Source organism: Bombina bombina, chromosome 4, assembly GCF_027579735.1.
Source record: "Bombina bombina isolate aBomBom1 chromosome 4, aBomBom1.pri, whole genome shotgun sequence".
Classification (NCBI taxonomy): Eukaryota; Metazoa; Chordata; class Amphibia; order Anura; family Bombinatoridae; genus Bombina; species Bombina bombina.
In genome coordinates this window covers 115945302-116082701 of record NC_069502.1, presented here as the reverse complement: position 1 = coordinate 116082701, position 137400 = coordinate 115945302, and the positions used below count along the sequence as shown (strand labels likewise).

The 137400-nt window shown below is 38.0% G+C and overlaps 1 protein-coding gene and 1 non-coding gene across 4 annotated transcripts; both read left to right on the top strand.

Moving 5' to 3' along the window:
* Positions 1 to 25770: 25770 nt before the first annotated feature.
* PLA2G7 (phospholipase A2 group VII) lies at positions 25771 to 88004 on the top strand. 3 transcript variants are annotated; one of them, XM_053709605.1, is made up of 12 exons: positions 46492 to 46580; positions 52795 to 52987; positions 55488 to 55649; positions 63429 to 63579; positions 63786 to 63879; positions 64887 to 64955; positions 67163 to 67310; positions 71079 to 71192; positions 73378 to 73469; positions 79941 to 80111; positions 81378 to 81526; positions 86767 to 88004. In XM_053709605.1, the coding sequence occupies exons 2-12, from the start codon at positions 52931 to 52933 to the stop codon at positions 86871 to 86873; spliced, it is 1314 nt and encodes a 437-aa protein (XP_053565580.1). In that variant the 5' UTR covers positions 46492 to 46580; positions 52795 to 52930; the 3' UTR covers positions 86874 to 88004. The 3 variants fall into 3 exon arrangements, with proteins under 3 accessions (XP_053565581.1, XP_053565582.1, XP_053565580.1); XM_053709606.1 differs by lacking the exons at positions 46492 to 46580; positions 52795 to 52987 and adding an exon at positions 25771 to 25916; XM_053709607.1 differs by lacking the exon at positions 52795 to 52987 and having other exon boundaries at positions 46459 to 46580.
* On the top strand, positions 82991 to 83098 carry LOC128658582 (U6 spliceosomal RNA). Its single transcript, XR_008402256.1, has one exon. It is a non-coding gene; the product is annotated as a U6 spliceosomal RNA (small nuclear RNA).
* Positions 88005 to 137400: the final 49396 nt, after the last annotated feature.

Sequence of the window (137400 nt, the reverse complement as noted above, 5' to 3'; positions counted from 1 at the left end):
ACCTAAAAAGTTACACTTTGGTAAATGCAGTGTTTCCCATCGTCCTCTGAATTTGCTTTATTGCGCTCCCAGCCAATTAGAATCCTATACTAGAGTAAGTCACGTTAGTGGGCTTTCAGAAGAAAAGTGATGTCCTTGATGTTTTCCAGAAAAGGAACGCTGGAGTTTTTTTGAGTATAGGCTTTCAACCTATAATGGCTTCTATTGTAACATTTTAAATGCTATTGTAGGAACTTCATGTCATTTAACTTTAAAATTTAAAGAACTATAACTTATTAGTATCCCTTGTAGCAGATTCATATATACATGCAAAGCTCCATTATATACATATACAATAACATAAAAATGTAAGTGATTTAACCCTTTAACGCCGTTATGCCGTTCTATTCCGTCACAATTACACTGGGCTTTAGTGCCGTTCTGACGGAATAGAACGTCATAACCGTTGGCTGTCCTAAAGCCAACTGCGCTTCCATGATGTGATCGCGGTCTGGAGGGCGTGCCCTAGCGTCACAGGGACGCCCCCCTGACCCGATCGCGTGCATGATGTTTACATTGGAACGTTGTTCCGATGTAGACAAATTAACCTGGTCATCAAAGGGTTAAATGAGCACTTTGAAACCTCAGTGAATCTAGAACTCTGTTCTCAGGCCTCCTGAACAGGCCAGATTTTTAGCATATGCTGAACTGGAGCACAGGTGAAATAATCAGTTGATTTGTAAATATGGTTATTAACCTGCTCTCACACAAGGTAATCCTGAAAATCTGGCCTGTTGGGGAGGCTTGAGGACAGGTTTGAATATTTTAACATACTTAAAAAGTCCACTATTGCAGAAATCACAAGGCTGCTTTTTTCTGTTTCTTTGACTCCTGCTAACATAATCAGATTAAAAAAAAGAAAATTATACAAATTCACCATTGTATTTAAAGGGATAGGAAAGTCAAAATTAAACTTGCATGATTCAGATAGAGCATGCAATTATAAGACACTTTTAAATTCACTTCTATTTTGAAATATGCTTTGTTTTCTTGGTATCCCTTGTTGAAAAATGAATACGCACATATCCAACACTAGTGGGAGTTGCTGCTAATTGGTGCCTGTACATATTTGTCTCTTGTGATTGGCTAGCTATGTTTTTTAAGCTAGCTGCTAGTAGTGCAATGCTGTTCCTTCAGCAAAGAATAACAATAAAATGAAGCAAATTTAACAATAGAAGTCAATTGGAAAGTTGTTTAATATTATATGTTTTATCCAAATCATAAAATAAAAATTTTGGGTTTCCTGTCCCTTTAATGTTTTGTAATTTTTTTTTATTTTTTAATTTTATATGTTTTTGGTGTGACCTGCTATTTAAAAACAAAAGTTTGTATTAATTATATCCACTTATATACAATCTCTAATATATTAGTATTTGGTTCTATTATTTGGTTCTTTATATGCCATACTGTGAAATAAAAGGTAAAGTCACTAAAAACTAACTGAAATAATGCACTTTGCTATGTTTTAACTGATGTTTTTCCCCCTCCCCTTAAAGGGACATTAAACTTAAAAAATAAAATCTATCATGCATATTAAAGCAATATTTAAACATATTAATGCATTCCTTTACTCCAAAAATGTTAAATGAACATAAAGGAGCAACAGTAACATAGTCTAACTACTACTTAGGGTATTCTATTACTGCACTATTGTTTGAAGATAGTAAACCAATATTAAAGGGAGCTATATTTCCATACTATCGGGGCTAAATAAAATATATAGCTTCGGTGCAGACCCTTAAATTAATTATCAAAAATACTAAAGACAGATTTAAAGGAACATTAAACCCCAAATTTTCTTTCATGATTCAGACAGAGAATACAATTTTAAACAACATTCCAATTTAATTCTATTATCTAATTTGCTTCATTCTTTAGATATCCTTTGTTAAAGAAATAGCAATGCACATGGGTGAGCCAATCACATGAGGCATCTATGTGCAGGCACCAATCAGCAGCTACTGGGTCTATCTAGATATGCTTTTTAGAAAAAAAAATATCAAGAGAATGAAGCAAATTAGATAATAGAAGTCAATTAGAAAGTTGTTTAAATGGTATTCTCAATCTGAATCATGAAAGAAAATGTTTGAGTTTAATGTCCCTTTAAAGGAAGAAATAATCCTTTATTTAATAATCCTTTATTCAGCACACAGAAGAAAATAGATGGATAAACGTAATAGTTTTTATTGTATATGTCCATACATATCCAAATGTGCTGCTCTGGAAAGCACCAGGCTGCATTACACCATCAAAATACATTAAAAGCTAACCATATAAAAATACGTGGAGACATCTCCTATAAAAAGGAATAGGCCCAAATATGTTATTATAGTATTTATATTAACAGCAAAATACTGAAGAAAACAAAATATATTTCTAGGGAAAACCTGCAACACCATTACTAGAGGGCTACCCCAACAGTATTAGAAGGGACCCGTTGCTATAGTACTAACTTGTGGATCTATGCAGTAATCCTTAAAGATATACAAAAATATATATCATATCAGCATTTCACTATTGAAGATCGTCTAACAGCAATACACACATAAATTAATACAACTGAAAATCATCAGGTTAATGATACAGATGAATTGTGGTAAAATTCAACTTTGAAGGCCTACGTTATGTAGGTGAGTAAAGATAAAATGCCACTGAATTGTTAAACCATTCACAGTAATTCCGTTCAGTCTTTTTGCTAAACAGGAATGTGCCTTTAAGCCAAATTGCTTGATAGTAGAAATCAAGGGTATGTCAGAAAAAAGTGCTGTAACTTATGTTCTCAGTATGCAAAAATGTATCTTATGGTCACAACATCATGGTTCAGTATCCATGTATATCGAATTGTAGTTAGACACAAACTTACACATCAGTGGCGTCCCACCAGATTGTAGTAAGATAAACTTGTTTCCATTCTCGGGCAACGTCTCCACAGACACTAAAGAAAGCCCACGTGCGTTTCATCCCCTTCCTTGTGAGGGACTTCTTTAGGCTATTGCTTGAAGATAACTAGGTGTATAAACCCTGCAAATTAGTTGAAAATAAATTTTTAAAAAAATAGTTGAACAAGGCCAATGACTGACAGCTACATACACATGCTGCCTGATTGGCGTATTCACCTCTGACCAGTAGAGCATTACAAGTCTGGGGCTGAAAAATATCGGCCTGTACGTCATCCGTCTTTTTCACATTAAGGCGTTAAATGGTGCAGTTCTCACCACCAGTAGCGCAATCGCAATATTGCCGGCTACCTCTTGGAGGAAGGTTTGTAGTAATAATGCGTCTCAACACTTTCAGCAATATCCACACTTTTACCGGCCTAAAAAACTCTTAAAGGGACAGTCAACACCAGAATTTTGCTTTTTTAAAAAGAAAGATAATCCCTTTATTACCCATTCCCCAGTTTTGCATAACCAACAATGTTATAGAAATACACGTTTTACCTCTGTGATTACCTTGTATCTAAGCCTCTGCAAACTGCCCCCTTATTTTAGTGCTTTTGACAGACTTGCATTTTAGCCAATCAGTGCTCACTCCAGGGTAACTTCACGTGCATGAGCTAAATGTCATCTATATGAAACACATGAACTTATGCCCTCTAGTGGTCAAAATGCATTCAGATTAGAGACAGTCTTCAATGTCTAAGAAATTAGCATATGAAATGGGTTTCCCTTCAGTTTGTATCCGTTTAGAAAACTGAGGCTGTACTCCAAAGAATATAATCAATATGCTGACTCTCACATGATCAGACTCAATTCTCTAAAAATGGGGGAAGAACCTGGGAGTTCTGGCAGGTGATGGGCTGCCTCAAATAGGAAGAAATGAAACAGATAGCAGGTAACAATATTTTTTTTAAAACAAATACAAATCAAACTGTGCTGTTTTCAGTATACCTTAAAGGGACACTGAACCCAAATTTTTTCTTTCGTGATTCAGATAGAGCATGAAATTTTAAGCAACTTTCTAATTTACTTCTATTATCAAATTTTCTTTATTCTCTTGGTATCTTTATTTGAAATATAAGAATGTAAGTTTAGATGCCGGCCCATTTTTGGTTAACAACCTAGGTTGTCTTTGCTGATTGATGGATAAATTCATCCACCAATCAAAAACTGCTGTCCAGAGTCCTGAACCAAGAAAAAGGCTTAGATTCCTTCTTTTTCAAATAAAGATAGCAAGAGAATGAAGAAACATTGATAATAGGAGTAAATTAGAAAGTTGCTTAAAATTGCATGACCTATCTGAATCATGAAAGAAAAAATTTGGGTTCAGTGTCCCTTTAACTTGTGTTTACTTCTAGTTACCCTTGCAAGTATTTTTCTATCAGTGTAATAAGAGCCCTGCATTATTTTAAGAAAAGCCCACACGCTTACATTTTGAAAGATAAAGACCTGGTGAGGTAAAATACTTAACAAATATAAGACCAGTGGCATAACTTCAGGAACACTTTTGTTTATCCTCCTTACCATTAAAAAATAAATGCTTTAAATGCTATATTTTTATGCATGATTTTAACTACATAGTTTGAAATGATATTGTACATTAAAAAAATATGAGTTAATCCAGTGTTCTTTACCAAATAATTGTATTATTCCTTTCTTCCCTCTATAGGCCTAATGTTCAGAAACTCACCGGAATGGAGAAAAATCACTCAAAATCTTAGGGAGACATTTTTGGGCATTAAATGGTAACATAACATGTGTTTATGTATATGTGTTTATGTACATGTGTAACATATGTTTCTCTCCTTTACATCTAGTACCCTGCATAGCTAAACAGTTGGAGATATGTTGTCCCTATATGTTTTTATAATAACACTGTTAATAAAAAGCTGGAAAAACATAATTTATGTAAGAACTTACCTGATAAATTCCTTTCTTTCATATTAGCAAGAGTCCATGAGCTAGTGACGTATGGGATATACATTCCTACCAGGAGGGGCAAAGTTTCCCAAACCTTAAAATGCCTATAAATACACCCCTCACCACACCCACAATTCAGTTTAACGAATAGCCAAGAAGTGGGGTGATAAAAGAGCGAAAGCATCAAAAAAATAAGGAATTGGAATAATTGTGCTTTATACAAAAAAATAATAACCACCACAAAAAGGGTGGGTCTCATGGACTCTTGCTAATATGAAAGAAAGGAATTTATCAGGTAAGTTCTTACATAAATTATGTTTTCTTTAGCAAGAGTCCATGAGCTAGTGACGTATGGGATAGCAGATACCCAAGATGTGGAACTTCCACGCAAGAGTCACTAGAGAGGGAGGGATAAAATAAAGACAGCCAATTCCGCTGAAAAAAATAACAACAACCCAAATCAAAAGTTTTAATCTTTATAATGAAAAAAACTGAAATTATAAGCAGACGAATCAAACTGAAACAGCTGCCTGAAGTACTTTTCTACCAAAAACTGCTTCAGAAGAAGAAAACATCAAAATGGTAGAATTTAGTAAAAGTATGCAAAGAAGACCAAGTCGCTGCTTTGCAAATCTGATCAACAGAAGCTTCATTCCTAAAAGCCCAGGAAGTAGAAACTGACCTAGTAGAATGAGCCATAATTCTTTGAGGCGGGGGCTTACCCGACTCCACATAAGCATGATGAATCAAAGACTTTAACCAAGACGCCAAAGAAATGGCAGAAGCCTTCTGACCTTTCCTGGAACCAGAAAAGATAACAAATAGACTAGAAGTCTTTCTAAAATCTTTAGTAGCTTCAACATAATATTTCAAAGCTCTAACTACATCCAAAGAATGTAACGATCTTTCCTTAGAATTCTTAGGATTAGGACATAATGAAGGGACAACAATTTCTCTACTAATGTTGTTAGAATTCACAACCTTAGGTAAAAATTGAAATGAAGTCCGCAACACCGCCTTATCCTGATGAAAAATCAGAAAAGGAGATTCACAAGAAAGAGCAGATAATTCAGAAACTCTTCTAGCAGAAGAGATAGCCAAAAGGAATAGTACTTTCCAAGAAAGTATTTTAATGTCCAGAGAATGCATAGGCTCAAATGGAGGAGCCTGTAAAGCTGACAAAACCAAATTAAGACTCCAAGGAGGAGAGATTGGCTTAATCACAGGTTTGATCCGGACCAAAGCCTGTACAAAACAATGAATATCAGGAAGATTAGCAATCTTTCTGTGAAAAAGAACAGAAAGAGCAGAAATTTGTCCGTTCAAAGAACTTGCAGACAAACCTTTATCCAAACCATCCTGAAGAAATTGTAAAATTCTAGGAATTCTGAAAGAATGCCAGGAGAATTTATGAGAAGAACACCAAGAGATGTAAGTCTTCCAAACTCGATAATAAATCCTTCTAGAGACAGATTTTCAAGCTTGTAACATAGTATTAATAACTGAGTCAGAGAAACCTCTATAACTAAGAATTAAGCGTTCAATTTCCATACCTTCAAATTTAATGATTTGAGATCCTGATGGAAAAAAGGGCCTTGAGATAGAAGGTCTGGCCTTAACGGAAGTGTCCAAGGTTGGCAACTGGACATCCGAATGAGATCCGCAAACCAAAATCTGTGAGGCCATGCTGGAGCCACCAGCAGTACACATGAGCGCTCCATTAGAATTTTGGAGATTACTTTCGGAAGAAGAACTAGAGGCGGAAAGATATAAGCAGGATGATAATTCCAAGAAATTGACAACGCATCCACTGCTTCCGCCTGAGGATCCCGGGATCTGGACAGATACCTGGGAAGTTTCTTGTTCAGATGAGAGGCCATCAGATCTATTTCTGGAAGACCCCAGATTTGCACAATCTGAAGAAAAACCTCTGGATGAAGAGACCATTCGCCCGGATGTAGCATCTGGCGACTGAGATAATCCGCTTCCCAATTGTCTACACCTGGGATGTGAACCGCAGAAATTAGACAGGAGCTGGATTCCGCCCATACAAGTATCCGAGATACTTCTTTCATAGCTTGAGGACTGTGAGTCCCACCTTGATGATTGACATATGCCACGGTTGTGACATTGTCCGTTTGAAAACAGATAAACGATTCTCTCTTCAGAAGAGGCCAGAACTGAAGAGCTCTGAAAATCGCAAGGAGTTCCAAAATGTTGATTGGTAATCTCGCCTCCTGAGATTCCCAAACCCCCTGCGCCGTCAGAGATCCCCATACAGCTCCCCAACCTAAAAGACTCGCATCTGTTGAGATCACAGTCCAGGTTGGATGAACAAAAGAGGCCCCTTGAATTAAACGATGGTGATCCATCCACCAAGTTAGAGATGATCTAACATTGGGTTTTAGGATATTATTTGTGATACCCTTGTATAATCCCTGCACCACTGGTTCAGCATACAAAGCTGGAGTGGTCTCGTGTGAAAACGAGCAAAAGGGATCGCGTCCGAAGCAGCAGTCATGAGACCTAAAATCTCCATGCATAATGCTACCGAAGGGAACAATTGAGACTGAAGGTTTCGACAGGCTGAAACCAATTTCAGACGTCTCTTTTCTGTCAGAGACAAAGTTATGGACACTGAATCTATTTGGAAACTTAAAAAGGTTACTCTTGTCTGAGGAATCAAGGAACTTTTTGGTAAATTGATCCTCCAACCATGTCTTTGAAGAAACAACAAATGTTGATTCGTGTGAGATTCTGCAGAATGTAAAGACAGAGCAAGTACAAAGATATCGTCCAAATAAGGAAATACCGCAATACCCTGTTCTCTGATTACAGAGAGAAGGGCACCTAGAACCTTCGAAAAGATCCTTGGCGCAGTTGCTAGACCAAATGGAAGAGCAATAAACTGGTAATGCTTGTCTAGAAAAGAGAATCTCAGAAACTGATAGTGATCTGGATGAATTGAAATATGCAGGTATGCATCCTGTAAGTCTATTGTAGACATATAATGCCCTTGCTGAACAAAAGGCAGAATAGTTCTTATAGTCACCATTTTGAATGTTGGTATCCTTACATAATGATTCAATATTTTTTATATCCAGAACTGGTCTGAAAGAATTCTCTTTCTTTGGCACAATGAATAGATTTGAATAAAACACCAGACCCTGTTCCAGAACTGGAACTGGCATAATTACCCCAGTTAACTCTAGGTCTGAAACACATTTCAGAAACGCCTGAGCCTTTACTGGATTTACTGGAATGCGTGAGAGAAAAAAAATCTCACAGGTGGTCTTACCTTGAAACCTATTCTGTACCCTTGTGAAACAATGTTCTGAATCCAAAGATTGTGAATCGAATTGATCCAAACATCTGCGCTGGAATGAGGGCCACACCTTCATGCGGATTTAGGAGCAGGTTTGGACTTTCTGGAAGGCTTGGATTTATTCCAGACTGGATTAGGTTTCCAACCGGAAACTGTTCCTTTAGGAGAAGGGTCGGGCTTCTGCTCCTTATTTTGACGAAAGGAACGAAAACGATTAGCAGCCCTATAATTACCTTTAGAATTTTTGCCCTGGGGCAAAAAGGCTCCCTTTCCTCCAGTAACAGTTGAAATTATAGAATCCAACTGAGAACCAAACAACTTATTACCTTGAAAAGAGAGAGAAAGCAATGTTGACTTAGAATTCATATCTACATTCCAAGATTTAAGCCACAAAGCTCTTCTAGCTAAAATATCTAAAGACATATACCGGACATCAACTCTAATGATATCAAAAATGGCATCACAGACAAAGTTATTAGCATGTTGAAGAAGTTTAACAATGCTATATGCATTATGATCTGTCACTTGTTGCGCTAAAGCCTCCAACCAAAAAGTTGAAGCTGCTGCAACATCACCAAAGATATAGCAGGTCTAAGTAAATTACCTGAACATAAATAAGCCTTTCTTAAAAAAGATTCAATTTTCCTATCTAAAGGATCTTTAAACGAAGTGCTATCTGCCGTAGGAATAGCAGTACGTTTAGCAAGAGTAGAGATAGCCCCATCGACTTTAGGGATTTTATCCCAAAACTCCAATCTATCAGATGGCACAGGGTACAATTTCTTAAACCTTGGAGAAGGAGTAAATGAAGTACCCAAACTATCCCATTCCCTAGCAATCACATCTGAGATAGCATCAGGAACTGGAAAAACTTCCGGAATTAACACATGAGGCTTATAAACCGAATTTAAACGTTTAGCAGTTTTAGTATCAGGAGGACTGGATTCCTCCATATCTAATGCAATCAAAACTTTTTTTAGTAATGAACGAATAAACTCCATTTTAAATAAATATGAGGATTTATCAGAATCAATATCTGTAGTAGAATCTTCTGAACCAGAAAAAACCTCATCAGAATCAGATAAGTCAGAATGATGACGGTCACCTAAAAATTCATCTGAAATGTGAGAAGTTTTAAAAGACCTTTTACGATTACTGGAAGGAGGAATAACAGACAGAGCCTTCCTAATAGAATTAGAAACAAATTCTTTAACATTAACAGGAACATCCTGAACATTAGATGTTGAAGGAACAACAACAGGTAAAGGATTATTACTAATGGAGACACAATCTGCATTGGAAAGTTTGTCATGGCAACTAACACAAACTACAGCTGGAGGAACAATAACCACAAGTTTACAACATATGCACTTAACTTTGGTAGAACCAGCATCAGGCAGCGTCTGTTCATTAGTGGATTTTGATCCAGGGTCGGGATGAGACATCTTGCAATATGTAATAGAAAAAACAACATATAAAGCAAAATTATCAAATTCCTTAAATGACAGTTTCAGGAATGGGAAAGAATGCAAAATAATAAGCTTCTAGCAACCAGAAGCAATGAAGAGAAATGTCTAAATAATGTGAGTTAAAAAGACGCCCACATTTTTTTGGCGCAAAAAAATGTCTGAATACGCATGCGTAACAGAAAACAACTTCCGGTGTAATTACCGCGCCGGAAGTGACAACAATTTTAGCGCCAAAAAAAGAACGCGCCAAAAAAATGACTAAATAAAAAGACGCAGGAAAAATGGCCAAAAGAAAATTTTTCAAGGTAAGAAAAAATAATTGAATGCATTATCCCAATAATGAAACTGACAGTCTGAAAATAAGGAATACAGATTATCCTGAATCAAGGCAAATATAAGTTTATAGACATATTTAGAACTTTACATATAAAGTGCCCAACCATAGCTTAGAGTGTCACAAAAAATAAGACTTACTTACCCCAGGACACTCATCTACATATAGCACATAGCCAAACCAGTACTGAAACGAGAATCAGTAGAGGTAATGGTATATAAGAGTATATCGTCGATCTGAAAAGGGAGGTAGGAGAAGAAATCTCTACGACCGATAACAGAGAGCCTATGAAATAGATCCCCTAGAGGTAGACCATTGTTCTCAAATAGGCAATACTCTATTCACATCCTTCTGACATTCGCTGCACTCTGAGAGGAAAACCGGGCTTCAACCTGTTGCGAAGCGCATATCACCGTAGAATCTAAGCACAAACTTACTTCACCACCTCCACGGGAGGCAAAGTTTGTAAAACTGAATTGTGGGTGTGGTGAGGGGTGTATTTATAGGCATTTTAAGGTTTGGGAAACTTTGCCCCTCCTGGTAGGAATGTATATCCCATACGTCACTAACTCATGGACTCTTGCTAATTACATGAAAGAAAAGAATATTATATATTTATATACTATATTTTTTATAATAGCCAGAGGAAACAGCCCTGTGTAATAAAAAAACAATGTGTTTTTCAGCCTAAAGATTGTGTTTTTATATATACACTTGTTGCTTTTGGACCCTGTTTTCACATTCTCAGTGGATTGGAGTGTAACCTGTTTTTTTTACCGGAAATCAGACTGCTGGGCAGCTGAGAAGCTCCAGCTTGTTTAGATTGCCCCTGGAGGTGCTTTGGATGATGTAAGCGAGACTTAAAATACTACACCTAATTCAGTCAAACTGGGCTATGGTGGCTCCCTTTTCTATCCCCATATAGGAACATATCAGTGGCCATTTAGGATCCTCTTGACCTAAGTAGCTGTTTGCCTGTGTTCAGGTAGCTGGACAACTGAAGTGCCAGCCTGCTCTACTAGCACCATCGGGTGCTATTCACATGCGAGTAGCCACTTGCTATATTTACATTATTTCTTGTTTTGATGGTACTAGGCCATTTGGCGACCTCTGTTTTTTTTCTCTAGTTCCAGAATGTTCGCACCATCAGAATCCTGATCATCCTATGACAGAGAGCTGCCTTATCACTAGGAGTGTTTTGTGGACTTTTTATTATTTGTATATATCATATTGTTTTGTTTTAGTTTGTTTCCACTTTTCTGTTATATTCAATGTTTAGTTTTGGTTGAGCGCCCCCTTGAGGAGATTTGTGTCAGCACACTTTTTTCCTTTTCTTGTTTAAAAAAAAAACTTGAGATAGCTACAGCCATAAAGATTACCTTAGTACAAAACACACTGACCAGACAATACCTGTCATTTTAGAGTGAGAAAATACAGTAAACCCTTTGGCGATAGATGCAATGGGGATATCTTCTGTGTTCATCTTTGCTAGTAAGCTGAAATGGTTAAATCTGGTGTCAAATGATGATAACACCATGTAGTTGCAGCAGTTCAAGATTTATTTTGTGTAGAAGTAAGTTAGAGAGTTCCAGAGGACAGGAGCAGCGTGTAAGAAGTCTTGGAGGCGATAGAGGGACGTAGAGATAATACGAAAGAAGAGAAGTAGGTCAGAAGTTGATTGAAAACAACGGGTCTGGGAGTATTTGGAGATGAGAGCGGAAATGTATTTGGGAGTGAGGCTGTTGAATGCTTTACAGGTTAGGGTTAATGCTTTGAATTGAATTCTAAAGTGTATGGGGAGCACTTGAAGTAGATCGGCAAATTATGTGGATAAGTCTAGCTGAAGCATTCATGATAGATGGGGGGAGGAGGCGGTTGGGGAATGTCGTTTAGAAGTAGGTAGGCAATGAGTGACAAAATGAGGGAATTGTTGTTTTTGTAGTTTCTTGAGTAGTGAAAGATCGGATTCTGGAATTTTGAGCCCTTGTATATATGGAGTAAATGTGAGTTCAGAGTCAAGTGGACCTGGGGTGAGGTGTTGAGAATAGAGTCTTCAACTGTAAGAGAAATGTCAGGTGTTTGATGTATTGGAGAGAGGGGAAATAAGAAGCAGCTGAGTTTTAGTTAGATTGAGTTGGTGGTAGTATGAGGACATCCAAGAGAAAATTGCAGAAAGACGGTTGTAAAATATTTCACCTATAGTGTCCCTTTAAAGGGATATGAATCAGTGTTCCTTTATTAAAACAAATATGTTAAAGTAAACATAAAAATAAACATAATGTGTTATTTTCTTGCAAAATTATCACTTAGAAATTTTCTCTGAACTGATAAGTTGAGAACTTAAGTTGCATTCTGCTTCTTTTGAGCATATTTTTCTTGCATTTACTAAGCACTAAGCCTGCTCATGTTACTATAGAAGATTTATGACATCAAGCTAGATATGCCTTTCTGTAGAAACCCCACTAGGATATGCCTTCCTGTAGAAATAAAATAAAAAGGTAAAATCCTTTTAAATGATGAATTATACATATTGCAATGATTTATATTAAAGGGACAGTCTTGTCAAAATGTAACTTTCCGATTCAGATAGGGCATGCAATTTTAAACAACTTTCCAATTGACTTTTATCATTAAATTTGCTTTGTTCCCTTAGTGGTATTTTTGAAAAGATAAACCTAGGTAGGCTTAAAAGGATTTCTAAACCGTTGAAAACCGCCTCTTAGCTCAGATTATTTTGAACGTTTTTTCACAGTTAGACAGTACTAGTTCATGTGTGTCATATAGATAACATTGTGCTCACTCCCGTGGAGTTATTTAGGAGTATGCACTGGTTGACTAAACTACATGTATGTCAAAAGCACTGAGTTAAGCGGACAGTCTGCAGAGGCTTCAATACAAGGTAATCACAGAGGTAAAACATATATTAATATAAACATGCTGGTTATGCAAAACTGGGGAATCGGTAATAAAGGGATTATCTATCCTTTTAAACAATACAAATGCTGGTGTAGACTGACCCTTTTAGTATAAACCACTGCATAGTGCTCCTTTTTATTACAACAATGGAACAGACTGGTTTTATACATTTAAGTTGGGAATGATGATGATGCCGACAGTGACACCTCAGCTAGGGAATTGCCATTAAAACATATTTATGTTATTAAACTATTTACTCGGCAGTGTGAGTTTTTGGACAGTAGGAGTTATTATTCTCTATATAGCATCTTTCTATATATAGGCAAAAATAGTGCCTATATAACGTTATAGCTCTGCTTAGGAGTATATTTTATTATTTTGAAGAATGACTTTAATAAATATGATTGAAGGTTGTCATATGAATTTTATAAACTCCTTAGTGGTGTCACAAAGAAAACAAGTTAAAGACCATGGGAAACAAATAAGTCAGAATAATTCTCAACATTTCCTAGATAGTATCCGAGACTGAATCAGGAGGTGGAGTATCGTTTGTCTGGGCATTGTTGTGATATTTCATGGGCAGACTAAGGCATGTCAAAGCAGTCTAGAACATAGCAGGGCATTCCTGTTTCACTTGTCAAAACCAGCAGATTTCTTACCTTGTCTAGTTCTATCGTAGATGGCCTGAAGGCTTCTGGAGCCTGTGCATATTGTGCAATTAGTGACACCTTATTTTTTTTTTTTTTGAATCATAGTTTTTTTATTGAGGCAAAACTAGAAATACAACATAAAGACATATTATACATTTCATATTTGTTTTTGGTAAATTTTGCATACAATGCATTGCTTATTTGATTAACAGTAAGATATAAGCATATAAATGAGCAATGAAATCTCAGAATAAACATCATACATGTCACTCTCCTGACATGTACTGTACAAACTGGAAATACAACACAATGTATGCGATTGTAAAGTAAAATAAACATAATCTAGCTTTAACTCTTTTTATTCTTTTGTTTCCTATGTAAAAACAAAGTAAATTTATATAATGTAAATATCCTGAACAACTCATACATCCTATAGTGTGGTAAAGTAAGTATAAAAGAAATGTATATGTTATTTAAGATTTTGCAAAATATAGGAAAGCATTAAAAGTTGTTCCTACTAGATGCACAGAATTAGAGATCAGGTTAGTGAATGGTAGACTTTGATTATCAGTGGGCTATCAACACATCTCTCTATCTCCTGTAACTGAGTGTTTTAAGAAACTAATCTCAATTTCTCTTTTATGGAAAAATGTAGAAACAGCTTATTACAGGACAAATATATCTATAATACCTCTATCATAAACTAGCGTCTAATAGAATGATATTTTACCTTGAGCTGTATATCAGAATAACAAACCACCTTAACTGAGAGGTACAATTTGATAAACAGAGTAAATATAACAGTATAACATCAGTAGCGGATAAATACCGCTTGTTTGTCCACCTAAAATAAGGGTGGACAGGTGCTAGATGAAGTTCTATGTAAGACACCAGAAAGACAGGTGGGCCAATCTCTAGGACCTTAGTTGTAAATGTATAGGAAGGAGCAAGCGATATAAAAATATAATGTGAACAAATGACAAAAAGAGCTGTTCAGTATATATAAATGGCAATCTCAATATGAAAATGTATGATGGGAGTCAATCTTATTCAGAAACTAGGGTGACGTTTTATTTTAAAGGGACTGTCGTAGAAAGAAATGAGAGATGATGTAAACAACACTTTTAGGTCTTTAATATATTGGGACTATTTGAATGGTTTTGAGTTATATTGGGAGACGTGCAATCTCTCCAAAATCAATTCAAAACTGCAAGGCTGAGTTTGACAGGAGGGAGATTCACTTAAAGAAAACTTGTCTCACTATGGTAAGGAGCTAGCGGTAGAATACTTGATGAAACAGTGAACCACTACCACGTGGGGAGTGCTGGATAGGGCATTTTTATATGTCATATGACATGCCGTGATTTTACTACCTTAGAATGGAAATATGTAAACTTTAGGAATCTAGTAAAAAGATCCCTATTATAAAGGACTCAACAGGTATCTCTATAACAACTCAAATACTAATAGTAGGGTAGTAAATCAGAGAATAGTACGATATCCAGGTGAATGTATGTGAAATAAACATGTTGAGTCTCCCTATCCAAGGGTCATAAGTGAGGTCATAAATATAAAGGAAGCTATATCTCTCCACATATAAACCTCAACTAGCGTGGTGTTTAATCATATTGGCTATAGTAGTGCATAATACCCAAGGAATCTGACCTTACCAATGTGGGAGCTGGAGCTTAGATGCGGTTTACAATAAAATAGTAATTGAAAGTATAGCTTTTATAATGAATATGTCATATACGCTCCTCACTACACACAGCTTTATGTACATCTACTCATATATAAAACAAGAGCTGGTTAGAAACGCCAGCAATTAGTGTCTCAGGGTAGCCTGACGGAGACTGAACATATATATGAATGTGAAGACTGGAAATGATCAAAAACAAAGACAAAAAACAACAACAACAAAAAACAACAGAAACAACAGGATAGTAATTAACAGTTCAAATTGCACTCATCAAACTCTTCTAATATGTAATAATAAACAAATGAAACTTGCATGGCAAATACTACTACTTAGTATAGACAGTGAGTCCTTTTCATCCCACTCCAACTCGGAAATTGTAGTGCTCCAGTCTGTGACGATAGATATAGTAGGGAAATATGGCAGATAAGTGATCAAAGATACATAGGAGCGAGGGTCTCTTGACCGTGTGAGCCTCTTCACATAACACAAAGTCCGTTTTCAGGTGACAACCAGCCCCCGAACCCCGACCAAGGAGACCGGCAGCATCTCCCCAGCCGGCAACCAGAGGAAAGCAATCACCCCTCTTTTCTTCTAGATACAATGCGTGCGGTGGCCGACAGTGGATCCGCTGAGTATTCATGACCAGCCAGGGTGTCTTGGGACTGACTGAGTCAGTACTTGAGAGTAGATTTCCCCTTATATTCCCAGCATGGGAAGGTAAGACTTTGGTGGGGCCATATACGATTTCACCTGCGCTGCTGTCTTCTGGACTATAGTCCGAAATCTCGCCAGTCCCCTCACTCTGTGTAAACAAACATTGTTGAGTAGGGGATAGGTCCATTGTCGGCTCCATGCATTCTGAACCTTTACTTGGGAGACTGCATCCAGTGCAGACTTGTGTGCGTTCTCCTCTGGCCATAGAGGTGAGATCGTCAAATCTTCTGTCGATCTTGTTTGTGAGCTCTATTAGTAATGTTTGAATGTCTATGTGCTCCATTTCCAATCAGCAATAAGATGGTCCTGTTAAACCTAGAAATCTGGTGGGGGGTTAGTGGAACCGATAATTGAAGGCCGGCGCCGTTCCTCATGAAGATCTGATCGTGCGTTCCAAACAGCTCCGTAACTGAGTAATATGCATATCAAAACGTTCCTTTAGATATAAGGGATCAAATAGTAGAGCTGGAAATCCTTTGTTACGTAAAACTCAGAAGATATTTGAAGAAATTTTTGTAGTGAATTCAGAGCTGCCATAGAATGCGACTCATGGCGCCGGCTATACACGCCCCAACCTTATTTATTTTGAGTAGCTTTAAATAAAGGAACTTTAAATAAAATAGTTTCTATACATGACTGTGCCTTCCGTGTTTCATTTTGCAAAGTGATAAAGTAAATAGTTGTACTATGACTCAGGCAAATGACATATTTATATGTTATTTGCATATGATCCAAGCAATCTTTACTCCCCTAGAGCTAAACACAGTTTACTTACTAAATTATTATGTCATATACAAGACCAAGAAGCTTCACTCCTTATGTTTGCTTTGACTCACTATTAAAAATTACAATTTATATTTACAAAGTACAAATCTGACTTTCAGTATTGTTGGCACTGTAGAAAGGAAAAAACTTAAAGAGATAAAAAAGTCAAAATGAAAATGTGCGCAAGTGCGGTCCAATGTGAAACATAAGCATTTTTGCAAAATTCTTCCATTGGCAAAAATGCTTCTAGTAAAAATGATTACTGTTTTTCTGCGGCATACGCACATATCCTGTGAGGGCCGTGCACCAGTATTCGCACAACACATTCTCAGAGAGTCAGTGGTGACTTTTATGACACAAATTAAGTCTTTGCAGAAGCAATACACACCATCTTCAGCTCTCTGAGCTTTAATACTGGTGTCCAGCCCATCACAGGATATGTGCATATGTCGCAGTAATAACTTTTATACTTTCATCAGCAAAAATGATTGCATGAAATAACTATTTTTTTCTCTAATGTTTAGTTTTTTGTATCCTTTGATGAAAAGTATACCTAGGTAGGCTCAGAAGCTGTTGATTGGTGGCTGCAAATATATGCAGTCTATATCTTTATAAATATCTTTTAGCTAAATACCAGTAGTGCTTTGCTGTTCCATCATAACAGAATAAAAAAAGAATGAAGCAAATTAGATAATAGAAGTAAATTGGAAAGTTGTTTAATTTTCCTGAAATATGAAGGAACATTTGTTTCATGTCTCTTTAAAGGGACAGTCAACACCAGAATTTTTGTTGTTTTAAAAGCTAGATAATCCCTTTATTACCCATTCCCCAGTTTTGCATAACCAACACAGTTATATTAATGCACTTTTTACCTCTGTTATTAACTTGTATCTAAGCATCTTCTGATTGCCCCCTGATCACATGACATTTTATTTATTATCTATTGACTTTCATTTTAGCCAATTAGTGCAGTGCCTGCCACCATCCACGGGCGTGCTCACAATGTTATCTATAGGATTTACCTGAACTAGCTCTCCCCTGCTGTGAAAAGCAAATACAAAGCATGTGATTAGAGGCGGCCTTCAAGGGCTTAGAAACTATATGAGCCTTCCTATGTCTAGCTTTCAACTAAGAATACCAAAAGAACAAAGCAAAATTGGTGATAAAAGTACATTGGAAAGTTGTTTAAAATTACATGCCCTATTTGAAACATGAAAGTTTTTTTTTACTTGACTGTCCCTTTAAGCATTACCATAAAGTACTTATTATAAGGTAATTAAAGGGACACTGAACCCAATTTTTTCCTTTCATGATTCAGATAGAGCAGGCAATTTCTTTCATGTAATTAGCAAGAGTCCATGAGCTAGTGACGTATGGGATATACATTCCTACCAGGAGGGGCAAAGTTTCCCAAACCTCAAAATGCCTATAAATACACCCCTCACCACACCCACAAATCAGTTTTACAAACTTTGCCTCCTATGGAGGTGGTGAAGTAAGTTTGTGCTAGATTCTACGTTGATATGCGCTCCGCAGCAGGTTGGAGCCCGGTTTTCCTCTCAGCGTGCAGTGAATGTCAGAGGGATGTGAGGAGAGTATTGCCTATTTGAATGCAGTGATCTCCTTCTACGGGGTCTATTTCATAGGTTCTCTGTTATCGGTCGTAGAGATTCATCTCTTACCTCCCTTTTCAGATCGACGATATACTCTTATATATACCATTTCCTCTACTGATTCTCGTTTCAGTACTGGTTTGGCTTTCTACTACATGTAGATGAGTGTCCTGGGGTAAGTAAGTCTTATTTTCTGTGACACTCTAAGCTATGGTTGGGCACTTTTATATAAAGTTCTAAATATATGTATTCAAACATTTATTTGCCTTGACTCAGGATGTTCAACGTTCCTTATTTCAGACAGTCAGTTTCATATTTGGGATAATGCATATGAATAAATCATTTTTTCTTACCTTAAAAATTTGACTTTTCCCTGTGGGCTGTTAGGCTCGCGGGGGCTGAAAATGCTTCATTTTATTGCGTCATTCTTGGCGCGGACTTTTTTGGCGCAATTTTTTTTTTCTGTTTCCGGCGTCATACGTTTCGCCGGAAGTTGCGTCATTTTTGACGTTTTTTTGCACCAAAGGTGTCGGCGTTCCGGATGTGGCGTCATTTTGGCGCCAAAAGCATTTAGGCGCCAAATAATGTGGGCGTCTTTTTTGGCGCTAAAAAAATATGGGTGTCATTATTGTCTCCACATTATTTAAGTCTCATTATTTTGTGCTTCTGGTTGCTAGAAGCTTGTTCACTGGCATTTTTTTCCCATTCCTGAAACTGTCATTTAAGGAATTTGATCAATTTTGCTTTATATGTTGTTTTTTCTATTACATATTGCAAGATGTCCCACGTTGAAGTCAGAAGATACTTCTGGAAAATCGCTGCCTGGTGCTACCAAAGCTAAGTGTATCTGCTGTAAACTTTTGGTATCTGTTCCTCCAGCTGTTGTTTGTACTGTTTGTCATGACAAACTTGCTAATGCAGATAATATTTCCTTTAGTACTGTTACATTACCTGTTGCTGTTCCGTCAACATCTAATACTCAGAGTGTTCCCGATAACATAAGAGATTTTGTTTCTAAATCCATTAAGAAGGCTATGTCTGTTATTCCTCCTTCTAGTAAACGTAAAAAGTCTTTTAAAACTTCTCATTTTTCAGATGAATTTTTAAATGAACATCATCATTCTGATACTGATATTGGTTCTTCTGATTCAGAGGATTCTGTCTCAGAGGTTGATGCTGATAAATCTTCATATTTATTTAAAATGGAATTTATTCGTTCTTTACTTAAAGAAGTCCTAATTGCATTAGAAATTGAGGATTCTAGTCCTCTTGATACTAAATCTTTATAATCGTTTAGATAAGGTTTTTAAATCTCCTGTAGTTATTCCAGAATTGTTTCCTATCCCTGGTGCTATTTCTAAAGTAATTTCCAGGGAATGGAATAATTTGGGTAATTCTTTTACTCCTTCTAAACGTTTTAAGCAATTATATCCTGTGCCATCTGACAAATTAGAATTTTGGGACAAAATCCCTAAGGTTGATGGGGCTGTCTCTACTCTTGCTAAGCGTACTACTATTCCTACGGCAGATGGTACTTCCTTTAAGGATCCTTTAGATAGGAAAATTGAATCCTTTCTAAGAAAAGCTTACTTGTGTTCAGGTAATCTTCTTAGACCTGCTATATCTTTAGCGGATGTTGCTGCAGCTTCAACTTTTTGGTTAGAAGCTTTAGCGCAACAAGTAACAGATCATAATTCTCATAGCATTATTATTCTTCTACAACATGCTAATAATTTTATTTGTGATGCCATCTTTGATATCATTAGAGTTGATGTCAGGTATATGTCTCTAGCTATTTTAGCTAGAAGAGCTTTATGGCTTAAAACTTGGAATGCTGATATGTCTTCTAAGTCTACTCTGCTTTCCCTTTCTTTCCAGGGTAATACATTATTTGGTTCTCAGTTGGATTCTATTATCTCAACTGTTACTGGAGGGAAAGGAACTTTTTTACCACAGGATAAAAAATCTAAAGGTTAATTTAGGTCTAATAATCGTTTTCGTTCCTTTCGTCACAACAAGGAACAAAAGCCTGATCCTTCATCCTCAGGAGCGGTATCAGTTTGGAAACCATCTCCAGTCTGGAATAAATCCAAGCCTTTTAGAAAACCAAAGCCAGCTCCCAAGTCCACATGAAGGTGCGGCCCTCATTCCAGCTCAGCTGGTAGGGGGCAGATTAAGTTTTTTCAAAGAAATTTGGTTCAATTCCGTTCACAATCTCTGGATTCAGAACATTGTTTCAGAAGGGTACAGAATTGGCTTCAAGATAAGGCCTCCTGCAAAGAGATTTTTTTCTTTCCCGTGTCCCAGTAAACCTAGCGAAGGCTCAAGCATTTCTGAAATGTGTTTCAGATCTAGAGTTGGCTGGAGTAATTATGCCAGTTCCAGAACAGGGGCTGGGGTTTTATTCAAATCTCTTCATTGTACCAAAGAAGAAGAATTCCTTCAGACCAGTTCTGGATCTAAAAATAATGAATCGTTATGTAAGGATACCAACATTCAAAATGGTAACTGTAAGGACTATCCTGCCTTTTGTTCAGCAAGGGCATTATATGTCCACAATAGATTTACAGGATGCATATCTGCATATTCTGATTCATCCAGATCACTATCAGTTTCTGAGATTCTCTTTCCTAGACAAGCATTACCAGTTTGTGGCTCTACCGTTTGGCCTAGCTACAGCTCCAAGATTTTTTACAAAGGTTCTCGGTGCCCTTCTGTCTGTAATCAGAGAACAGGGTATTGTGGTATTTCCTTATTTGGACGATATCTTGGTACTTGCTCAGTCTTCACATTTAGCAGAATCTCATACGAATCGACTTGTGTTGTTTCTTCAAGATCATGGTTGGAGGATCAATTTACCAAAAAGTTAATTGATTCCTCAGACAAGGGTAACCTTTTTAGGTTTCCAGATAGATTCAGTGTCCATGACTCTGTCTTTGACAGACAAGAGACGTCTAAAGTTGATATCAGCTTGTCGAAACCTTCAGTCACAATCATTCCCTTCGGTAGCTTTATGCATGGAAATTCTAGGTCTTATGACTGCAGCATCGGACGCGATCCCCTTTGCTCGTTTTCACATGCGACCTCTTCAGCTCTGTATGCTGAACCAGTGGTGCAGGGATTACACAAAGATATCTCAATTAATATCTTTAACACCGATTGTACGACACTCTCTGATGTGGTGGACAGATCACCATCGTTTAGTTCAGGGGGCTTCTTTTGTTCTTCCGACCTGGACTGTAATTTCAACAGATGCAAGTCTGACAGGTTGGGGAGCTGTGTGGGGGTCTCTGACAGCACAAGGGGTTTGGGAATCTCAGGAGGTGAGATTACCGATCAATATTTTGGAACTCCGTGCAATTTTCAGAGCTCTTCAGTCATGGCCTCTTCTAAAGAGAGAATCGTTCATTTGTTTTCAGACAGACAATGTCACAACTGTGGCATACATCAATCATCAAGGAGGGACTCACAGTCCTCTGGCTATGAAAGAAGTATCTCGAATACTGGTATGGGCGGAATCCAGCTCCTGTCTAGTTTCTGCGGTTCATATCCCAGGTATAGACAATTGGGAAGCGGATTATCTCAGCCGCCAAACGTTACATCCGGGCGAATGGTCTCTTCACCCAGAGGTATTTCTTCAGATTGTTCAAATGTGGGGACTTCCAGAAATAGATCTGATGGCCTCTCATATAAACAATAAACTTCCCAGGTATCTGTCCAGATCCAGGGATCCTCAGGCGGAAGCAGTAGATGCATTGTCACTTCCTTGGAAGTATCATCCTGCCTATATCTTTCCGCCTCTAGTTCTTCTTCCAAGAGTAATCTCCAAGATTCTGAAGGAATGCTCGTTTGTTCTGCTGGTGGCTCCAGCATGGCCTCACAGGTTTTGGTATGCGGATCTTGTCCGGATGGCCTCTTGCCAACCGTGGACTCTTCCGTTAAGACCAGACCTTTTGTCGCAAGGTCCATTTTTCCATCAGGATCTCAAATCCTTAAATTTAAAGGTATGGAGATTGAACGCTTGATTCTTAATCAAAGAGGTTTCTCTGACTCTGTGATTAATACTATGTTACAGGCTCGTAAATCTGTATCTAGGGAGATATATTATAGAGTCTGGAAGACTTATATTTCTTGGTGTCTTTCTCATCATTTTTCCTGGCATTCTTTTAGAATTCCGAGAATTTTACAGTTTCTTCAGGATGGTTTGGATAAAGGTTTGTCTGCAAGTTCCTTGAAAGGACAAATCTCTGCTCTTTCTGTTCTTTTTCACAGAAAGATTGCTAATCTTACTGATATTCATTGTTTTGTACAAGCTTTGGTTCGTATAAAACCTGTCATTAAGTCAATTTCTCCTCCTTGGAGTTTGAATTTGGTTCTGAGGGCTCTTCAAGCTCCTCCGTTTGAACCTATGCATTCGTTGGACATTAAATTACTTTCTTGGAAAGTTTTGTTCCTTTTGGCCATCTCTTCTGCCAGACGAGTTTCTGAATTATCTGCTCTTTCTTGTGAGTCTCCTTTTCTGATTTTTCATCAGGATAAGGCGGTGTTGCAAACTTCTTTTAAATTTTTACCTAAGGTTGTGAATTCTAACAACATTAGTAGAGAAATTGTGGTTCCTTCATTGTGTCCTAATCCTAAGAATTCTAAGGAGAGATCATTGCATTCTTTGGATGTAGTTAGAGCTTTGAAATATTATGTTGAAGCTACTAAGAATTTCCGAAAGACTTCTAGTCTATTTGTTATCTTTTCCGGTTCTAGGAAAGGTCAGAAGGCCTCTGCCATTTCTTTGGCATCTTGGTTGAAATCTTTAATTCATCATGCTTATGTCGAGTCGGGTAAAACTCCGCCTCAAAGGATTACAGCTCATTCTACTAGGTCAGTTTCTACTTCCTGGGCGTTTAGGAATGAAGCTTCGGTTGATCAGATTTGCAAAGCAGCAACTTGGTCTTCTTTGCATACTTTTACTAAATTCTACCATTTTGATGTGTTTTCTTCTTCTGAAGCTGTTTTTGGTAGAAAAGTACTGAAAGGCAGCTGTTTCAGTTTGAATCTTCTGCTTATATTTTCAGTTTTTTTCATTATAAAATTTAAACTTTATTTTGGGTGTGGATTATTTTTCAGCGGAATTGGCTGTCTTTATTTTATCCCTCCCTCTCTAGTGACTCTTGCGTGGAAAGATCCACATCTTGGGTAGTCATTATCCCATACGTCACTAGCTCATGGACTCTTGCTAATTACATGAAAGAAAACATAATTTATGCAAGAACTTACCTGATAAATTCATTTCTTTCATATTAGCAAGAGTCCATGAGGCCCACCCTTTTTTTGTGGTGGTTATGATTTTTTTGTATAAAGCACAATTATTCCAATTCCTTATTTTTTATGCTTTCGCACTTTTTTCTTATCACCCCACTTCTTGGCTATTCGTTAAACTGATTTGTGGGTGTGGTGAGGGGTGTATTTATAGGCATTTTGAGGTTTGGGAAACTTTGCCCCTCCTGGTAGGAATGTATATCCCATACGTCACTAGCTCATGGACTCTTGCTAATATGAAAGAAATGAATTTATCAGGTAAGTTCTTACATAAATTATGATTTTAATCAACTTTCTAATTTACTCCTTCAATTTTTCTTTGTTCTCTTGGTATCTTTATTTAAAAAAAGCAGGAAAGTAAGCTTACAAGCTGGCCCATCTTTGGTTCAGCACCTGGGTACAGTTTGCTGATAATAGGAGTAAATTAGAAAGTTGCTTAAAAATGACATGCTCTATCCGAATTATGAAAGAAATAAAAATGTTCAGTATCCCTTTAACTAATTATCTTTAAATGTATGAAGAATAGGAAGATTGTTTGCCATGAAGATGCGAATGACAACACTTCTTTCTCGTGCTCCATTGAAGTCTATGGGAGAATATGTGAACGTGGTTGCAATATTCTAAGTTTGGCTTTTTGCGTGCGTCCAGTTAGCGTGTGAGCGAAAACTTTTTACTCTCCACTTATAATAGATGCGGTAGTCGAGCATAGTTAGCACGCGAGCGATAGAGCTCCACTCATAATCTAGACCACCATGAGGTATTTGCTTTTGTTATGACCATCAGCTGGTTGATGAAGAAGCAAAAGACCACTCATTGAAATTGAAAAAGAAAAATTGCCTCTTTCAAATAATGGGTCTCTTTCTTCTCAATAATTATATTGTTTGCCTATGTCTCTATCACATGGTTGCGGTTGCCATAGTAGCCACCTAATAGTGGATAAGGCTCCTTATCCCTTCAATAAATAGATTTTTTTCTTTTAAAAAGTGAAGTCACACACCTGATTTTGGTGCAGAGGTTGGGGTAAGTGTTTCTTTTATAGTCCAGTTTAGGTTATCTTACCAATTGATGAGACAATGTCTAGGTCACTTACCAATGACCAAGAGGAGCAATAAATACCCAATTTGAAAGACCATACTCCCCTATAATATGAGGTATAATGAGCTGTCTGCATAAAACAGATGCATGCTTGGATCCCCTATAAACCAATACAAATGTATGGTAATCACCTACCAAACAAAGATGCTCTGCAAACGTCCCCCACCCATTAAAGGATGGGGGGGAAATCAGATGTAAGCACCCAGGTCTTTCTTTCACAAACGTGGACCAACATATATTTATCTTCTGTCTTCTTATATCTTTAAAGGGACAGTCTAGTCCAAAACAAACTTTCATTATTCAGATAGTTCATGTAATTTTAAACATTTTTCCAATTTACTTCTATCACCAATTTTGCATTATTATCTTGGTATTCTTAGTTGAAAGCTAAATCTAGCAGGTTCATATGCTAATTTCTAATCCCTTGAAGGCCGCCTCTTAGCTCAGGGCATTGACAGTTTTTCACCACTAGAGGGTGTTAGTTCATGTGTTTCATATAGATAACACTGTGTTCATGCACGTGGAGTTCCTAGGAGCCAGCACTGATTGGCTAAAATGCAAGTCTGTCAAAAGAACTGAAATAAGGGGCAGTTTGCAAAGGCTTAGATACAAGATAATCACAGAGGTAAAAAGTGTATTAATATAACTGTGTTGGATATGCAAAACTAGGGAATGGGTAATAAAGGGATTATCTATCTTTTAAAACATATATTCTGGTGTAGTCTGTCCCTTTAATTCTTGCAATAATCCACAGCTCTTTTATGTGGTTACTTTAATAATTATACTTCAGCATATTACTCACTAATAATTATTTAGAAATAAAACCCAGTCATATCACCTAGAGTATCGGTAATTTTTTGCTGTCCGTTTCCATTTACACAGAATAAGAGGTGTTTATCATTAGGTTACAAAATACTTGCAAAGGAAGCCAGAGTTCAGCTCCTCCCAGAAAGCAGTGAGCAAAAGTCAGGAAAAAAAAAAATTCCCCTCCCTTCCCACTTATATGCAAACAGCATACAGGAGCTGATAGCTTTGTTTAGGATCGCTGATATAAGGACAATACATACAGTCGTGCTATAGGTCAGCAAGCTTGCCAGACAGAACCAGCACAAACACAACACCTTGGTAAGTACAAGACTGATTTTCTGTGTCAGGGTTTTTAAAGGTTTATATTCATGTTTTTTTTTTTTTTTTTTTTTTTATATATAGAATCCTCAAGCTGCCAGTATTGTAATACTGTTTTAGTTCTGACCTTTTAATAGTAATGTGGTATAATTTATTGAGAACAAGTGTTGTTAATTATACAGTATCACAAGATAATCGTACATGTTCTTAAAGCAAAGCTTCCTGGTTATATTTTTCTCATCTGTTCTATTACATGGTTACATTTAGTGTATGTTTTTTAATGTATTATTTCATAGTATGTGTGTGTATGTTTTCAGTGTTAAGTAAATAAAATATTTATGTAAATAGCCAAGAAAGTATGAGATAGATATGGATTATGATACAACAATTAACAAAGTTAAATTATAATATGTACTTAAAAGTGATGTGCTTTTCATTAAACCAAGAGAGTCATGTGACCCATCATTTGACCAAAGGGATAAGTTTCCTTAAAGGGACAGTTCACCCAAAAACTTTCTCCCCTTTAAATTATTCCCAATGATCCTTTTTACCTGCTAGAGTGTATTAAATTGGTTGCAAGTAGCTCCTTTACTCCTGTTTCAGCATTTGAAATAGCTGATTTAGCATTTGGTTTCCCAACCTATACTGAAAGTTTTGATACTGGCGTATATGCTATTGACAAGCCTAAGTATACACAGTCAGCAGAAGAGATTACACTCTCAGTGGGGGGCATGATAGTTAAGTAACAAAATGACAATTTTCCATTGTTCTCTCTATGTATTGAGCTTTGGTGTTCCAGACATATATAAGATAAGGAAGCAAGTCTGTGTACATAAAAGTGATAACATAATGAGATCTGATATTACCTGAAGCTCAACCCATTGTAATAGGCTGTGGTTTCAAAGCACAAAACCAGCTACTTCAGATACACAAATAAACCCGAAAATGCAATTTCTCAAATATTTTATACTCTGCAGTTGGTATAACAAGTCATTTAAAATACATTTATGGAAAAACAATTTTACAGTGTACTGTCCCTTTAAAGGTCTGAAGTGCATGTTGTTGTTTTTTTGTATAGTAGATGCGGAACAGCACAGCTTACTTGCACACACCATTTTATGTTTTTAAACTTGGTGTCCATGGAATTAACAGGACATGAAAGTGAAAATTAAACTTTCGTGGTTCAGACAGTGCATACAATTAAAGACTTAATTTTATTTTTATTATCAAATTTACTTTATTCTCTTGAAATCCTTTATTGAAGAGCATACCTAGGTAGGCTCAGGAGACGCAATGCACAACAGGGAGCTAGTAACTGATCATACATATGCCTTTGGTCATTTTGCTGACCAGATGTGTTTAGCTAGGTTACAGCAGCGCATTGCAGGAGTTAAACACATATACTGTGTATGCAAACAGTAGTGCAATGATACAATACATTCTATGTTCCCCTTGTATGTAACTTTAAAGGGGTATAAAAACCCCCAGAATATTTTGTGATTCAGACAGAGTGAACCATTTTAAAAAGTTTCCAATTTACTTCTATTATCAAACTTGGCTCATTTCAATTATATTCTTTGTTGAAGAGATACCTAGGTAGGCGTCTGGAGCACAACATGGTAGGAACTAGTGTTGCCATCTGGTGCTCTTGCAAAAGGAGTTGCAAAGCTGCTGCCATATAGAGCTCCAGAAAGGGGCCGGCTCCTGATTCATAATAGAAGTAAATTAGTAAATTGTTTAACATTGCATCATATCCCTTTAAGTATTCACCAATCATCATAAAAAAATGATGTAGAAAAATGAAGAAAAGAGAGAGAGGCGCCTGTGTGTACCAATGATAGAACCAAGTAAACACACTCAGTAAACCCTAGTCAGGGTACTCACTTTTGTGAGGAGCACTCAGTGCTATTAGGTGCAGGCTGGATGTTTGACAGCAACCCAGCTCACAGATCATGCCTTCTTGTTCCTGCATCCTGGTAGATCAGTGAGCTGGGTTGCTGTCAAACATCCAGCCTGCACCTAATAGCACTGAGTGCTCCTCACAAAAGTGAGTACCCTGACCAGGGTTTATTGAGTGTGTTTACTTGGTTCTATCATTGGTACACACAGGCGCCTCTCTTTTCTTCATTTTTCCAGATTCAGCGACATCTATATGTGAGGAGAGTGCAGCATTTTCTCATCTGTCATTTGATATCATTTAAGCAACTGCTTCATCCACTGAATTTGGATTAAACCTATCAAGCCACAAATGGACACTTCTATATAGAGGCATCTGTTTGCTGTTTGTTTGCCGAGTTTAGTGGTATATACAGGACAAAACATTAATGTATATATATATATTTCAGGCCGCACATTATATAGTGATATATAAACATACATATATATGCCCCAATTCCTCTTGGTTTATTGGTTATATAGATACATGAATTTTCCAATATCATCTATCCATATAGCGCCCCCTATCTAGATGTAGTCTTCATCAAACTCCTCTATTATCTAAAAAAAATGATGTAAATCATAAAAAAGTGTTTATTTTTGGCTTGGAAAGAGACACAGTTACAACATCTTATTATAATACAGTATATAACATAGTACAATGGTTTACAAATTGTTAATTTAATTTTAATCATGTGATATCAAGAGGGTCATGTGACTGCTCGATTTAAAGTAGAGGTTCTCCTCTGTACAAAGAAGTGTTGCTTGTGTATATGGATTTATTTTTGCCCACAAGAGAGGCATTGTAATTACTATTAACTGGATATCAAATAGGTTAGGTAATTGCCATTTTCACATCAACCACATGATATTCAAAGGGTCTGATTGAAAATACATTGTCACCTTTTTACCCTTCTAGTTGAAAGGAAGCAGAGTTTTGGGCTTGTTACTGCAAGTCCCCAGGATTTAGACTCTAAAAGCTAGGAGGGGCATTTAACAACTCAAATTCCAGGGCTATACAAATAAATGGCAATCATAATAAAAATAATAACTCTTGATCACTTCCATAGACGCCCATGAAGCTATATGTAAAACAGTAACAATAAAGAGTAATATATAATCTGATAGTAAGTGTGTATTTCTAAGCTGTTTACAGTTAATAGACAGTTGGTAGAATATCAATAAGATGCTCATCATATTGGTATGTGTGAGATTTAAAGCCAGAGTTCACATTAGGCAACCAGCTTTTCTTTGCGAGTCACCTTCATGGTTTGTCAAGTGACCAGTCTTTGGAACCCATTTCCCTCTTAATGCATCATGTGTTGGCTGCAACAAAATAACCAATAAGAAACTATATGGAGGAATTTATCTCACTCTACGTCCATGTCTAGAAACCCCCACATCCTATCATTTATTTTTATTTAATTTTTTTTACTTTTTTGAGGGTGTTGAAACTTTCAATTACACATCCCTTTCTCTTATCTAACTTTGACTACTTCTTTGTTCCTTTTGTTTTCATTCATAGTACAAGTAAAAAAAGACCAGTGGTGTGTCTTTATGCACTTATAAGGGCCAAATGATCAATGTAGTGGATCATGTCCGCCGCACATTGATAGATGCAGACAGCGTATCATTGCACAAGCATTTCATTAGAAATGCTTGTGCAATGACGCCCCCTGTACATTCGCGGCCAATCGTCCGCTAGCAGGGGGTGTCAATCAACCGGATCGTATGCGATCTGGCGGATTGCTGTCCGCCGTCTTAAGACCGCTGCTTCTTAACCTAAAGGCTCGCGCGGAAACAGATGCATACGGGGCATGATAAATCGGCCCCATAGTGTGTATATAGAGCATTTTAGGTAATTGCCAGATATTGGCAAGTTGGTGAGACTGCTAATCCTGATTGGCTCGCCATTGATTTCCTGCTCAGGAACTGCAATGCTTGAGGGTCCTGAGCAGGACATTACATATGTCCTTGACCCTTATTATCTAGGAACAATAGTGCTAAAATTTAGATCTTTTACCCAACAGAGCACATAGTATGTGCATCAAAGCAGGGGTGGACAGAACACCTACGCCCCCCCCCCCCCATTAAAAAAAAATAAAAAAAGATAAGGGCTCTCCCTCAGTCATGCTTCCCTGAACCAAGTCCCACCTCTAGATTTGCAGTACCCTTCAGAGATGGCCACCGCCATTAAAATGCCAATGTGAATGTGTGCAATAGAAGTGCATCTGTATTGATATCTGACTGCAGCCATGTTTGTATGGACATTGTAAGACTGATGTGAAATAGAAACTTGTATTTCTTTTTTAGCACATCAATGGGTCAAACAGGCGGCAGACCCCCTCATGACCACAGGTGCTTGGTCGGTGACTGATTGCCCAATAACTCAGTCAGCCAATACCTCAGAAGGTCCATTTAAAGAATCCAAGTGCCTCTTCTTAGCAGTCTGTAATGCTAGAGAGATGTTAAAGGGACAGTCTACAATAGAATTTTTATTGTTTTAAAAAGATAAATTCCTTTATTACCCATTCTCCAGTTTTGCATAACCAACACAGTTATATTAATACACTTTTTACCTGTGATTACCCTGTATCTAAGCATCTTCTGACAACCTTCTGATCACATGACTTTTTATTTATTATCTATTGACATGCATTTAGTATTGTGTTGTGCTAACTCTTATATAACTCCTTGGACGTGCACACAATGTTAATGTTGGCCTACATGAACTAGCAGTCTCGTGTTGTGAAAAGCAAATAAAAAAGCATGTGATAAGAGGCTATATAGTGGCTTAGAAACAGGCAGAAATTTAGAGGTTTAAATGTTATAAAGAATTTTAATATATCAATGTTGGTTGTGCAAAGCTGGGGATTGGGTAGTAAAGGCGTTATCTATCTTTTTAAACAATAACAATTTTAGTGTAAACTGTCCCTTTAAGGCAATATAAAATTCACCTCCAGTCTACCTAAGAGACAAATATATTTGTGTTTTAAGTAACACTAAAAAAAACTTTCTGTAATATAATTAGATAGTAATTAGCAACTGCATATTCTAAATACTTATTATTGGTTTAGGATCACAAGTGCAGCGTATTACTTTGAATGTTGAACATTGTAAATTAAAGTTTAGTAAAATTAAAAGGCACACGACTATTGTACTGTGGGGCCGGTGGGCGTATGGTCACAGGGTACTTTTGTTGAGAAACAGAGCAAGTCACTGTAGTCAATAGCTCAGGGACAAAAGCACCCAGCAACTAAACCCTGAGCTAGAAAACACTGCAATACTACCGCACAAGAGGCACAAAATAAAGTAGAAAGGCTGACTACCCAGTTTATTTTTCAGTTGATTTAAAGAGACACTAAACCCAAATGTTTTCTTTCGTGATTCAGATAGAGCATGCAATTTTAAGCAACTTTCTAATTTACTCCTATTATCACATTTTCTTTATTCTCTTGGTATCTTTACTTGAAATGCAAGAATGTAAGTTTAGATGCCGGCCCATTTTTGGTGAATAACCTGGGTTATTCTTGCTGATTGGTGGATAAATTCATCCACCAATAAAAAGGTGCTGTCCAGAGTACTGAACCAAAAAACCTTAGATGCCTTCTTTTTCAAATAAAGAAAGCAAATGAACGAAGAAAAATTGATAATAGGAGTAAATTAGAAAGCTGCTTAAAATGGCATGCTCTGTATGAATCACGAAAGCAAAAAAATTGGGTTCAGTGTCCCTTTAAGTATTTATTAATGTGTTTGTTGAAGGATAAGAGGAATATGGTAGTATAAATAATACACTACATCATATTATGCAAAGCAAGATTTAAGTATCGATTTAAATCACAATGGATTCTCTAGTCAGTAAGATTTAAAACAGAATTTATGCTTACCTGATAAATTACTTTCTCCAACGGTGTGTCCGGTCCACAGCGTCATCCATTACTTGTGGGAAATATTCTCCCCCACAGGGAAAGGCAAGGAGAGCACACAGCAAGAGCTGTCCATATAGCTCCCCCTCTGGCTCCGCCCCCCAGTCATTCGACCGACGGTTAGGAGAAAAAGGAGAAACTATAGGGTGCCGTGGTGACTGTAGTGTACAAAGAAAAAAAATTTCAACCTGTCAGTATATTTATGAAAATCTTAGTAGTGCTATCCAAATAATATATATAAGTTTATGGCAGGGTTATAAACACAATACAAAGAAATAGAAACCCTTATCAACCATGCACCTACTAGACCATACAATTAATATAAATATCTGAATTCTTTTATTTAGTTAATATCCATAAACATATTGAAGTATATTTGCAATAAAAGGAAATGAAACAAAATTTATATGCGTTAAAACCAACTCTTAAGATATGCTATCCTTCTTACAAAACCCAGAAAGATATACCTTCACAATTCACCCTTTTATTTATTTAACACAATGGGACTAAAAACCTTTAACATCCAAGCAATACAATTCTAAACAGTGTTTATAAAACAATAGGATAATATATATATTCTGCTATTTAACTGCAATTTATCCTAATACAAAATTAACTGACAATATCAGAACTTGCATAGATGAGTTACTTGGTCAATCAGATACAGATTTAAACAATATATATATATATATATATATATATATATATATATATATATATATATATATATATATATATATATATATATAGGCTGTGAAATGCTAACTAAAACACACTGTTTCTTTAAATCTATTAAATACAAATTGACTATGCATATAACTTATCTTATAATAAAACTTTTATATATATCACCAAATAACAGCAATCCAGTTCCCAGTTTTTGCAACGGATCCAATTTCACACCTCATATAAAATAAGTGTAATTTCAATGGAATAGGAGAAATATGGCCCACTTTGTTTTTGTAGTTTGACTGTGTCCCACGCAAAACAGTTTCAGTCAGTTCAAAAACCCTGTAGACCAGTGTCCCTCCTTCCTTCTTTATACAACTTATTATTGTAATCATTGGTGTGAAATATGGGTGGCCCTTCGAAACCTTGTCCCTCTATTGGATAACTGGATATTCCATTTCCAACAGCCAAAAATCTTTCTGGCTGTAGTTATCTCGTGGCAACACCGGGTGGCAGCATTATAATTAGACAGTACAAATAAATGCAGCATGACAAAGAAATACAGTTATACATTAAAACATCTTTCTTTAAAATGTATAATAACTGCCATAATGTCTTGCACCAGTCTTTCCCAATATCAATTATAGGTGAAGCGGCATCAGATTAATTTCCTGATCGTTTTGATATGAGACATCACATATATCTAACATTATATTAAAATAATTTAACACTGTTAATTATTAGCTTAAAATGCATTATAATTGTATCAGTATTCTGGCATTTCTTTGCAAATAACAGCTTATTTTTATATCTCCAGATTAGTAGTATTTAAAACTCCTGATATACTGCATTCACCCAGATGTAGTATGTAATATTTCTGTGTATTTCTTCCTGAATACATAAATCCTGTTTATGTAGATCTGAAATAAAAATAAATGTTAATGATCACTTCTCTTCAGGTCCATAAACATCTATTCATGTTCTTAAACACACAGAGGCTAAGTAAGATCTTTTGTGTTTTCAAAACATATATATCATTTCTATGTATATCTGAATTTATTTCCTATATAAATATCCCCTGCAGCAATCATCCACCTAATACAATGTGCTTAATTTTAATATATATATATCATGAATCATTCCAAACATACATGGAAAACTGGCATTGTTCCCCTTGCAAAATGTATTTAATTTTATTTGTGTCACCTTCCCCCATGAGGGGGTTTTGCAGTACTTCTTCAAATAGAGATTCAGTGAGATAGAACTGTTGTATCACACGTGTCAAATTCCAAAGGGGTCCTTGAACACATTCTTTTCTCACCTCACCAAATGTTCTGAAGTTATAAAAATCTGCATATATAGTCAAATGAATAGGGTCACTGAGCTATTTCCTTTAGAAAAGAAATGTTTGTGTGTTTTACACTACAGGGGTCATGCTTCAAAAAGGCTCTACTGATCGTCAATCCTGATAGACGTGTATTAGAAGCTGTGTTCAACAAACTCATGTTCAATTAATCCTGAGGTCTCATCTAACATATACAGTGTATAAAATATATATATATATATATATATATATATATATATATATATATATATATATATATATATATATATATATATATATATATATATATATATATATATATATATATATATATATGTACACATATGTAATATTCATCATAATATTCATATACTCTGACAAACCTGATTAGGAAACCAGGGCGGGCCGTGGACCGGACACACCGTTGGAGAAAGTAATTTATCAGGTAAGCATAAATTCCGTTTTCTCCAACATTGGTGTGTCCGGTCCACGGCGTCATCCATTACTTGTGGGAACCAATACCAAAGCTTTAAGACAAGGATTAAGGGAGGGAGCAAATCAGGTTACCTAAATGGAAGGCACCCCGGCTTGCAAAACCTTTCTCACAAAAATAGCCTCCGAAGAAGCATAAGTATCAAATTTGTAGAATTTGGCAAAAGTGTGCAGAGGACCAAGTTGCTGCCTTACATATCTGATCAACAGAAGCCTCGTTCTTGTAGGCCCAAGTGGAAGCCACAGCCCTAGTAAAGTGAGCTGTGATTCGGTCAGGAGGTTGCCGTCCGGCAGTCTCATAAGCCAATCGGATAATGCTTTTCAGCCAGAAAGAGAGAGAGGTAGCAGTAGCTTTTTGACCTCTCCTCTTACCAGAGTAAACGACAAACAAAGATGAGGTTTGTCTAAAATCTTTTGTTGCTTCTAAGTAGAACTTTAAAGCACGAACAACATCTAAATTGTGTAATAAACGTTCCTTCTTTGAAACTGGATTCGGACACAGAGAAGGAACAACTATTTCCTGGTTAATATTCTTGTTGGAAACAACTTTTGGAAGAAAACCAGGCTTAGTACGCAAAACAACCTTATCTGAATAGAAAACCAGATAGGTTGGATTACATTGCAAAGCAGATAATTCAGAAACTCTTCTAGCAGAAGAAATAGCAACCAAAAACAGAACTTTCCAAGATAATAACTTAATATCTATGGAATGTAAAGGTTCAAACGGAACCCCTTGAAGAACTGAAAGAACTAAATTTAGACTCCAAGGAGGAGTCATGGGTCTGTAAACAGGCTTGATTCTAACTAAAGCTTGTACATCTGGCACAGCTGCCAGTCGTTTGTGTAACAAGACAGATAAAGCAGAAATCTGTCCTTTTAGAGAACTAGCTGACAACCCTTTATCCAAACCTTCTTGGAGAAAGGAGAGAACCTTTGGAATTTTAATCTTACTCCAGGAGAATCCCTTGGATTCACACCAGCAGATATATTTTTTCCATATTTTATGGTAAATCTTTCTAGTCACAGGTTTTCTGGCTTGGACCAGAGTATCTATCACAGAATTCGAAAACCCACGCTTGGATAAAATCAAGCGTTCAATTTCCAAGCAGTCAGCGGCAGAGAAACTAGATTTGGATGTTCGAATGGACCTTGTACTAGAAGATCCTGTCTCAAAGGTAGCTTCCATGGTGGAGCCGATGACATATTCACCAGGTCTGCATACCAAGTCCTGCGTGGCCACTCAGGAGCTATCAGAATCACCGAGGCCTTCTCCCGTTTGATCCTGGCTATGAGCCTGGGAAGGAAAGGAAACGGTGGAAACACATACGCTAGGTTGAACGACCAAGGCGCCACTAATGCATCCACTAGAGTCGCCTTGGGATCCCTGGATCTGGACCCGTAGCAAGGAATCTTGAAGTTCTGACGGGACGCCATTAGATCCATGTCTGGAATGCCCCATAATTGGGTTAACTGAGCAAAGACCTCCGGGTGGAGTTCCCACTCCCCCGGATGGAAAGTCTGACGACTCAAAAAGTCCGCCTCCCAGTTGTCTACTCCTGGGATGTGAATAGCAGATAGATGGCAGGAGTGATTCTCTGCCCATTGGATAATCTTGGTTACTTCCTTCATCGCTAGGGAACTCTTTGTTCCCCCCTGATGATTGATGTACGCAACAGTCGTTATGTTGTCCGACTGAAATCTTATGAACCTGGCTTCCGCTAGCTGAGGCCAAGCCAGGAGCGCATAGAATATTGCTCTTAGTTCCAAAATATTTATCGGGAGAAGCGACTCTTCCCGAGACCATAGGCCCTGAGCTTTCAGGGAGTCCCAGACATAGGCGTCGGTCGTGACGATGACCCACTCTGGTCTGCGGAAACTCATTCCCTGAGACAGGTGATCCTGGGTCAACCACCAGAGAAGCAAGTACCTGGTTACCTGGTCTACTTGAATTTGGGGAGACAAGTCTGTATAGTCCCCATTCCACTGATTGAGCATGCACAGCTGTAATAGTCTTAGATGAATCCGAGCAAAAGGAACCACGTCCATTGCTGCGACCAATAGTCCTATTACTTCCATGCACTGAGCTATGGAGGGTTGAGGAATAGAATGAAGAACTCGACAAACGTTTAGAAGCTTTAGCTTTCTGACTTCTGTCAGGAAGATCTTCATTTCCACAGAATCTATTATTGTTCCCAGAAAAGAAACCCTTGTGGACGGTGACCGTGAACTCTTTTCTATGTTCACCTTCCACCCGTGAGATCTGAGAAAAGCCAACACAATGTCTGTGTGGGCCCTTGCTTTGGAAAGAGACGACGCTTGGATTAGGATGTCGTCTAGATAAGGTGCTACAGCTATGCCCCTCGGCCTTAGGACCGCTAGAAGGGACCCTAGCACCTTTGTGAAAATTCTGGGAGCGGTGGCTAAACCGAATGGAAGAGCCACGAACTGGTAATGTTTGTCCAGAAAGGCGAACCTCAGGAACTGATGATGAGTGTTGTGGATTGGAATATGCAGATACGCATCCTTTAGATCCACGGTAGTCAAATATTGACCCTGCTGGATTGTCGGCAAGATTGTCCGAATGGTTTCCATTTTGAAGGATGGAACACTGAGGAACTTGTTTAATATCTTTAAATCCAGAATTGGCCTGAAAGTTCCCTCTTTTTTGGGAACCAAAAACAGGTTTGAGTAAAAACCTAGACCTTGTTCCCCGGAGGGGACTGGGTTTATCACTCCCATCTTTGATAGGTCTCTTACACAATGTAAGAATGCCTGTTTCTTTATCTGGTCTGAAGATAAGCGAGACAGGTGGAACCTTCCCCTTGGAGGAAGTCCCTTGAACTCTAGCAGGTATCCCTTGGAGACTATCTCTAGTGCCCAGGGATCCGGAACATCTCTTGCCCAAGCCTGAGCGAAGAGAGATAGTCTGCCCCCTACCAGATCCGGTCCCGGATCGGGGCTACCCCTTCATACTGTCTTGGTAGCAGCAGCAGGTTTCTTGGTCTGTTTACCCTTGTTCCAGCCTTGCATGGGCTTCCAAGCGGGTTTGGGCTGGGCCGCGTTACCTTCTTGTCTAGCGGCAGTGGAGTTATTAGCCGGTCCGTTCCTGAAATTGCGAAAGGAACGAAAATTAGACTTGTTCTTAGCCTTAAAAGGCCTATCCTGTGGGAGGGCATGGCCCTTACCCCCAGTGATGTCTGAAATAATTTCCTTCAATTCCGGCCCAAAAAGGGTCTTACCCTTGAAAGGAATATTAAGTAACTTAGTCTTGGACGACACATCTGCCGACCAGGATTTCAGCCAAAGCGCCCTCCGCGCTACTATAGCAAAACCTGAGTTTTTCGCCGCCAATTTCGTTATTTGAAAGGCGGCATCCAATATAAAGGAATTAGCTAATTTTAATGCATGAATTCTGTCCATGACTTCTTCATAGGAAGTCTCTTTCTGGAGCGACCTTTCTAGTTCCTCGAACCAAAAGGACGCCGCTGAAGTGACAGTAATAACACACGTAGCTGGTTGAAGGATGAACCCTTGCTGAACAAAAATATTTTTAAGCAATCCTTCCAATTTTTTATCCATAGGATCTTTGAAAGCGCAGCTGTCCTCTATAGGAATAGTGGTGCGCTTCGCTAGTGTTGAAACAGCTCCCTCAACCTTCGGGACCGTCTGCCATGCGTCCCTTCTAGGGTCTACTATGGGAAACATTTTCTTACATATAGGAGGTGGGGCAAAGGGTACACCTGGCTTCTCCCACTCCTTTTCCACTATGTTCGCTACCCTTTTGGGTATTGGAAAAGCGTCGTCGTGCACTGGGACCTCTAAAAATTTGTCCAATTTGCACAACTTCTCTGGTACTACCATAGAATCACAGTCATCCAGAGTAGCCAATACCTCCTTTAGCAAAGCGTGGAGATGTTCTAGCTTAAACTTAAATGCTACTATATCAGGTTCTGCCTGTTGAGAAATTTTTCCTGAGTCTGAAATTTCACCCTCAGACAGCCCTTCCCTCACAGCCAATTCCGATTGATGTGAGGGTAAAATAGATAAAGCATCGTCAGCGTCTGATTGTTCATCCCTTTTATCTGTATTTAAAGCTGAACAATCATGCTTTCTCTGAAATGCTGGCAGTTTGGATACAAGATTTGCTATAGAATTATCCACTACTGCTGTTAATTGTTGCATAGAAATAAGCACTGGCGCGCTAGGTGTCGCCTGCGCGGGCAAAGCTGGTGTAGACACAGAAGGAGAGGATGTAGAACTATCCCCACTACCTTCATTAGATAAATCATCTTGGGCAACATTATGAAATGTAGCAGAGATGTCCTCATTTTGTTTGGACGCTATGGCACAATTATCACAAACACTCGAAGGGGGAACCACATTTGTCTCTACACACACAGAACATAGGTTATCTGATGGCAGACATGTTAAACAGATTTAGGCAGGCAAACAATGCAATAAAAACGATTTTAAACAAAAACGTTACTGTCTCTTTAAATAATTTGTGATAATATCTTCAAGATAGGAAAATTGAACATGTATACCATTCTTGCAAAACTGCTGCCATAAAGTGCTACAGACACGTGCATGCTCCTGAGCTAACTTTGCTGTTTTTTCAGCCCAGGATACCAAAAGAATGAAGAAAATTTGATGATATACGCAAATTGGAAAGTTGTTTAAAATTGCATGTTCTGTCTGAATTATGAAATAAAAGTTTTGGGTTTCATGTCCCTTTAAAAACTAATTCTTATTTTAGTATGAATAATCATTGGACTATAATGTATATTAAATATTTAACTAACTTTAGATATATTTTTTCTAAAAAAAATAAATAAATAAAAAAAAAAAGCATGTTATTTTAAAAAAAAAAAAGCATGTTATTTTAAAAAAAAAAAAGCATGTTATTTTAAAAAAAAAAGCATGTTATTTAAAAAAAAAAGCATGTTATTTAAAAAAAAAAAAAGCATGTTATTTTAAAAAAAAAAAAAGCAATGTTATTTAAAAAAAAAAAAAAGCATGTTTACGCCGTTTCAATTTGCGCCGTTTCAGAATAACAACCTTTTTTTCTAGTCATGTGACTGCTATTGAAAAGCATTGAGAAACATTGTTGTGTGATTTTTTTTATTAGGTTTATAATGCTGTTTTAGCAAATGTTTTTATTCATTTAACTTAGTTTAATGATATATTCCGTGTTGTGCGACTATTTGATACTGTTTATAATGATGTTTAGCATTTAAAGTCTTCATTTCAAAGCTTTGAAAATAATGTATTGGGTGTTACTTATGAGAGGGGCATGGAACCTAACTCCCTCACTTCCTATTGACTTACATTATTAACTGGGTTTCAATTTACAACGGTTTCGATTTACAACCATTCCTTCTGGAACCTAACCCCGGTGTAAACTGAGGGATAGATATATATATATATCCTCTGATGAAGCGCATGTGCGCATACGTGAAACGCATCAGGTGATCTTTGAGTTACTCACCTTTACACCTGGCAACTGTTGCTGAATAAATACATACATATATATATATGTTGGCGTGTATGGTTTGTGTGTAGCTGTATACACACCATACTGTCTGCACCAATTCTGCCCCACTCATTGACAAAACTGTACCTGCCTAGCCCAGGGCCCAATTTACAGTGCACATGGGCAGTGGTTTGCTGCATATATCACCATGAAGCCTTGGGTTACTATATATGCGTCACAGCCCATGGCTACAGGTACGAATCAGCTGCACAGTAACAGAAATGTGTTCACTCCAAAGACACAAGGATGTCCTGACCTGGAGTGCGTATACAGCGCTGGATAATAGTACCAAACGCCACAATGTAATACGCACTACTATTGTGCTATTAAAAAAAAATATTTTATTGGTAAAGTTAAAAGTACAGCAAACAACATCTCAAGGCAGCCAAAAAATGCAAAATTTCTGACGCGTTTCCCACCCCTAGTGGCACTTACTCATAGACTATATATACCCTTAATGAATACTGCAGAAGACACCACATGATATATAAGGTGCTGCTAACAATGCAGAGCAGCAGTAAGAAATCTGAAATCCCATAAACAAACAACCTTCCGTTATTTATTATGCTTTTCACTTCAGCAGTGTTTCCCCCCCCCCCTCCCATTTAATATCAAATATAACATTTTCAAAGGGGTGGGATACAATATCTGAGCAACTGGGCTGCACTTGCCCCCTTGCTAGTCCTCCCCTTTAAATGCAAGAACAGTAACAAGTCAATGCTAAGTAACGTATTATATATTTCCCTCATGAAAGTAAGACATGGAGCTAAGGAACTAGCTGAGGGACAGAGGAGAAATAGCTAAGCAGGAGTTAAACAAAAAGATACAGAGAAGCTATAAAGTTGGTAAATATCAGCACATAATCAGCAGGGAAGACATGGGGTTTTTCAGTGTAAAGATCCTACAGCTATGTAAACTTGTTTCTCTACCTCATTTTTCAGAGGAAGTTTTGGTTGCCAGTGATTTGGTTGCCGACCATGACCTCAGAGCACTTGATTTGAGGTTTAGTCATCTTCAGTAATAAAGTTCATTCAACTCCCTGTACATTTTAGAAATAGTTAATAGAAGACACATTTGTAAATTTAAAGAGGCATGAATGTTAACGCTAAATGTTCACAGTTTATAAAGAGCATGCACCTCTTGTCATTGGCTCACAAGATGTGTACAGTTAGCTCCCAGAAGTGCATTGCTGCTCCCGGGCTGACTTTAACTATGTGTTTAACCTCTTTGCAGGGGTTTAAGAGCCATTATAATGATAAAATGAAATGGTCTAATTTATTTTATCACTAGCGACGTAGCAAAGCTATACATTTAACTCTTACAAAAAGGGTTAAACACCAAGTCAACCTGAGCCATTTCAATCCCTGTGCTGAGCTGTTTTGGAGTTTTTAGACGCGGCTCACATTTAAGCCCTACTGTAGGCCATTTTTAGTGAGAAACCCACAAATAATAGTATAGTTTACTGAAAAAACAATATATATTATTTTCATAAGTAGGAACTCTACATCAAATTGTATACATTTCATTACAATTTTAATAAACAAGATGTGTGTTTTTTTTTTCTAAACTCCATATCAGGGGCGGACTGAAGCAGTCACTGACTGGAATTTAGCACGTACTGTGGCTTAGATCATTGAGTCACTGCTGTGATAACTCTTAGGTGCTTACCCCCACATCCCTGGTTGTCTAGTAGTGGCCCAGGAGATGTCAGTGATGTCACCAGGCTACGAAAACACTGAAGTGCCAGGCTGCTGCAGAGAGCTTAACCCCTTAAGGACCAACGACGTACAGGGTACGTCCTACAAAAAAATGTCCTTAACGACCAAGGACGCACCCTGTACGTCGTTGGTGTTTGAAAACGTTGGAAGCGATCCTGATTGCTTCCAGCCGCTTTCATGTTATTGCAGTGATGCCTCGATATTGAGGCATCCTGCAATAACATTTTCTAGCAGTCCAATGCAGAGAGAGACACTGTGGCCCTCTCTGAATCGGCCATCGATGGCATTGATCGTTCGTGGGTGGGAGCTGGATGCAGGGAGGCGGGTGGGCGGTCATCGGTGGAGGTAGTGCGTCAGAGGGGGGCAGGATCGTGTGCGGGGACACGTAAGCTAAGGAGCCAGCAATTTTTTGGTTTAGAACCATGGACAGCACTTGTTTATTGGGGCTGTCCAATCAGCAAGGACAACCCAGGTTGTTCACCAAAAATGGGTCAGCATCTAAACTTACATTCTTGCTTTTCAAATAAACATACCAAGAGAATGAAGAAAATTTGATAATAGGAGTAAATTAGAAAGTTGCTTAAAATTGCATGGTCTATCTGAATCACGAAAGAAAAAAATTGGGTTCAGTGTCCCTTTAAGTATTTATTAATGTGTTTGTTGAAGGATAAGGGGAATATAGTAGTATAAATAATACACTACATCATTTTTTGTAAAGCAAGACAATGGATTCTCTAGTCAGTAAGACTTGATTTAAATCTTGGTTTTCAACATAAAGACTAAATTTGTGCTAGTTAATGTCACAGACAAACCCTGTACGACACATATCCTTAAAGGGACATTAAACACTTTGAGATGGTAATATAAAATAATAAATTGTATATAATAAAACAACTCTGCAATATACTTTCATTATTTATTTTGTCTCCTTTTCCTGTAATTCCATTCTGAAATTGTGAGCTTTTCAGTTCCTGTTAGAAATGGAAGTGCAGAACACTGTTAAATCCAGCACAGCCATTGGCTGCACACTCTAGTGACCTATTTATAACTGTCCCTAATTGGCCACAGCAGAGAAAGTAACACAAGTTACAACATGGCAGCTCCCAGTGTTTTATAGACACTAAAACTTTACACTTATTTTGTCACTTTTTAAACAACTAATGAAACTTTAAAAAATACATCTACATGTTAGTCATGGACTAATCTTTTCTTTGAATTCATCATTCTATCTAGCATGTATTTAGTGTTTAATGTCCCTTTAAGGCGTTTTTAGCCAGGTAATCGAGCAGGTTTCGGCAAGATGCGCTTTTACTTCATGACTTCCTCCAGGTTATGTTGGCTGTTGTTAAGGGGATGGCATTTACAAACAGGGGAAACTCTCAATTTTAGAAGAGCAACTAATAATAATAACTAAGATTACCAAGAATAATAAGCAAATTAGATAAAATAATTAAGACAAAAATTGGGTTCAGTGTCCCTTTAAGCTTCTGCATAAAGGCTTCCACCATTGGGTTCATCACCCTGCCAAATCAAAATCAGGTCGTCTATGAACCTTCTGAAGAGGGAGATGTGAGACCTGAAGGGGTTCCCATCCCCAAAGATGTGGGTCTGCTCCCACCAACCCATAAATAGGTTGGCATAAGAGGATTGTGTTTTTTGGGGCGGTGATTAAAAACAGGGATAATAGGGTTACTGACAAGTAGGTATGAATAGGTACTGTCATCTATGATGCCAATGTCCTTCCCCTCATCCAAAAGTTGTTTAAGTTCCTTGGTACCTTGTAGTGGGATCCTCTCTGAGGATGATATACTGATCCTTATCATTAAGTTGTCTGAGGGCCTCATTTACAAATTGATCCCTATACATGACTACAATAGAGCCTCCTTTGTCGGCTGCTCTATCAATTAAATCCTCATTCTCTTGTAGTTGTTTCAGAGTGTCCCTCTCATTTTTGGTTAAACTGTTTTTAGTATGATTAGAACCCAAGTTTTCAGCTAAATCTGTAAGATCTCTTTCAACCCTTTTTTGGACTGTTTCTAGAGTGTGTCCTCTGAAATGTATTCGGTAAAATGTAGATTTTTCTTTGAAAGAGGGGAATTTAATAGCGTTAACACTGGCAGTAGCCCCTGCAGCATATAAATCATCTAGGGCAATCACATCACAAGTTTCAGAAAAGGGGAGTTTGACATTAGCATCAGGTTCAGCATTAAACTCAATTGGAATAGAACTCTCTGGGGTTATTTCGCCCTTATAAAATTTTCTCAGGGTTAGGTTTTTTTAATCATTTTGTTAACATCTAATAATGTCTGAAAGAGGTTAAATCTAGCAGAGAGTACACAATGTAACCCTTTGTTTTAAGACAGATCTCTCTCTAAAATAAATAAATAGAATCAGTTTATAGAAAAAAAATATATATAATTTGTATGGGTTACTCACTAAAAATTACCTACAGCTGGACTTAAATGTGAGCAGTACCTAAGGCTCCAATAAAGCTCAGCACAAGGGTGAAAGTTGTTCAGCAGCTAAACGGTTAAAATCACATGCTCCATCTGAATCATTAAAGTTCGCAGGGATAGAAATGTCAATATTGCATGTGCACAGGTGCATTTCAATTTTAAATAGAAGCCTTTTTGCAATATACCTCCATTAGCAAAAATGCTTCCAGTAAAAGTTATGTTTTATTCAGCAGCATTTGCACATATTCTGTGAGTGTCCATACAAGAGTATTCAAACACCACACTTTACAGAGAGTCCGCATTGGCTTGTAGCATTTTTGATTATGGAAGTATATTAGAAATATATATTGTATGTGGAAATATAATGCAAAAATGCTTCTATTTAAAAATAAAATGCACCAATACACATTTCAGTTTTGTCTTTTCTTTATTATTAATTATGATATTACCATTTCTATTTCATTTTGTTCTTTAAATCAAATATAACTGTAAAATGATGTTGATTCTCAGAGAGTAACGCTGCCATGTCAGCGCTCAAAGTAATATATTGTTAAAATATTTATTTGATCATAAGGAATGTAAGCTTAGGAGTCAGCCCATTTTAGTTTCTGCACCTGGGTACCGCTTGCCGATTGGTGGCTAAATGTAGACACCAATCAGCAAGCGCTATCAAGGGTGCTGAACCAAAAATTGGCCGGTTCCTAAGCTTTCATTTGGTTGTGGTCAAATCAGCAGTGCTAGTTGTATGAATTAGATATGTAATCAGCACTGCTGATTGTATCAGTGGCAGGTTCCACTCTGGACCAGCAGTGCACCGCAGGTCCCGAGCGGCACGTCTACTGTGGGTTTAACCCTTTTTTGGGGGGATTAAATACAAAGTTAGAGCAGGATCGATAGTCGTAAAATGATATGCTCTAACAGATTAGAGTATATCATTATTTGATAAAGTAGAGAAATGAAACATGTCTGCATGTCGGCCAAACAAGAGTTTTCAATATACTCAGGTTATTCATAGATCCAGCTGCTTTTACCATTAATTCTAAAAAAGGGAAAGTAAACAACTTGTAATTACAAGACATTCCTATTGTCTTGCTATAGAATAACATATCAGCCAAGTGAAAAAAAATTTAAACTAACATCTTGTTTAATTGTTTTTCAATATCCAAACTCATACACTACTGTCCTCATCTGGAGGCTTGAGTTCACATCTAAAGAGGCTAGCTAACCATGGTAAAAACATTAGTATAATAAAATAAATTAGGGGGTTTGTAGCAGGGTTAGCCTTAAAACGTCAGTCATGCGCTTTTTAGGTCTTCTTGGAATTAGAAAAGTCAGTTTTCAGGTCTAAATTACATGAAAATGGGGCAAAATAAATAATGAAACTGCAAGAAAAAAAATAATATATATATATATATTCCTTCTGACAAATGCACTCACAGGACTTTTAATATAAATGAATTAAATATACCTGGGAAACAGCAAAGACCATGATTCACTTTACTAAGTAAGAATTAGGACATATTCTATAATTGATTTAAGAATGCAGATATTTAGATACATAGCAAAGTCAGAGTTTAGGTTCATCTTAGCCAAGAAGTTAAAATACAAAAAGGGGCACAGTCATAAACCATAGATTATATGTAGGTCACTGACTCATCATTGTTGCAACACTCATTGCCTATAAACTAGATTTATGTTTTGATAATACCTGCCACATTTCCTGCTGCTGCAAGCATGTGAATCACCAGCTATGTTCAACTCTGGAGCAGAAGTACCTTGCTGCTCTGTAGCTGACTTTAACTATGTGTTTAACCACGTTTCAGAGGCTAACACAAATGTATAAACAAGCAACTGCGCAATACAATGTTAATACATTAAAATAATTCTCTTTGTTCAGTTTTATTTCCCTTTAGTTTTTATGAAACAAAAAAGAAAACTGTTGTTTTTCTACAGTGATTCCAAAACGGTTAATAGTTATAAAAAATAATTATTTTACAGCATGAAAAAAAATCCAATTTATAGTGTGATATGGAGAAGAGACACAAAATACAGTGTCAGACAGCATTTTACTGACAATTGTGCTGTTAATTGCTGGTCACCTCAGACTGCAGTTATGTACAGCATTAGGTACTTAGGTAACAAAGTGAAAGAACTGCATTAATAGGAAAATAAGACTGTAGGCACAGCCAGTACTTCTGCTGCTAACAATACTCTTCTGCACCCTACTGCAGTGGTCTGTCATTACTCTTAGGAAGTGACATGACTGTCATCTCTTTACATGTGTGAAAGGTACACAGCTAACGTATTTACACTAGGGCAATATGGTTACACTAACTTCTGGTGACCTCTCTAGCCTCCCCTCTACTCACATGACTACTGCTTACGTTACGTGCACGTGACACAACTGTCCTGTGTCCTCCCTTTAGATGTGTGAGAGGTATTTATACTGTGACAATAGAGTGCACACAAGGTTACACTGACTTGTGGTAATCGCTTCAGACTTCACCTCCCCTCTACTCACATGACTACGGTTTACGTGCACGTGACACGGAAGTTACGGCTCCTTTTCCTAGAGCGCCCAATAACTCCTAGATGAGGCAGCGCGTGACAGGTAAGCGGCGCGCTTTAAGCCCTGTATCGGTCCAATCTGTGCCAACTAGTAGAACAGGGTGAATGTTGTTATGGCAACGGAACGCACTGTAACATTTCAAGTCTTGGCTGCCAGCAAGTTGTAGCGTTCTCTAATAATCAGTAGACGCGTTAACAAGCCTTTTAATTGTATGTTAATATGGTTGATTAGTCTCAAAACATTAGTAAACTCTTTACACTTTTTATGTGGGGACTCTTCATGGGGTGGCTGTACAAAGTTTATGCGAGGGATGTACCTAAGCATGGAAATCCACCATCATCTAATCCCAATGTCTCGCTATGTTTACTACTTCCCAATGCCCATGCCCAACTCTCAGTATTCATTTTAAAGTATATTTGCTGTTATATCATTTTGGTTATCAACAATCTTTTATTAGTGTGCTCTATAGTTTACATATGTGACACTAGTCAGTCAACAAGAATACACATTGTGTAAGGTCAGGCTGGATTGTAACAATATTTACTTCTATCCCATGGACAAGCTTTGTTCTGTATATATATAATTCTCTCTCTCCAAAGAGGAGGTAACAGCACTGTATGTTCAGAAAATGCTTTTATCAAGTGCACATAGGCAATAAATCATAATCTTTCTTTAAACCTTCTGGATGTACAGTCCCTAATTTTTGAGACCACCATACGTCTCTCTTTTTTAACATTAATGCTCACTTATTTCAGTTCTTTTGACAGACTTGCATTTTAGCCAATCAGTGCTGACTCCTAGGTAACTTCACGTGCGTGAGCTTAATTTTATCTATATGACATACATGAACTAATGCTCTCTAGTGGTGAAAAACTGTCAAAATGCATTTAGATTATCCTTCAAGGTCTAAGAAATTAGCATATGAGCCTACCTAGGTTTAGCGTTCAACTAAGAATACCAAGAAAACAAAGAAAAATTGGTGATAAAACTAAATTGGAAAGTTGTTTAAAATTACATTCTCTATCTGAATCATGAAAGTTTATTTTGGACTTGACTGTCCCTTTAAGCTGCTACCATTTTCAAGCGTAAGCTCTGCCCCCCTCCCCCTGAAAGTATTTTGATACCCAAACCTGTATGCACTTTTTATACCCTGCAGGAGTTGATTAGTGACTTCCCATTTCTATTGGGATCCCTTTAAAGAAACACCATGTTATACTGGCTTACTCTGTGCAGGGGTTAAAACACAAAATACAGGGTTTTGGGCACAAATGAGCTGTGCAGTAGTGCATAGGTTGATTTTTCCCAAAAATTTTTTTTTTTTTTTGCAAAATAGAACATATTTTTGTTTTTTCCCCATTTATAAAATTGCTTGGATTAATCTTTTTTAATGAAATATAGCATAGTTTAAATAGTTATGAATCAAGTAAAAAAAAAATAATAATAAAGAATTACTGTTCACTGATTGATATCAGTAACATAAACTGTAATTAGATACAAAGTTAAAGGGACATGAAACCCACAATGTTTCTTTCATGATTCAGATAGAGTATACAATTTTAAACAACTTTCTAATTTACTTTTATTATCTAATTTGTTTAATTCTCTTGGTAGCATTTGTTGAAGGAGCAGCAATGCACTACTGGTTTCGAACTGAACTCATGGGTGAGCCAATCACTATATATATATATATATATATATATATATTATGCAGCTACAAATCAACAGCTAGAACCTAGGTTCTCTGCTGCTCCTGAGCTTTGCTAGATAAAGATTTCATCAAAGGATAAACTAATTAATAAAAGTAAATTGTATTCTCTATCTGAATCATGAAAGAAACATTTTAGCTTCATGTCCCTTTTAAGCTAACAATTCAGTGCTTACATTGTAGTGTATAAATAAAGTTTTGTTACTGTTTTGCTGTGACCAGAATTGTACCATAGATTTACACAAAAAGATAGATTTTGCATTGCTCTGTTATACTGTGGATCTGTGCTGTTATTTCTGGCACTGTACATCTATCTAGGATTATTTTCAACTTTAAAAAACAAGTGCAGTTTTATTTCCCTACGAAACGTTTGTTAAAGTAAAAAATGGTTTATAGCCACTTGGTACTAAAAGACTTCTTTTGTCCCATAGTTGCAATGTGTAGTTTGTATAGAATTATTGCATGTGAATATTTTATGTACACATAAGTGTATATATATATACTAAGGAATAAAAAAATCACTAATCAGTTTTAACCCCTTAATGACCACAATGTACCCTGTATGTCACTGGTCGTTAAGGGGTTTTTCAGGACATAATAGCACAAGTCTAGCAAGAAAACGCTATTAATGCCCTCCCTCCTGCAGGCTTTGTGGAATAGAGCAGTCTCAATGCTGGTGGCAAGACCGTGCTATAAAACAATCAAGTCCCAAAAAAAGGCCAGCGACATACAGGGTACGTCGCTGGTCCTTAAGGGGTTAAAGGACACTGGTAGATAACACTATGATCACATTAATAAATATTTACATAGAGGTAATGAACTGATGAAAAATGTGTTGTAATTTACATAATAAACAGATGTTTGCTGTAGTGACATAAGATTCCCAGTCAATTAAAGGGACAGTAAAGTCAAAATTGAAGTTGTATGATTCACTTAGAACATGCCATTTTAAACCCTTTAGTGACCAGACAATTTTTAAGTTTTCTTACCGTTTGGGTCCAGGGCTATTCTTACATTTCTGCTGTGTTTGTGTTTAGCTGTAATTTTCCTCTTACTCATTTACTGTACCCACACATATTATATACCGTTTCCATTAAATGGACTTTCTAAAGATACCATTATTTTCATCATATCTTATAATTAACTATAAACACATGATGAAAAAATGTAATAAACCACACTTTTTCTAACTTTGACACTTACAATCTATTACACATCTACAAACACAAAAAAACACCCATGCTAAATAGTTTCTAAATTTTGTCCTGAGTTTAGAAATAATCAATGTTTACATGTTCTTTGCTTTTTTTTTCAAGTTAAAGGGCAATAAGTACAAGTAGCACTTTGCTATTTGAAAACCATTTTTTTTTTCTCCAAAGTTACCAATAGTTACATTGGAACACTGACATCTGTCAGGAATCCCTGAATAACCCTTCACATGTATTTATAATTTTTTTAGTAGACATCCCAAAGTATTGATCTAGGCCTATTTTGGTATATCTCATGCCACCATTTCACCGCCAAATGCGATCAAATAAAAATAAATAAATAACTTTTTTCACAATTTTAGGTTTTTCACTGAAATTTTTTACAAACAGTTATTGCAATCATGGTACAAATGCTTCTCTGGGATCCCCTTTGTTCATAAATAGCAGACATATATGGCTTTGGCATTGCTTTTTGGTAATTAGAAGGACGCTAAATTAGCTGCGCACCACAGAAAGTCTGCCAGTACAAAAATAAAAGGCATATTTTTTTATTATGCCTTTTTAAAAGGCATTTTTTTTCTGCAGTGTTGGATCCCCCCCCCTCAAACAGCTCTCTATCCTGCCCCCCTCTAACTAGTTGCCGCCATCTTGGGTACTGGCAGCTGTCTGCCAGTACCCAGTTTGTTTAAAAAAAGCCCTTTTTTCTATATAAATAAATCCAATTTTTTTTGTAGTGTAGCTGCCCCCTCTCATATCCCTACCCCCCTCCCAGATCCCTTTCCAAACATTTAATTCCCCCCTCTCCCTCCATACCTTACTGTTTTCTGTAGTGTAGTGGTCCCAGTCCCTCGCTCCCCGTGCTCCTGCCCACCTGCGCGCTCTCGTGCACCTGCGCACACACCCGCTACCAGCACCTGAAAGGAAGTGGACCAGCGATGGGCCGCCCACCTACCTCCCTGCTATGGCACCCACCCACTAACGATCGGCACCATTGCTGGCCGATGCAGAGAGTGCCACAGAGTGGCTCTCTCTGCATCGGATGCCTAAAAAATGTTATTGTAGGATGCCTCAATATTGAGGCATTACTGCAATAACATGAAAGCGGCTGGAAGCAATCACGATCGCTTCCAGCACTTGAAAACCCTGTGGACGTACAGGATACGTCCTTGGTCATTAATTGACATTTTTTGTAGGACGTGCCCTGTACGTCCTTGGTCCTTAAGGGGTTAAACAACTTTCCAGTTTACATCTAATATCTAATTTGCTTTGTTCTGTTGGTATCATTTGTTGAAAAGCATACCTAGGTAGGCTAAAAAGCAACAATACGCTTCTTGGAACTAGCTGCTTTTTTATAGCTGCATGTAGATGTCTCTTTTCAATGGCTCATACAGTTTGTCATCTGGCTCCCATAAGTACGTTGCTGCTCCTTTAACAAAGGATACCAAGAGAATTAAGCAAATTTGATAATAGAAGTAAATTTAAAAGTTGTTTAACATGTTATATTCTTCTATCTATCTGAATCATGAAAGAAAAACAATAGGTTTCATGTTTTAAAGGGGCATTCAGTCCAAGCCAGAAATGCACAGTGGTGTCATGTAGCAAGTGTCTGCGTTGGATACATATGCACAAGGTTTACATCTGCAGGCATGAGAAAAGTTATCACTTCTCAGAATAGTTCTTACAAATTAAAGTGTGTGGCAAAAATGCTTAGTGCTCCTTAAAGGGACAGTCTAGTCAAAATTAAACTTTCATGATTCAGATAGGGCATGTCATTTTAAACAATTTTCCAATTTACTTTTATCATCAAATTTGCTTTTTACTCTTGGTATTCTTTGTTAAAAGCTAAACCTAGGTAGGCTCATATTCTTAGTTTATATTAGATAACATTGTGCTCACTCCCGTGGAGTTATTTATGAGTCAGCACTGATTGGCTAAAATGCAAGTCTGTCAAAAGAACTGAGATAAGGGGCAGTCTGCAGAGGCTTAGATACAAGGTACTCACAGAGGTAAAAAGTATATTAATATAACAGTGTTGGTTATGCAAAGCTGGGGAATGGGTAATAAAGGGATTATCTATTTTTTTTTTTTTTTAAAACAATAAAAATTCTGGATTAGACTGTCCCTTTAAGTAAAACGATAAAGCACAGTCCCCTATTACCACTGATATTAACAAATAAACATTTCCAGTGCTGTTAATCCAGTGGCACTCTTCTGTGTCTGGGGTTTAATGTTTTGTCAAAGCTGAAAGCCTGTGTTAGCCTTCCTACCTAGCTTTTTAGATTAGAAGCATATTTGAATGATAAATTTGTATTCAATAATAAAACATGCTGGATATATCCTTCTAGGTAGGTTAACAAGAAAATCAAATGAAATATTTAAATGGACTTAAACCCCACATTTTTCTTTCATGATTTAGATAGAACATATCATTTCAAACATCTCTCCAATTTACTTCTATTAGCAAATTTGCTTCATTCTCTTGGTATCCTTTGCTGAAGGAACTGCATTGCACTACTGGCGGCTAACTGAACACATGTAGTTAGCCAATCACAAGAGACACATGTATGCAGGCACCAATCATCAGCTAGCTGCCACTAGTGTAGGACATGTGCATATTCTTTTTCTACAAGTGATACAAAGAACATTTGAAAATAGAAGTGAATTTATAAGTGACTTAAAGGGACACTGAATCCAAATTTTTTCTTTTGTAATTCAGAAAGAGCATGCAATTTTAAGCAACTTTCTAATTTGCTCCTATTATCAATTTTTCTTCATTCTCTTGCTATCTTTATTTGAAAAATAAGGCATCTAAGCTTTTTTTGGTTTCAGTACTCTGGACAGCACTTTTTTATTGGTGGATGAATTTATCCACCAATCAGCAAGGACAACCCAGGTTGTTCACCAAAAATTGGCCGGCATCTAAACTTACATTCGTGCATTTCAAATAAAGATACCAAGAGAATGAAGAAAATTTGATAATAGGAGTAAATTAGAAAGTTGCTTAAAATTTCATGCTCAATCTGAATCACAAAAGAAAAAAATTGGGTACAGTGTCCCTTTAAAATGACAAGCTCTGAGTCATGCAAGTTCAATTTTGACTTTTCTATTCCTTTAAGTCTACATATTTGCTCTTTGAGTTTAAAAAGGGGAATAAAAGAGCTTATTAAAAAAAAAAAATAACATGCTGATTAAAAAGGCCTTGGCATCAAAAATACTTTGCTATGAATTCCAAGGATAATCTGATTCTATTGCCTTGTTTTAACAAGCCCAAGGATAAGGACATTGACACATTTACTGTTAACACGATGACTGGTACTAAATCACTGATTGCCATACTCTTCAGAAACTTGGGACATCTGAAGCAACAGTATCAGCTCCCAAAAAAGCAGCGTCTATGATCAAGGGCTAAATCTGATGACAACGTTGCGATAAAGCGAAGCAGGGGGGACTTTGTGCTGGCAGGCAGCGGTCTGTTTAAGATGGCTCTGACAAGGTTTTCAAGAGATTTGTTCCATCTTAACAGAGTTCTGCACTGGGTGAGAATGTTTATGCTTCTGTTGATGCCGACTAACATTTTCCATGCAGCTCACCATCTTTGTATTATTCAAATTTATGCATAATATAGTCTCCTAGATTTGCTCAAGCTACAACAACCTCCCAAGTCGTCTTTGTATTCTATGAAACCTCCTCAATAAAACGTACTTATCTTTGTGCTATTTAGTGTATAGGATTTTAAAGATACTGGAGACATAATTATTTTATTAGTGAATACAAGCCCAGGCAGCAAGTTTATTGGTGAATATAAGCCCGGGCAAAAAAGTTTATAAGGTAATGCAAACCAGGACAATGTTAGTTTATTAGTGAATACAAGCCCGGGCAACATTAGTTTATTAGTGAACATTAGCCCGGGCAACATTAGTTTATTAGTGAATATTAGCCCGGACAACATTAGTTTATTAGTGAATATTAGCCAGGGCAACATTAGTTTATTAGGGAATATTAGCCAGGGCAATGTTAGTGTATTAGTGAATATTAGCCAGTGCAATGTTAGTTTATTAGTGAATATAAGCCAGGGCAACGTTAGTTTATTAGTGAATATAAGCCAGGGCAACATTAGTTTATTAGGGAATATTAGCCAGGGCAATGTTAGTGTATTAGTGAATATTAGCCAGTGCAATGTTAGTTTATTAGTGAATATAAGCCAGGGCTACATTAGTTTATTAGTGAATATAAGCCAGGGCAGCATTAGTTTATTAGTGAATATAAGCCAGGGCAACATTTGTTTATTAGTGAATATTAGCCAGGGCAATGTTAGTTTATTAGTGAATATTAGCCAGGGCAACATTAGTTTATTAGTTAATATAAGCCAGGGCAACATTAGTTTATTAGTGAATATTAGCCAGGGCAACATTAGTTTATTAGTTAATATAAGCCAGGGCAACATTAGTTTATTAGTGAATATTAGCCAGGGCAACATTAGTTTATTAGTGAATATAAGCCAGGGCAACATTAGTTTATTAGGGAATATTAGCCAGGGCAATGTTAGTGTATTAGTGAATATTAGCCAGTGCAATGTTAGTTTATTAGTGAATATAAGCCAGGGCAGCATTAGTTTATTAGTGAATATAAGCCAGGGCAACATTTGTTTATTAGTGAATATTAGCCAGGGCAATGTTAGTTTATTAGTGAATATTAGCCAGGGCAACATTAGTTTATTAGTTAATATAAGCCAGGGCAACATTAGTTTATTAGTGAATATTAGCCAGGGCAACATTAGTTTATTAGTTAATATAAGCCAGGGCAACATTAGTTTATTAGTGAATATTAGCCAGGGCAACATTAGTTTATTAGTGAATATTAGCCAGGGCAACATTAGTTTATTAGTGAATATTAGCCAGGGCAACATTAGTTTATTAGTTAAACTAATGTTGCCCTGGCTTATATTAACTAATAAACTAATGTTGCCCTGGCTAATATTCACTAATAAACTAACATTGCCCTGGCTTATATTATTAGTGAATATTAACCAGGGCAACATTAGTTTATTAGTTAATATAAGCCAGGGCAGCGTTAGTTTATCAGTGAATATTAGCCAGGGCAATGTTAGTTTATTAGTGAATATAAGCCAGGGCAATGTTTATTAGTGAATATTAGCCTAGTGAATATAAGCCCAGGCAGCGTTAGTGTATTAGTGAAAATAAGGCAGGGCAATGTTAGTTTATTAGTGAATATTAGCCAAGTAACAATCATAGCTTTTAATGTTCCAGACCCCTGTTTATAAAAGCTTATAGTTTTCTAGTGTTCAGTCTAAATGTTATAATAAAATAATTATGTAGACATCAACGCTTTTCATTAAAAAAACAGTGTGGGTTATTATGTCACATTTTTAGTTTTGCACCATTTAAAATCTTACTAATAAAATGCCAACATTAAAAATGTGGTCAGTAAAGGCTGGTAGTGTTAGCTTAGACTTTACATTAACCTATGGGGTCCCAGAAGGAGATTCCCTTTCTAAATAAGAATAATTAGATGCTTATGTGGTCAGTAAATACTGGTAGTGTTAGCTTAGACTTTGCATTAACCGATGGGGTCCCAGAAGGAGATCCCCTTTCTAAATAAGAATAATTAGATGCTTATGTGGTCAGTAAATACTGGTAGTGTTAGCTTAGACTTTGCATTAACCGATGGGGTCCCAGAAGGAGATCCCCTTTCTAAATAAGAATAATTAGATGCTTATGTGGTCAGTAAATACTGGTACTGTTAGACTAGGTGCCTTTTACATATGTATTATGCTGCTGAACTGCTGCTTACAATACTTTGCATTTTGTCCCTGATATTTAGCAGTAAATAAACCTGTTAATCTTCACCTGTTTTATGTCTATGTCTATGCATAGAAATGGAAGCTTTGCTCTTTGATACAAAGACCTGGAAATACCTGTAAGGGCTTCTATGTTGTGTCTCTGCCATACTTTGCTTTCTGTGTTAAACGTTAGAAACTTGCTGCTAACATCCAATAATAACTAATGTGTCTTTCAGGTACAGGATAAGGTCTACTCTGTAATACACTTTGTAGGTGTAAATGGTAAAGTGCCCAAGCCAATGGGGAGTAATAGCAGTGTCCAGTTCTCTGGAATTCCTCCTGGGAAAGGAATGTACCTTGTGGGCTGTACAGACCTCATGACCGATCACACTATTCAGGTATATATTGTGTCATTTCTAATGCTGTTACTGATAATCCTCATTGTATTTTAGTGTACGCACGCAATGCTTCATCACCTACAGTGCAGAAACGGAAGATAAAACCACCCAGCACCTACAGGGAAATAAATCAGATAGATCATGTCATTTTAAACAACTTTCTAATTTACTTCTAAAATCAATTTGTCTTTATTCGCTTTGTATCTTTTGTTGAAAAGCAGGGATTTATGCTTTGAAGCCAGACAATTTCTGGAGCACTAAATGGCAGCAGTGTTGCAAGAATGTTATCCATTTGCAAGAGCACTGTATTTTTAAATGAATTATTGATTTGTTCTTTTCTCCACTTTTTTGTCTCACATATCCGTTAACCAGAGCTCTATCCTGATGCACGATAAATCCAATAGCGCTCAAGCAAACTTGTTTACTTCCAAATTTGAATACGCACGCTACTACCAACGCGGTCAACCCCTTAATGCTCGAGCACAAGAGTTAGCAGCCACTTATAATCTAGCCCTTGATAAGTAATAGCTGCTTACGCTAATACTCATCATTCTGTAATTCAGCAAGTGTGCGGTTCCACCGCCATCTACTGGCCATTCTCTAAATAGCATCCTTTGCTTTATTTTAGTGGAAATGCTTGCAGAGAGGCATCTCAGAACAGACATCAATAAAATAGCAAACACAAATCGATCACAATGTAACATCTTATTATTACTTGTCACACAAAAACTAGAAAATGATAAGTATTTAAAGGGATACTGATGACCAATTATTTTTTCATGATTCAGATAGAGCATGTAATTTTAAGCAAGTTCTAATTTACTTCGATTATCAATTTTTATTTGTTCTCTTGGTATCTTTATTTGAAAAAGCAGGAATGTAAGCATAGGAGCCAGCCCATTTTTGGTTCAGCACATGGATAGCGCTTGCTGATTGGTGGCTACATGTAAAGGGACATGAAACCCAAATTTTTTTTTTCTTTCATGATTTAGAAAGATCATGCAATTTTAAACAACTTTCTAATTTACTTCTATCATCTAATTTTCTTCATTTTCGTGATATCCTTTGCTGAAAAGCATATCTAGATAGGCTCAGCAGCTGCTTATAGGTGACTACACATAGATGCTTCATGTGATTGGCTCACCCATGTGCATTGCTATTTTTTTCAACAAGGGATTCTAAAGAATAAAGCAAATTAGATAATAGAAGTGAATTGGAATATTGTTTAAAATTATATTCTCTATCTGAATCATGACATTTCTTTCATATTAGCAAGAGTCCATGAGCTAGTGACGTATGGGATATACAATCCTACCAGGAGGGGCAAAGTTTCCCAAACCTTAAAAATGACTATAAATACACCCCTCACCACACCCACAAATCAGTTTAACAAATAGCCAAGAAGTGGGGTGATAAGAAAAAAGTGCGAAAGCATAAAAAATAAGGAATTGGAATAATTGTGCTTTATACAAAAAAATCATAACCACCACAAAAAAGGGTGGGCCTCATGGACTCTTGCTAATATGAAAGAAATGAATTTATCAGGTAAGTTCTTACATAAATTATGTTTTCTTTCATGTAATTAGCAAGAGTCCATGAGCTAGTAACGTATGGGATAATGAATACCCAAGATGTGGATCTTCCACGCAAGAGTCACTAGAGAGGGAGGGATAAAATAAAGACAGCCAATTCCACTGAAAAATAATCCACACCCAAAAAGTCTTAATCTTATAATAAAAAAAAAACTGAAATTATAAGCAGAAGAATCAAACTGAAACAGCTGCCTGAAGTACTTTTCTACCAAAGACTGCTTCTGAAGAAGAAAACACATTAAAACAGTAGAATTTAGTAAATGTATGCAAAGAAGACCAAGTTGCTGCTTTGCAAATCTGATCAACCGAAGCTTCATTCCTAAATGCCCAGGAAGTAGAGACTGACCTAGTCGAATGAGCTGTAATCCTTTGAGGCGGAGTTCTACCTGACTCAACATAAGCATGATGAATCAAAGACTTTAACCACGATGCCAAAGAAATGGCAGAAGCCTTCTGACCTTTCCTAGAACCAGAAAAGATAACAAACAGACTAGAAGTCTTTCGGAAATCTTTAGTAGCTTCAACATAATATTTCAAAGCTCTAACTACATCCAAAGAATGAAACGATCTTTCCTTAGAGTTCTTAGGATTAGGACACAATGAAGGAACTACAATTTCTCTACTAATGTTGTTAGAATTCACAACCTTAGGTAAAAATTTAAATGAAGTTCGCAAAACCGCCTTATCCTGATGAAAAATCAGAAAAGGAGACTCACAAGAAAGAGCAGATAATTCAGAAACTCTTCTAGCAGAAGAGATGGCCAAAAGAAACAAAACTTTCCAAGAAAGTAATTTAATATCCAGCGAATGCATAGGTTCAAACGGAGGAGCTTGAAGAGCCCCCAGAACCAAATTCAAACTCCAAGGAGGAGAGATTGACTTAATGACAGGTTTTATACGAACCAAAGTCTGTACAAAACAATGAATATCAGGAAGATTAGCAATCTTTCTGTGAAAAAGAACAGAAAGAGCAGAGATTTGTCCTTTCAAGGAACTTGCAGACAAACCTTTATCCAAACCATCCTGAAGAAACTGTAAAATTCTAGGAATTCTAAAAGAATGCCAGGAAAAATGATGAGAAGAACACCAAGAAATGTAAGTCTTCCAGACTCGATAATATATCTTCCTAGATACAGATTTACGAGCCTGTAACATAGTATTAATTACAGAGTCAGAGAAACCTCTATGACTGAGAATCAAGCGTTCAATCTCCATACCTTCAAATTTAAGGATTTGAGATTCTGATGGAAAAAAGGACCTTGCGATAGAAGGTCTGGTCTTAACGGAAGAGTCCACGGTTGGCAAGTAGCCATCCGGACAAGATCCGCATACCAAAACCTGTGAGGCCATGCTGGAGCCACCAGCAGAACAGACGAACGCTCCTTTAGAATCTTGGAAATCACTTTTGGAAGAAGAACTAGAGGCGGAAAGATATAGGCAGGATGATACTTCCAAGGAAGTGACAATGCATCCACTGCTTCCGCCTGAGGATCCCTGGATCTGGACAGATACCTGGGAAGCTTCTTGTTTATATGAGAAGCCATCAGATCTATTTCTGGAAGTCCCCACATTTGAACAATCTGAAGAAATACCTCTGGGTGAAGAGACCACTCGCCCGGATGTAACGTCTGGCGACTGAGATAATCCGCTTCCCAATTGTCTATACCTGGGATATGAACCGCAGAAATTAGACAGGAGCTGGATTCCGCCCAAACAAGTATTCGAGATACTTCTTTCATAGCCAGAGGACTGTGAGTCCCTTCTTGATGATTGACATATGCCACGGTTGTGACATTATCCGTCTGAAAACAAATGAATGACTCTCTCTTTAGAAGAGGCCACGACTGAAGAGCTCTGAAAATCGCACGGAGTTCCAACATGTTGATTGGTAATCTCGCCTCCTGAGATTCCCAAACCCCTTGTGCTGTCAGAGACCCCCATACAGCTCCCCAACCTGTCAGACTTGCATCTGTTGAGATCACAGTCCAGGTCGGAAGAACAAAAGAAGCCCCCTGAACTAAACGATGGTGGTCTGTCCACCACGTCAGAGAGTGTCGTACAATCGGTTTTAAAGATATTAATTGCGATATCTTTGTATAATCCCTGCACCACTGGTTCAGCATACAGAGCTGAAGAGGTCGCATGTGAAAACGAGCAAAGGGGATCGCGTCCGATGCAGCAGTCATAAGACCTAGAATTTCCATGCATAAGGCTACCGAAGGGAATGATTGAGACTGAAGGTTTCGACAAGCTGAAACCAATTTCAGACGTCTTTTGTCCGTCAGCGACAGAGTCATGGACACTGAATCTATCTGGAAACCTAAAAAGATTACCCTTGTCTGAGGAATCAACGAACTCTTTGGTAAATTGATCCTCCAACCATGTTCTCGAAGAAACGATACAAGTTGATTCGTATGAGATTCTGCTAAAAGTGAAGACTGAGCAAGTACCAAGATATCGTCCAAATAAGGAAATACCACAATACCCTGTTCTCTGATTACAGATAGAAGGGCACCGAGAACCTTTGTAAAAATCCTTGGAGCTGTTGCTAGGCCAAACGGCAGAGCCACAAACTGGTAATGCTTGTCTAGGAAAGAGAATCTCAGAAACTGATAGTGATCTAGATGAATCGGAATATGCAGATATGCATCTTGTAAATCTATTGTGGACATATAATGCCCTTGCTGAACAAAAGGCAGAATAGTCCTTATAGTTACCATTTTGAATGTTGGTATCCTTACATAACGATTCAATATTTTTAAATCCAGAACTGGTCTGAAGGAATTCTCCTTCTTTGGTACAATGAAGAGATTTGAATAAAACCCCAGCCCCTGTTTCAGAACTGGAACTGGCACAATTACTCCAGCCAACTCTAGATCTGAAACACATTTCAGAAATGCTTGAGCCTTCACTGGATTTATTGGGACACGGGAAAGAAAAAATCTTCTTGCAGGAGGCCTTATCTTGAAGCCTATTCTGTACCCTTGAGAAACAATGTTCTGAATCCAAAGATTGTGAATCGAATTGATCCAAATTTCTTTGAAAAAACTTAATCTGCCCCCTAACAGCTGGGCTGGAATGAGGGCCACACCTTCATGTGGACTTGGGAGCTGGCTTTGGCTTTCTAAAGGGCTTGGATTTATTCCAGACTGGAGATGGTTTCCAAACTGATACTGTTCCTGTAGGGGAAGGATCAGGCATTCGTTCCTTATTATGACAAAAGGAACGAAAACGATTAGCGGACCTAAATTTACCTGTAGATTTTTTATCCTGTGGTAAAAAAGTTCCTTTCCCCCCAATAACAGTTGAAATAATAGAATCCAACTGAGAACCAAACAATTTATTACCCTGGAAAGAAAGGGAAAGCAAAGTTGACTTAGAAGACATATCAGCATTCCAAGTTTTAAGCCATAAAGCTCTTCTAGCTAAAATAGCTAAAGACATATACCTGACATCAACCCTAATGATATCAAAGATGGCATCACAAATAAAGTTATTAGCATGTTGAAGAAGATTAACAATGCTATGAGTATTATAATCTGTTACTTGTTGTGCTAAAGCTTCTAACCAGAAAGTTGAAGCTGCAGCAACATCCGCCAAAGATATAGCAGGTCTAAGAAGATTACCTGAACATAAGTAAGCTTTTCTTAGAAAGGATTCAATTTTCCTATCTAAAGGATCCTTAAAGGAAGTACTATCTGCCGTAGGAATAGTAGTACGTTTAGCAAGAGTAGAGATAGCCCCATCAACCTTAGGGATTTTGTCCCAAAACTCTAATCTGTCAGATGGCACAGGATATAATTGCTTAAACCGTTTAGAAGGAGTAAATGAATTACCCAAATTATTCCATTCCCTGGAGATTACTTCAGAAATAGCATCAGGGATGGGAAAAACCTCGAATAACTACAGGGGGTTTAAAAACCGTATTCAAACGTTTAGATTTAGTATCAAGAGGACCAGACTCCTCTATTTCTAATGCAATTAAGACTTCTTTAAGTAAAGAATGAATAAATTCCATTTTAAATAAATAAGAAGATTTATCAGTATCAATCTCTGAAACAGAACCCTCTGAACCAGAACAATCAGTATCAGAAACAGAATCAGAATGATGATGTTCGTTTAAAAAGTAATCTGAAACATGAGAAGTTTTAAAAGACCTTTTACGTTTACTGGAAGGAGGAATAACAGACATAGCCTTCTTAATAGATTTAGAAACAAAATCTCTTATGTTAACAGGAACACCCTGAATATTAGATGTTGATGGAACAGCAACAGGTAATGGAACATTACTAAAGGAAATATTATCTGCATTAGAAAGTTTGTCATGACATTCATCACAAACAACAGCCGGAGAAACAGCTATCACAAGTTTACAACAAATACACTTAACTTTGGTAGATCCAGCATCAGGCAGCAATTTTCCAGAAGTAGCTTCTGATTCAAGGTCAATCTGAGACATCTTGCAATATGTAATAGAAAAAACAACATATAAAGCAAAATTATCAAATTCCTTATATGACAGTTTCAGGAATGGGAAAAAATGCCAATGAACAAGCTTCTAGCAACTAGAAGCAAATAAACAATGAGACTTAAATAATGTGGAGACAATAATGACGCCAATATTTTTTAGCGCCAAAAAAGACGCCCACATTATTTGGCGCCTAAATGCTTTTGGCGCCAAAAATGACGCCACATCCGGTAACGCCGACATTTTTGGCGCAAAAACGTCAAAAAAATGACGCAACTTCCGGCGACAAGTATGACGCCGGAAATGACACCGAAAATTTTTGCGCCAAGAATGACGCAATAAAATGAAGCATTTTCAGCCCCCGCGAGCCTAACAGCCCACAGGAAAAAAGTCAAATTTTAAGGTAAGAAAAAAATTGGTTTATTCATATGCATTATCCCAAATATGAAACTGACTGTCTGAAATAAGGAACGTTGAACATCCTGAATCAAGGCAAATAAATGTTTAAACACATATATTTAGAACTTTATAAAAAAGTGCCCAACCATAGCTTAGAGTGTCACAAAATAAGACTTACTTACCCCAGGACACTCATCTACATGTAGTAGAAAGCTAAACCAGTACTGAAACGAGAATCAGTAGAGGTAATGGTATATATAGGAGTATATCGTCGATCTGAAAAGGGAGGTAAGAGATGAATCTCTACGACCGATAACAGAGAACCTATGAAATAGACCCCGTAGAAGGAGATCATTGAATTCAAATAGGCAATACTCTCTTCACATAACACAAAAAACCCAGCACTCACTATCAGATTCACAGCAATGTTTAAAAGCAAAACTGGGGGAAGTCAGTTACATTTGGCGCCAAAGGATCAAGCCCAGGGCCACGACAAGGTCTCCCCCTTCCTGGGACCCTAACCAGCACCCACACAATGCATACTTCCAAACAAACCAACTGGGAACCTCCCAGGGTGACACAGGCTTTTGTAACCTCCCCTATGTAAATACAAAACACAGGAATGGACCGCACTCACAGACTGGACTGGGTACACATCCTAAGCCACTGTTAACTCCACAGCCCTGAACACTGACAGACAGCTGCAAAGTTCCCAGCAACCCAGGCAGTTAACCCCCGAGCAACCTGGGTGTCAGGTCCGCAGGGGAGCATTACAAACATTAACACAAAACACACCCAGGTTGCTCGGGGTTAACTGCCTGGGTTGCTGGGAACTTCGCAGCTGTCTGTCAGTGTTCAGGGCTGTGGAGTTAACAGTGGCTTAGGATGTGTACCCAGTCCAGTCTGTGAGTGCGGTCCATTCCTGTGTTTAATACTCTCTTCACATCCCTCTGACATTCACTGCACACTGAGAGGAAAACCGGGCTCCAGCCTGCTGCAAAGCGCATATCAACGTAGAATCTAGCACAAACTTACTTCACCACCTCCATGGGAGGCAAAGTTTGTAAAACTGATTTGTGGGTGTGGTGGGGGGTGTATTTATAGGCATTTTTGAGGTTTGGGAAACTTTGCCCCTCCTGGTAGGAATGTATATCCCATACGTCACTAGCTCATGGACTCTTGTTAATTACATGAAAGAAATATAGCTTCACAGTTCAACTACTCACAAGAATTGGAAAGTGCAAATTCATAACCAGAGTTGTGCATGATTTGTGCAGTGCACATGACTAACAAACACATTTGCATGTTTTATCCCCCCAGGGAAGCTTTTTCCGTCTGTATTATCCTTGCTCAGATAGTGGAGAATACGAAGACGCTACATGGATTCCAAAACGAAAATATTTCTTGGGTCTTGCTGACACCCTCAGACTCAACCGGACCCTGATTGATTTTATATTCAGTTACTTCTTTGGTAAATTTCTAAATATTTGTACCTTTCACCATTTTGGGATTTTCTGTTTTTTTTTTTTACTGTATAAAATATATTACTTAAACATTGCATATTAACAAAATCAAAACGCAGCTTTACTTTAAAAGCCTGATTTGAAAAGATGACATTTCTCTTGGTTTTAGTGAAATTTGTGCTTTAAAGTGTTTTCATTTTTTTTTTATATTTAGGTTCTGTGAAATGTCCTGCAAAATGGAATGCACCATTCAAACAAGGCGAAAAATACCCACTAATTATTTTCTCTCATGGCCTTGGAGCATTCAGGTAATAATGATCGCCTCCATTATACAAATATCTCTACTGCCTTATAAGAGGATATATATGTTTAAAGGGACAGTCTACACCAGAATTTTTATTGTTTGAAAAGATAGATAATCCCTTTATTACCCATTCCCCAATTTTGCATAACCAACACAGTTATATTAATATAGTTTTTACCTCTGTGATTACTTTGTATCTAAGCCTCTGCAGACTGCCCCCTTATTTCAGTTCTTTTGGCAGACAGAAGCATTTGAGCCAATCCGTGTTGATTCCTAGGTAACTCCACAGGCGTGAGCACAATGTTACCTATATGGCACACATGAACTAACGTCATCTAGTTGTGAAAATGTCAAAATGCATTCAGATAAGAGGCGGTCTCCAAGGGCTCAGAAATTAGCATATAAGCCTACCTAGGTTTAGCTTTCAACTAAGCATACCATGTGAACAAAGCAAAATTGATGATAAATGTAAATTGGAAAGTTGTTTAAATTACATGCCCTATCTGAATCATGAAAGTTTATTTTTGACTAGACTGTCCCTTTTAAAGGAACATAAGAAAATGCTTTAATGTGTTAGAGATTTGTATTAGTACACTATAGCTTGCATATAACTGTTTAACCCTTGAGTGGTTAAACACATAGTTAAAGTTGGATCAAGTGCAGCAATGCACTACTGAGATGTGACTGAAGACATCTGGAGAGCCAATGATAAAAGGCAATTGTGTGTAGCCACAAATCAACAGCTGTAAATAGTGCATTACTGCTCCTGAGATTACATAGATATGATTTTAACAAAATATACCTCGAGAACAAAGGACAGATAGATAGATATCAGAGTAAATTGAAAAGTTTCTATCTGAACCATGAAAGTTGAATTATGATGCTCATGTTCCTTTATTAAGTCATTACAGTATATATGTGTGTGTGTGTATATATATATATATATATCACACACAGTGTCACACACACTGCATTGGCAAATGCTCATTGTCACTGTGCTGTTCCCAACAGGACCTTGTATTCTGCTATTTGCATTGAGCTGGCTTCACAAGGATTTGTAGTTGCTGCAGTTGAACACAGGTAAGAATCGTGCACTTGTATCTATATATCTCTTTATACCTACAGTGTATATCTGTGCTGATAAATAAAGATGCAGGAATGCAAGAAAAGTATTCACCTTTTTAATTCTTATTAATGAATACAGAGCAGCACAATATATAATACTATTTAATTATTTAAAAGCAAAAACTGGGGGAGGATATAATTGTATATTATACAATGTCTACAAGAATATCACTTGTGTATATAGATGTTTATTTACTTTTATATATTACAGCTTCAAACTTATCACTTTCTTCTTATGAACCCACAGAGCTAGGCCAGGTACTTCCCCAGATATAACAAGCTTAGCGCTATCAGCACATAATTGTAACATTTTTCTATTTGTCACTTTCTTGGATCTGCCTCTGTACATTATCAAAATATGCCGCAGTTCTTTTTCTATTTTTTTTGTTTAATCATTTTTATTGAGGTTGTTAGAAATGACAACATTAAGCAAACAGTTTACAGGAATGCAATATAGTTAGTCAACTATTAATATGTTATGACCGCAAAATATAGGGATATGACGACAAAGGGTCACTCGTGGGCCCAATTACATATAATTTACCCATAGAGGAAATCTAAAGATATAGACGGTCACTTTTGGACTTTGAAATGACATAGTACTGAATAGTGTATGATATAAAAAGCATGTGCTAATTATATAGTAATAATTGAAAAACATAGAATTTATGTGGTTATAACAATTAAACACTTGAATATAAAACTGGCAAGACATAATTTATGCTATAACCACCTGATGCACCTTGACTTGACGTTAGTAGAATGCCAACATATAAATCTATCTTTGGACTAGCTGAACAGATTTACACAAAGTAACACTAGCCACAGTCATTATCCGACCCCAATTTTGATAGTTGTCTATTCATCCGGAAGTTCAAGTTGGTAGCTTGTACAGGGGCTGGTGAGCTTATGTATAATCAATGACAGGTCCCACAACTTCAGTAGAAAGAACAGCGCTTACAGTTCGGTATCTCACGTCCCTTGTGGAACTTAAAGAACTTACAGGTTTTAGAATATGTTTTGTTGAAATATTAGCCTCTGTAGTTAGGTTCATTGTTCTCCAGCCGCCCCCCCCCCCCCCCCCCCCGGAAGACTGGCCGCATCGCACCGGAAAACAGCCACAGACACACGGTCCTCTAGCCTCATGTTGCACAGACTGTTGCGGTTTTCATTGTTTACTTGCTGTGGGGCTCCAGGAATCTCATCACGTATCTTCACCAATGGCTCTAGCCAACTCAAGGTCACTCTTTGCTGTCTCAGTGAGCCTTGTACTGCTTCCCTGCTAACTGTAGGCATTTTCTCTCTATGTAGTAGGAAAGGACTACTGCCCATAGTTCGGCAAAGTGCAGTAAGGTCGGCAAACCCGCTGGCCATCTTAGATTCTAAGTTCTCAAGTAGGGTCTGCAGTGTTAAATGTAAATTCTCCATAGTGAGTTATATATAGTAGAGACACAGTCCCAGTGTGACTGTTATCCCTAGATTACCGGGGGGGGGGGGGGGGGTCACTTAAGGCCTCGACGATCTGGTCCAGAGCCCCAGGATCATGTATACAGCAAAGTAAGGTTTACTTTTGATCTCTTGAGAGCAAAACACTTTATCTCATTAATTTTTCGCATAATTGCTATCTGGTAAATCCACTGATTTATGCAGGCTCCAAAGTTCACCAGGACCTTCTGAAAGTGTGGCTTTATGCCGCCATTGCCTGGACACGCCCCCCCCCCCCCCCCCATTTTGATTTATTTTAACTGTACATGTGCAAGAAGATGCTCTAATATGTTAGATCATTTTATTCTTACACTCTATATATGGTTAATTTTGCTTAGCCAAAGTGCTACCGCAAGCTTGCAGTAGCAATAACCAGCCACTTGTAATGGCTGGTTATTTAACAAGCTCCCGTAAACAGGCAAATTTGCCCCTTTACGTGCGCACATAAAAATAGCGCTCCACTCGTAATCTAGCTCTATATTGGGTACTTGGGCAGACAAGCAAAATTTTATAACCTTGAACCACAATTAACACGCTCCAAGTTTTATTATTACTTAATGGGAACCAGTAGATTATATCATGATATGACATTTGTCTACCTTAGAAAATGACAAATGTTTTTTTTGTGTGAATTTCTAATTAGTTTTCAGGACAATAATTCACTTATTTCCTTCCAGAGATCAGTCTGCATCAGCAACCTATTATTTTAGGGAGAAATCGCCACCTCACCGTTGTGATGACGGTAGTGAAGCTTTGGAGGAGGTGTGGCTGTACAACAGGATTCTAAAACCTGGTGAACAGGAATTTCCGATCCGCCGTGAGCAGGTATTAAATGAGAAATTGTATAGACATACAGCAAATAACCACAGCATTATAAATGTGACAAATAAAGGGTTGAAATCTCTTTAATACGGTGCGTTAGTCTGAAAGTTTATTAAAGTGGTTTGTTATATCAGTGTAGTAATCTATACTATGTGCTTATACAGAAAAGTGTCTTAATTAGCAAATCTTGTATAAATAGCTGGTTCCCCTAATCAGCTAACAGAGTCACTTTAAAAACAAAACCCTCAAACCAAGGTTCCACTAAAAAAGTTAAAGGACCATTAAGCTTAGTAGAACAACACATGCATTAAAAAGACAATGCAATAATACTTAGGCCCTGATATTAAAAACCTCTCTGCTCAGGTGAGATAGTCTAAAATGATCTTCCAGCGCTGTGAGATCCCTAGTGAAATTTTCAAAAAGCAAATTTTGCTTTACTTCTCCAAAGGGCCTTCCCTGCATTTCTGTATGTGAAGGAGAGACACGCCAGAGTAATATAGCACTGCATGACATGACAGTTCTGCTGAATTTACATTTTGTGCTTTCTATTTTTATCACTTTACACTTCAGATTACATTTTATTATATTTAAACTTTGCACTTTCTACATTGTATTTTATTTTGTATACAGCATTGTATTTTGGATTGTGATTTTACAAATTCTGATGATGCCTTCACAATTGCTGTGTAACTTTAACAGGCTCCTACTTTATATATTTATGTGTATCTTTATTAGATCACACCTTTCATGTCTTATTTAAATTAAAATTCAAACACTGCCAGTCTTAGTTTCCCAGAGAACGCCATTACTTTCTATGGGCCAGATAATCAAACATTCTCTAGTTTGGAGAGAGATTATAGAGCAGACTTCACAGGGGCAGAACTCACTGAATTTTCTAAGAAAAGGGGATGAACCAGGAAATCCCGGAGAGATGAAGCTCTCTGGGATACAAAATCTCACGAGAGAGAGAAGGTAACTGGAGGACCCCTGTGGCTGATATAAAAGCTCTGTTTACATTAATTCATTAGTTTAAGTAAACTGAAATGTTTTCACTACAGTTTGCTTTTGTCTATATTTTAGTATATATTACTTTTCTGTTACTTAAAATAAGTGTATTGTGAATTTTGAGCAAACTTCACCTGCATACAGCTGGTGAGACAAATCAGTGAGACCAGCTTGTTTAAAATGCTTACAAAATTTCACAAGAATGGTGAAAGAGCTTCAGGCATACCATAGGAATTCCCCTGTTCATTTCAGGGAACTACCCTGTCCCTCCCACTTTCTGAAACTGTAATGTAATTTGTAAAAAATACACAGAAATATACAAATTATGATCATAAGTTAGTAACACAGAAACTTTCAAAACATAATCTGAATGTGTAAAATCACTGCTAGATAAAATGTTAAATGTATTAACATATAAATGAGACAATGCTTAAATGCAATAATACTGAAATGACTCAATCTGACATGTACAGTAATATAAAATACAAAGCACAAAGTGTAAGTGTAACAAAACTCTCATATCATGCAGTGCTATATTGCACTGGGCTTGTCTCTGCTTCACATACATAAATGAGAGATCTCTCGCAGTGCTGGAGAGTTCCGCCCTTTTTCTTTTGACTTCAGCCTTTGTGAAGTCTAAACTACAGTTTCTATCCAAGCTGGAGAATCTTTGAATATCATTTGAAGACCTCACAGCAACAAGCAGTCCTACAGGCTCTCTGCATGTACTAGCCCACCAATCCTCCCTCCACCTCCCACCCTGGTGTTTACCTTAATATATAAACACCTAACAGCAATTAGGTGCAGCTGTCACTAATGATCCAGGATAGAGATACTACTTCACACTCACAGTCTCTGAACTGACACTTTATCATATTCTGTTACACTTTTCCAACCCTCATTTACTCACCACACATTTCACTCACTCTCAGTTTACCCTGCCTTATATAAGACATATTTCCCTTCTCTCTTACCTTCTATCTCCATTCCCTCTCCTTTAGATTGTAAGCTTGAGAGCCTCTCTACCTGTAGGCTACTTTGTATTTTAAGTGAAGCACTACTGATTGTGCTCAAGGGTAGGGCATTCCTCTCCCTTTTGTATAACTCAATTATTGCACCTACAACTGTAATGTACCCCAATATTGTACTTGTTTGTTTGTGTGTTTAATGCATCCCTGTAATGTTCCATTATTTCTTGTATAGCGCTGCGTAATCTGCTAGCGCTTTAGAAATACCTGATAATAATAATAATATCACGGCCTTAGCCTGAATTTCAATTGAGCTGTAGGGTTTTCTTCTGAAACATTTCAGTACATTTTTCCTTCCCCCTGTGTCATGCGGTAGCTATTACCCAATCACAAAATGCATACATGTATAGACTGAATTCTTGCACATGCTCAGTAGGAGCTGGTGCCTCAGAAAGAGTGCATATTAAAAGGTTGTGCACATTTTGATAATGGAGGTGAATTTTTAAAAAAATTTGTATGCTGTATCTAAATCATGAAAGTTTAATTCTGACTTTAGTTTTTGGACCAGATTAAATACTTTCTGATGATATAGAATTATTTATTAATAAACTATGAAATAAAAAGATAAATAGTAAAATTATACGTGTGTTATGTAGATTTTTGATAGCTTTACAGCAGTCATATACAGTTCTCTGCAACTCCCAAGCAGTACTTTAACCCTCTGCGAGTTACTCCCTGGGAGCCGCAGAGAACTGCTGGCCCCAAGCTGCAACAGTCACATGAATAGCGTCGCTAGTGTTAAAATCAACTAAACAGAGCATGTCTATTTTGTTTTCTCTTAAATGGCTTTTTAACGCTTTTAAAAGGGTTTAACGCACACTAAAATAAAGGAATTTGTTTACAAATAAAATAAAACTAAATTTAACATTTTATTTTTACACCAGAATTCCCCTTTAACTAAGATTCTGCATATTTTATTTAACTGAAACTTATTTTGCTAATGTATGCCATATAGAAAAACCTTTGACTATATTTTTTTCACACAGCTATGAGTAAGCGCACGTTTAAAGAGACGATCTAGTAAAAATTAAACTTTAATGATTCAGATAGGGCATGCAATTTTCCACTTTTTCTACTTTTATTATAAAATTTGCTTTGTTCTCTTGGTATTCTTTGTTGAAGGCTAAACCTATGTAGGCTTGTATGCTAATTTCTAAGCCCTTAAAGGCCTCCTCTTATCTCAGTGCATTTTATTAGCTTTTTCACAGCTAGACAGAGCATGTGTACCATATAGATAGCATTGTGCTCACTCCCGTGGAGTTATTTATGAGTCAGCACTGGTTGGCTAAAATGCAAGTCTGTCAAAAGAACTGAAAGAAGGGGGCAGTCTGCAGAGGCTTAGATACAAGGTAATCACAGAGGTAAAAAATATAATAATATAAATGTGCTGGTTATGCAACACTGGTGAATGGGTAATAAAGGGATTATCTATCTTTTTATACAATACAAATTTCCCAGTAGACTGTCCCATTAAATCTACAACTAGCTTTATGTTGCTTTCTTGAAAAATGTATATGTCAGTTCCTCTTTTGTTGTAACTGTAAATATTATAAAACATATCCAACACTTTATGGGACAGATTCACTACAGTGTGATACTGGTTCATATTAACATTAGATTAGGCTGCAGTGCCTCACGTAACGTATTGTGTAATCCATACATTTGCCTTTGAACACTGGTCACTGATGTATATTTTATGTGTTTTTAGGTCACTGATGTATATTTTATGTGTTTTTAGGTCCAGCAAAGAACCGATGAATGTTTAAAGGCTTTAGACATTCTATTTGAAATTAATGCTGGAAAACAAGTGAATAACGTATTATCTTCCAACTTTGATTGGAGTTTACTTAAGGTAAGATAACAATGCTTGAATTTTTGAAAATATTTTGGGCCCTGTTTATCAAACGGCGAATCAGAAAAGTTCTTAGATTGTGCAGGTCCGCCCCCTGCTGTTATGTGAGAGCAGGGCCTGTCAATCTCCCAAGAAGAAACTTAGGGGCCGATTTATCATTGGCCTGCCTGACATGATCCGCTCAGTAGATCATGTCCGACAGACATCGATGAATGCCGACAGCATACGCTGTCAGCATTTATCATTACACAAGCAGTCCACTAGAACTGCTTGTGCAATGCCGCCCCCTGCAGATTCGCGGCCAATTGGCCACTACCAGGGGGTGTCAATCAGCCCAATCGTATAGGATCGGGCGGATTGATGTCCGCAGTTTTAGAGCAGGTGGACAAGATATAGAGCAACTGTCTTTAGACCGCTGCTTCATTACTGCTGTTCATCAAGCTCCATTTGCAGCTTGATAATTCGGCCCCAAAGGGTCAGATTACAAGTGGAGCACTATTTAACGCTCCCAATCGAGCATTAACTGCACTAGAAGTAATCTTTTTGCGTGCGTCGGGTTGCACTCATAATATGAGTTGAAAGTAAACTGTTTTCACTAACCTGACGAGCACAAAAAAAAACTTAGAATATCACGTGCACATTCACGTATACCCCCATAGAAGCTTGCACACAAACCCGTTCACATATTCTCATGTGCTCTAACCCGAAATGGAAATATGATTAGTTCAAATTACAATGAATATGTTCTATTTATTCAGAAATATATATTACTACATATATCTGATAGTATTTTTGAACAATAAAGATTTATACCTATATATAGATGAGTGTGTGTATATGTATATGTGTGTATATATATATATATATATATATATATATGTGTGTATGTATTTATAAATACATAGAACCTATTTTGCTATGTGCAGAACATTGGAATGTGAAATATTTAAAGTAAATACACAGTATAACACTTTATTACATATGAATATTGCATAAATATACTTTTACATGTTTTCATCTACTTAACTGCAAAGAGCTCCAATGCACTTATGTATATGTCTTGTTTGTCTACATATGTATTGATGTGTTTTCATGTGTATATGTCTGTAAATACATATATACACATATAAATACATAAATATATAAGTACACACACACATACATATATATATATATATATATATATATATATATATATATATATATACACACACACATCTTTAGAGATGTATATGCATGTATGTATCTCTATGTTAAAACCATTTGCATACATATTCCTGTATGTGAATAACATCGGAATGTGAAATATTCATGTTTTCATGTAGGGATAGCGCATATGAGAATATGCGATTGGGTTTGCATGAGAGTAAGGTGTCCCCCCCCCCCCACACACACACACACTTTTTTTGCTCCATTGACTTCTATAGGGGAATATGTTAACGCGCACGCAATATTCTAACTTTAGCTTTTTGCGCTCATCCTGTTATTGCGCAAGCGAAAACAGTTTACTTTTAAATCATAAAACAAGAGCTACACTTGTAATCTAGGGTCAGCAATTAAAAAATCACATTTGAACAAGTAATTTTTGCATTAGAATACCATATATCATATATTTTATTAATCAATCTTTCCTACTTTAAAGGGATACTAAACCCAAATTTCCTCTTACATGATTCAGACAGAGCATGCAATTTTAAGCAACTTTCTAATTTACTACTATTATAATTCTTTTTTTTCTTCGCTATCTTGGTATCTTTATTTGAAAAAGCAGGAATGTAACGCTTACAAGCCGGCCCATCTTTGGTTCAGCACCTGGAAAGCGCTTGCTGATTGGTTGCTAAATGTAGCCACCAATCAGCAGGTGCTACCCAGGGTGCTGAACCAAAAATAGTCTGGCTTGTAAGCTTACATTAAAGATACCAAGATAGTGAAGAGAAATTGATAATAGGAGTAAATTAGAAAGTTGCTTAAAATTACATGCTCTATCTGAATCCTGAAAGAAAATATTTGGGTTCAGCATCCCTTTAATCTTTACAGGCATTTTATTTTTGCAAAAATATCCTGAAATTCTAAGTGACATCATCATAAAAAGAAATTGAAAATAAGTAACTAATTAGTTAGAAGAAGTAAATGGTTCCTGGGTTCAGTTGATTATGCACCACTAACTGTTATATTTTAACTTAAGGACTCTATCGATGTCCAGAGGGTAGCGGCTGCTGGTCACTCTTTTGGGGCAGCTTCAGCAATCAAAGTGCTTGGTAGAGATTCACGATTTAGGTAAGCAACAGAATTCTTTATTTTATTTTTAGTATATACGAGTTAAAATTGCTCTTAGCTGTTAAATGGTTAATTTGATGACGCAATAAATGTGCTTAGCAAAATATTTGTTAGTATTAGTGAAACAGCAGTATGTTCTTTAGCACTATACAAGAGGTTTTCACTGATTATATAATGGAATACAGAATATTTGTGTGAGTATTAGTGAAACAGCAGTATGTACTCTAGCACTATACAAGAGGTTTTCACTGATTATATAATGGAATACAGAATATTTGTGTGAGTATTAGTGAAACAGCAGTATGTTCTCTAGCACTATACAAGAGGTTTTCACTGATTATGTAATGGAATACAGAATATTTGTTAGTATTAGTGAAACAGCAGTATGTTCTCTAGCACTATACAAGAGGTTTTCACTGATTATGTAATGGAATACAGAATATTTGTTAGTATTAGTGAAACAGCAGTATGCTCTCTAGCACTATACAAGAGGTTTTCACTGATTATATAATGGAATACAGAATATTTGTGAGTATTAGTGAAACAGCAGTATGTTCTCTAGCACTATACAAGAGGTTTTCACTGATTATATAATGGAATACAGAATATTTGTGAGTATTAGTGAAACAGCAGTATGTTCTTTAGCACTATACAAGAGGTTTTCACTGATTATATAATGGAATACAGAATATTTGTGTATTAGTGAAACAGCAGTGTGTTCTCTAGCACTATACAAGAGGTTTTCGCTGATTATATAATGGAAAACAGAATATTTGTGTATTAGTGAAACAGCAGTATGTTCTCTAGCACTATACAAGAGGTTTTCACTGATTATATAATGGAATACAGAATATTTGTGTATTAGTGAAACAGCAGTATGTTCTTTAGCACTATACAAGAGGTTTTCACTGACTATATTATGGAATACAGAATATTTGTGCGTATTAGTGAAACAGCAGTATGTTCTCTAGCACTATACAAGAGGTTTTCACTGATTATATAATGGAATACAGAATATTTGTGTATTAGTGAAACAGCACTATGTTTAGCACTATACAAGAGGTTTTCACTGATTATATAATGGAATACAAAATATTTGTGCGTATTAGTGAAACAGCAGTATGTTCTCTAGCACTATACAAGAAGTTTTCACTGATTATATAATGGAATACAGAATATTTGTGTATTAGTGAAACAGCAGTATATTCTCTAGCACTATACAAGAGGTTTTCACTGATTATATTATGGAATACAGAATATTTGTGTGAGTATTAGTGAAACAGCAGTATGTTCTTTAGCACTATACTAGAGGTTTTCACTGATTATATAATGGAATACAGAATATTTGTTAGTATTAGTGAAACAGCAGTATGTTCTTTAGCACTATACTAGAGGTTTTCACTGACTATATTATGGAATACAGAATATTTATCTGAGTATTAGTGAAACAGTAGTATGTTCTCTAGCACTATACAAGAGGTTTTCACTGATTATATAATGGAATACAGAATATTTGTGTGAGTATTAGTGAAATAGCAGTATGTTCTCTAGCACTATACAAGAAGTTTTCACTGATTATAGTATGGAATACAGAATATTTGTGTATTAGTGAAACAGCAGTATATTCTCTAGCACTATACAAGAAGTTTTCACTGATTATATAATGGAATACAGAATATTTGTGAGTATTAGTGAAACAGCAGTATGTTCTTTAGCACTGATTATATTATGGAATACAGAATATTTGTGTGAGTATTGGTGAAACAGCAGTATGTTCTTTAGCACTATACTAGAGGTTTTCACTGATTATATAATGGAATACAGAATATTTGTGTATTAGTGAAACAGCAGTATGTTCTTTAGCACTATACAAGAGGTTTTCACTGACTATATTATGGAATACAGAATATTTGTGTATTAGTGAAACAGCAGTATGTTCTTTAGCACTATACAAGAGGTTTTCACTGACTATATTATGGAATACAGAATATTTGTGTATTAGTGAAACAGCAGTATGTTCTTTAGCACTATACAAGAGGTTTTCACTGATTATATAATGGAATACAAAATATTTGTGCGTATTAGTGAAACAGCAGTATGTTCTCTAGCACTATACAAGAAGTTTTCACTGATTATATAATGGAATACAGAATATTTGTGTATTAGTGAAACAGCAGTATTTTTAGCACTATACAAGAGGTTTTCACTGATTATATAATGGAATACAAAATATTTGTGCGTATTAGTGAAACAGCAGTATGTTCTCTAGCACTATACAAGAGGTTTTCACTGATTATATTATGGAATACAGAATATTTGTTAGTATTAGTGAAACAGCAGTATGTTCTCTAGCACTATACAAGAGGTTTTCACTGATTATATAATGGAATACAGGATATTTGTTAGTATTAGTGAAACAGCAGTATGTTCTCTAGCACTATACAAGAGGTTTTCACTGATTATATAATGGAATACAGAATATTTGTGTATTAGTGAAACAGCAGAATGTTCTCTAGCACTATACAGGGAGTGCAGAATTATTAGGCAAGTTGTATTTTTGAGGATTAATTTTATTATTGAACAACAACCATGTTCTCAATGAACCCAAAAAACTCATTAATATCAAAGCTGAATAGTTTTGGAAGTAGTTTTTAGTTTGTTTTTAGTTATAGCTATTTTAGGGGGATATCTGTGTGTGCAGGTGACTATTACTGTGCATAATTATTAGGCAACTTAACAAAAAACAAATATATACCCATTTCAATTATTTATTTTTACCAGTGAAACCAATATAACATCTCAACATTCACAAATATACATTTCTGACATTCAAAAACAAAACAAAAACAAATCAGTGACCAATATAGCCACCTTTCTTTGCAAGGACACTCAAAAGCCTGCCATCCATGGATTCTGTCAGTTTTTGATCTGTTCACCATCAACATTGCGTGCAGCAGCAACCACAGCCTCCCAGACACTGTTCAGAGAGGTGTACTGTTTTCCCTCCTTGTAAATCTCACATTTGATGATGGACCACATGTTCTCAATGGGGTTCAGATCAGGTGAACAAGGAGGCTATGTCATTAGATTTTCTTCTTTTATACCCTTTCTTGCCAGCCACGCTGTGGAGTACTTGGACGCGTGTGATGGAGCATTGTCCTGCATGAAAATCATGTTTTTCTTGAAGGATGCAGACTTCTTCCTGTACCACTGCTTGAAGAAGGTGTCTTCCAGAAACTGGCAGTAGGACTGGGAGTTGAGCTTGACTCCATCCTCAACCCGAAAAGGCCCCACAAGCTCATCTTTGATGATACCAGCCCAAACCAGTACTCCACCTCCACCTTGCTGGCGTCTGAGTCGGACTGGAGCTCTCTGCCCTTTACCAATCCAGCCACGGGCCCATCCATCTGGCCCATCAAGACTCACTCTCATTTCATCAGTCCATAAAACCTTAGAAAAATCAGTCTTGAGATATTTCTTGGCCCAGTCTTGACGTTTCAGCTTGTGTGTCTTGTTCAGTGGTGGTCGTCTTTCAGCCTTTCTTACCTTGGCCATGTCTCTGAGTATTGCACACCTTGTGCTTTTGGGCACTCCAGTGATGTTGCAGCTCTGAAATATGGCCAAACTGGTGGCAAGTGGCATCTTGGAAGCTGCACGCTTGACTTTTCTCAGTTCATGGGCAGTTATTTTGCACCTTGGTTTTTCCACACGCTTCTTGCGACCCTGTTGACTATTTTGAATGAAACGCTTGATTGTTCGATGATCACGCTTCAGAAGCTTTGCAATTTTAAGAGTGCTGCATCCCTCTGCAAGATATCTCACTATTTTTGACTTTTCTGAGCCTGTCAAGTCCTTCTTTTGACCCATTTTGCCAAAGGAAAGGAAGTTGCCTAATAATTATGCACACCTGATATAGGGTGTTGATGTCATTAGACCACACCCCTTCTCATTACAGAGATGCACATCACCTAATATGCTTAATTGGTAGTAGGCTTTCAAGCCTATACAGCTTGGAGTAAGACAACATGCATAAAGAGGATGATGTGGTCAAAATACTCATTTGCCTAATAATTCTGCACTCCCTGTACAAGAGGTTTTCACTCATATAATGGAATACAGAATATTTGTGAGTATTAGTGAAACAGCAGTATGTTCTCTAGCACTATACAAGAGGTTTTCACTGATTATATAATGGAATACAGAATCTTTGTGAGTATTAGTGAAACAGCACTATGTTCTCTAGCACTATACAAGAGGTTTTCACTGATTATATTATAGAATACAGAATATTTGTTAGTATTGGTGAAACAGCAGTGTGTTCTTTAGCACTATACAAGAGGTTTTCACTGATTATATAATGGAATACAGAATATTTGTTAGTATTAGTGAAATAGCAGTGTGTTCTTTAGCACTATACAAGAGGTTTTCACTGATTATATAATGGAATACAGAATATTTGTTAGTATTAGTGAAATAGCAGTGTGTTCTTTAGCACTATACAAGAGGTTTTCACTGATTATATAATGGAATACAGAATATTTGTTAGTATTAGTGAAACAACAGTGTGTTCTTTAGCACTATACAAGAGGTTTTCACTAATTATACAATTAAAAATAAACATGATACAATAATAATATTGAAACACAGAACTGAAGTATCTTATGAAACCCAAGGGTTATTATAGTGTAAACATTACATGCTTTAATTCAATAGAGCATGTCATTTTTATAACTATCAGCCCTGCAAATCTATGTTTTTAACTCCCCTCCAAGGAGAAACAGGCAAAGTCAAAATTATCCTGAGACAACTGCCTTAAAGGAATAGTAGAATTTTTTTTTTTTTTTTGTCTCTTAGGCAGCATTTGGTAGTCTTTAAAGAAATAGTCTAGTCAAAATTAAACTATCATGATTCAGATAGAGCATGCAATTTTAAGCAACTTTCTAATTTACTCCTATTATCAATTTTGCTTCGTTCTCTAGGTATCTCTATTTGAAAAAGCAAGAATGTAAGCATAGGAGCCGGCCCATTTTTGGTTTAGCCCCTGGGTAGTACTTTATAATAAATGTAGCCACCAATCAGGAAGCGCTGCCCAGGTGCTGAACCAAAAATGGGCCAGTTTTTAAGCTTACATTCAAATAAAGTTACCAAGAGAACGAAGAACAATTGATAATAGGAATAAATTACAAAGTTGCTTAAAATTGCATGCTCTATCTGCGTAATGAAAGTTTAATTTTGACAAGACTATTCCTTTAAGGACTACCAAATGCTGCCTTGGAAGAGACAAAAAATATCAAAATGATAGAATTTAGTAAAAAGTATGTAAAAAAAAAAAGACCAAGAAGCTACCTTGCAAAATAGGTCAATAGAAGCCTCAGGCTAAAAAGCCCAAGAAGTGAAAACGGACACGGTAAAATGGGCAGAAATCTGTCTAGGTAGAGGCTGACCCACCTCCAAGTAAGCTTTATTGATCAAAAGTTAGACCAAGAAGCCAAAGAAAAGGCAGGCGATTTCTGTCCCTTCCTGAAACCAGAAAAGAGAACAAACTAGCTATTAGTCTTTCTGAAATCCTTATAGTACTTCAAGGCTCTTATAATATACAAGTTATGTAGAAGCCCCTAGAATTAAAGGGACTTGAAATTCAATTTTCTTTTTTCATGATTCAGATAGAGAATACAATTTTAATCAACTTTCTAATTTACTTCTATTATCTAATTTGTTTCATTCTCTTGGTATCATTTGTTGAAGGAGCAGCAATGCAGTAATGGTTTCTAACTGAATTTATGGGTGAGCCAATCACAATCGATATATATATATATGCAGCTACCAATCAGCAGCTAGAACCTAGGTTCTCTGCTGCTCCTGAGCTTGCTTAGATAAACCTTTCAGCAAAGGATATATAAGCCAGGAAGGAAGCAAATTAAATAATAGAAGTAAATTGGAAAGTTGTTTAAAATTGTATTCTCTATATGAATCATGAAAGAAATGTTTTGGGTTGCCTGTCCCTTTAAGACATAAAGAAGAGATAACACCTTCCTGGCTTATATATCCAATGACACAGCCTTAAGAAAAATGTCAAATATAGCCCACAAAACTGCCTTATCCTAATGGGAAAAAAAGATAAGGAGAATCAGACATTAGATTGTAATTCAGGGGAAGGACCCTTAACCTTTACACCAGAGTGATCTGTATAGTGACATTGCTGGTATTTTATTTTGTTTCTCATCAAGCTTCTCCTTTAGGTACGCTAAGCTGGAGAGCCGTGCTGCCTGTAGTGTTCTTTGTAGTAGAGAACATCTGCTGCCTAACACAGTTTAAAGGCAGCCCCCCTCTCCTTTTTGTTTGTTTAAAAGTGTTATGTACAATTCCCATAGATAATGAACCTATGTGTAGTGCTGTGTATTATGCGGGCGCTCTACAAAAGATGATAATTATAACTACACCAAGCAAATAAGCATTATTTTCTGCTGATAGATGTGGGATAGCATTGGACGCATGGATGTTTCCTTTAAGAGATGAAGTCTTCTCAGCTATCCACCAGCCAGTGTTGTTTGTCAACTCTGAAGCGTTCCAGTGGGTGGATAACATATTGCTTATGAAAAGAATGGATTCCACATCGGTGGAGAGGAAGATGATAACCATCATGTAAGTACATTTTATATTTGCTTAGGAGCAGGAACATAAATACCACATTTTTATATTCATGATTCAGCAATGTATGACAGACGTTATGCCAAAATGCTATCTATTTGCAAGACACTAGATGGCAGCACTATTTCCTGCCATGTAGTTCTCCAGACACCTACCTAGGTATTTCTTCAACAAAGAGTAACACGAGAACAAAGCAAATTTGATAATAGAAGTAAATGGGTAACTTTAAAAAAAAAAATAGTTTGCTCTGTCTGAATTACTGTATACGCTGATTTGCTAAAAATGCTTATAGTTGGTTATAATAAGATTTGTGATTTCTTACTGTGCACATGGCTCGCTGATCAGACATTTTCAGTGACTGAATAAACCTAGTGTTAATTTCAACTTTTTGTTGCATCTTAAAGAGGGCATTTCAAAATCTATTTTTTTTTTTTTTTTTGGAAAACTCATGTTGTCCTGAATAAATCAATAGAAATTGTACTTGTGATTGAATAACAAATACATGCAAGAAATCCCATACAACTGTTAAGGGTAGTTCCCCAAGGCAGAGCATACTGTTATCCGAAATGTCACTGCAGAAAATGCAGGTCTGCAGAAAGAACAGGGCACGTGCATAAACCTTCATGGGAATTTAATTTTGTAACGCTGCGCCACGTCAGGCTTTTCTCGTCGTACAGTGCTGTGCTCTGGCTGCATTGTGTAAGTTTTCCTTAACACAGTGCAGCCAGAGCTGTTTGAAGAGTACAGTCAAAAATGAAGCTGCGGTGCAAAGTGGCAGCACATTGATTTTTCAACCCCTCCCCCTAGCCTTTCCCAGTCTGCAAAGCTGTGTAAGACATTATTATGAGCATTGCATCTTTTTTATTACTACATTCTTACTTTATAATTATGTAGTGTTAGACCAAGAGTAAAAGAAACAAATGTATTCCAGGGACATTCTAAAAACTTAGCTTTTTTTCTGCAACTAATCTGCAATGCAAATTTCAGTTGCTGCAATATATTAGACAAATTTAAAAAATGCTTTATACTCCAAATAATCATCACAGTACAATCAAGCTGGTGTTTTAGTGTAAACAGCCTAATTTAAAATTAAGATTTAATTTCAAAAGTGACCTGCATGTACATTATATGCTGTCAGCAATACATGTCTATAATTTCTGTTTTAATAAAAAATAAAATGACACTGTATCATGATTATGACTGTTTCACTAATTCTATTAAGCAGGATTTTGTTTAATTTTTTAATTTATTTATTTGTAGGGGAACTGTGCATCAAAATTTTCCAGACTTCACATTTTTAACTGGTTATTTAATTGGGAAACTATTTAAACTGAAAGGAGCTATTGATTCTTATGTTGGAATGGACATAATCAATAATGTAACTTTAGCTTTCTTGCAAAGACATTTAGGTAAGTTGTAATGTTTCAAACAATGTTTTGTTGTCTGCTGTTTAGCTTTAAATCTGTTACTTAGTAAGTGATCTGAAGACTAGACTGACTCTGTCAAACAACTAGACATGTGCGTTTCATTTCGTTACAAATTCGGAGCTTTGGACCTATTCGAAAATCCGAATCAAATCCTTGCCGAAATCATACTAATCCAATTGAATTTGTTCCGAAAGATTTGAATCGTTGGTTATTCGGTTTCATTCGGATGTGCGTGGCGCAGTTGTCTGACTTGATGTAAATAATATTATTAAATCCAAAGAACCACTAAATCGGTAGATAATGAGATTTAATTAAAATATGAGTGAGATTGAACAGGTAAAAGGTCGTTGTTGGACTAGTATGGTTATGTATTTGTATAACTTGGACATTTTTTTGGACCAATCTGAATTGACGTAACATAACTAACGAGTGACAACGAATCAATTTGAATACATTCTTTTTATTCAAATGAGCGTAGTGTTATATTCTTCTACGGACTTCTTGTCCAATCAGCTGATTCCTTTTGTTTTGTGGGTTGGATTATTGTCACAGTGATAGTCTTCTAGTTCAATAATCAGATTATTTTATGTTTGTGGGTTGGATTGAAATATTACATTTTATTTATTAATATTACAGTCCTTTTAACAGTGTAATAAATGTATTAATAATTTATTTTTTAAGACAAGATGAGTCCACGGATAATCTTAATTACTAATGGGATATTCACCTCCTGGTCAGCAGGAGGAGGCAAAGAGCACCACAGCAGAGCTGTTAAATAGCTCCTCCCCTCCCTCCCACTCCAGTCATTCTCTTTGCCTACGTTAGTGATAGGAAGAGGTAAAGTGAGGTGTTAGTTTTAGATTCTTCAGTCAAGAGTTTATTATTTTTAAAGTAGTGCCAGAGTGTGCTGCTTTGTTCTAGGGTGTAGCCGTAGTCCATATCAGTCTCTTCAGTAGAGCTTTTGGTGGCTTTAGAGCAATGGGAACTTGTGGGACATACTTCTCACTGCACCTCCCATATATTGAATGCTGTCCTTACCAAGAAAACCTGAGGGATATTTACTCAGGACTTTCCTTATATTTCAGGTCCATGGGAGGGAGAGGACCTCTTAAACCTGGAACTGCCTTGCTGTCAGGCAGAAAATGAGGTAAGTGCTGACTTTCTTTCTGGGGTGTGAAGGTAATCTAAGAAAAAGGTTAGACACTTTAATTTTTAATAATTCCTCATTAAATTTGGGTGTTAATTCTCCTTGACGTTTTAGGGGATACCTTGGATAGTTGAACGCATGGGGCTGTATGTGATTCATTGGCTCTCCTCCCGGCGGTTTATTAATAGCCGTCCGGGACATTGCTAATAAGATGGCGGGCTCAATATGAGAGTGGTAACGCCCACGATGGTCTAGGACTGACAGCTTCCCATTACATGGAGTCTCACACTGCAGCGGGGGTGCTCGCTTCGGCAGCACATATACTAAAAATTGGAATGATACAGAGAAGATTAGCATGGCCCCTGCGCAAGGATGACACGCAAATTTGTGAAGCGTTCCATTAACCAGACACGAGTCATTTTCTGGGGAACCATAATAGACTCCTTGTCCATGAAGATTTTTCTGACTGAAGTCAGGGAATCAAAGATTATAGATCCTTATCTAGCCCTTCAGCCCACTCCTCGGCCGTCGGTGGCTCAATGCATGGAGTTAATCGGGCTGATAGTGGCAGCGATGGACATCATCCCATTTGATCCATCTCAGACCTCTGCAGTGACACTTGCTCAGGTAACGGAACAGAGATTATGCAGACTTGTCTCTTCAAATAACTCTGGAGTAGGAGACAAGGGACTCTCTTCCATGGTGGTTGTCTCTGGATCATTTCTCCCAGGGGATGCCACCTTGGAGACTTCCGTTGCGGAAGGACCTTCTGACTTAGGGCCCTTTTTTTTTATCCAAATCTAGTTTTCTCTGAAGCTGACTGCTTGGAGATTGATGTCTTAAATTTTATCTAAGCAGGGTTTTTCTGATTCGGTCATGGAGACCATGATTCAGGCTCGTAAACCTGTGACTAGAAGGATTTTCCATAAGATTTGGCGCAAATACCTTTATTGATGTGAATCCAAGGGCTACTCATTAAGTAGGTTTAGGATTCATAGAATTTTGTTTTGTCTCCAAGAAAGGTTGGAGTAGGGTTTATCGACAAGTTCCCTAAGGGGTCAGATCTTGAATTTATCTATTTTGTTACTCGAACGTCTGACGATGTCCCAGATGTTCAATAATTTTATCAGGCCTGTGTTCAAACCAGTTACTCCTCCATGGAGTCTTAATTTAGTTTTATAAGTTCTTCAAGGGGCTCCGTTTGAGCCCATGCATTCCTTAGATATTAACTTGTTATCTGGGAAAGTTTTATTTTCTTGTTGCTATTTATTCTGCTCGGAGAGTGTCAGTGCTCTCGGCATTTCAGTATGAGTCTCCTTGTCTTATTTTCCATTCTGATAAGGTGGTTTTACGTACAAAATTAGGTTTTCTTCCTACGGTTGTTTCTGATCGGATCATTAATCAGGAGATTATTTTTCCTTCCCTGTGTCCTAATCCTTCTCAGATGGAAAAACTTCTGCATATTCCGGATGTGGTCTGTGCTTTAAAGTTTTTCTTACAGGCGTATAAGGACTTTCGTCTGTCTTCTTCTTTGTTTGTGGTTTTTTCAGGAAAACGTAAAGGACAGAAAGCTATGGCTACTTCTTTTTCTTTTTAGTTGAAGAGTATCATACGTTTCGCATAGGAGACTGCAGGGCAGCAGCATCCCGAACGATTTACGGCTCATTCCACGAGGGCTGGTGTTTGCTTATGGGCGTTCAAGGATGAACCTTCAGTGGAACAGATTTGCAAAGCTGCAACTTGGTACTCTCTTCACACTTTTTTAAAGTTCTTTAAATTTGATACTTTTATTTCAGCTGAGGCCGTTTTTGTGAGAAAGGTTCTTCAAGCAGTGGTGCCTTCCGTTTAGGTTGCCTGTCTTGTCCCTCCCGTATCATCTGTGTACTCTAGCTTGGGTATTGAATCCCATTAGTAATTAAGATGATCCGTGGACTCATCGTGTCTTAAAAAGAAAAGAAAATTTATGCTTACCTGATAAATTTATTTCTTTTTTGACAAGATGAGTCCACGGCCCGCCCTGTGTTTTTAGACAGGTAGTGGGTTATTTTAAACTTCAGACACCTCTGCACCTTGGCTTTTCCTTTCTCTTCCTAACTTTGGTCAAATGACTGGAGTAGTAGGGAGGGGAGGAGCTATTTAAGAGCTCTGCTGTGGTGCTCTTTGCCTCCTCCTGCTGACCAGGAGGTGAATATCCCATTAGTAATTAAGATGATCCGTGGACTCATCGTGTCAAAAAAGAAATAAATTTATCCGGTAAGCATACATTTTCTTATCGAATCGATTAGAAAATGAATGAATCCGAAATTATAGAACCGAATAGGTTCCAAAATAACGATTTAACGGATTATAATTAATTTGCCGATATGACGAATCGATCCGAAATTACGAATGATTCGATAACATTTTCAAATGAATTCGAATTCGGTGCGTCACGAATGTTACTGACACATACCGAATCAATTCAACTAGCCGAAAAAAAGAAACTAAAATTTCAATTGTGCACATGTCTACTTTCAACACAGATAGTACCCCCTCAAAATAAGAAAATATTTTAAAAATAAGGTGAATTGAAGAGTAAAACTAGGTAGACTGATATGAGCTCAGGACTGTGCACGTGTCTTTAGTACTCTATGGCAGCAGTGTTTAGCAACATTATTTGTAACTGTGCTATACAATTTTGCAATACACTGCCGTCATAGAGTACTAAAGACACGTGCACGCTCCTGAGCTCTTATACGGCTACCTAGTTTTACTCTTCAATAAAAGATACTATGATAACAAAGCAAATTTGATAACAGAAGTAAATGGGAAAGTTTTTGAGAATTGCATGCTCTATCAAATCATGAGAGTTTAATTTTGTCTTTAGTGTCCCTTTAAGCTGCTGTCCAGCTGCTCCCGTCAGGTGTTTCCAATAACAAATAGTAAACAAATGGATTTTTGTTAGCAAACACAATCCAATGACCCCTTAGCGAATATTGAAAATAAATAATTTTTTGTAACAAATGCTTCATCCAAAATAATTTCATTTGACCATATTTACCCTACACCCGCAACACTGGAACCGAACCTGAAGATTTATTCCATTGGAGATGTATATACTTTCTTCTTGGGAGAATTATTGTAAATTTAAATAATAATTAAAGGGACAATAAAGTCATAATTAGACATTCATGATTCAGACAGAGCATACAACTTTAAACAACTTTCCAATTTACTTCTATTATTAAATTTGCTTCCTTCTCTTGTTATCCTTTGCTGAAAGGTTTATCTAGATAAGCTCAGGAGCTGCAAAGAACCTAGGTTCTAGCTGCTGATTTGTGGCTGCATATATTTAAAGATTGTCATTGGCTCACCCATGTGTTTAGTTAGAAACTAGTAGTGCATTGCTGCTCCTTCAACAAATGATGCCAAGAGAATGAAGCAAATTTGATAATAGAAGTAAACTGGAAAGTTGTTTAAAATTGTATGTTCTACCTAAATCATGAAAGAAAAAATGTGGGTTTTATGCCCCTTTAATGCACTTGCTATGACCCTTTTGTAATAAGTTTGAATTGATTAATATTTGTTATAGAACTTGTTATAGACATGATGAATAGAGGCAATTAATTGATTTGCTTAATAAGTGAATTACCGGGCACTGAGGAATTGACAGAGCTAATAATAAAATAAAACAAATGTTTCCTGACACTTTTTTTCTAAAAAAGGACTTTTTTTACATTATCTCGTTTTTGCACTAACCTGTGGGTTAAACACAAAGTTAAAGTCCTGTTGAGGAGCGCAACCTTTGCAGCTCCTGAACAGATTATGGCTGGCGGCTTGCAGGGTCATGCAACAGCCACGTCTGATTGGCTGTGTTTAGTTTGGGAGCTGCAAGGCAAAACAATTACATGTAATGTTTGCATTATAATACATTTTAAAGCATAGGTCGCAAATATTCAATGGCTCAAAATATTGTGCTTGGAATATTTAGTGATTAATGCTTTAATAAAGGTCTTTTAGTAGAATAATTGGCTGCAAATAGCCTAAGAGAGATGTAGGGCAATGACCAATGTGTCTCCTTCTTTACACGTCCCAGGTCTCCAGAAGGATTTTAACCAGTGGGATGGTCTCATAGAAGGAGAAGGTGAACATGTCATCCCTGGTACCAACATTAATCTACCTCCAACTGAACTGGCTACATGAGAGATCTTCTAAGACCGACATCTGCACACTACCGTCATGTTGACTTGAACCTACCAATACCTCATTAACATTTAGTATAACCTGCTGGTCATAGCATTGGTTAGAGACTAGGTCCTGATTACCAGTTTGTTTTTAGACAAAAAGGGATGGATGTGTGTGTGTGTGTGTGTGTGTGTGTGTGTATGTGCTATGGAGCATCAAAGAACAAAGTGAACTGTCCAGAAATGAAGTATAAAATCTAATATTTAAGTGGTTGCATGAAATAGAAATATTTGTTTTTAATGTGTTATTGCTGGTTGACCAGGGTTTTGATAGTGTAGCATTTATACTGCTCTCACATTCAGTAAATGACTACAGTAGCATAAAACTCACAGAAAATACCTACTGGCCTCAGCACAATCACTCTCTATTCATATACAATAAGCACAACACATTGTTTTTGCAGTTGTGGACAACAAGTTATTGTATAATTGTGTCTGCACGTTCTCAATAACATAAGACGTGTACTGAAAACCTCTAGCAATATTAACACTGTACAGCTTCATCAGAACTCAGTGATCCGCCACAACGTGAACAAACTGTAAATTCCCATTTTGCTGAATAATGTAATAATAAAAGTGTCTTCTACTTAGATTAAATATACTTTCATCTTTTGAGTTGGTAAACTTTATACAGTAACCACAATTGTTGCATTTTTAAGTCTCAAAGTAAAATAAGAGAATTTATGTATATTGAAACAGAATTTGTACAGATTTTCTATAAAAGGGCTATGTAGGGAAACACAGCAATAGACACAAACTGAGGAACCTAGTACTGAGATTTTAAAGTTCATGCAAATGATCAGCATATTCTCCTATTAAAAATGTAAAAATATGTATATATTTTTTTTATTTAGTCATGTTTGATACATAAACAAGGAAAATTAAATAAAAATTTGAAGTAACATTTTTAAATAAATATCACATCAACTTCAATTTGAGGTCTTAAAAATTGGACATGGAAGAAAACCTTAGTATTTCATTAATATTTATCTGTATTATACTTCATAATTATGTGTTAATGTAAGTGCAATATCTTAGTTTGGATGGTTTGTAATTACATTTCCAATACTAATAAAATATTTTCTATAAAGTTTGTGTTGTTTTTTTTTTTTAAGTATTTTTTTGTGAGTAACATTTATATTTGGTAAATATATGGCAAAAAATATACACACATATATAATTTTATCCTTCATGTTTACTAATATTTTCAGAAATCCAAACAAAACTACTGCAATTGTGGTCAAGGGCTAAATTATTTTGTAAATTAGTCTTTTTTTTTTTTTACTGCAAAAGGTAATAAATAGAGTATCCATACATTAGATAGATGAGCACAATGGTATTTAAATTTAAGTTTAATATTTCTATTTGTAATTATAAGCAATATATATTGGGCTAAATTACAAGTGGTGTGCTAACTGTTGCGCACAAGCAATATTGACTCTTTGCGCATAACAGAAAGGGTATTTGTTGTAACACGATCTTAAGAGTGCAATTGCATTTTACACTCATCGGATCAGCGCGACTGAAAACCTTGTATAAAGAGTAGTGCTTTGAAAAAAGTTACACTAAACACAGTATAAATGCATTTAAAATTGCTGTTACACTCAAGTAAGCACCATATGATAAAAAATATGCATATAAATATTGAAAAAGTTATAAGGGTTAAAATGTTTAAGGTATATGACAAGGTGTTTGTCTGCAAAGGGCTACAATGTGTATATATACATGCACAATCATGTCTATATATATATATAGTGTAGCCATATTCCTCTAAGCACACTGAGCAAGGAGTCCACGTCTGGTTGCCCCTTTTTCCCATAGGGAGATTAAAGGGACAGTATACACTCATTTTCATATAACTGCATGTAATAGACACTAATATAAGGAATAAGATGCACAGATACCGATATAAAAATCCAGTATAAAACTGTTTAAAAACTTACTTAGAAGCTCCCAGTTTAGTTCTGTTGAAAAGGTAGCTGGAAAGCCCACTGCAAGTGGGAAATAAGACACTCCCCCTCCCCCTTCTTTTGCATATGAAAAGACCCTTTACACAAACAGGAGCAAGCTGAAGAAGGTAGCTGACGGTATTCACATAAAACTTTGGGGCTTGGTTAGGAGTCTGAAAATCAGAGCAATGTTATTTAAAAATAAGCAAAACTAAACATTTTTTTAAAAAAAACTTCATGGGCTATATAAATAGATCATCTACAAAACATTTATGCAAAGAAAAAATGAGTGTATAATGTCCCTTTAAATACACACAGAGAAAAGCACACTCACAGGAAAGAACAACTGGCTCAATACTATTGTTAGCCTGTTCTATGGCGATTTATCACCTGGGTGCAGCTTCTTTTAGCCCAGTAATACTTTTCAGAGTAGAACTTTCCTGTAGTATATCAGTCTGATGCCGCCTATTACGGTCAGTCCAGCGCCGAAATACCAGGCAATTCCTCTCTGAACAAGGAACACAGCAACCCCAGATGATCGTTTCAGCCTTCATTGGGCCTCGTCAGTGAGGTGTAGTCATATTTCTCTAAGCACACTGAGCAAGGAGTCCACGTCTGGTTTCCCCTTTTTCCCATAGGGAGACTAAATAAATATTACTGGGCTAAAATGCTGCACCCAGGTGGTAAATCACCATAGAACAGGCTAACAATGGTATTGAGACAGTTGTTCGTTCCTGTGAGTGCACTTCTGTGTGTGTGTGTGTATATATATATATATATATATATATATGTGTGTGTGTGTGCATATTTATTTGTGTTTTACTGCATATTTAAAGGGACATTAAATAAATAATTGCTTGAATGATGTATTCAGAGCAAAGATTAGCCTGAGAATAATTTGTACATGTATTTTTAAAAATCATATTAATTGTTTAAATATTAAAAAAATTAAGGTAATGTTAATGTTCACAAAGCAGCGAGCGCCGCCATATTGTAATTTAGGTTACCGTTTCTGCTGAGGCCAATTAGAAATGGTTATAAATGGCTTTCTAGAGTGTGCAACCAATGACTGTGTGGAATATAGCTGTGTCTGCACTTCCATGTTTTACATAAATTGGAAAACCCACAATATTCAGAATTAAATTACAGGAAAGGAGAACAAAATAAATAAAGTATATTGCAAAACTGTTTTACTATGTATAATTAAACAATTTTATATTAATATCTTGAGGTGTTTAATGTCCCTTTAACATTCAAATGTTCTTCACATACAGGAATGATATTTTTATTGTAAAAATATATTCCTATATATATCTGTTCCCGTCACTCTGTATCTGCTGCACCTCTCTGCGAGTCCCTTCATTGGCTCCTCATTCACATCAGAATTAAATTCAAAATTCTCACCCTTTCATACAAAGCTCTCGCCAATGCCGCTCCCCACTACCTATCCTCTCTAATCAACAAGTATACTCCAGCCCGCCCACCAATCCAACAATGACCTGCTCCTTACATCTTCGACTATCCCCTCTTCCCATGCTAGACTGCAGGACTTCTGTCATGCAGCACCTACCCTCTGGAACACTCTCCCTCGTCCTGTCAGGCTTTCCCCTAATCTTTCTTCTTTTAAATGCTCCCTAAATACTTTTTTGTTCAGAGAAGCCTACCACCCAACTCAATAATAATGTGTTGCAGAATATGTTGGCGCTTTATAAATAAAGTATAATAATAATACAGTGGGGCAAAAAAGTATTTAGTTAGCCACCAATTGTGCAAGTTCTCCCACTTAAGAGGATGAGAGAGGCCTGTAATTTTCATTATAGGTATACCTCAACTATGAGAGACAAAATGTGGAAACAAATCCAGACAATCACATTGTCTGATTTGGAAAGAATTTATTTGCAAATGATGGTGGAAAATAAGTATTTGGTCAATATCAAAAGTTCATCTCAATACTTTGTTATATATCCTTTGTTGGCAATGACAAAATACTTTGTCGGTCAAACGTTTTCTGTAAGTCTTCACAAGGTTGTCACACACTGTTGCTGGTATGTTGGCCCATTCCTGCATGCAGATCTCCTCTAGAGCAGTGATGTTTTGGGGCTGTCGCTGGGCAACACGGACTTTCAACTCCCTCCAAAGGTTTTCTATGGGGTTGAGATCTGGAGACTGGCTAGGCCACTCCAGGACCTTGAAATGCTTCTTAAAAAGCCACTCCTTCATTGCCCGGGCGGTGTGTTTGGGATCATTGTCATGCTGAAAGACCCAGCCATGTTTCATCTTCAATGCCCTTGCTGATGGAAGAAGGTTTCCACTCAAAATCTCACGATACATGGCCCCATTCATTCTTTAATGTACACGGATCAGTAGTCCTGTTCCCTTTGCAGAGAAACAGCCCCAAATCATGATGTTGCCACCCCCATGCTTCACAGTAGGTATGGTGTTCTTTGGTTGCAACTCAGCATTCTCTCTCCTCCAAACACGACGAGTTGTGTTTCTACCAAACAGTTCTACTTTGGTTTCATCTGACCATATGACATTCTCCCAATCTGCTTCTGGATCATCCAAATGCTCTCTAGCAAACTTCAGACGGGCCCGGAAATGTACTGGCTTAAGCAGGGGGACACGTCTGGCACTGAAGGATCTGAGTCCCTGGCGGCGTAGTGTGTTACTGATGGTAGCCTTTGTTGCGTTGGTCCCAGCTCTCTGCAGGTCATTCACTAGGTCCCCCTGTATAGTTCTGGAATGTTTGCTCACCGTTCTTGTGATCATTTTGACCCCACGGGGTGAGATCTTGCGTGGAGCCCCAGATTGAGGGAGATTATCAGTGGTCTTGTATTTCTTCCATTTTCTAATTATTGCTCCCACAGTTGATTTCTTCACACCAAGCTGCTTGCCTGTTGCAGATGCAGTCTTCCCAGCCTGGTGCAGGTCTACAATTTTGTTTCTGGTGTCCTTCGACAGCTCTTTGGTCTTCACCATAGTGGAGTTTGGAGTGTGACAGGTGTCTTTTATACTGATAACAAGTTCAAACAGGTGCCATTAATACAGGTAATGAGTGGAGGACAGAGGAGCCTCTTAAAGAAGAAGATACAGGTCTGTGAGAGCCAGAAATCTTGCTTGTTTGTAGGTACCAAATACTTATTTTCCACCATAATATGCAAATAAATTCTTTCCAAATCAGACAATGTGATTGTCTGGATTTGTTTCCACATTTTGTCTCTCATAGTTGAGGTATACCTATGATAAAAATTGCAGGCCTCTCTCATCTTCTTAAGTGGGAGAACTTGCACAATTGCTGGCTGACTAAATACTTTTTTGCCCCACTGTATATACAGTAGATGTATATATATTAATTTTACATTATATATATATATATATATATATATATTGTGACGATCAGGGTTAACCAACCCTGCACCAGTCACTTGTTTGGCACAAAGAGGGTTAACAGACCCTTTCCGCTTTCACTAATCTTTCACAGTCTAGCCACTACAGGCAAGCCTGTGATTTAGTTCAGTGGGTGTAAGGGTTAACTCTCTAGTCTGTCCTAGACTTAGAAAAAATGCCCACACTCCCCTTTAATGCCACCCACACTAAAGCTATCTCTAAGTTGCCACCACTTAAGATTAATTATATGGGAAATCTTAAGGAAAACCCAGAAAATTAAATTTCAGAATACAATTTAGCATAAATAATCTAAAAACAGTCTTAATACTACCAGTCTCTTTCAGTAAAGTGGTTCAATTATTAGACAAAGGCAAAAGCTTAATAAGTGAATATTTATGTGAAAATTACGCACAGTGCATTATTAATAAAAATATGTAAATTAAAAGATGTTAACAAATAGAATTATACACAAGCAGTTTTAAAAATAAAAAGGAGATATAACAGACCTAATACTTTCCTAGCTTATAAGTCTGCCCCAGGAAGATGGGCAAGAGAAGATGGTCACTTATGCTATAGCAGCCTCCCAAGTAGAATAAATAACTTGTATTGTTTAACACAACATTTTATACCTGTTTCTCTGATATCAAATTGCTTGACCCAAACTCTTTCCAGAGGGGCTAGAAAACCCCTCTCTTTTGCCAGATATGTCCACTCCCCTCTCTTTACAACAGGTCATAAAGTTTAGAGTTTTTGGCTGAAATTATAGAACACCTTATAACTTTTGTTTTACATATTCAGCGCATACACCTATATAAGCAATTTACCAGTGACATCATGAGAATTAGTTTGGTACCAAATATGACTTGGTTGTCATATTTGCATCATCTAGTGTCATAATATATAAAAGCATGTTGTACTAGTGTCCTCTGATTGACTATATCTAGCTCTGGGTAGAGGCAGTGCGTTTTGTCTCCTGTGCTGACATTTTTACTTGATGCATCTATAAATATGCAATAACATTTGGTCAAGTGGAACTTAGAAACTATTTATTAGGGGTTCTGGCTTATCTAAGGGAAAACACAAAAGCACAGCAACACATTTCTTCTTGAATTTTTTTTTTTTAGCACACAAGCTAAAGAAAATGAACCCATTAGCATCTAAATCATGAGGTATTCATGATATGTGTGTGTGTGTGTATATATATATATATTATATATATATATATATATATATATATATATATATATATATACACACACACACACAGAGAGAAGTGCACTCACAGGAACAAACAACTGTCTCAAAACCATTGTTAGCCTGTTCTATGGCGATTTACCACCTGGGTGCAGCTTTTTAGCCCAGTAATGCTTTTCACAGAGTAAAACTTTCCTGTAGTATATCAGTCTGATCCCACCTCAGAGGAAGTGTGTTTAGAGGAATACTGCTACACCTCACTGACAAGGCCCAATGAAGGCCGAAAATATCGTCTGGGGTTGCTGTGTTCCTTGTTCAGAGAGGAATTGCCTGGTATTTCGGCGCTGGACTGACCGTAATAGGCGGGATCAGACTGATATACTACAGGAAAGTTCTACTCTGTGAAAAGCATTACTGGGCTAAAAGAAGTTGCACCCAGGTGATAAATCACAATAGAACAGGCTAACAATGGTATTGAGCCAGTTGTTTGTTCCTGTGAGTGCACTTTTCTCTGTATGTATTTAGTCTCCCTATGGGAAAAAGGGGTAACCAGTCGTGGACTCCTTGCTTAGAGGAATATGGCTACACCTCACTGACATGGCCTTATGAAGGCCAAAACGATTAGTCTGGGGTTGCTGTGTTCCTTGTTCAGAGAGGAATTGCCTGGTATTTCGGTGCTGGACTAACCGTAATAGGCAGGATCAGACTGATATACTACAGGAAAGTTCTACTCTGTGAAAAGCATTACTGGGCTAAAAGAAGCTGCACCCAGGTGGTAAATCGACAGAGAACAGGCTAACAATGATATTGAGCTAGCTGTTCGTTCCTGTGACTCAAGGGAGGAAAGCATAATTCTGTCACTATATAAATCCCTGGTAAAACCTCACCTTGATTGAGTATGGAGTGCAGTTCTGGGGCCAGATCTCAAAAAAAGATTGCAAACTTCGAAAAGTGCAGAGAAGGGCCACAAAACTAAAAATGGGAATGGGAAATTTAAGCTATGAAGAGAGGTTAGCCAAACTGGGTCTGTTTTCTCTAGAAACAAAGGTGGTTGAGAGGTGACATGATTACTTTATATAAATGTATTTAAGGCCCATTTACAGAGATGGCAGAAGCTCTGTTTATCCAAGAAAATTGTTTTTGACAAGGTCACAATTTAAAGGAGCAGTCTAGCCAAAATTAAACTTTCATGGTTCAGATCGGGTATGCCATTTTAAACAACTTTCCAATTTACTTTGATCATCAAATTTGCTTTGTTCTCTTGGTACTCTTAGTTGAAAACTAAACCTAGGTAGATTCATATGCAAATTTCTAAGCCCTTGTATGCCATCTCTTATCTGAATGCATTTGACAGTTTTTCACAGCTAAAGGGCGTAAGTTCATGTGTGCCATAAATATTACATTGTGCTCACGCCCATGGAGTTACTTGTGAGAGGGCACTGATTGGCTAAAATGCAAGTCTGTGAAAAGAACTAAAATATGGGGGCAGTCTGCAGAGGCTTCAATACAAATTAATCACAGAGGTAAAAAGTATATTAATATAACCATGTTGGTTATGCAAAACTATGGAATGGGTAATAAAGGGATTATCTTTCTTTTTAAACAATAACAATTCTGGAGTAGACTGTCTCTTTAAGGCTGGAGGAAAGTAGATGTAATAAACTGCAATGTAAATGTTTTTTTCATTGTTAGAGTAATCAATATTTGGAACTCATTACCTGAGGAGGTAGTAAATGCCAATACCTTAGATACATTTAAAAATGGTTTAGATACATTTCTGTCTAGAAACAGAATTCAGACATATGATTGCTTGTTGAATTAATTTAAGCTCACCTGGGGCTTTTTTGTAAGTATATTAACATTTGTATAGGTTGCACTTGATGGACTTTTGTCTTTTTTTTCAACCTCATCTACTATGTTACTATGTATATTTCAACATTATGCCCTGCTTAAATTTCATTCTTCTATTATATGATTATCTACAGAAAAATTGTGTTTCCTACAGAGGATTCTGGGGTTTTGTAGATATGTAATAGATGAAAACATTTAGGTAAATCTTGAGAAATATTTTTTACTTCAATGAGCCATTTTACCCTATAGTGTCTATGTACAGCTACAGAAAGCTGGTTATCCTCATATGAAGATGCTATTTTTAATTATCACGATATGCAAGTTTCAGTCTTTTTTTTTTTCAGGTGTTCATCAACTTCATCAGATTTGATGTTTTTTGTTTATATTATACTAATCCTAAAGTCAGTGTACACGGGCCAAAATCTCCATCCACTTGGATACTCTCTCCCTTCCCCCTTCCCTGCTGCTCTCAACATTTTTTTTTTTCTGCAGTGCAGCGGTCCTGCCCGCTCCCATCCACCTCCCGCCTCCCCCGCACGCTCAGAAGGATAATATATATATTAAATGCACAGCATTGCATACGAATCCAAGATCAGAGGAGGTGATTGCTCTTAAAGGGACAGTCTACACCAGAATATTTGTTTTAAAAGATAGATAATCCCTTTATTACCCATTCCCTAGTTTTTGCATAACCAACACAGTTATAATAATACATGTTTTACCTCTGTGATTACCTTGTATCTAAACCTCTGCAAACTGCCCCTTATTTCAGTTCTTTTGACAGACTTGCATTTTAGCCAATCAGTGCGGGCTCCTAGGTAACTCCACATGCATGAGCACAGTGTTATCTATATAAAACACATGAACTAACACCCTCTAGTGGTGAACAACTGTCAAAATGCCCTGAGCTTAGAGGCGGCCTTCAAGGGTTTAGAAATTAGCATATGAACCTCCTAGATTTATCTTTCAACTAAGAATACCAAGAGAACAAAGCAAAATTGGTGAAAGAAGTAAATTGGAAAATTGTTTAAAATTATATTCTCTATCTGAATAATGAAAGTTTGTTTTGGACTAGACTGTCCTTTTAAGTTATTCTTGACACTGCTCCCAAGCACAAACGCAAAAGCAGTGTTAAATATCCACAGACCCTTGAGAGATCTGTGGCGTGGGGTGGGGTTAGAGGCCTGCAATTTACCACAGCTGTTATATCGTAAGTGTATATCTATACAGTCTCCCTAAGGAAACTAAAATCAGGTTTGAGCCGACCTGTACACTGCCTGGGAACTGAGCTTTCTTGCAATGAGCAATAATTGTTGTGACATTTGGAGCTACCACTTTAACACTATAATTTGATAAGTACTAACACTAAGGGCTTGATTTATCATTGCTATTCTCCTATATTTGCAGCTAAAAAAGCGCATAAGAAATAATGCCCCTATATATCATGCAAAAATGCGCCTAAAATTTGGCGTTTGACTGTAAAATTCCCCTACTCTGTTCCTATTCTCCTTGGAGAACATGTGCTCCAAAAAAGGGTTAAATTAGTAGATCCTTTTAGTTTTATTTTTTATAGTACTCCTCATTCATTTGTCTTGTTACAAATGTATCATTTCTTTTTTCCTGCATTAAAGTTCTCCATAGCTACTGTGGAGATCAGCTTTAGAAATCTATTCTGTAAAAGTTGAACAAGCAATGTGAAAAAAATAAAGGGCTCTACAAGGTTCAAAAATAATATATAACAATGCGCAATAATAATGATTATAGGAGCGCAATAATAATTTATATTGGAATGCAAAAATAATATGTATTGGGGTGATAAAAAATATATATAATGAAGAGCAAAAGTAATATATAACAGAGCACAATAATTATAACTATTGGGGCATAAAAATAATATATAAAAGAAGCTCAATGAAAATGTAGATCTATTTTCTTCCATTTGTTGAAAAGGGGCGTTAACAAAGTTACTAGCGGGGCTGTATAAATAGCTCTAATGGTTTATATATGACTTACATAGGCCTAGATTTAGAGTTGGGCGGTAGCCGTCAAAACCAGCGTTAGAGGCTCCTAACGCTGGTTTTTACCACCCTCTGGTATTTGGAGTCAGTCCTTTTCTTTTTTTTTTTTCAAATATTTTTATAGAGGTATAAAGGCATTACAACAAAAAATGACATAAAAGTAAAGAAGTTACAATAACCGCTATTTCTTCACATAGGGTTCAGTTTGTTGCATATCAAAGTAGTAAACATACAGTGAGAATAAACCTCAAGTTTTCCATTTTTTGTTGCTAGGAAACTAGGACATTTTCAAATATTTTTCCCAACATCTAATATACTCTTAGAAATATAATCTCAACCAGTTGATCTCAGAAAGATTTAGCGATGCACAATACATACCTCTTATTAAGGCAAAAAATTAAGCTAGCGCAAGTGAAATAGAAAAATGTCAAAATAATACTTGCAAAATAGAAGGTTGCGGTACAAATAAGCTAAACCGCTTAAGTAGCTCTTCCAATTAGGAAGGTACATTATGTGGGGGGGAGGGGATGGCATATTAAAAATAAGAAAGTAACAGAGGTGTGAGAAGGGGTAGCCTTGATCCTATCTGTGTGGCGAAGTTGTGGAATTGGCGAACTGTAGATGAAGGAGGTTCAGCCCCCAGCCATAGGGGGCAGGACAACATTTAATGGACTATGTGTGCATAGCTAAGGTATATGGGCTGTCTTATATCTATATAATAACTTGGCATAGGACAGTAGAAAGCGCATAGCAAATAACATGTATACTAAACAGCCTTAAATGACCACAATATGACATCACACCAACATAGTCCATCTAGACATATAGAGCTGAGTGCTACCCAGAAACTTACACCTTTCACCTGCCAGTCAATATATAAATGTGGACAGTGTCCGAGCTTCATATCCAGCAAAGAAATGAGCAGAATAGTGTAATGCCACTACAGTTAAACCTACATTTGTCTTCATAGCGAAAATACATATGTAGTATGCACATAGAGAATATACAATGGACAGCAAACACCTTCAACCAGCCATCATAAAATATAAAATAAAATGAGCTAGAAAAACTTCAATTGCAATAAATGATTAATATAAAAGAAGAGCATTTCCATCTTAATTTGCTACCAAAAGTAAACACAGAAGTGTACAAGATATATAGTAATGCTTCACATAATAGGGCAGCAATATGAAAAACCAAGCTTTGCTCAGTAAAAGACTGGATCTCCATATGGCAAGAAGACAGGTGCAGATTAAAGGCAAATTTATCTATATGGCGGTATGTCCAGTATGTTAATCAGCAGTTAGTAGGCAGCAAGGCATATACAGTAGCGCCACACTTTGAAGTGCTCCAGAGGGACATCTGCTAGTATATATGTACACCCTCGCAACTTGTGGCTTACCACCAGGGTCCCAATGTCTCAGCAGGGCATATATGTAAACCCTCACAGCTTGTGGCCTGCCATCAGGAGCCCAATGACTCAACAGGGAGTAGATTATGTAGGGTGTTGCACCATCCTGTAATGGAGTCGGTGAGTGTTGTCCCAAGGCATGTAGGAGAGCATGCGGAGAGTCTAAAACTATATCCAAAGTTGCACTGTGTAGCTTCAAAGACCCGCTGCCATGGCCTGGCGTCAAGACCGGCGTGAAAGCTTCAGGCAGGGTTATACTAGCAGGTGAAGGGGCATCCATAGCCGCGGCAGAGTTTACCTCCCTTCTAGCCTCTGGAAAACAAAGATGACCCGGCTCTTTTGCTGCGCCGCCACCTCGAACTGTGTTACAGGCAGGGGGTGAGCGCCGGGGCCCCTTAGCGTCACCCCCTCCACATTCAGGCAAGACGGGCTCAGTACAATCGGGCTGTCGAAGTTGGCAAGCGCCATCTTTGCTAAGCGCAACATATAGTTTGTCAGCCAAGGAAGCATGGTGGTGTTCAAGTAAGAGCCGCAACTCCTCCAAAAAGCAGGCCGTGATACTCTTGTTGCGAGCTGGGGTGGAAACTGTGGGAAATATAGATTCAATCGCCATGTTAGATAAGTGTTCAGAAGGCCAAAGGATAGTGTTCTCAATATGGCGGCTCACTCTCATAGCACCTCGGTATAGGCCAGCTATAGTGACCTGTGCAGTCTCACCGGACCCTTAAAAAGGAAATAAGAGCAATATAACAGTTCCTGGGGCTATCTGCATAGGTTTAGGTAATAAAGGGATGTTGTAATACATGAATAGACCCCTGGATTAGGATCTTGGGCCCGGGAGCTACACCAAGACACGTCCGGCCAGCACTGCAGTTGGCTCCGCCGTATCCTATCTTTTCAATGGGATCTTTCTAACTCCGGTATTTAGAGTCGTGGCTGAAGTGAGCGTTAGAAATCTAACGACAAAACTCCAGCCGCAGAAAAAAGTCAGTAGTTAAGAGCTTTCTGGGCTAACGCCGGTTTATAAAGCTCTTAACTACTGTGCTCTAAAGTACACTAACACCCATAAACTACCTATGTACCCCTAAACCGAGGTCCCCCACATCGCCGACACTCGATTAAATTTTTTTAACCCCTAATCTGACGACCGCCACCTACGTTATCCTTATGTACCCCTAATCTGCTGCCCCTAACACCGCCGACCGCTATATTATATTTATTAACCCCTAACCTGCCCCCCACAACGTCGCCGCCAGCTACCTACAATAATTAACCCCTAATCTGCCGACCGCCACTTACGTTATCCTTATGTACCCCTAATCTGCTGCCCCTAACACCGCTGACCCCTATATTATATTTATTAGCCCCTAATCTGCCCCCCACAACGTTGCCTCCACCTGCCTACACTTATTAACCCCTAATCTGCCGAGCGGACCGCACCGCTATTATAATAAAGTTATTAACCCCTAATCCGCCTCACTCCCGCCTCAATAACCCTATAATAAATAGTATTAACACCTAATCTGCCCTCCCTAACATCGCCGACACCAAACTTCAAACATTAACCCCTAATCTGCCGACTGGAGCTCACCGCTATTCTAATAAATGTATTAACCCCTAAAGCTAAGTCTAACCCTAACACTAACGCCCACCTAAGTTAAATATAATTTAAATCTAACGAAATAAATTAACTCTTATTAAATAAATTATTCCTATTTAAAGCTAAATACTTACCTGTAAAATAAATCCTAATATAGCTACAATATAAATTATAATTATATTATAGCTATTTTAGGATTTATATTTATTTTACAGGTAACTTTGTATTTATTTTAACCAGGTACAATAGCTATTAAATAGTTAAGAACTATTTAATAGCTAAAATAGTTAAAATAATTACAAAATTACCTGTAAAATAAATCCTAACCTAAGTTACAATTAAACCTAACACTACACTATCAATAAATTAATTAAATAAAATACCTACAATTACCTACAATTAAACCTAACACTACACTATCAATACATTAATTAAATACAATATCTACAAATAAATACAATGAAATAAACTAACTAAAGTACAAAAAATAAAAAAGAACTAAGTTACAAAAAATAAAAAAATATTTACAAACATCAGAAAAATATTACAATTTTAAACTAATTACACCTACTCTAAGCCCCCTAATAAAATAACAAAGACCCCCAAAATAAAAAAATGCCCTACCCTATTCTAAATTACAAAAGTTCAAAGCTCTTTTACCTTACCAGCCCTGAACAGGGCCCTTTGCGGGGCATGCCCCAAAGAATTCAGCTCTTTTGCCTGTAAAAAAAACACATACAATACCCCCCCCAACATTACAACCCACCACCCACATACCCCTAATCTAACCCAAACCCCCCTTAAATAAACCTAACACTAAGCCCCTGAAGATCTTCCTACCTTATCTTCACCATACCAGGTTCACTGATCGATCCAGAAGAGCTCCTCCGATGTCTTGATCCAAGCCCAAGCGGGGGGCTGAAGATGTCCATGATCCGGCTGAAGTCTTCATCCAAGCGGGAGCTGAAGAGGTCCATGATCCGGCTGAAGTCTTCATCCAAGCGGGAGCTGAAGAGGTCCATGATCCGTCTGAAGTCTTCTATCAACGGCATCTTCAATCTTGTTTCTTCCGGATCCATGTTCATCCCGCCGACGCGGAACATCGATTTTCACCAACGACTTCCCGACGAATGACGGTTCCTTTAAGGGACGTCATCCAAGATGGCGTCCCTTGAATTCCGATTGGCTGATAGGATTCTATGTTCCGATCAGCCAATAGAATGCGAGCTCAATCTGATTGGCTGATTGAATCAGCCAATCGGATTGAACTTGATTCTGATTGGCTGATTCCATCAGCCAATCAGAATTTTCCTACCTTAATTCCGATTGGCTGATAGAATCCTATCAGCCAATCGGAATTCGAGGGACGCCATCTTGGATGACGTCCCTTAAAGGAGCCGTCATTCGTCGGGAAGTCGTCGGTGAAGATGGATGTTCCGCGTCGGCGGGATGAACATGGATCCGGAAGAAAGAAGATTGAAGATGCCGTTGATAGAAGACTTCAGCCGGATCATGGACCTCTTCAGCTCCCGCTTGGATGAAGACTTCAGCCGGATCATGGACCTCTTCAGCTCCCGCTTGGATGAAGACTTCAGCCGGATCATGGACATCTTCAGCCCCCCGCTTGGGCTTGGATCAAGACATCGGAGGAGCTCTTCTGGATCGATCAGTGAACCTGGTTTGGTGAAGATAAGGTAGGAAGATCTTCAGGGGCTTAGTGTTAGGTTTATTTAAGGGGGGTTTGGGTTAGATTAGGGGTATGTGGGTGGTGGGTTGTAATGTTGGGGGGGGTATTGTATGTTTTTTTTTACAGGCAAAAGAGCTGAATTCTTTGGGGCATGCCCCGCAAAGGGCCCTGTTCAGGGCTGGTAAGGTAAAAGAGCTTTGAACTTTTGTAATTTAGAATAGGGTAGGGCATTTTTTTATTTTGGGGGTCTTTGTTATTTTATTAGGGGGCTTAGAGTAGGTGTAATTAGTTTAAAATTGTAATATTTTTCTGATGTTTGTAAATATTTTTTTATTTTTTGTAACTTAGTTAGTTTATTTCATTGTATTTATTTGTAGATATTGTATTTAATTAATGTATTGATAGTGTAGTGTTAGGTTTAATTGTAGGTAATTGTAGGTATTTTATTTAATTAATTTATTGATAGTGTAGTGTTAGGTTTAATTGTAACTTAGGTTAGGATTTATTTTACAGGTAATTTTGTAATTATTTTAACTATTTTAGCTATTAAATAGTTCTTAAATATTTAATAGCTATTGTACCTGGTTAAAATAAATACAAAGTTACCTGTAAAATAAATATAAATCCTAAAATAGCTATAATATAATTATAATTTATATTGTAGCTATATTAGGATTTATTTTACAGGTAAGTATTTAGCTTTAAATAGGAATAATTTATTTAATAAGAGTTAATTAATTTCGTTAGATTTAAATTATATTTAATTTAGGGGGGTGTTAGTGTTAGGGTTAGACTTAGCTTTAGGGGTTAATACATTTATTAGAATAGCGGTGAGCTCCAGTCGGCAGATTAGGGGTTAATGTTTGAAGTTAGGTGTCGGCGATGTTAGGGAGGGCAGATTAGGGGTTAATACTATTTATTATAGGGTTAGTGAGGCGGATTAGGGGTTAATAACTTTATTATAATAGCGGTGCAGTCCGCTCGGCAGATTAGGGGTTAATAAGTGTAGGCAGGTGGAGGCGACGTTGTGGGGGGCAGATTAGGGGTTAATAAATATAATATAGGGGTCGGCGGTGTTAGGGGCAGCAGATTAGGGGTACATAGGGATAATGTAAGTAGCGGCGGTTTACGGAGCGGCAGATTAGGGGTTAATAATAATATGCAGGGGTCAGCGATAGCGGGGGCGGCAGAATAGGGGTTAATAAGTGTAAGGTTAGGGGTGTTTAGACTCGGGGTACATGTTAGAGTGTTAGGTGCAGACGTAGGAAGTGTTTCCCTATAGCAAACAATGGGACTGCGTTAGGAGCTGAACGCGGCTTTTTTGCAGGTGTTAGGTTTTTTTTCAGCTCAAACAGCCCCATTGTTTTCTATGGGGGAATCGTGCACAAGCACGTTTTTGAAGCTGGCCGCGTCCGTAAACACCGCTGGTATTGAGAGTTGAAGTTGCGTTAAATATGCTCTACGCTCCTTTTTTGGAGCCTAACGCAGCCATTCTGTGAACTCTCAATACCAGCGGTATTTAAAAGGTGCGGCCAGAAAAAAGCACGCGTAGCTAACGCACCCCTTTGGCCGCAGAACTCTAAATCTAGGCGATAGAGAATAGTTGCTTATTTTCAATGATAAATAAGGTGCAGTGCAGATACTAATCTGACTAGAGAAATGTATCTTTACATCTCCTCAGCTCTCCTATGGAGAAGCACAACCCCCCCCACAGATGTGCTTCTCTAAAGGAGAGCTCAAGAGAACTACACAGATAATTCTCTTTATGTTTGATAAATCGAGGTAAAAAGTTTATTAAAACCGTGTTGGTTATGCAAAATTGGGGAATGGGTAATAAAGGGATTATCTTTCTTTTTAAACAATAACAATTTTGGAGTAGACTGTCCCTTAAATCAAGCTGAAGCAAAACATCAGAGAAAGAAATGAAAACGTTTATTATAACATTATCCTTCTTCTACATTGGAACCGATCGCGAGATTTCAATGATAGGATTGGGTCAGGGGAGTATCCCTATGATGCTAGGCACGCCCTCCATGCCGCGATCCCAATCTGTAAGCACCGTTGGCTTCAGTACAGTCAAATGGCTAGGACGTTTCATGCTGTCCTAATGGCGCTAAAGCCTAGCGCAGTTAGGACTGCATGGCCGTCCTAATGGAGCAAAAAGGTTAACTTGTAGTTCCTGGAAATCAAACAATAACAGTCAATAAAAAAAATATTACACATAAAATAAGAGGCTTTTATGTAACTTTTTATTTTTTTCTTAAATTATGATTTTATATATATATATATATATATATATGTGTGTGTGTGTGTGAAGAGAACTTTTTTGTGGCAAATTTAATATTTATGATTGTTATTTTAATAAATATCTTATTTTAACTCATCTTGTTTAAAGGGACAGTCAAGTCCAAAAAAAACTTTCATGATTTAAATAGTAAATGTAATTTTAAACAACTTTCCAATTTACTTTTATCACCAATTTTGCTTTGTTCTCTTCGTATACTTAGTTGAAAGATAATTCTAAGAGGTTCATATGCTAATTTCTTAGACCTTGAAGACTGCCTCTAATCTGAATGCATTTTGACCACTAGAGGGCATTAGTTCATGTGTTTCATATAGATAACATTGAGCTCATGCACGTGAAGGTACCCTGGAGTGAACACTGATTGGCTAAAAATAAAGTCTTTCTAAAGAACTGAAATAAGGGGGCAGTTTGCAGAGGCTTAGATACAAGGTAATTACAGAGGTAAAAAGTGTATTTCTTTCATGTAATTGGCAAGAGTCCATGAGCTAGTGACGTATGGGATATACAATCCTACCAGGAGGGGCAAAGTTTCCCAAACCTCAAAATGCCTATAAATACACCCCTCACCACACCCACAATTCAGTTTTTACAAACTTTGCCTCCCTATGGAGGTGGTGAAGTAAGTTTGTGCTTGATTTCTATGATTTCTTCTATGATAAGCTCTTCTAAGCATTCTGAAGCCCAATTCCTTTCAGAGTACAGTGTTTGTCAGAGGGATGTGAAGGGAGTATCGCCTATTGATTTAATGGTTTTCCTCGCGGGAAATCTTTTCAAAGGTTCTCTGTTATCGATCGTAGGGATTCATCTCCTACCTCCCTTTTCAGATCGACGATATACTCTTATATACCATTACCTCTGCTGATACTTTTTCAGTACTGGTTTGGCTAACTGCTATATGTGGATGGGTGTCTTTCGGTAAGTATGTTTTCATTATTTAAGACACTTTATGTATTAATATAAAGTTTTAAATATATGTATTTTACTTATATTTGCCATGAGTCAGGTCTATGTATATTTCCTTTTGCAGACTGTCCGTTTCAGTTTGGGAAGCATGTTTAGGAAGTTATTTGTCTTACCTGGGGTATAGTCCTTTTTTTCAAATTAACTGTTTTTTCTTTTCTTTTTGTGGAAAAAATTAGGCTCGCAAGGGCGCAAAATGCTGTTATTTGTCAATTCTTGGTGCAATAATTTTTTTGGTGCAAAGCTACGTCTTTGATGACACAAGTTTGTCATTTAGTTATGTTGATGCCAGGTTTCCTTGCGTCTGTGATGACGCAAGTTGCCTCATTTCCAGATGTTGTTGGCGCCAAATTTTTTTTCTTAACTTCCTTTTGCGTTGTGCTTCATTCTTGGCGCCACAAAATTTAGTTTATTTTTTCACCCGACTTCCTATATGCCTCTTGCCTTTTATATGCTCAGAGGGCTATGCTGTTTGCATTTTTTCCCATTCCTAAAACTGCTATATATAGGAAATTGTAAATTTTGCTTTAATGTTGTTTTTTCTTTTACATTTTGCAAGATGTCTCAATCTTATCCTGTCTTAGAAGTTGGAACCCTGCTGCCTGATCACAGTTCTACCAAAGCTAAGTGTATCTGGTGTAAAGTGATTCCTCAGACAAGGGTAACCTTTTTAGGTTTCCAGATAGATTCAGTTTCCATGACTCTGTCCTTAACAGACAAAAGATGAATGAAATTGGTTTCAGCTTGTTGAAACCTTCGGTCTCAATCATTCCCTTCAGTGGCTATGTGCATGGAAGTTTTAGGTCTCATGACTGCAGCATTGGACGCGATCCCCTTTGCTCATTTTCATATGAGACCTCGCAGCTTTGTATGTTGAATCAATGGTGCAGGGATTATACTCAGATATCACAATTGATATACTTAAATCCCAACATTCAACTCTCTCTGACTTGGTGGTTAGACCATCATCGTTTATTTCAGGGGGCCTCTTTTGTTTGTCCTACCTGGACTGTGCTCACAACAGATGTTGGGGAGCTGTCTGGGGATCTCTGACAGCACAAGGGGTTTGGAAACCTCAAGAGGCGAGGTTACCAATCAATATTTTAGAACGTGCTATTTACAGGGCTCTTCAGTTTTGGCCTCTGTTAAAGAGAGAACCATTCATTTGTTTTCAGATGGACAATATCAAAACAGTGGCATATGTCAATCATCAGGGTGGGACTCACAGTCTCCTAGCTATGAAAGAAGTATCTTGGATACTTCCTTGGGCAGAATCCAGCTCTTGTCTAATTTCTGCGGTGCATATCCCAGGTGTAGACAATTGGGAAGCGGATTATCTCAGCCGTCAGACCTTATATCCGGGGGAGTTTGTCAGATTGTAAAGATGTGGGGTCTTCCATAAATAGATCTAATCTAAACAAGAAACTTCTCAGGTACCTGTCCAGGGATCCTCAGGCGGAGATAGTGGATGCTTTAAAAGTTCCTTGATTTTACCAACCTGCTTTTATCTTTCCGCCTCTAGTTCTTCTTCCAAGAGTGATCTTCAAGATCATTATGGAACAATTATATATGTTTCTGATAGCACCAGAGTGGCCTCACAGGTTTTGGTATGCAGATCTTGTTCAGATGTCCAGTTGCCAGCCTTGGCACCTTCCTCTAAGACCAGACCTTCTGTCTCAAGGGCTGTTTTTCCAACAGGATCTCAAATCTTTAAATTTGAAGCTATGGAAATTGAACGCTTAGTGCTTAGTCATAGAGGTTTCTCTGACTCAGCAATACTATGCTACAGACTCGTAAGTCTGTTTCAAGGAAGATTTATTATCGTGTTTGGAAGACCTATATTTCATGGTGTTCTTCTCATAAATTTTCCTGGCATTCTTTTAGAATCTTGAAAAAGAACTTCAGCAAGCCTCCAGATATTATAGTCCATATACTTTATTTAAATGACATGAGCATAAAAAGCTTGTATAAAAACATACTCTCAGCTGGTAAATGATATCTTACGCGTTTCAGCAGTGTGCCTTACTCATAGACATGTTAGTTGAACACCAGCCAGAGCATAAATAGCCCTAGGCTAATTAACTAATCTAAACCTGCTGGGAGATTTCTTAAAGGTACAATTACCTAGAGAACTGACCGTATCCACCTTAATGACTCACTATGGTTATTTTTGAATATTGAGTTAGTCTTGAAAATATGTGTAGTAACTTTATTGTACAATACTCTGTATTTTTTCCATACTTTACGCAAACAATCTAATTAGGTTTAAATAATGTGGTTTGTACCTACATATATTGTTGATTGCGAATAGAGAAACAATATACTGTATATATGTATATATATGTTTATATTCCCTATACACAAATATCCATAAACCTAACTAATATTAAATCAATGTTTCATTAAAAATTGCAGACATTTGTAAGCATGGTGTGGTAATGAAATTAAAGGAAAAAAGTACTCCTTAGCTACTAATTATTATTATTCTTCGTGGTAGGAGGATAAATATCAACAAAATAAAATAATATAATATTTTGTGATTAACCTTTTGGCATTGATATAGAGACTGGACATTACACATAAAAAGTGATGAAAGGTAGTAGGGAATACTATTCACTAATTAGCTATTATATACATATTGTCATATTATAAAAATCTAAAGGCTGCACAAGGGCTAACTCTATTGCCTATGCCAGAAATTAATAATGTCCCCATCAATATTTAAACCATACGGCCTTCTCGTTTTCAGCTGGAAAATCCAGAAAGCCTCTCTGCACAAAAGCCTACTGGCCCTATCTCCTCATCTCAATGAGAGTCTGACCCACTCAATAACTTGCCATTTAAAACCGTTTACACTTTGGTTGTGGACCTGAATGAAGTGACGTGCCACATCTGAGCACTCATTGTTGTTATCAATATAATTTAGATGCTCTCTCACGCGTGATCTGGCTTCCCTTGTAGAACACCCAACATATTGTTTGTCACACAGGGTACATTCAATCAGGTATACAACATGTGTTGTTCTACAGTTCGTAAAGTCTAGGAGATTATAGACCCTCTGTGTGGTCTTTGATTGAAATGTACGAGTAGTTTTACTATGGCTACATGCGATGCACTTGCTGTAGTGACATTTGTAGTGACATTTGGCATCTAGCCAACTGTTATTTTTCAACTCTGTTTTCAACATGCTTGGGGACAGAATATTACCCAAGGTGCATCCTCTTTTGGCCACAAATTTACAACCATTGGAGACATATTTTCTTAGGCTATCCTCTGCAGTTAGGATGGGTAAGTGTTTAGCTACAATATTACATATTTCTCTGTATTGAGAGCTGTATGTTGTTACAAATACCGGTTTTGTGGAATCTAACCCACCACATAATTCTCTTCTTTTGTCTTGCAGCATGCCCTCTCTTGTCATACTGCTGACTTCAAGGTATTCCCTATTTATGACTTTGTTTTAATAGCCCCTCTCCTTGAGCTGGGTTTTCCTTTGCTCGCTCTCTCTCTCAAAATCAGAATTTTTAGAGCAATTTCATTTAATACGAATAATATGCCCTTTTGCAATCCCAAACCCTGTATGTGGTGGATGATTGCTACGGGCATGAAGAACTGCATTGGACGAAATTGGTTTTCTGTAAAGTACCGTATTGATCTTCCTATTGATGTTATCTCCCATTAGGGTAACATCTAAGTAAGGTATTTTAGTTGGATGATAAGAAAAGGTGAATTTAAGATTCACACCATTGCCATTTAGCAGGTCAACAAAATCCTGTGCTTCTATCTCTGTTCCAGTCCAAATAAAAAGGAGATTGTCAATATATCTTTTTATAATTTGATACACCGACGAAAGCGGTTACTGTCGGCATAGACATGGGACCGCTCCCACCAACCCATAAATAGGTTGGCATAGGCGGGGCAAACTTAGCCCCCATAGCGGTCCCACGTCTCTGCAGGAAGAACTCGCCTCCAAATTAAAAAAAATTGTGTGTTAGTAGGGTATCCAGTACCCTCAGAAGATAGTTTTTTAAAACATCATTATAGTTACTATATGTGTCCAATGCAAACTTAATAGCTTCCATGACAAATTGATGGGGTATGGTTGAATATAGTCCCACCACATCAAGCCACGAGCAGTCTGTTTCCCAATCTACCTGGTCCAATGTGTTCAATGCATGTTTAGTATCTTTGATATATGATGGTAAAAGGTAGACTAGGGGCTGCAGGAGTGTTTCGGCCCAATCTGATAGTTTCTCACAGAGAGACCCAATACCCGATACAATAGGTCTTCCACGCACCAGATTTATGAACCTTTAGGAGGTGGTGGAAGATCAGGGTCATTGGTTTATTAACAAAGAGATAATCTCTAGTGTCTTCATCAATAAGTCCTTCCTGCAGCCCATCGTCCAACAAGTCCCACAATATGGTCTTGAATCCCTCTACTGGGTTACCCCTAAGCTTCTGGTACACATTAACATCATACAATTGTCTCCTGGCTTCTAGAATATAGTCTGATTTATTCATAATTAAAAGACTTCCTCCTTTGTCTGAATTTTTAATAATGATATCAGTTCTATCTTTAAGTCTAGTCAGGGCTTGTTGTTATAGGTCACTTAAATTAGGGAAGGTCTTCTTATGTTTTTTTGTCAGTTCAATAAGGTCCTCCTCTATTCTATGGTGCAAGGCTTCAAGAAAATGCCCTCTTTTCTTAGTCGGGTAGAAGGTAGAACGAGGTTTAAAACCTCTGTGTTCAGTTTTAATTTCAGTGGAAGTACCATTAGACTCTGCAAGTAGATCATATAGTGTTAGATAGTCACAAGTATCTGAGAAATCAACCAGATCAAAAGGATTGGAAATACTGTCTAATGGTGTGTGTGTACTGTCAGTCCCCCCATTGTTATCATTGGCCTTGTTCCAAAAAACTTTTTTAAAGTGAGATCTCTTATTAGTCTATTAACATCCACAATAGTTCTAAAGAGATCAAAGTTATTATTTGGAACAAAACCCAGCCCTAGGCCCAGAACCTGCTGTTCTTCTAATGACAACTCTACATTGGACAGATTTATAATTTTATATTTTGTACTTGTTGCAAGCCCCCCTTGCTCTTCTGAATCCCTGCCTACCTCTTACGCCTCTTCCTGTACCTCCTCCCCCTTCCCTGTCTCTGGTGTCCATCTGAAAAACCTGTTGGTCATTCATTTTAATACATGATTTATTAGGCTGACCTAGTGGCATTAGATCCCCGTCACTGTCACTCAAAAATTCAGTTCTTCTCTGTTCAGTAACATGTTGAGAACCACTTGTTTCAGTTAATCTCTGAGTGTTACCAGTGACTATGGGGTCTGTCCTAGTACTAGTGTTTGTCTTTTTCCTAACTACTGAAATGTCTTCCTCTGATGGGCCACTAGATCAGTTCTATCTTCACCTGAGTGGTTAGTATCGCTAAAGGTCACTTTTTTTATCCTGTATGTTAGTATGTACATATTCTCTAGACCTTTGTCTAGATCTGGACCTCCTCTGTCTAAAAGATGGAATAGATCGATTGGGCCAGACATAAACCTTATTGGACAAAAAGTCTGCATTATCTCTATTAAATTGTTTTAGTTTAAAATGATCAAGTTCAATTCTAAATTTCTTTACTGTCTCTTGCAACAGATTGTCCAAGTCAACAAACTTCAGATGGTCTACAAAGAGATTAAATTGAACCTGTATTCTGGCAACCTCATCTCTGGTCTTGATTAGCTGTTCAGTTTTAAATTTCACAATCAGCTCCATTAATTTCTTGGAACAGTCCGTTAAAGTGTTGTTCCACTCATTTATAAAGTCAGGGTCGTCCACTTGGAAGGTAGGGAACTTGCTCAACCTTATTCCCTGTGGTATTAAATCCATCGCTAAGTATTTTTCTAAAGCCCTCTTGTCCCACCAGACTTTGTACTCTTTCAGGATTGTTCTCTCCATCCATAAGGTCTCCCTTTTTATATAACGGCCTCCCTGACATCGGTTCCTTTGTGTGGGGTAGTAAGAGGAGTCTGGTTCACCTTCGTGCAGAGGTGTGTGAGAGGTTTGTGGGCGTCTGTTCCGTATTGATCCTGTGTGCACGCCGTCTAGACGGTCAGCCCCATTTCTGGTTGCTTCCGTCACAGCCCTTGTGCAAGCATGCTGGTCCTCCTGAATGCCTCTTGCTCGTGAACATCAGTTCCACGGTATCCTTTTTTGGTTCCATCAACTCCTCCTGCTGCGCACCGGGAAAGTCTTGATCTCTGATGCAGAGTTACTTAAGGTGACAAAACAAATGCTGCTAATCATGTAGATATATCGAGGCTCAGACAAGCAAAATTGAGTAATAGCAGAAACTTGAAAAAGAACTTCAGCAAGCCTCCAGATATAAAAGTCCATATACTTTATATTTACCGTATTTTTCGCACCATAAGACGCACCTGACCATAAGACGCACCTAGTTTTTAGAGGAGGAAAACAAGAAAAAAAATTATTCTGAATCAAATGGTGTAGTAAACTATTTAATAAACTATAACAGAATAATAGAACAGTCAACAGGGGAATAAAGAACCATCATCAGTGTCATTAACAAATGAAGAGAGACTTTAAGCTTTAAAGTACTCTTCTAGTCTGTGTACCCCAAGAACTCTGAATCGCTAGAGTCAGAATTTAAGAAGCTGAGATCACAAACATCACTTTCTTCATCTTCAGCTAAGAAATCATCTTCGGTTCCATCCAAAGCATTGCTAATGCCACATTTTTTGAATGACTGTACAACGATTTCCTCCTTCACTGAGTGCCATGATGTTTTCACCCATTCACAAACTTGAGTGATAGAGGGCCTCTTCATTCGTCCAGTAGGTGTCAGATCATGATTACCAGCAGCCATCCATTTGTTCCACTCTTCTCGCATAAAGACCTTAAATGGTTTGTTAATTGAAACGTCGAGAGGTTGCAGCTGGCTGGTAAGACCTCCCGGAATTACAGCTAGATGAGTCTTTACTTCTTTAAAGCACTTTTTTGTAGTTTCGCTAATATGTGCTCTAAACTGGTCAAGCACTAATAAGGCAGGTTTTTTCAGAAGCCCTCCAGGACGTTTGCACCACACTTTTTCAAGCCATATTCTCATTCCATTTTCGTCCATCCTTTCTCATGAACATGTACAACAACTCCTCTTGGAATCACTTCTTTTGGAAATGTTTTCCTTTTAAAAATTAACATGGGTGGCAATTTGGTGCCGTCTGCCCAGCAAGACAACACAACCGTGTAATGGGTTTTCTCATGTCCGGAGGTTTTCACAGTGATAGTTTTGGCACCTTTCAGATCAACAGTCCTATTAGATGGCACATCAAAGGTTAGCGGGACTTCATCCATATTCCCAATCTGGCCAATTTCAAACTCATTTTTCTTCCTAGCATCAATTACAAATTTATGAAAAGACAGAATCTTATTTTCATATTCTTCTGGCATTTTTTGCGCAATTCTAGTTTTGGTGCGCATAGCAAGGCCACATCGCCTCATAAACCTGTAGCACCATGATGGTGATCCAGTAAAATCATGAATGCCATTCTCTACAGCAATGCGTTTGGCTTCATATATTATCATTTTTGTAGAGACTGATAAGCCATTATTCCGGTGATGTGTGATCCATTCTTTCATGGTCACGTCTAACTGTGGCCACATTGCAGCATGCCCACGAAAAGTGTGCTTACTTTTATTTGCTTTTTGCAGCTGATCCTCCTGTTTTCTCCACTCTCTTATAATTTTTTCAGTTGGAGGTGGCCCAAAATGTCTCTCTGCTGCTCTGTTTCCATGCTCCTTTGCATATTTTACTACCTCTAGTTTAAAAGGAATCTTATATGCTATTCTTTTCTGCTTTATCATCTTTGTACCGGTATGTACGGGGGAGGTTTTCTGCAAGAAAATACAGTGATGAAAAAAATGTCAGTAACACACACACATTCGCTCCATAACACATGTACACACTGTGATTGTGTTTGGTGAATAGTAGTGTTTTATGGAGGCTTTTAAAGTTTGAAATGAAATACGGTACCATAAAGAATCTTGGATTTACCGTATACCGTACATACAGTAGATTTTGACTTCTGGACTTTCTGGAATATACGGTAGTGCGCTACGGTGAGGATACATTTTGCCGCCCCCGACCCCGACGTGATTACCGGTACATACCATCCCCATTGCTAGTTAAAGGGATATCAAACACCATTTTTTTCTTTCATGATTCAGACAGAGCATGCAATGTTAAGCAAATTTGATTATCAATTTTGTTTCTTCTCTTGCTATCTGTACCGTATTTAAAAATTAGGACTGTAAGGTTAGGAGTTGTCTCATTTTTGGTTCAGCACCTGAGTAGCTCTTCCTACCGTAATTGCTACCCTAACCCTTAACCCTAATAACCTAAACCCTAACCCTAATAACCTAAACCCGAACCCAAAACCCTAATAACCTAAAACCCTAATCCCTAATAACCTAAACCTTAACCCCAAACCCTACATAACTCTAAACCCTAACCCTAATAACCTAAACCCTAACCCTAACCCCAAACCCTAACCCCAACCCTTACCCTAAACCCCAACCCTAACCCTAAACTCAACCCTAACCCAAACCCTAAACCCCAACCCTAAACTCAACCCTAAACCCTAACCCCAACCCTAAAATCAACCCTAACCCTAAACCCTAACCCAAACCCTAACCCTAAACCCTAAACTCAACCCTAAACCCTAACCCCAAACCCTAAACCCCAACCCTAACCCAAACCCTAATCCCTAACCCTAAACCCAACCCTAAACTCAACCCTAACCCAAACCCTAACACAAACCCTAACCCAAACCCTAACCCCCAACCCTAAACTCAACCCTAAACCCTAACCCCTAACCCTAAAATCAACCCTAAACCCTAACCTCCAACCCTAACCCTAACCCCCAACCCTAAACTCAACCCTAAACCCTAACCCTAAACCCCAACCCTAAACTCAACCCTAAACCCCAACCCTAAACCCAACCCTAACCCAAACCCTAACCCTAAACCCAACCCTAACCCCTAAACTCAACCCAAACCCTAACCCTAAACCCCAACCCTAACCCTAAAATCAACCCTAAACCCTAACCCTAAACTCCAACCCTAACCCTAAACCCTAACCCTAAACCCCAACCCTAAACTCAACCCCAACCCTAACCCATAACCCTAAAATCAACCCTAAACCCTAAACTCTAACCCTAACCCTAAACCCTAACCCTAAACCCTAAACCCCAACCCTAAACTCAACCCTAACCCTAAACCCCAACCCTAAACTCAACCCTAAACCCTAACCCTAAACCCTAAACCCCAACCCTAACCCTAAACCCTAACCTTAACCCTAAACAAGAATATTCATATCACACACTGTAGTAGTGTATGATCGGTGGATGATGCTGAAATGCACCTTAAGGGTATGAAATAGGGAGAAGTGTATGTGTTACGGTACTGTTGAGTCCTCTGTGTTGTGCCGGTCATGTGACACACTCCCTTCTGCTAGGATAGCTGACAGAACTTGCCTCCGGACTGTCCAATTTTGGCCCCATATGCAAAGCAGGTCAGTTTATTGGAGCTTATTAAAATTGAAATCCATAGTGGCAAAAGACATCCAGCATGTCCGCCGGATCAGCAGACATGCTGGATGTTTTATGCCACTATTGATTTCAATTTTAATAAGCTAGGTACGGTAATCCGGTAATCAACTTTAAATACGGTACCTAGATTTATTTCAAACAGCTTCCATTACCTCCATCCAGACCGGTATTCATGATAAATCCATTTAAAGGATTCATGGCAGGCAGACACAAAATGAGAGGACAACCTGCCATGAATCCTTTGAATGGATTTATCATGAATATCGGTCCGGATCGAGGTAATAGAGGCTGTTTGAAATAAAGTTGGCTCCAATTGCCCGTTTGTTTTTCACTGAACATGAGGGGGGGGCGAATCCTCTCACCTGTTGCTTTCAGAGTACTACGGTAGCTGCAGATCCCCGGGCCTTTACAGCTTCCGGTTCACTTAGTTCAGCCCCCAGGCAAACTGTGCAGCAATTCAGGATGATCGCCAGCTACAGTAAAAGTAAGACTCTACCTGAGACACCCCCCAGACTGAGGCCTATAACACCCGGAGTAGGCGGAGAGGGGAACCGGTCTTTACTGACCATCGGCAGCAACCAGTCAAATCTGCTAGTAAGCCGGAGGGGATGCACACCTAGGAGACTTTGGAAGGTGCCGAGACAGAAAGGCGTTCGCAACAACTGGCGATATACCCCAGCAGCCAAGAGCACTACACCGCAAGCTCTGCACTCATCTACATCAGCGGACACGGACCCCCAACCGAGAGCGGAGTGACCGGCTTGGGCAAGCAGCAGCGGTGAGACAGTGGGGAGGAGGCGCCATCTTAGGCTTACACAGTACCGGTAAGTGCGCAACGCTCCGCTACTACATTCAGGGGTCCAAGTAGAAGCCGGCAATCTGGTAATATAGGAAAGGTCTTTACTGGTCTTAAAAACACTATACAGCACACTATTAGTAAGTAAGCAACGCTTGCTACCCGGTACCAGCCTAAAAATGCAAGCACAGGGCCTGCATTCGCACCATAAGACGCACAGACATTTCTCCTTACTTTTGAGAGGGAAAAAAGTGCGTCTTATGGTGCGAAAAATACGGTAAATGACATGAGCATAAAAAGCTGGTATAAAAACATACTCTCAGCTGGTAAAGGATATCATACGTGTTTCGGCAGTGTGCCTTACTCATAGACATGTTAGTTGAACACCAGCCAGAGCATAAATAGCCCTAGGCTAATTTACTAATCTAAACCTGCCGGGAGATTTCTTAAAGGTACCACTACCTAGAGAACTGACCGTATCCACCTTAATGACTCACTATGGTTATTTTTGAACATTGAGTTAGTCTTAATAATATGTGTATTAACTATTGTACAATTCTCAGTATTTTTTCCATACTTTACGCAAACAATCTAATTAAGTTTAAATAATGTGGTTTGTACCTACATATATTGTTGATTGCGAACAGAGAAACAATATATATATGTATATACAGTATATGTTTATATTCCCTATACACAAATATCCATAAACCTAACTAATATTAAATCAATGTTTCATTAAAAATTGCAGACATATTTGTAAGCATGGTATGGTAATGAGATTAAAGGAAAAAAGTACTCCTTAGGTACTAATTATTATTATTCTTGGTGGTAGGAGGATAAATATCAACAAAATAAAATAATATAATATTTTGTGATTAACCTTTTGGCATTGATATAGAGACTGGACATTACACATAAAAAGTGATGAAAGGTAGTAGGGAATACTATTCACAAATTAGCTGTTATATACATATTGTCATATTAAAAACATCTAAAGGCTGCACAAGGGCTAACTCTATTGCCTATGCCAGAAATTAATAATGTCCCCATCAATATCTAAACCATACGGCCTTCTCATTTTCAGCTGGAAAATCCAGAAAGCCTCTCTGTACAAAAGCCTACTGGCCCTATCTCCTCCTCTCAATGAGGGTCTGACCCACTCAATAACTTGCCATTTGAAACCGTTTACATTTTGGTTGTGGACCTGAATGAAGTGACGTGCCAGATCTGAGCACTCATTGTTTCTTTTAGAATTCCTAGAATTTTACAGTTTCTTCAGGATGGTTTGGATAAAGGTTTGTCTGCAAGTACTTTGAAGGGACAAATCTCGGCTCTTTATGTTTTATTTCATAGAAAGATTGCTAAGCTTCCTAATATTCACTGTTTTGTTCAGGCTTTGGTTCGTATGAAGCCTGTTATTATATCAATCTTTCCTCCTTGGAGTCTGAATTTGGTTTTGAAGACTTTGCAGGCTCCTCCTTTTGAGCCTATGCATTCTTTGGATAATTAACTACTTTCTTGGAAAGTGTTGTTTCTTTTGGCTATCTCTTCAGCTAAAAGAGTTTACGAATTGTCTGCTCTCTCTTGTGAGTCTCCTTTTCTGATTTTCCATCAGGATAAGGCTGTTTTGCGGACTTCGTTTACATTTCTTCCTAAGGTTGTGAATTCTAACATCATTAGTAGGGAAAATGTTGTTCCTTCCTTGTGTCCTAATCCCAAGAATGCTCTTGAAAGATCTTTGCATTCTTTGGATGTTGTAAGAACTTTGAAATATTATGTTGAAGCTACTTAAGATTTCAGGAAGACTTCTAGTCTATTTGTTGTCTTCTCTGGTTTTAGGAAAGGTCAGAAAACTTCTGTCATTTCTTTGGCATCTTGGTTAAAGCTTTTGATTTATAAAGCTTATTTGGAGGCTGGACAGTCCCCACCTCAGAGGATGATAGCTCATTCTACTAGATCAGTCTCCACTTTTTGGGCTTTTAAGAATGAAGCTTCAGTTGATCAGATTTGCAAAGCAGCAACTTAGTCGTTTTTGCATACATTTACTAAATTTTACCATTTTGATGTATTTGCTTCTTCTGAAGCAGTCTTTGGTAGAAAAGTTCTTCAGGCAGCTGTTTCAGTTTGATTCTTCTGCTAATGTTTTAAGTTTTTTTCTTTCAATTTATGAAAATTTTATTTTGTGGATTTAATTTTTTCAGCGAAAAATAGCTGTTTTTATTTTATCCCTCCCTTTGTAGTGACTCTTCTGTGGACTTCCACATCTTGGGTATTTCTATCCCATACGTCACTAGCTCATTGACTCTTGCCAATTACATGAAAGAAAACATAATTTATGTAAGAACTTACCTGATAAATTAATTTCTTTCATATTAACAAGTCCATGAGACCTACCCTTTTTCTGGTGGTTATGCTTTTTTTGTATAAAAGCACAATTATATTTCCAGTTCCTCTTTTTTGTATGCTTTTTTACTCCTTTTTCTATCACCCCCTACTTGGCTATTCGTTAAACTGAATTGTTGGTGTGGAGTGTATTTATAGGCATTTTGAGGTTTGGGAAACTTTGCCCCTCCTGGTAGGATTGTATATCCCATACATCACTAGCTCATGGACTCTTGTCAATATGAAAAAATGAATTTATCAGCACCTTTTTAAACAACAAAAATTATGGTGTTGACTGTCCCTTTAATTTATTAAAAAAATGGGCAGTTTTACAGGCTTATGACAAAACTGCAGACCATCTATTATCACACCAAGAGAAAGAAAAAAAGAAGTTAAATGTTAATATTGGAGTTAACTATTTGTTAGTCATGTACAGTAGCCATGTATTAGATAAATGCCCAGACTGGAAAGGATTGATAAGTTACACCTGAGTTAACAAAGGATATCAACAGTGTTAAATTGTAAGGACAAATTGAGGGATAGATAATAAAGGGATTAGCTATATTTTTACATGTAATGTAACCCTGAAAATCTTTTTCTTAAATAAAAAAGAAATGCTGTATAAGAATGTTTACGCAAATAAAGTTAAAAATGAATGGAAAACAAATTTATTTAAATGGATTGTTCATGCTTTATTAATGATAAAACAGACCCTGTTATACTCCTCAAGGAAGAATGTATCCTTAGCACGCCACAGCTTGCCTTTGGAAAGTAGTATACAAATACTACCTTTTTATGTTATGATAAATACAGGTGCACAAGAGCGCCTCTCCAAAGGCGAAATGGGGAGAACTCAGAGGAGAACAGAAAGGAGAATTCCCCAAATGACTGATAAGTCGAGCCCTATTTATTTTTATGACATTGTGTGTTATTGTCTGGTGTAGTATTTTTAGGGTGAAAAGAGAAAACGTCTTTTAGGATTTCTTTGAAAACTTGCACAGATGTGTGAATTATACTTTTTTTTTAAAAAACATAAATTTTGTATTTTCATAGTAAACTACTCTTTGTGAGTGACATTTTTTCAACAGTTCTTTAGAGTCAATAACTAATGTTGCTTTATAAATACATTTCTATAATGCCCCCCCATATATATATGGGTGCACAATGTTCCTGCACTGTGTATATGTGTGTGAGATGTTCCACTGATTTTATTTAGTCCACTGGTTTTAAAACCTGTCCTCAGGCCTCCCCAACAGGCCAGGTTTTCTGGATTACCTTGGATGAGAGCAGGTAAAATAACCATGTTTACTAATCAGCTGATTATTTCACCTGTTTTTTTAAAGGGACAGTCAACAACAGAATTGTTGTTGTTTTAAAAGATAATCCCTTAATTAGCCATTCCCCAGGTTTACATAACCAACAGTTATAATAATACACATTTTACCTCTGTAATTACCTTGTATCTAAGCCTTTGCTGACTGCCCCCTTATTTCAGTTCTTTTGACAGACTTGCATTTTAGCCAATCAGTGCTCACTGCTCGGTAAATTCACGTGCATAAGTTTAATGTTATCTATATGCAACAGAGGAACTAACGCCCTCTAGTGGTGAAAAGCTGTCAAAATGCATTTAGATTAGAGGCGGCCTTCAAGGTCTATGAAATTATTAATTATGCTTTCAACTAAGAATACCAAAAGAACAAAGCAAAATAGTTGATAAAAGTAAATTGGAAAGTTGTTTAAAATGACATGCCCTATTTAAATCATGAACTTTTTTTTGGACTTGACTGTCCCTTTAAAGGATTACTTTCTGTTATAATTTTTAAGCTAAACAACTAACATATTAAAGTTAATAAACATTAATTAAAACCTACTGACCTATATTTTCTCCAAAACGAAGTTTCATAACGTTCTAAAAGTTATATCTTTTATTCGCCGATGATGTCACGTTATCCTGCCCACTATTTTCAGCACTGCATGTTCAAAATACTTAAACCAATAACTTTGTGTTTAAAGCGCCATTTTGAAACCTAGGTATTGTAAACGGATTGGTACAGAGCAAAGGATACCCACGGAGTGGGTTTGGAAAACAATTAAATTTGCAGACAAGATTTCTGATATACGGTAGAGATATGTTAATGAAATGCTATTGATAAAAAGCGTATTTGGGGTAGTTAGTTAGTTACAGGCATAGAAAATATTTACTTACAGTGGTCCTTTAACTTAAAAGCAGAGATTATAAAGAGCAATAAGTATTTATTTAGCTAACTGAAGATCTTATTTTCATATAATAGGTCTTTTCAGGTAGTTGGGCTATAGGCATTGGAAAATACTTGCAACAAAATAGCCCAAACATTTAGGTAAAAAGATTGCTTCAATGGTACAAAGAGAAATAGATTTTCAACTATGTAGGGGCTTTTCTCTCTTTTTTAACTTCCACATTACTTGTTAAAATTATACTTGCCATGTTAAGCTCATATTATTATCTCAACCACATTCCTGGCTATAAGTGAGGGTCTTATGGGGCTCCGTATGTGACGTTTTTTATTATTATGCTGTATACTCTTTAGCCACTGATTAGCATTAGCGGATATAATAATTGTAATACTAGCATAAAGCCTATTCGATTGATTTAGCCTATCAGGGGCCCGATCCGATATGCAGCGTCGCCCGCAAAAGCCGGCGACGCCAAATTTTGCGCGGGTTTGGTATCACATATATGGCGTAGCATACAACTTACGCGCGTATATTTCTGCCTTCGCCCGTATTATTTTTACCCATAGACTGACATACAAAACACGCGCAGTTTGGTACCCAATATACAGCGTAAGGACTTACGCGCGCAGATTTCAGAAAATCTACTCCATTCTCATCTCGCCACAAATTGCAGGTGCAGGAGCCCTTGCACTGACTAAGAAAACAACGTAACTCCCTGGAAGCCTTAACAAACACATACATTTAAGCAGCATCCTAAGGTTAAAGGGACAGTATACTATGATATTGCTTTTTTAATGTTTATTTGTGTATTTGAAATAGTCAAATCGATTGAGCTTGTAGGTACTTTATCACATTGTGGACATATACTTGCTTATTTACTTTATATTTGTTCGTAAAACAAACAACAATACTTGGAGGAGAGAACAATGGGAAATCATAATTTTATTACCTTCATCTCTTTAGAACCCACTGGAGTGTAATTTAGTCTAATGCTAACACAGCTTGGCACTGATGCCAAAATATATAAAGGGACAGTCAAGTCCAAAGAAAACCTTCTTCTTTTAAATAGGGCATGTTATTTCAAACTACTTTCAGATTTAATTTGAACACTTGCTTTGTTCTCTTGGCATTTTTAGTTGAAAGCAAAACCTAGGATGGCTCATATGATCATTTCTAACACCTTCTTGAAGGCTGCCTCTTTGCAATTGTGTTAAACCAATCACACACACCACAACCTCTCACCTGCAGGTTTAAAACACCTGATAATGCCCACCCTATCAGTAACATCACTACTATATATACCAATGGGTCAATTTATATTGGATGTGAGATACATTGATTTACATCTTACAAGTGAATATTACTATATGTACCCTTCAGAAACAACTATTGTGGATGGGAGTTATAGTACAAGAATATGTTAGAAACAGGATAATATTACCTTTTTTGGGCCATTTCCACACAGGCCTTATTATATGTTTTAACAATATTAGTGTACTAAAACACCCCTCACATGGATGTGGCTGACAATTATATGGTAAAAAACAGAGGACAAGATTTATGGTGAACTATAAGAATTTTTTCTTTCTCCGGCTTCTTGCATGAGGGGGCAGAGGTGACTGGAGTGTATTTCCTGGTTCTCAAGGTTTGGGAAGCTTCAGATGATTCTGCTGGAGTGCTGGCCACAGATGAAAGGCTGGAGGCAGTGTCCTGCTGGTGTGTGAAGTGCTCAACCAACACACCCAAGAGTTGGTTTTGTTCCCGCCATCTATTGTCCATCTGCATATCAGACTGGATTCTCATCATCTGAGACTGATTTTGGACAATTCCATTTAATGAGGCTGCAATGTCCCTCTGCAGCTCGATGCTACGCTTGAGTAGCCTCTCTTGGCTCCTATGAAACCTCTGTTGGCCTCTTTGAATGCTCTCGCAGCTTGTTATCAGCCTCCTCTGGAGTAAAATGTATTCCTCGCCCAGGGGAGAATACAGTGGATCTACAGGCTCTTGAGCAGCAGTGATTCTAGCTGCAGGTTCTGCTCTATCTGCTGGTGCATCATGGACAACTTCAGCTGCATCTGCTTCATGGATAACTTCAGTGCTGGTGCTTAATGGATAACTTCAGCTGCTGGTGCTTCAGGGACAACCTCAGCTGCTGGTGCTTCAGGGACAACCTCAGCTGCTGGTGCTTCAGGGACCACCTCAGCTATATGCTCATCTGAGGATGGTGGAGTTCTCCCAAGGGAAGCGGATGGTAGAGCTCTCCCTAGGGAAGCGGATGGTGGAGCTCTCCCAAGGGAAGCGGATGGTGGAGCTCTCAGGTTGGATTGGTAGTCCCATTGACGACTAGTGTGTGTCCACTCAGCCTGTCCAGTTTGCATACCTTGCGACATCCCCTGTGTGGAAAAGCCATGACTGGCCTGATATTGTGTTGGGGGGGGGGGGTAAAGACATCGACCCTTCGTGGCTGACTTGGCTCCCCCTCAAAGCCAAAAGGATATTCCTCAGGCCAGGTATCTTGCCATGGGTCGTATGCCAATAGTGGTGGTATCACTTCTGGGTCCTCAACGGAGGCAATCCCTGCTGATGCCTGGGAGGATAATGTCCATGTTGCTGCCTGAAAACTGGTGGTGGAGGTGGCTGCATGGCTGTGACTGGTGGTGGTGGTGGTGGAGGTGACGGCATGCCAGTTTGCAGCCTGGTGACAGGAGGTTCTGAGGAGGAGTCAAATGATGATAGGGATTAGTACAGTCATATATGTCCATGTGGGCATACAATATACATTGATACAGGCTAGGGACAATACTCATTCTCATGTCAAACTCTATAACATGCATGTGCACAATGTGATTTGTGATATGAGGGATTTTAATCTGCACAGTATACAGGTATGTGTTTCATACAAGAGTTATGTGTACACATGTCAGTGATGGAGAAAATGTGTTCTTTAAGTGACACTATGGTCATACAATTTACTTTAGCCTGAGGTAGGCACAGAACCTGCTTTCTGAGCTAAAAGTATTGTGATGGCTATAGTGTCCATTTACTGAAAACTCAACATGTGGCTTATGGCCTGTGTTACTCTGTGATATGTTAGTATTGCACTATTCACACTCATATCATGAATTGCATTGTGTTAAGTAGCATTAATGTCAAATCTAATTGTAGATGTTTTTGTTAGTAGGCCAAATACCATGCTCCTCATTGTGTACATGAATGTGTGACATTAAAGGATGTTATATCTCAAATACATATCATACTGGTGTGTGGGATGTTACTCACCAGCATTAGGTGCTGTGGTTGCAACCCCTGAGTCACGAGCCCCTGGAAGTCCACGGACTGCTGTGATACTCAGGGAGCTGCGTATCATCTCCTGCCATACGTTGTATTCTGCTTCCAAGGGTGGACCACCACCTGTTCCCCTCTGGTGCATGGCTTCCTGGCCCATCTTCTCTTTCACCCGCCTCTTGCAATCATTCCACCTTTTTTTAAGTCCCTCGACAGTCCTCCTCTGCGGGGCCACACTGTTTACAGCCTCCTCTACCGCCGACCATGCTTCCTTACGCCTTCGGGCAACACCTCTGCCCTTCTCCTGGCCATAGAGGGCACTGTGGTTGTCCATGATGGTCTGGACTAGCGCAACATTCTCATCAAATGAGAAGTTTGGGCATCTCATGCGCTCCTCCTCTGTGGCCACCTGGCTTCCTCCCTGGGATGTCCCTGGTGTGGGTTCCTCCCTATCCTCTCCCTCCTCCCCCCTTCTGTCCCCATGTGCACCCTCTGTCCCTCTCCTTGATGTGCATGGTCTCTGGGGCTCTCAGGCATCTCCCCTCCCATCATCCCTTCTAGCTCTCCCTCTCCCCACTCCCTGACGGGGACCCCACTGCTCCTCCTGTCCACTACAATACTCCTCTCCCTGCCACTCCTCTCCCCTCCTCCCCCCTACCTGTCCCTACCATCCTCACACTACATACACTCACTCCCAGTTCAAACACAATCACAACCAAACACTCAGCATATCACACTGTAAAATTGAAATAAAATGTGTGAGGTGTTAGAAAAAAAAAGTGTTGTGTGTTTTGTATATGTATGTATGCAATATGTGAAAATATGTGAAAATAAGTATAAGTAAATGTACAAGCTTACCCAAACAACAATCCGACTTAACTAACTATTATGCTGCGCCTCTCTCACTACTCTTACTAATCCTAAACTCACTGTAGTGTGCTGCAGCTCAATGAACCATTTAAACACACTAAAGAAAATGGCAGCTGCACATGGGTTTATATATGACTTTTGAATAGCGTAATTACGCTGCGCAGTTTTAGATGGAGTATCAGGTAATTTTTACGAGTCTTAGCCAAATTTGCATAAAACTACACTTTATTGAGACTTTACGTGAACAAAAGACTGGCGTAAGTACTTGCGACGACTAAAATGTGTATTTGCGCACTTTTCGGAACAACGGCAGTTTGTCCTACTTACGCTATAGAAAAGGTATTGAACAATACAACTCACTCCAGATATAGCCTCCTTCACTAGTGTAGTCTTCTCACAAATGACTGCACCATAGGTTTTTGTAAAAAAGGGGGGTAGTGGAGTGGGAAGGGGCGCTGAACCGCAATCTGGATATTTATATCTTTAAAGATCTTTACAATAATTAAAGGGACAGTCAACACTTCCATTAACATGATTTGGTAATGAAAATAAAAAAAAACGAAGACCTGCCTGCACTATACCCCTCTTGCCTTGCCGCCTTGCTTCTGTCCTAATCAGCGTCGCTAATTTCTCTAATAACCGGTAAATATGGCAGCCGAACTCCCCCCACCGTTACGTAACTGCCTTCTTCTTCAACTGATAAGCAAATCAGAATCCAGTCCTCGGACAGAAATTGCACGCGCGTGCAATTTCTGTCCTAGGACTGGATTCTGATTTGCTTATCAGTTGAAGAAGAAGGCAGCTACGTAACGGTGGGGTTAGTTCGGCTGCCATATTTACCGGGTATTAGAGTAGTTAGCGACGCTGATTAGGACAGAAGCACGGCGGCAAGGCAGGAAGGGTATAGTGCAGGCTGATCTCCGTTTTTTTATTTTCAATATCAAATCATGTTAAATGAAGTGTTGACTGTCCCTTTAATGTTGAACGTTAATATTTATAGTTGATAAAATAATAAGAAATTAATTAAGGTCCAAATAGTAGTGCTTTTGGTGATATTCTATCTTTTTCGATAACTGGTATGATGCTAAAAGTATTGTGTGCTGTAAGTAACAAACTCCCTAGTCAAGGTATTTGGAGGATATTCAAGCTACGCTGATCTTTCTTTCAAATAAAAGATAAGAAAAGGGTCACGATGGGTGTATAAATTGTGTAATATTATTAACAATTATCAGTGAAGGTTCCAGATAGGGATGTGTTATTAACAGGTGTTAGAAGGGGTGTGCTAAATATGTGCTAATGTGATTAACTCTTAGATTTATGTACTTGAACTATCTGGATAGTTATATTATGTGATTCGAGCATATAGTTGGTTGGATATATATATCGTGGAGTGAGATGAGGTGTGCAGAAATAATTAGTGCAGTGGAGGTATCAAGTTACCTAATATCCTAAATTAAACTTTAATTAAGTGTCGTAGGGGTGCAATTATGTAAGTGAGGATTCTTACTGCGAAAGAAACAAATTTCAGCAATATAAAATAATATTAATTTATTAAGTATATTTATACTGTAAATAGTAATTACTAACACGCAATTTAAAAAAGTAGTAATAACTTCATAACACGCAATTTAAAAGAGTAGTAATAAATTCATAACCAACACTTGAATTTAAAAGAAAAATAACACCGGTGTTATAATAAAATAAAAAACGCTAATAGGGTTCGAAACTAAGATGGCAAATATTGCAATGGACGATAAAATAACAAGTATACAGTGAAATGATCAATTGGTATAAACAATGCAGATATAATATCAGTATTTCGCTTCAGATTATAAAATACATTGTGTCGCTTCAGATTAGACTTCCTTACACCAATATGAACCAGTGGAGTAAAATCCCTTGAAGTATTAATAGTCTATTTATATTGTTTCAAAGTAGCGCGTGTCTTAATGGACACACTGTTGCAAACTTTTCTAGTTAATTTCTTTCGTGGCTATTAATCAGAGGACTTTTTAGCAAGCATTCATCCACAATATTTCCTTTTGTGGTTCTTCTGCCTGTCTATCTTCCAATGCTCCTAGATTGAGAAATCACACAGTACCTTTATATCAAAGTATCTCCTTCTCAGATTACCAGTTCGACTGTGAGGTCACATGGGTCCCGTTGACCAATCAGTAAGTATCCTTGTTCAAACTAAGTGCGCGCACTCATTCCTTTGAGAATTTTTTGTATATATGGCTCCTCTCGCTGTACAATCGCTAACAGAAGTTTCTTAATTCAAACCTCAAGTTAGAGACAGCGGTCCTGGGTGCCAAGTTCAGTGTTAATAGCTGTAGGGCGGATCAACACGTATCGGCAACAGAGCCTTTTATTTGAAAGAAAGATCAGCGTAGCTTGAATATCCTCCAAATACCTTGACTAGGGAGTTTGTTACTTACAGCACACAATACTTTTAGCATCATACCAGTTATCGAAAAAGATAGAATATCACCAAAAGCACTACTATTTGGACCTTAATTAATTTCTTATTATTTTATCAACTATAAATATTAACGTTCAACATTAATTATTGTAAAGATCTTTAAAGATATAAATATCCAGATTGTGGTTCAGCGCCCCTTCCCACTCCACTACCTGTCCTACTTACGCTACTTTAGCATCTGACAGCGCCGTATATTGGATAGCCCGAGGTGAAATTTCGGGCGGCGCGGGTTCCCTCGCTTGCGCCGAAAACTATGCCGTATATAGGATCGCGCCCCAGGTGTTAAAGCTCTATTTACACAGTTAGCTGGAAATTTACATTGCTTTATCTTTATCTCGGGCCAGATTCCTGGCAGAAAGAAAGGGTGGCTGAGATTTACTAAATGATATTTGATATGTTGATATGATGCTTTTTTTTGCATAGCTACAATTGATATTTATTTAAAGGGACAGTCTAGTCCAAAAAAACTTTCATTATTCAGATTGGGCATGTCATTTTAAACCATTTTCAAATTTACATCTATCACCAATTTTGTTTTGTTATCTTGGTATTCTTAGTTGAAATCTAAACCTTGGCGGTTCATATGCTAATTTCTAAGCCCTTGAAGGCCGCCTCTCATCTCAGGGCATTTTTAGAGTTTTTCACAACTAGAGGGTGTTAGTTCATGTGTTTCTTATAGATAACACTGTGCTCACGCATGTGGAGTTCATAGGAGCCAGCACTGATTGGCTAAAATGCAAGTCTGTCAAAAGAACTGAAATAAGGGGCAGTTTGCAGAGGCTTAGATACAAGGTAATTACAGAGGAAAAAAGTATATTAATATCACTGTGTTGGTTATGCAAAGCTAGGGAATAGGTAATAAAGGGATTATCTATCTTTTAAAACAATAAATATTCTGGTGTAGACTGTCCCTTTAATATGTAACATAAGTATCATCACCGAGGATACTATATTGTAGCTTTAAGTACATTATATGTTTGAAGATTTTTGTTTGATTACTTTTCACAAGGAACTTGTCAGTGTTCTTTGTTTTTCAACTTAAATTTATTTATACCTTTAAAATACATTTTCTTTCCTAAGATATTGAGAGTCCACGACGTCATTCAATTACTAGTGGGAATATCACTCCTGGCCAGCAGGAGGCAAAGAGCACCACAGCAAAGCTGTTAGGTGTCACTCCCCTAACCATAATCCCCAGTCATTCTCTTTGCCACTGTCAATGGAGGAGGTGAAGTTTGGTGTCTGAAGAAATTAATTCCTTTTTTGGGTACTTTTCCCTGCAAGCAAGGATTTGGGTTTAGCTGAGTCCACATCAATCTCTTCAGTAGAGTAGTGGTGACTTTTAAGCAGTTAGGAAATTGTGAGGTAGTCCTTGCTTTGTTTCCCAACACATTGTTGCCCATGGTACAGAAAGCCAGAGTTGGTTATTCTGTTCTTTCTTTTTCTACAGGTCTCTGTAAGGAGTATGTGTCCTTTCACGCCTTGTAAGCTGTCATCCCGCCAGACAGCTAGACTGAAGGTAAGTGCTTTTGTCTTCTAGGTCTTGGAGACTTGGGTTTCAGAAGAATATGTCATATGCAGTAGATGGGGACATTTTTAAAATCCTTTATACAGGATTTTCTTTGGCAGTAGGCAGGCACATTAAAATTTGGCAGTTGGTTTTCTTTGGTTGCTTAGCTAGAACAGGCTGATAGACTGCTTGAGCGTTTGTGTAAATAAAGTTTCGGTGTTGTAGGCAGAGGGAAACGCCTTTTACTTCCTGCGTAGTTTCCTCTTTGCCGGTCATGTGACTTCTCTCTGCTGTTGGATATTCACAGAGCGGCGTCATTGAATTTCAGTCTCTTCAGTGTTGATCTAATATATGATCGTTTTAGAGACTTCTGGCAGCCAAATTGTCTATAAGTGTTATGGTAAGGAACTTCAGCCTGTCTGAGGTGTAGGGGGCCTGATTGGTTTACTACTTTAAAGAGTTTTTGCATAACGTTAAGCGGCTGTGGTATTAAAAATTCTTAAAGTGACAGTGTATTTAAAACATTTCTACAATTTGGGGAATTTTTTATTTAGTATTATGGACATGGACCAAGACTCTTTTGACAAATGCTTGTTATGCCTTGAGGCACACATTGTTTTGCCTATGCAATTCTGTGCTGCATGCTTAGCTAGAACACTTCAATTTAAAGATAAATTGTTGCCCTCTGAGCCCAATCTCTCTCAGGATGATGCTGTTCAGGCAATACCACAGCTTTCTCCTCAAACATCCCAAGCCTCTATGGCGTCACATACAGTGCCCTGCAGTTCCTTGCAGCCTCCTGGAGGAGTTTATTTGCCTGCAAGAGGGTCAGTTTATGACGACCATAGACCTGAAGGACGCCTATCTTCATGTTCCCGTCCACTTTGTGGCTCTTCCGTTTGGTCCTGCCACAGCTCCCAGAATGTTCTCAAAGGTTCTGAGGGCTCTCTTGGCAGTGATCAGGTCTCAGGGAATTGCAGTGGCACCATACCTGGATGACATATTGGTTCAGGCCCCATTTTTTCAACAAGCAAACTCTCATACAGAGATCTTGTTGTCTTTTCTACGTTCCCACAGTTGGAAAGTGAATCTGGAAAAGAGTTCCCTTGTTCCAACTACAAGGGTGGTTTTCTTAGGGACCATAATAGATTCCCTATCTATGAAAATTTTTCTGATGGAGGTCAGAAAATCCAAAATTCTCTCCTCTTACCTCTCTCTTCAGTCTGTTCGGCCATTAGTGGGTCAATGTATGGAGGTAATTGGTCTGAAGAGCGCTTCCATGGACATCATTCCCTTTGCTCGAATCCATTTGAGAGCTCTGCAATTATGCATGCTCAGACAATGAAATGGAGACCATTCGGATCTGTCTCAGAGGATAGATCTAGACCAGTTGACAAGAGACTCTCTCCACTGGTGACTTTCTCAGGACCATCTGTCTCAGGGCACATGTTTCCGGGGACCTTCCTGGGTGATTGTGACTACGGACACCAGCCTGCTAGGCTGGGGAGCAGTCTGAACTTGTTAAAGGCGCAGGGACTATGGACTCGGTAGGAGTCCGCTCTCCCCATAAACATCTTGGAGTTGAGAGCGATTTACAAAGCACTGATGGCTTGGCCTCAATTGTCTTTAGCCTGGTTTATCAGGTTTCAGTTGGACATCACCTCAGTGGCTTACATCAACCACCAGGGAGGAACTTGGAGTTCCTTAGCCATGAAGGAGGTAGCACGGATTATTCAGTGGGCGGAAGCTTACAATTGTTTTATATATGCCATCCACATTCCTGGAGTGGACAACTGGGAAGCGGATTTCCTGAGCAGACAGACATTCTGCTTTTTATTAATGATAATGATAAAACAGACGCTGCTATACTCCTCAAGGAAGAATGTATCCTTAGCACGCCGCAGCTTGCCTTTGGAAAGTAGAGTAAAAATACAACCTTTTTATTTTATGATAAATACAGGAGCCTCTCCAAAGGCAAAATGGGGAGAACTCAGAGGAGAACAGAAAGGAGAATTCCCCAAATGTATGTATGAATGTATTGGGTACTTATAAAGCGCAGCTAATCACCTGTAAGGGTCTCAAAGCACTGCTCATTTTATCAACCTCAGAAAGATGAAAGGCTGAGTGGACCTCGCCGGGGATCAAACCTGCAACCCTTGGGTTGCTACAGAGCTCAGCCACAGTGCCTTAGCATGCTGAACTATCTGTCCGGCTAATAAATTGAGCCCTATATGTTTTTATGACATTAAGTTGTGTGTTATTGTCTGGTGTAGCAATTTTAGGGTGAAATGAGAGAAACCTTGTTAGGATATCTTTGAAAACATGCACAGATGTATGAATTATACTTTTTTCAATAAACATAAATTTTGTATTTTCATAGTAAACTACTCTTTGTGAGTGGAATTTTTTCAACAGTTCTTTAGCGTTAATAACTAATGTTGCTTTATAAATACATTTCTATAATGCCTCCCCCCCCCTTAAAAAATAAATTATATATATATATATATATGGGTGTACAATGTTCCTGCACTGTGTATATGTGTGTGAGATGTTCCACTGGTTTTAAAATCTGTCCTCAGGCCTCCCCAACAGGCCAGGTTTTCTGGATTACATTGGATGAGAGCAGGTAAAATAACCATGTTTAATAAAACAGGTGAAATAATCAGCTAATTAGTAAAGGGACAGTCAACAACAGAATTGTTTTAAAAGATAGATACTCCCTTAATTACCCATTCCCCAGTTTTGCATAACCAACACAGTTATAATAATACACATTTTACCTCTATCCTCTGCAGACTGTCCCTTATTTATGTTCTTTTGACAGACTTGCATTTTAGCCAATCAGTGCTCACTCCTCAGTAAATTCACGTGCATGAGCTCAATGTTATCTATATGAAACACAAGAACTGACACCCTCTAGTGGTGAAAAACTGTCAAAAACATAAATTATGCTTACCTGATAACTTAATTTCCATCTGTGGGAGGAGAGCCCACTGCCTCATTCATTACTTGTGGGAAATAAGAACCTGGCCACCAGGAGGAGGCAAAGACGCCCCAGGCAAAGGCTTAAATACCTCCCCCCACTCCCCTCATCCCCCAGTCATTCTGCCAAGGGAACAAGGAACAGTAGGAGAAATATCAGGGTATAAATGGTGCCAGAATAAATAATATTAAATTTAGGTCCGCCCACCGGAGACACGCGCGGGAGCAGTGGACTCTCCTCCCACAGATGGAAATGAAATTATCAGGTAAGCATAATTTATGTTTTCCATCTTAATAGGAGGAGAGTCCCATGTTTCATTCATTACTAGTGGGAACAAACACCCAAGCTCTAGAAGACACTGAATGAAAACAACGGGAGGGTAAAAGAAGGCGGACCCTATACTGAGGGCACCACAGCCTGCAAAACCATTCTCCCAAAAGCTGCTTCTGCCGAAGCAAAAACATAAAATTTAAAAAATTTGCAAAAGTATGTAGGAAGACCAAGTAGCCGCCTTACAAATCTGCTCCATAGAAGCCTCGTTCTTAAAGGCCCAAGAAGAGGCCACAGCTCTAGTTGAGTGAGCCGTAATCCTCTGAGGAGGCTTATGTCCCTCTGTCTCCAAGCGGATAATGCTCCTCAACCAAAAAGACAGTGAAGTGGAAGAGGCCCTTTGCCCCCCTGCGCTTCCCTGCAAACACCACAAACAAGGACGAAGTCTGTATGAATTCCTTCGTAGCCTGAACATAAAACTTCAAGGCCCGAACCACATCCAAGTTATGAAGCAACCTTTCCTTTGATGAAGAAGGGTTAGGACACAAGGAAGTAACCACTATTTCCTGAATGATGTTATGATTCAACACAACCTTGGGAAGAAACCCCACTTCAGTGTAAAAAATAGCCTAATTAGCGTGAAAAACAAGTAAGGCGGATAACATTGCAAGGCCGCTAACTCAGAGACCCTGCAAGCTGATGCAATAGCCAATAGAAAAAGGACCTTTCAGGAAAGAAGCTTAATGTCAAGAGAATGCATAGGCTCAAACAGAGCACTCTGCAACATCTTAAGAACCAAGTTTAAGCTCCAAGGAGGAGCAGAATTTCTAAAGACAGACCTGATTCTAGACAGAGTCTGAACAAAAGACTGAACATCAGTAAGCTCAGCAAGCTTCATGTACAACAGCACCGATAAAGCCGAAATCTGTCCCCTTAAGGAACTGAGCTAGACCCTTATCCAGTCTATCCTGGAGAAAAGCCGAAATCCTGGATACCGTAACCTTGTGCCAGGGATATTCACGTTTCTCACACCAAGATAAGTAGGTCCTCCACACCTTATGATAGATGCGACGAGTGACCGACTTCCTGGCCTGAATGAGCATATCAATTTCTCTTTCAGAAAAGCCTCTCTTTGCCAAAACTAGGCGTTCAATCTCCACGCAGTCAGCTTCAGAGAATCAAGATTTTGGTGAAGAAATGGACCCTGAACCAGCAGATCTCTGCGACAGGGTAACCTCCATGGTGGAGACAATGACATCCCCACCAGATCCGCAAACCACGACCTCCGAGGCCACAACGGAGCAATCAGGATGGTCGAAGTTTGCTCCTGTTTGATGCAGGCCACCACTCGAGGAAGAAGTGGTAACGGGGGAAAAATGTAAACTAGGTTAAACTCCCAAAGCACCGCTAAGGCATCTATCAGCTCTGCCTGGGGATCCCTGGACCGCGACCCCTATCTGGGTAGCTTGAAGTTGAGTCTGGACGCCATGAGATCTCCGGCGTCCCCCATCTTTTGCAGATCTCCACAAACACCTCGGGATGGAGAGACCAATCCCCCGCATGAAACGATTGTCTGCTGAGAAAATCTGCTTCCCAGTTGTCCACACCCGGAATGTGGATCGCTGAGAGTGAACAGTTGTGAGTCTCTGCCCATTCCAGAATCCGAGATACTTCCCTCATGGCTAGGGAGCTTCTCGTACCACCCTGATGGTTTATGTAAGCCACTGAGGTAATATTGCACGACTTAATTGTGATGAACCGGGACGACTACAGGAGGGGCCAAGCCCCCAGAGCGTTGAATATCGCTTGAAGTTCCAAAATATTTATCGGTAGAGTCGACTCCTCTTGAGTCCACCTGCCCTGTGCCCTCCTGGCACCCCAAACAGCTCCCATCCTGATAGTCACAATCTCCCAGGATGGTCTCAAAAAGGATGTCCCCTGAGACAGCTGTCCCGGACAAATTCACCAAGAGAAGGATTCCCTCACTCGGTTGTCCAGAGATATCTGTTGGGATAGATCGCCATTCCATTATCTCAACATGCATAACTGAAGAGGTCTGAGATGGAACCTGGCGAATGGAATGACATCTATGCTGGATACCATAAGACCAATCACCTCCATACACCAGGCCACAGATGGCCTTGAGGAGGTCTGAAGGGCCAGACAGCTGGGCGCAATTTTGGAATGTCTCTAATCTGTCAAGAATATCTTCATAGAATTGGAATCTATTATTGTACCCAGGAATTCCACCCTGTTGCTGGGGACCAGAGAACTCTTTCCTACGTTTATCTTCCATCCATGGGATAGAAGAAAAGCCCTCGAATGGTCCTCCGCGAGACTTCGTGGCAGGCTGCTGGCGTTGAGACTTGTCTGAACGAAAGTGACGAGAAGTAGACCCCTTAGGTTTATTCTTCTCATCCTGCGGTAGGAAGGCACCCTTGCCCCCCGTGACCGTGGATATGATAGAAACGGGAGGGAAATTAATCTCAACTTAGAAGTCATGTCCGCAGACGACTTTCACCACAGAGCCCTGCGGGTTAGAACAGAAAAACCTGATGTCTTGGCATTCAGGTGAATAATCTGCATATTTGCATCGCAGATGAATGAATGAGCTACCCTTAAGGCTTTAATTTGTTCCTGTATCTCCTCGAGGGGGGTCTCCATCTCGACCATAGCTGACAGAGCGTCACACCAATAGGTAGCAGCTCCAGCCATCGCAGCGACTGCCAGTTGAAAACCACCCCCCCGTGAGTTGGAACATTTTTCTCAACATGGATTCCAATTTTTTCTCTAGCGGAATAGTCGTTTGCTTAGCGAGCGTAGAGATAGCACCATCAGACTTAGGAATGGCCCCTCAAAGCTCAAGTTGCGAGTCCGGAATGGGGAACAGCTTTTTAAAAGAAGCAGATGGGGAAAGATGAACCAAGTTTCTCATTCTTAATAATATTAGCCATCTTAACGGGAACCTGGAAGGTCTGTGGTACTACCCTGTCCTCGTACACCCTATCTAGCAAAGGGATCGAAGGTTCCTCCGGCAGTTTTGGCTCCCGAACCTCTAAGGTAGCAAGCACCTCTTTCAGAAGAAAGTGCAAATGCTCCATCTTGAATCCACAGACGGAGTTCTAGAAGTCGCTGATTCCGTCCCAGAAAGAGCGTCCTCCGACGAGTCGGAGTTGACCTCATCCGCGTATATTCTGTCAGAAACATCCAGCGGAGTAGATGACCCCTGGGATGGATAGCCGTGTTTCACCTTTCGCTTGTGTTTAGCAGGGCAAGATAAGGCATTGAAAGCCGCAGAAACAGTGAAATCTAGCGGCCAAAGGGCCCCACCCGTGGGAGGATTAGCAGGTCCCTGGGGAGCTGCATGTGTAATAGGAGATAAATGTAGGGAACGCACCTCACGGGACGGAGAACCCTCAGAGGTGGGCGGCTCAGTTGTACTAAGTACCTTATTTTTTAGATATAGTTGAGCAGGTGGATCAACCGGGACCTCCTCACAATATACACAGTTATTAGGTTTAATTAAAGAGGGAGTACCCTCTAACATATCAGAGTCCTCCATAGCTTTTGCCTTTATTGCGGACTAGATAAATTTCAATGGCACCTTTATATCCCAATGGCCGGGGCACTCACCACCTCCTATGACCCGGACCGCAGAGAAAACGCTTTGTCTCCTACAATCGCCTGTCAAGAAGAGGAAGTTGAAAGAGGCCACACCAGGTCATAAGGAGTTCCATGCAGGACCGCCCCTGCATCAGAGAGAAAACGCACCAAAAAAAAGACCTGCAACGATTTCTCGATAACAAACTGACTGTTCACACACTGACAGAGCCTCATCTCACACATGTCGCAGCAATAAAACAAAATAGACAATATTATGTACAAATCCTCCACTGTTCAATAACCTCCCTTCCGGGGGTATTAACCCTTGATTCTATACAGATAAAAGGAGACACACTGTGACCCTGTCTTCTTACATTATCATATGTGTATAAATGAAACAATCTTACCAGAATCTACGCCGTGGAACAGGAACACAGCCTTTCAAGTGTGACAGGTTAATAGCATCACTCCTGACATGGACTTGAGAGCAGAAAGCAGGCAGCGAAACTCATCAATGCTGATTGCTTATGGAGCTGTTAATCTGAGTCAGAATGGTTTCGCAGAGACTCTCCCTGCATCTCCGGACTCTAGCTTTCACCAGTACTCTCACTGAGAGGCTGACAGGACTACTTAAAACTCCAGTCCCATTGCAAAGAGTACTATCCTCCATAAGAGACTACTCCGAACTTCCGACACTTCTCTGCCAACCTCCTGTGACGAAAGGCAATGAGGGGAGGATGAGGGGAGTGGGGGGAGGTATTTAAGCCTTTGGCTGGGGCGTCTTTGCCTCCTCCTGGTGGCCAGGTTCTTATTTTCCACAAGTAATGAATGAAGCAGTGGACTCTCCTACCATTAAGATGGAAATGCATTTAGATTAGAGGCGGCCTTCAAGGTCTAAGTAATTAGCATATGAACCTTCTAGGTTTAGCTTTCAACTAAGAATATCAAGCGTCGATGTCTTCAACTTCGTTCTCAAAAATAATGGAAGAAAAAACACAACATAGTGTAATTCTGTAGCCCACTTGAAGTAAATGATGAAGTATTAACGAGTGATTACTCGCATTTGGTGGAGCCAATCCAAGCTCAGAAAGCTGCTAAGTGAAACGTATGTCGGAACTGTAACTTTTATCTCACCACTACGTCTATCACTTGCTTGTAACGCCAGAGGCGGAGTAATTCCTTGCTGGTATTAGTTTGTGGATGGTCAACGGTTAATCTTCTGCCCCGCATTCATCCAGCTCATAGGTTTTCTCCTTAGTGATAACCGTTGTATTGTCACTCACTAGTCCTCAATATATGGTGTCAATTGTGCATTTGTGACGTTTTTATGATTTTAAATAAATATCCCTTCTAATTACCTTCGTGTGAGATACTGTTTGCCTACCAGTATAAAGTAGGTGTGCGCATTACTCTGAGCTTGGCTTGGCTCCACCAAATGTGAGTAATCACTTGTTAATACTTCATCATTTACTTCAAGTGGGCTACAGAATTACACTATGTTGTGTTTTCTTCCATTATTTTTGAGAACGAAGTTGAAGACATCGACTGCAGAACATTCTCTCAGGAGCGAATATATCCTAACTAATCAATGAACTTTTAGTTCACAGTTTTCACATTTATATTATATTAATTTCTTTTGTGATTTATTTGTACATTTATTATAAGAATACCAAGAGAACAAAGCAAAATTGGTGATAAAAGTAATTTGGAAAGTTGTTTAAAATTACATGCCCTATTTGAATCATGAAAGTTTTTTTTTATGGACTTAACTGTCCCTTTAACTGCTTCTTCGCTCACAGGAGAAGCGAGTATACAGATTCCCCTGCAGCCCAAAATGTCAGTTTCCTCATCGCTCAGGAATGAGAACGGAGTGCTGAGGTACCGGAGACAGGTCAGTCTGGAAGGATTTAAATGGCCAAAACCCAGTAAAATGAAATGTAATATATCAGTGTAATTCTTTCAGGAGGTTGCTGGCCAGCAGTCTCATAAGCTAAGCGGATTATGCTTCTCAGCCAAAAAGAAAGAGAAGTTGCCGAAGCCTTTTGGCCTCTCCTCTGTCCAGAGTAGACAACAAAAAAGCAGATGTTTGCCGAAAATCCT

Bases quoted from the DNA above. Each gene is read 5' to 3' on its own strand.
- PLA2G7 (XM_053709605.1), top strand. From the start codon at position 52,931: ATGGCTCTGACAAGGTTTTCAAGAGATTTGTTCCATCTTAACAGAGTT. The intron at 71,193-73,377 runs GTAAGATAACAA...TTTTAACTTAAG, and splicing joins TTGATTGGAGTTTACTTAAG to GACTCTATCGATGTCCAGAG. The intron at 80,112-81,377 runs GTAAGTACATTT...ATTTATTTGTAG, and splicing joins AGGAAGATGATAACCATCAT to GGGAACTGTGCATCAAAATT.